Source organism: Rattus norvegicus, chromosome 8 (genome assembly GCF_021556685.1).
Source record: "Rattus norvegicus strain SHRSP/BbbUtx chromosome 8, alternate assembly SHRSP_T2T, whole genome shotgun sequence".
NCBI lineage: Eukaryota > Metazoa > Chordata > Mammalia > Rodentia > Muridae > Rattus > Rattus norvegicus.
In genome coordinates this window covers 88,720,173-88,825,000 of record NC_141541.1, presented here as the reverse complement: position 1 = coordinate 88,825,000, position 104,828 = coordinate 88,720,173, and the positions used below count along the sequence as shown (strand labels likewise).

The 104,828-nt window shown below is 39.9% G+C and overlaps 2 protein-coding genes and 1 long non-coding RNA gene across 18 annotated transcripts in view; 1 reads left to right on the top strand and 2 right to left on the bottom strand.

The window, feature by feature from the left end:
• Window positions 1-3,287, bottom strand: part of Myo6 (myosin VI) — a 152,178-nt gene extending 148,891 nt beyond the window's left edge. For 4 of the 5 annotated variants that reach the window (XR_015626656.1, XM_087562213.1, XM_087562214.1 and 1 more), the window contains exon 1: window positions 3,083-3,287. The gene's annotated coding sequence lies outside the window, so the exon portion shown is untranslated. 5 annotated transcript variants of the gene reach the window in all.
• A 2,502-nt stretch (window positions 3,288-5,789) lies between these two features.
• Window positions 5,790-10,696, top strand: LOC148004267 (uncharacterized). The gene is made up of 3 exons (XR_015627341.1): window positions 5,790-6,500; window positions 6,859-6,972; window positions 8,620-10,696. It is a non-coding gene; the product is annotated as an uncharacterized LOC148004267 (long non-coding RNA).
• A 12,717-nt stretch (window positions 10,697-23,413) lies between these two features.
• Senp6 (SUMO specific peptidase 6) lies at window positions 23,414-101,806 on the bottom strand. Of its 12 annotated transcripts, none has more exon segments than NM_001106842.2 (24): window positions 23,414-24,507; window positions 25,731-25,881; window positions 25,979-26,047; window positions 27,117-27,205; window positions 29,380-29,483; window positions 32,513-32,937; window positions 36,705-36,797; window positions 38,431-38,550; window positions 42,827-42,943; window positions 43,025-43,134; window positions 44,781-45,007; window positions 46,760-46,948; window positions 47,254-47,287; window positions 49,393-49,557; window positions 55,440-55,669; window positions 57,852-58,239; window positions 61,435-61,577; window positions 65,927-65,997; window positions 70,844-70,864; window positions 75,466-75,570; window positions 76,465-76,610; window positions 81,003-81,060; window positions 83,222-83,315; window positions 101,189-101,459. In NM_001106842.2, coding segments are annotated over 24 exon segments (3,408 nt in total). In that variant the 5' UTR covers window positions 101,238-101,459; the 3' UTR covers window positions 23,414-24,297.
• Between the last annotated feature and the right edge of the window lie 3,022 nt (window positions 101,807-104,828).

Below are 104,828 nucleotides of genomic sequence, written 5' to 3'. Positions count from 1 at the left end.
GGTTGTATAATCCCAGCACTCAGGAGATAGAGGTAAATGTATCCTGTGGCTCAGAGGCCAGCCAGGACTGTCTAAACAGTGAGTTCCAGACCAATCGGGTTACACTCCAGAGTGAGACCCTATTCCAAAAAGATAAAAAAGGAGGGCGATGTGTAGCAAGGCAGCTCAACAGATTAAAAAAAAAAAAAAAAAAAAAAAACTTGCCAGGCAAACAGGACGACATCAGTTTGACAGAAACTGACTCCACAAAACTGTCCTCTGACTTTCAGAGGTATGCCATGCGCGGGCACACACAAATTATATACACACAATAATAAATAAATAAACAAACAAACAAATACTGTCCTAAGCTAAAGATACAGTCCCTTGATGAACTACCTACCTAGCACCCAACTCTGTTTGATCCCAATAAGTAAGGGCAGAGCTGTAAGCTCTAGCACTTGGAAAGGCGGAGGTAGGAAGATGTCTTAATCTTTATTATTATTTTTTTCTATTTCTTAAATTACAACTATCTGTTCATGGCTATGTGCCATGGTATATGTGTGGTAGTCAGAGGACAATTCACAGAAATTGTTTCTTATAAGACCCAGGGATCCGACTAAGGTCATCAGAGTTCCAGACAAGTGCTTTTACCCGCTGAGCATCTCCCAGGCCTGGCTATCTTAATCTTGAAGCATGTTTCCCTCCTAAGGTTCCATTTAACTGAATAACATTTAAGAGACAGCTAGGTTGTGTAGAGCAACAAGCTAGCTCATTTGAAGGACAAAAACTGAAGTTCCATCCTAAACGGTAACACATTGTAGCTCAGCTACAATGAAATCAGTGCAGGATTAGATTGCAGTGTTAATTCCTATAAACCCATCAAAATGAAAAGCACATAATACTTAATACATGCTGGAACCACACCAGAAATGATGCCGCAGCATTGGCTCACTGTTCAAGGCCTTGAGAAAGAAGACAGAATTCTCAATTAGTTCTAGACTCTATGCATGGCCTTATCACAGTTTATTCAGGATACCGACCTCTAATCTCCAGACCAGTTCTACAAAGGGTTCTCAATAGTTCACCAAACAAACGGAAATCAAGACAGCTTCTGGTGAAGGGAGTGAGAGGCTCTGCTGTCAGAAGGCTCTCGTGTGTACTGAGTCTGGACTTTGCCCCTCCAAAGCTACATGCAAGTATTAATTCTCTGAGCCTCCATTTTCTCCTCTGTAAAAGAAAAGACCACCAACCTGGAAATTTATTTTGTAAATCAAACCTTAAGGTTTTTTGTGTGTGTCACACTGTTACTAAATCACCAGTTCGTAAACTGTTAACAAAGTATCTCTTTTTGGGAATCACTGTTCTATTGTGTGAGATTTATTTAAATTGCAATGTGTTCTTCAAACTTTTATGTTTAAATAAGATGTTTAATACAGGAAATGAAAACTCCAGTTCCCAGGGCCTCACACACACACAAGGCAAGGAACTTGCTGAATTACACTCCCAATCCTGTATGCTAAGAGGAGTTTTGAGTTCCAAGAGAAAGTTAAAAACTAGAGAATTTTTTTTAATGTGGAGTTCTTATGTATTTATTCAGACCTTACATGGTGGAAATCTTTAAAACCATCTAAAGGCCTTTCAAAACCCAGATACAGACCAGTTGTCTAAACAATAAATGATCCACCACAGACTCCAGGCAAAGTCACAACAGGATGAGAGAGGAGCCTTCAGCTTCTCTCTGATTTCCTGGCCACTGTTATTTTAAAACTTGATCGTGTAAACAGGGGAAAATCCCTTTCAGATAAGCCCCATGGAGTATAATTTGCATTTTTGTTTTTAATACTCTGTTGTAGTTTCTATTAAAAAAAATCATAGTTGTTCACTTTTTCTTGCTCATGTGTCTAGCTAAGTACTAAAGATCATATGTAAAATCTACACTACGTGGCTTTTTAACTGTATATTTAATCACAATACTCTTTTCTTAATGATAGTAGTCTGCCCCTGCCTTTTACAAGTAACGTTTGAAAACAAATGCAAAACTTGAAAGGAAGAGAAAAACAGGCAACAGACCACACACAAAAAATAAAAACACTACGGGCAGATGAACATCAGACTAAAATGATTCCTATTTACCACTGTGCATGTTTACTCCTGTGCAACTGCAAACACAGAAAATGAGTGGACATTTAAAAGTCAGTGAGCTGTTCTGAAGAACTTCATTGTTCCTGGCTCTTCCTCTGCCCCCCTTGGAGTATCTGTGGCTATTTCTAAAATTAATGCTAGAGGGCACTAAGGTAATTTTTTTTTTCACTAAACATTTCCCAGTTGGAAAACTACAAGCCAGGATGTCTTGAAGTTGAGTTAATCTGTACAGAAATGCTGCTGTTCCGCGGCCAACCTTTGGACCATGACCACCCAGCTCAAGACTCAGATTTTATGGTGTTGCTGCTGAGCCTCAAGGGCTGTTAAAAGCCTCAAGCGGACTATATTCGAACATCGTGCAACTGTACCACGGGAGCAAACTAAAGTCTTATTCAACTCGTATGAAATCAGAGCAGCAACTATGTAGCGCTCCAATAGTATCTGCACATTAGGATTTAAACAGCCCTGCTCTGCATACTTTATGTCAGATAAAATGTATCTCTGTGTAAAAGTTCCTGACAGATTATCTAAGAGTGGCCTTATCATTTTATTTCCTATTTAAAAAATACAATTCACAGCTAGAACGTTTTAATTAGTTTAAGACGTTTTGGAATTAAATAACGAAGTTATTTTCAGCAACACGTCCGTAAAACTCATACTCAAGATCCTAGACCGCTTAGAGACTAAAATTCCAGCTTTGTAGAATGCTACCATGGTCTTCGACACAGCTAAATTATTAATGGTATCATTTGATCTTTACTTCTGACAACAAACTAGTCTATGTAGAATTTTCACTGTGTTTCTAAAGGAGAAAACCATCTCTCAGTGTCCGGTGGGACTCGTCAGGTGACAGGAGCCCCGCCGGCCGGGGAAGGGGAAGCCAGAGCTCCGGTCCGCGCCGGGCAGAGAAGAGGCCAAGGCGGTGAGGACAGGCAGGCGGGCAGGAGTCCACACTCACCCCGGGCGAGGCAGGTGCGCGAGGGGTCGCGGCCGTGGAGAGGCTGCCGGACTGCGGGCGCGAAGGGCGAGCGCGACGCCGCGGCCGAGAGCGAGCACCGGAGACGACGGCGGCCGGGATACGCTTCCTGCTGGGACAGATACCGGATCGGTCTCCACCCGCCGGCCAGAGAGCCCAGCGGAGTGCCCAGCCAGGCGCGCACGTCACTGCGACGGAGCGCCCAGGGGGCGGAGGCGGGGGCCGGAGGCGGGACTTTGTGGGAGCGGGGCGGGGCGACTGGAGAAAGGGCGGGTCTGCGTTGGCAGGGGGCGGGGATAATCTAAGGGGAGGGGCTTTAGGGCAAGAGGCCTGAGAGGGGCGGGTCCTAGGCAGCCAGGAGGGTCGGACTCGCAATTCGTTGGGTCTCGGGAATGAAGGAGTGGAGGGACCTGGCCTCAAGGCAACGAGCTCCGGGGCGGCTAGGGAGGAGAGACCAAAGAGCTAGAGTTGAGAGGGGCGGGACCTCAGGACGCGCGTGGGATGGGGATGGGAGGGCGTCGAAGGAGTGCTGGGTAGGGGCGTGGCCTAATGGCGTGAGGCAAGATAAAGGCGGGACCTCAAGAGTTGGATAGGAGCAGAGAACCGAGGCTCTGACCGCATCCCGGCATCTCTGCAAGCAGCTAGCTGCCGGTGACCCCTCACGAAGTTCCCTTCTTCGCAGTGATAGTTGCTTCCAATGTCGCAGCGAGGGTCCACAGCAAAGAGTCAGTTAAGAAAAGTTGAGAGTGGGACGGGCGAATTGCGGAAGAATTCCCTTGCGGTGTTTAAGGGTGGCACAGCGGCCCATCCAAGCTGGTGCTTCCCACCTGCCTGCGTCAACTTCCTGTTCAGCCCTTGGAAGACTGGGCCACCGAAGAAAAGTTTTGCTTCCCTGTCTGGCCTCCCATGCTGAGCTCGTATTTACTTCTTATGGCCCCTTATTTCCACCCCGCCCCCTTTATTATTGTTTATTTGGACTCTTGAGAATCTCTTCTGTGTAGCCATGCTATCCTGGAACTCGTCGTGTAGCCTGCCTTAGCCTCGAAGTAATGATAATCCTTGTGGGTTGGTTTTATAGAACTGAGCCAACTGCCCCCGCTTTATCTTTCCGGTTGTTTAATTTTATTGTCTTTATAAGGTCATATATGAGTCATCATTTTAAATTAAATATTACATTCCTATGCAAATTTGAGAACAAACATCTCCTTTACAAGGAAAGAGGTTAATACTAAAACAAAATAAGGGGCTGGCAAGATAGATCAGCCAGTGAGGGCTCTTACAGTCCATCCTGAAGCCGAGCATGGTTCAAGGAGAGAGCCAACTCCTCAAATTGTACTCTGACCCCACTGGGCACTGTCTGGAAGATTCATAGAGGAGATGTTTCAGGAATTCAAACTGGATCTGGTGCCTCATGCTTGTGATTCTAGCTACTCGGGAGGCTGCACGTTCAAGACCAGCGTGATCAGTCAGTAACATCCTGTTTCAGAGATATCTGAGCAGTATCTCCACGAGGCCCTGGGTTCAATCCATAACAAAAATGGTCGGGGAGGGTCAGACATTCAGAGACGACCCAACCGGCTTGATGAAAAAGCTACCTTTCACTGAACACATTTCAAATTCATAAGACAGTAAGTGAAATTAGGGAAACTGAAAAAGAGGAAGAAAAAACCAAGAAAGGAAGTAATTTACAGCAATCACAGAAATGTAGCTCCAGATTGCCAAAAGAAAAATCTCAAATATATAAATGACTGTAAAATGAACTAAACCGGGGGCAGAGCTTGTTTCTGTAACTCCAGGGCTGGGATGAGAGAGGATGATACAGGGCAAGTAGAACCCTTGGGTCAGCCATTCTAGCAGAAAGGTAAGCTCCAGATTCACTGAGACCCAGTTACATAAAATAAGATGGTGAGCGACTGAAGAAGATGCCTGTGTTGGTTAGGTGGGTGTTTTGTTTTGTTTTTGACAACTTCATGCAAGCTAGAGTAAACGGAGAGGGAACTTCAATTAGGGCAATCCGCCATCAAATTGGCCTGTAGGCATGCCTACGGGACATTTTCTTGATTGATAATTGATGTGGAAGGATCCAGTCCATGGTAGAAAATGTCTTTGCCAGGAAATATAAGAAAGCAAACTGAATAAGCCAGGGTAAATAAGCCAGTAAGTAGGTGTTTCTCCCTCTCCTCTGCATCAGTTCCTGCCTTCAGGTTCCTGTTTTGAGTTCCTGTGCTTTCTTCCCTTGATGATGGATTGGGAGGTGAAATAAACCCTAAGCTGGTGTTGGTTGGTATTTTATCACAGTAATACAAAGCAGACTAAGACAGTGCCTAACATTGGGCTTCCACCCAAATACATTGCAGGTACACAGAAACAACTGGCTTTTTAAAATGAAAATGGTCCTGGAGAGATGGCTCGGCAGTTATGAGCACATGGTGACTAATGACAGCCTTTAACTCCAGTTCCAGGGGGAGTCTCACAGCCTATTCTGGCCTCGACAGGCACTGCATGCCTGTGGTACACAGACATACACACAAGCACAGCATCCTACACATAAAGTAGGTATAATAATAATAATAATAATAATAATAATAATAATAATAATAATAATTTCTTTAAAGGAAACACCACATGTCTTTAATACATACCCTACTTAAATTTTGAATTTAACATAAAAATCTGTTTACAGGGCTGGAGAGATGGCTCAGCGGTTAAGAGCACCTGACTGCTCTTCCAGAGGTCATGAGTTCAATTCCCAGCAACCACATGGTGGCTCACAACCATCTGTAAAGAGATCTGATGCCCCCTTCTGGTGTATCTGGAGACAGCTACAGTGTACTTATATATAATAAATAAAATAAATAAAAAAATAAAAAAAAATCTGTTTACAAGTCAGTAGAAGGTGTTTTATTTAGTTGCTTTTTGTGACTAATGATGTCCATGAGTCTTTTCCTCCCCTTGTCCCCCACTTTAGTCTGTTGAATCTCTTTGCTTCTAGTTCCATATCTCTCTACACAGTTCCTCTATCTCCTCCCATTATCATTTTGCAGGCACCATCACTACAGATCTTAGATAATAGTAACCACCAGTCCAGATTTAAAAATCCCAACAGTGAATGGTTCTCCACTATCCTCAGTAGGAAGTCCAAACCTTCCTTAAGAGACCTTCCCCTGCACTCTTACACACTTGGGGACTGGATGTGTGGGTTGAAGCATGCTAGGCAAGCCCACTACAGCTGAGATACATCAGTCCTAAAACACCTGGTAAGATCTGGAATCTAACCACCTTTCACAAACTGACTATAGCATAGTGGATTATTTCTTCTTTCTATTGTTTTAGGGCTCTTCGCTGGTCATGTGATCCCACAGTTCTCCACTAATTTCAAGCCTGAAAGCTGAGCCACCAGGTATCTGGCCCGGGAATCACTGTCTTCTCCATGTTTAGCTGCCCAATCTCATTTCTACCCACAGCCTTCCTCCATGTCTTGTACTTTACATTCAAGTCATTCTGAAGGGCTTTTGTGTCCCCGAACACACACTCTATGCTATTTACTACACTGGAGCACAGCCAGGCTAAACCCAATTATTCCTTCAAAACAAAGCCTGCTTGTCCTCTCCAAGAATTTTCCCTAACAGGCCTGATGGTAAATCCTAGGCATAATTCAGTTCTGTCCCCATCTTTCACTTAACATCTACTGTACAAATATCTCTTATAATACATATTTGCACTGTTGCCACTTATGTGTACTTTTGTGTATTCTCTAGTTTGGCCTGTATACTCTTTGAGGGCACAGAAGTCTATCCTTTGGATTCCAAGTGTCAAGCACAGTCTGCTTTTTCGTTAAGAAGTGACTACAGGGCCTGAGAGCTAGCTCAACGGTAAAGTACTCAATTCTAAATAAATAAATAGTGCCTACCCTTGGTGTTATTGTTGGATAAAGAAGGATGGGCAGATGAGGTTTCTGGAAACTGCATATGTTAGCACCAAGCATAGTAGAAGTAACTCTGTCTTTGTGACCCAGACTCGTTCCATATTTGCATGCCTTAAGTTCTACAGCTCGATTTGATCCCTAACACTCTCCCTTTAAAAAAAAAAAAAAAAAAGGGTCTCATATATCACAGGCAGGTCTAGAACTTGCTTATAGATGAGATATTCCTTAACTTTCTCTTTAAAGCTTAATTAGGTCTTTGGCAATTTTTTACATGTATATAATCGCTCTGGAGACTTTGAATTTCTCCTTCTGCCTGTATCTCCTAGGGTGCTAAGACCACAGACACTGTGGTTTACACAGTCCTGGGGCCCAACCCCAGAGCCTGGTGCCCATTCGGCAGGCCCTCTACCAACCATGATACATCCCCAGCACGGGCGGCAGAGGCTATCCCAAAAATTCTTTTATTTGTTTTCCTTTTCTATTTTTTTGACATTTGTTTATTTGTTGCATGTGCATCTGCTTTTGTGTGTGCGTGCACTTGCACATGTGAAAGATCAGAGAACAACCTGTGGGAGTTGATTCTCTCTCAAACTCATCTCCCCAGGCTTGAAGACAAGTGCCTTTACCCCTAAGCATACTTGGCTCATACCTTACAAATTCTCCACCTAAGATCTACAGATATCATACATGGGAAGTCCATCCAACTGCCCCCTCCTAACCATATGCTCACTGTTGTGAGTTTCAATTTGTGTTTACAGAAATTCATATTACAGGTGTGTGAAGGGTCTGCTTGAAAGGATCTGTGATGCCAGCTCCTAGAGTAATGGAGGCAGACTCCCCTGTGGGTGTGATGTAGAAACTCATTCTTTCTGTTCAGACTAACTCAGCTAATGCTGGCAGTCCCGCTGGCTGGCATTTCCAGGATCTGTGCCCAGAAGCTGTAGGATTACACCCTCCAGGGCTCCTTCTCTCCTTCCGCTTTCAGAGTCACCAAATCCAGTTCATTAGGTATCCTAAATCATTCCAGAGTTGATATTTCATGCCATCTTGGGATGGGTCATCTTCTTTCGTATGAACTCCTGATGTTGTTTCTGCTCATTCCAGCCCATTCTCTGCTCCATTCCTAGAGTTACCTCCTCTCAAATCTGATTACGTCACCCCCTTTGCCATGTCCCTGTACCTTCAGCAATTATTTTATTTTTGACCTGACCAAACTTGTCTTCTAAAAGGCCTCCTACACCCAAATGTGTACTTCCTTGTAGAACACAGTTTGGGCAGGAAGCCTGCTCTCCTTCAGCTCTGTTCAGTAGCTCAGCCTCCGCCATCCCTCTGTTGAAGTCTGATCACCCGACATGACCTGAGCTAACATCTCCCCTCCCCTGATGGTGTCTTTTAGATATTCTCTGCCTACTGCCCTCACCTTGGTCTTGGCTGTAAGTTCCCACCTGCAGGGAGTTCAGTGCAGAATCCAGCCTCCCATTCCCTCTACAAAACTCCATCGCTATTGTCCCTGGTCCAGCCACCTAGCGTGAAGAAAGAAAGTCAGTTATGCTTTCAACACATATCACTGAATATGGTTTTTTTTTCCTTTCAGGTAACTTAAACTCACTGTGGACAGGCATATGGAGCTCTTCACAATCCTGGATGGACCCCAGTCAAAGGGGCTGTGACATTTTGTGTTCCTCTGTCTTCCAAAACTCAAAAGCCAGCAGTGTTTGCTAAAACTTGGGAGAGTAAGACAGAGGGGTAGAGAGGATCGCAGCACTGTCTAAGCTAGCTTGTGAATTAGCAAATGTTATAGCATTATAGAAAATAATACACCTTTTAAGCATATGTTTTAATTTTTGTGGGTGTATTATTTTCTCCCTTTAATTGTGCTCCAAAATACTGCATTTGTTTTGTTCTTCATGTAGAGCTCTGAAACACAAAGCCTCACGCATACAAAGCACACGGTGGTCTCCTGCTAAGGTGACCACCCAACCCACTTGCAATTCTAGTTGCTTCAGGGCAATTCCAGAGAATCACTGGAGGTCCAGACCAGCCTTGAGACTACGTCAAAGCAAAAGACAGAGCAAGGGCCAGAGAGATGGCTCAGTGGGGAAAGGTGCCTCTGCCAAATCTAATGGCCTGAGTTCAGACTCCAGGACCTGTATGGCAAAGGAGGACACTTTCCACACGTTGTCCTCTGACTTCCGCCTTCACACCATGACATTTAGCATACTCCATGTGCAAAATAAATACATTTAAAAACAGAACTTTAAGAAAGCAGAACTGTCAGGCATGGTGGTGCATACCTTTAATCCCAGCCCACAGGAGGCCAAGGCAAGCAAATCTCTGTGAGTTTGAGGCCAGCCTGGTGTACATAGTGAGTTCCAGGACTGCCAGAAGCCAGGTCTATATAGACATCCTGTCTCAAAACACAAACAAAAAAGGGGGGGGGAGGAAAAGGGAAAAGAAAAGATAAACAGACTGTATCTTTTTACATTCTTGTCCCTGAAGGTTGATGCCCTGCCTGCCTCAACAAATTAATAAAAATAGCAGTCCTAAGTGTAATTTATCATAATCACTGCATGGCGGCACCATGCTAAGCCGTTTGAGAGATGGTTCCACCCAGGACTACAGTGCACATTTGTCCACTAAGCCTCTGAACTCCAATCTCATTAGTGGAGAATCTTTCATTTTTATGTCTTGGCAGAAGCAGGAAGCCTGCTCACCTGGGAAAGTGATTTGGGCCAAAGTCCTTCTCACTACCTGTAGCTGGAGCAGAGGCCTGGCCTTAGGCCTGACCTAACCTATCAGGAAACTTGGGCAAAGCGATACAAAGATTCAGAAATGGGGACAGGTGATTCGCAGTAGTGTGGGCAGCTTTGCAGATGATGGCAATAGTGAGCTCCTGCGGCCGGCCCTCACAGTCCACACAGCCGATCTCCACTGTCCTGAGCGGTGCTGAGAATTTGCTGGCTGCACATCGAAGCTCACAAATGTGATGATAGGCTACATCAGTGAAGCCGAAGTGGATGGGTTCAGGTTATTGCTCTGGGAATTCATTTCCTGCTTTGTTCTTCACGTGTCTGATTATTATTAACCAGAAGGTAATAAGTAACTCCGACAGATTCAATGAGGAACTTCCAGGGCAGTGACTTCTTGAAACTTCCTTGATCTGCTCCAAGGTACTGTTGCTGCTTTTTTACAGCATCTATTTATTGCCTGTGGTGAAGGAGAAATTCTTTAAATCCATCATGTGACTTTACCATACTCACCTAAGCCTCTCTCTCTTTAATTTTTCTTTTGTCCTTTAAGGGAACAAGGCTGAGAGCAACAGAGTGGGACACGTGGAGTCCTCCTCTGATCTCCGCAGGCACATGGGTACATGCACCAACACACATGTGCAAGCACACACACACATGCTCACTGACACACACAAATGAAAAGCTGAAAATCAATACGGAGAGGCAGGGAGATGGCTCATCCAGCAAAAGGCCTCGCTGTGCAAGCCTGGCAGCGTGAGTCAGAACCCATGTAAAAAGCTGGGTGCAGCTTTTTGTAATGTTAGCACTCCTCTGACGAGATGGAAGGCAGAGACAGGAAACTCAAAGGAAAGCTATCTTGGACCACACTGCACAGTCAATGAATAATAGAAAATAAGTAAAAAAAAAAAAAAAAAAAAAAAAGTAGCAAGAGAGACTCGCTCCATTCAACAAGGTATAAGGCTGGAATCAATTCTCTGTAATTGTCCTCTGACCTTCTCAGGCATGAGATGGCACACACATACCTGTCATATATCTCCCCACCCCACTGAGGAAAAGAAACTTTAAGCAAATAAATAAAATAGATTTACAAAAGGCATGGGAAAGGTTTTCTGAACGTTGAGCGAATGTGAAATGTACCCCGTAAGTTCATGGCTTTGAACCTCTGATCCCCCAGCTGGTGACAAATTTTCAGAAGGTTGTGGAAACATTAAGATGCTAGAGAAGGGCATCGCTAGGGGAAGGTCTTGTAGTTTTATAGCCTGGCCCCATGTCATGACTATATAGTTCCTGACTACAGATGCCATGTGGCCAACCTCCTCCTACCCTCTTTCTGTGCCTTCAGCGCCCTGATGGAGTGCACCGCCTATCATCTCTTAAGTTGCTTCTTCTTAGGTATTTTGTCACTTAAAACAGGAAAAGTAACTAGGACACTAGATACTGATAATGGTCCATTTTTTTTTTTACCAAGCAAGATATTACATGGATGTGTTTGTTCCCATTGTGACTTCTCTTTGTGATATGCATTCTTTGCCCTCTCCGTCTGTCTGTCTGTCCCTCCCTTTCTTCCTCCCTTCCTCCCTCCCTCCATCCCTGTTTGTTTGATGTTGTTTAAACAGGGCTTGCTGTGTAGGCCTGGCTGGCTGGAACTCCTAGTGCTCTTCCTGTCTCTCTCCTAAGTGCTGATCTCAAAGGTGTGAACCAACGCACACCTGGCTGCTTTCTGTTCTAAAGACAGGGTCCTGCTGTGTGGCTCAGTGTGATCCCCACTCCCAGGCCCAAGTGACCCTCCTGCCCTCTTGCCCTCTCAATGTGGATTCCAACACTTGACCTGTTGGGAGACACATTCAGATTGGGCCACAGGCCCTCTGTGACTCACTAATTTTTTCTCCTGCCAACCCACAAGCTTCTGAGCCCTGAAGTTTGGTTGTTTGTGAAGACTCCATTTTCATTTCATAGGCACAACTCAGGCAATCACTAGGCACTGGTGATGACATCAGTCCCCAGCCCTTTCCTCCTCTGGAGGTCGAAGTCCAAGATGTAAGAATCAAAGTAAAGAAGGGAAGCCAGTGTGAGCTCTGTCACTTTGACCGTCACTGCAGCCATCTGGAGGTATTACATCACTCAACAGCGTCCAGATCAAGGTGCCTGCAGGACGTCGTGCCTGCATCATGGATGCTTGCTAGGTATATAGTTCTGTTTCTTCTGCCCATCACGTACTTCCTAGCACATGGCTCCTGATTTTTACTTATTTTTTCTTTTTCCTTTTTTTTTTCCTTTTTTTTTTTTTTTTTTTTTTTTCGGAGCTGGGGACCGAACCCAGGGCCTTGCGCTTGCTAGGCAAGCACTCTACCACTGATGGCTCCTGATTTTATTCAACATTCAATAGACATTTCCTTCAAAGCAGTGTTCATTGCTTCAGAATAAAGTCTGTCCTACGTGCTGCCTCCATGATACGTTAATCTGCAACTATATGAAGTCATGTGTATCAAGTTGTAGTTCCTGTGACTCCCAGGTAAAGTGTTGTTGTTTTTTGTGTTCAAGCTAGGGTCTTACTACATAGCTCTGGCAGTCCTGGAACTCACTGAGTAGTTCAAGCCTGGCCTTGAACTCACGGAGACCTGCCTGCCTCTGCCTCCCAAATTCTGGGTTTAAAGGCCTGTGACACTAACACTAGTTTAAGAACTGTGTTTTGAGATGAGAGCTCATGTAGGTCAGGATGGACTTTACCTCACTGTGTAAGCAGAGATGACCTTGAAGTCCAGATCATCCTGCCTCTGCCTCCTAAGGACTGACATTATATGCGTGTACTGTTCTGCCTGCTTCCAAACAAAGTTGTTTTACATAATGCTTTTGTGTTTGACTTGCTAGACAGGAAGGAAAGTACCACCCTGGCCCTATGTCACCCAGGCCTCTCAGGCTGACACGGCTAGTCACCCCAGAGTACAGGCTCCTTCTTGCTTTACTGTAACTGAGATGACTAGGCTGCTGGCATGGCCCAGTGGGTAAAGGTGCTTCTATGCAAGCCTGATATTTCGAGTTCTGTCCTAAGACCCACAGGCCACTCCTGCAAGTTTTGTCTGATCTCTATACACTCACCCCATCCCACAAATAAATAAATAAAGTCATTTTTTAAAATGCAAAATAGGGGTTGGGGATTTAGCTCAGTGGTAGAGCGTTTGCCTAGCAAGCGCAAGGCCCTGGGTTCGGTCCTCAGCTCCGGAAAAAAAAATGCAAAATAGAGGGAACCAAAAACGGCATTTGTGACAATAAAAGATGTTTGTTTTAGTCACACCATTAAAGAAGTTAGAAATGTTTTAGACTCTCCATGCCAGAAACTGGGGACAGAGCCCATTATGCACACATGCATATATGTGTGTATGTATGTATATAATATGTATTATAATTATACAATATATATTCTGTTATTGTATGTACAATGCTATATAATTATATGCATAATTATATATTATATACACAAACATATAAATAGTATATATTATTTTATGTGTATCAGTGTTTTGCCTGAGCGTATGTACATGCACTGTAAGCATGTGAGAGGCTTTTGGAGATCAGAAAAGAGTGTTTGTTGGATCCCCTAGAACTGGAGTTACAGATGGTTTTAACTCACTATATAGGTTCTGGGACTCAAACCTGGGTCCTATGCAGAAACAGCAAATGCTCTTAACCACTGAGCCATCTCTCAGTCCACTAAGACTGCTTCCTTAGTGCATCACTATGTTACACTTTAGTCCAAAGCTCCCAACCCCTAGCCAGGGTTTGAACCTAAGGCTTCCCACAATGTTCTCTTTTTCTAGTAGAATGCTTATTAATGTGAAGACAAGCGGACTACATTAACTTATGTTAATTAAAAACTCTAAGGCACTTGCTGGGTATAATAAACTTTTAAAGTTTTTCTTGTGATGTTTTAAAACCATTCCCCATAGGGAAATGTGTTTAACTGTGGAAAGGTGTTGTGGTGCAGATGTTGCCCCAGCTGGTCAGGAGCCTGAGGCAGCAAGATCCCCTAAGCTTGGAATAGAAACCAGAACAAGCGGCACTGAGATATTGTAATTTTCTGTCGGATTTTTTTTATCTGGGGCTGGGACTGTAATTCAATGTTAAAAGCATTTGCCTGAGGTAAACAAAGTCTTGGATCCAAATCCCACAACCCCAGTAAAGAACAAACAACAAATGAGGACACCAATAACAGTATTTAAGTCAGCCAGAGAAATCAGGAAGCACCCTGCCGCAATACAAACCATCCATACAGTTCAGAGCTCAAAAATACCGTCCTAAACTGAGAACAGTGCTGCGTGTCTTTAATTTCAGAACTAGAGAGGGAGGCAGGCAGAGGCAGGTGAGTCTCTGTGGCTTTGAGATCAGTTTGATCAACCTAAGTGACTTCCGGGCCAGCCAGGGCTATAGAGAAGCCTTGTCTCAACAAAGCCAAACCAAACCAAACCAAACCAACAAAACAGGCAAGCAAACAAAAACTTATGTTACTGAAACTAAGCGTTGAGAAATTTAATGTATTCATTACTGTGGTGTGTGAGCATGTGGTGGTGTACATGGGAAGGTCCCAGGACAACTGTGTGGAGTCAGTTCTCTCTCCATCTTCTGGTGGGTTCCAGGGACCTGGGGATGGTTTCCAGGCCTACTTCACAAGCGCCTTTACCCACGGAGTCATTTCATTGGCCCACTGACAATTCTTGAAATATTTCATATAACTTATGCATCAGGGATGGGTCCTCCAGGGTTGTATACATCCAAGTTGTTACTAGACACAATGTCACTCTTGTGTACACTGAAATCTTGTAGCATGTAAGATTAAGCCTCAGCATTGTACAAATTGCAATGATAATATCAATGTAATAATTGTTTCTCAGTTGGCGGGCTTGTTTGTGACAGGGTCTTACTGCCTAATCCTAGCTGGCCCAGAATTCACCATGTAGACCAGGCTGGCCATTGACTTGCAGCAATCCTCCTGTCCGTGTCTTCTGAGTGATGGGATTACAGACATGTGCCCTCCACAGCCAGCTTTTATGGGATGGAATTTTATAGAAGTTATTCTTAAAAGATCAGACTTCACCTCGTTATTGTTTCAGAAAGGGTAAGAATTATTTTTCAATTATGTGCTGAGAAGGGGGCAGTGGCAAAAAAAAAAAAGTGGCTGCAGAGAGAACTGTATTTTCTTTTTATTATTGTTGTTGTTGTTTTATTATTATTATACCTATTTACATCCCAAATGTTGCCCCCCCTTCTGGTCCTTCCTCCCAAAGTTCTTCCCTTTCACCCTCCCCTTCACCTCTGAGAGGGCACCCCACACACACAAGCATCCCCCTTCCCTTGGGCATCAAGACAGAATTAGGTGCATCCTCTCTCACTGAGGCCAGACAAGGCAGTCCTCTGCTACATATGTGCCGGGGACGGGAGGGGGGGTCATGAACCAGCCTGTGTATGCTCTTTAGTTGGTGGCTTAGTTTTTGGGAACTCCCAGGGGTCCAGGTTAGTTGACACTGTTGGTCTTCCTATGAGGTTGCCATCTCTTGAGCACTGTATTTTCTAGAAGAGCAAATGTGTCAGCAACGTCTCTCAAGTCTGAAGCTATTGCTAACACTAAACTCCAGTTAATGAATTTAGCCTTGCCCTGGGCTTTCTTGGTTACCTGGCAACTGGAAATGATGACTAATGGTTGTATCTAGAAGATAATTTCTTCTGAAGTTATCCGTTTTTAGCCAAGTCAATATTCAAGGAATAAAAATTGAAAAACTGTTATGATAGTCTACCAATTAGGATTTCAACTTTTAATGATAGTAAAAAATTTATTCTAAAACTCGCTACAGGGTTTAGGATGGTGTTCAGTTGGTAGAGTGCTTCTCCAAGCAAGCATGAAGTTCCAGAGGTTCATGTATAAGGCTGCATTAGTGCCTGTCTGCAATCTCAGCATGCAAGGGCATTAGAAGGCCATCCTCGATTACTTAGCTCTTGGCTTTTGTAATCCTTTCCTCTAATTCAGCACATGTGCGTGTATACACACACACACACACACACACCCCACAATTCACTTCTTTTGCTATGTGGAGTTGATATTTCTTTTCTGGTTTAGTTCCTTTACTCTAGATCCTTCCTTTTAACACATCATTTTTCATGTCATATTTCTCTTTGGATTTCATATATCACTGACAGTGGCTTTGCCATACACAAAGATCTCATTTAGGTAATTTAGGATTGTTTAATCTTTTTAAAATCATTATTATTTTTAACATTTATTTATTGTGTCTTTCCCTATGTGCATATGTATGGTCAAGAAACAAATTGTGGGAGTCTGTTTTCTTCTTCCACCACATGGTGTCCAGGGGTCCAACTCAGCTCAGCAAATGCCACTACCTACTAAGCCATCTTGCCCACCCAGTTAATTCCTCTAGAGAATCCTTGCCATGTGGCCCAGGCTGTCCTCTAACTCATTCTCCTCTTGCGTTGGGCCCCTACACATAGGAATTAAAGGTGTGTGGTGTCAAACCTGGCCTCTCCTTTCTATGAACCCTCTTTAGTATTTGTCCTCCTGTATAAACTCCCAATTTTTATTAAAAGTCCAATACAAACTACTATCATTAAATGTAATTGTGTCAGAAGACTTACTGCTAGGATGTCAGCATTTCTATAGCATTTCCTTCTTGATTAAAAATTGTTTTTATAGGGTATTGTTTATAGTTATGGTCTAAAATTGTCAATAAAATTCTATACTTTCTCATACAGGTAATATATTTTCTTTTGAAAAAAGTTTTGTGTGAGAATGAGGTGATGCACATGGAGATCAGAGAAGTCACAGGAGTCAGTTCTGGGGATCCAGCTCAGGTTGCCAAGCTTGGTAGCAGGTGCATTTACCACTGAACTAGCTTCCCAACTACAGTCAACATGTTAGCTTTAATTGTAATCTCATTTATAATTCTTTGCCACCAGTGTGAATTTTTCCAACTATTTTTCTATATTTACATTGTCAGAATTAATTTTAGGTGTATATTATCCAGGTGCTATATCTGCTCTTCTTGTTCTACTGCTCTTTAAAACAAAAACAAACAAACAAATAAACAAACAAAAACGGGGCTGGAGAGACAGATGGCTCAGTGGTTAAGAGCACTGACTGCTCTTCTAGAGGTCCTGAGTTCAAATCCCAGCAACCACATGGTGGCTCACAACCATGTGTAATGAGATCTGATGCCCTCTTCTGGTGTGTCTGAACACAGCTACAGTTTACTTTAAATAAGTCTTAAAAAATTCTTTTTAAAATTTAAAAAAATCCAAATGTTCCATTTTCTTCCTGAAGTTTTTTTCCTTAGTATATTTGCAATAATTGTGCCTAATTTCTTTTAAAGATTTAGTTAATTGACTTTAACTATTTTACAATTCATTACATTGTTACTTTCTCATTTTCTCTTCTCTCCCTTTCACCTTCCAGTGCTGGGAGCAAGCCCAGGGTTCTGTTTTGCATCTGAGCTATACTCTCACCTTGTTTCCTACCTTCTGACACCTTCACTAGAACATTGTATTACAGGTCGATGGGTTTCACAAATGAACTGTAATATTTTCAAGGGCTTTTAAGGCCTGGAACAATTTGATGTTCTTTCAAAGTTCAAACAAGTGGATGCATCTACTTGGTACATGTTTCAGGTACAGGCTCTAGACATTTTTGTCAGCATCTTCTAAGTGCTCAGGTTCCAGTCAAACTCTTACTTCTGACTCTGATGCTTTTGAAATTGTGGTCACAGTGTTATAAGTCAATGCCTCATTTTCAAGCTTTTTTGTGTCTTAGGTATGACTCTTTGTTTTGAAATTATTATTTTTTAATTAGGCTCAAGAGTTTACTATGTATTTATCTTTTTAAAAACCAGATCCCTGAGTAACAAGGAGGAATAACTTTCAGTTTACTGATTCAGTGTTCTTTTCTACTTTGTTTGATCGCCCTATTATAACATGAGCTTTCAACTTTTCTTACATCTATCACCTCTCTTTGTGTACCTGGATTATTGAAATCAGTAGACAAAAATTTAAAAAGCAGAATTTTAGAAATCTCAGTAATCGAGCATGAGAAAATGACAGTTCAGTGCAAAACAGGATTTTTAATAAATGGTCCTGGCACAAATGATAATCTTAAAGAATTTTAAAAACTTGAAGAAAACACCCAGAGCTTTGGCCATATACAGAAAATAAACTTCAGTTTCATTACTTATAATTTTAAAATCGTGTAAAATATTTGTCCATGTGCACTACCTCAAGTTAGCCAAGATTGAAAAGTCAAATAACATATAAAATAATAATAATAAAAACTCTGCTATGGAAAATAAGCATGATGTGTACAAATAAGAGATATCAAAAAGTTCCTTTGTAGCCAGGTAGAGGTTATATAGGCCGATGACATCAGTTCCCGGGAGGCTGTGGCAGGACTCCCTGCACTACAGACTAAGACCCTATACATCTGTAACACAAATGGCAATGTAGCAAGTCAGAATGCTAATGGGAAGAATACACACCACCGGGGCAACTGCTCTGATCAGTGATAAGGGAAAGCAATGGTAACAGCCAAGAGCTTTTCATACAAGGCTTCAAGATAAAGAACTGTTAACACCTTTAAAGAAAATAAAAAGCTAGAAACATATGCCCACTACTACAGAAGTCACCAAAACAACAAAACAAAAAACCAAAACCCCACCAACCAACCAACCAACCAACCCAAAAACCCTTCCGCTCCTGGAGAAATTGTCAAGGCTTCCCTGTTCAGTTAGAAGCTAGAACGTGCAGACTTTTGTAGACTGAATGGCAGCAACATGGCTTCTGCTGGGTGGGATCTTGGAGCTTATGCTACCCACCCACCAGCTTTGCTTCCCACTCTGAAGACGGAGAAGCAACAACAAACAAGCCGAGCTCCCCTCCTTCTTCTTTGCATCTCTAGACATGTTATCATGATCAAAGAGTAAGGGCTGAGATTGTATGAAAGTGTCCATAGCATAGGCAAGAAGACTAGCATGAATAACAGAGCGAGACAAGGCTAAATAATTTCCGTGAGACACTGCAGAGACAAAATTCTATAAGTGTTTATAAAAGTTATCCTAGTTTCATAAGAAAAATTGTATTTTCATACATTTATTATATAAATACCTAGAAAAATAATATGAATATAGGGGGACACAAAAAAGGAGAGAAAAGTTCCGAGCATAATAAAAAAAGATCACAACTTTAATTACATGCCTCAGTTCAGGTATAAAACACAGGTAGGAGACAGGCTCATAGAGTGCTTCAGCCAGTGTGGGGATGGATGTCCGGTGCATCAAGGCTTCCACAGCTGCCTGCAACATTGCTAAGAAGCCATGTGTGGTTCTCAAGTGTGCTCTTGCCTGTAATCTGTTAGGACAGGAAAGTTAAGGACTACAGTGCAGAGTCAGTAACCAGGGACCAGGCTTGGCAACTCATCTTTATGCTTTCGATTAAGTTTGAGACGAAGTCAATTTTATTTGATAAAATACAGTCTTATTTCAGAGGTTAAGGTAAGAAAGTCCATCTTGAAATAGGTAATTTAGTAGACTGCCATTTTCACACTTTCTTTCTCCCAATATGCAAGTCATTTGCCATTTCAACCTGAACTCCCAATCCCTACATCTGCTCTACTAATCCCCACTGCTTCCTGTGCCTGCTCTTTCCTTGGGCCCAGTCAGCTGACGGAAGGGGACAGGGAGTACAGAACTCTGCAAGCGCTGGGGTAGCTTCGAGTTTGGGTGTCTTGTACATCTAGCCCAAGCGTGGATGACTTCGGTTACAACCATCTAGTCTTTTCTGGGAAGGACACTGGTATTTTATTCCAATGTTACATCTTCCTTTTGTAAGGTTTACATTTACAAATAGAAAGCTTCATTTAAAAAAATTAACACTCTGTATCTCTTTGGTAGTGTCACAGGGTTTAGAGATGATTTGGCTTCTACAGCCTATTTTGTTAGTAATGGCTAACGTTAGGCTTGTTTCCTACTGTAAGCAGTGTATATGCTTGACTTCCTTTGAATCACTTGTTAAGAAACAACACAAGTTCTGACTGGGATAAAAAACAGCCCTTTGTGTTTTGTTCCTTTTAGGAACATTTCGAATGGGACCACTGTGTCTTGCCAGCATTCCTACCACACAGGCATATTATTCTATGCCTCACGCTGGGAACTTTATGAGACTGCAGTCCTTCTGGTCCCCTTTTTATCCATCCATGATCTTCTCTGCATTCACATTTGCTCATGTTACTCCTCTGTTCTGACGTGCTTCAGTACCTTTTCACAGTAGTGACTGCCCTTTATGACTAGCTTCCAGCCTCTCTGTGTACTTCACTGAACTCGGCTATAAAAGGCATTCGAAGAAACTATGCAAACTGTTTACACATCGTTTAAAAACAGCAGAGGTCAGAGCAACCCCTTACACCCTACTTCAGAGATGAAGACTACCACAGTGCATCTCTAGGAAACCACCAGAATCTTACTCACCTAATCTCACCAAGCACAGGTTAACCTAGTGACTTAAATGCAGTGAATTCAAGAAACTCTTTGGACCTATCCGTCTCATAAAATTTAAGTACTAGCAGTATCCAAACCTCCTAAAGTCATTAAGGAAGTAAATTCATTCATTGCAAATGCTCTAAACAATATCTAGCACTTAGTACATGTTTTATTAACGAAGCAATTATCATTTTAGGCAAAAGCATCATTTTTTCTACTTCAGGCCTTACTCTTCCTCCCTAGACTACTAGCAGTGTTTCAGTATCACCCGTTCAGGAGGTCTCTAACCTGAGAGAGATCTGGAGATTACACCTTTATACACGCTGCTTGGCTGGCGCACATTTGTGAGGCTGATTAATGCATTTCCCAGCACACTGTAAAGTGGGAACGGTGTCTATTTGGTCCTCTACTATATAGTAGATGCTCAAAACACAAAATGCTTAATGAATTTTAAAATTAATTAAACTCCTTTACAGTCACCTGTAAAAGCTAATTACGATAACTTTTCATAAGTTTGAGCTTTTAGCAAGTTTAACACATTCAAATTGTTAATAAAGCTATTCTCACTTACAAAAAAAATTTGCAGAGATTTTGACCAAAAAACAATAAAACAAACCCATGCCTTTAGGTATGAAGCTCACCTTTCTAATGTAAAAAATGGAGTGGAAGTCAGTGGAAGCTCAATCTAGCAATGAGGTCAGAGAAAAGGGAAAAGCCTCCAGAAAGCCATTTAATTCACTCCATTTTTATACAATTTCTACTTTCATATGTTTATTGGGATCTGATGACCTTACAAAAGTTATCAATTCTCTTTTCCCTAAATAAACTCATTAATGTGAAAAAATTAATTTATAACCTTTTCCTTACAAGTTATTTTCGTGTTTTTTAAAAGCTTCTCATAAAACCCCATTTCACTAATCCACATTACTTTCAAAATTCTAATTAACTGTTGAAAAAATTGTTTTTTAAACCCTCAGATCAGTTTCAAAACCATCTTCTTTTGAAGTTTAGTTCTCAAAACATCTTAAGTTGTTCACTCTAGTTGATCTGGGAATGTGAATCACCACGCGGCAGCCTCAAAGAGTTCAGTGGAGAAACCTGTCTAACTCACTTAACGCTGCTCCGAACACCTCACCCTGGACGTGAACTGCCGGTCTCCAGCTTGCCCTCACCATCCTCACGCCACAGAGCAGTTTCAGGGTCTTTTTGCTCTAAACAAATGCTACCCTGCCTCATTCCTTAGGCGGCTACTTCTTTCCTCAGATCATTCCACCAACTCCTGATCAAAACAGACTCAGTGAACTGAGTCTTAAGGGCAATTCTGAGAGAACTGGTGTTCTATTTCCTTTTATCTTGACAGTCAGTCTTCAGGAACTACACATGGGCTTTTTGAAGAAAAATACTGAATTCATTTTGGAGACAAAACACAATGCCAATCATTTTATGCTTTCAAATAAAATCTTCTGCATTTAATTGACTCGATTAAGCACAAGTTGCATGAAGAAAAGCTAACTGTTCCAGGTTTGAGTGGGACTGACCCAGTCAAGTTCTCAGCTGTCTGAAGTCAGTAATGCCAAAGGGAAGAGAGACCACTTAACAGCACCTTTGCTCCTAACTACCAGGAGCTCAGACACATACAAATTTTATGGCAAGTAATCTAAAACTCTTCTAAAAAGGATTAACTGTTATCCTGTCCAACAAGAAAACCAATCCAGCAGCTCTATCTAATTAGTGGAGTCACCAGATAGCCTCAGGCAGTTCTGGTGTCAAGTGACAGGCTTCTGACTGCAAAGTGCTGTCTCACAGCTTGTACTAATCACACATTTTAAAGGGAACCCTCCACTTTAAACTATTTATAAAAGAACCAGAGGACACAACTATCAAGCAAATGCACCTCTCTGAAGGTCCTGTCCAGTCCTGCTGTAGAACCCAGCAGATCCAAAGATGTCAATGTGCATGTTAGAAGGGCATTAGCATAACCAGCACAAGAAAAAGCTTTACAAAACCCCAGGAGCTCAGTGTTCGACCTCTAGAAAGTTGACACACAGCAATCCTAATTTTTCATATAGAAATTAAAAAAAAGTTGATCAGAATTAGCCTAGGGAATAATTTATAATTTTACCTTATCAAAAGTTATCTGACACCATAAAATATAGCTACCAAGAATCAAACAAAAACATCACGAGCATTTTAAATCCTTCGGTTTGTCTGAGACAGTGTCTCACCGTATTCCGGGCTGACCTTTAAATGCCAGGCTCAAGTGGTCAAGTCCCTCAGCCCCCGGGGCAGCTGCAGGTATTAACTGGCCTGTACTAGTCCTTACAGGAACTTTTTGAGTTTCCTAAAATTTTGGCAAACTAAAATCCATTTTAAAAATAAAGTTTGTCAACCTTGTTTATACTTTCTATTAAGTTTTTTTTTTTTTTTTAATTCTTCCCTATTTCTTTTTTGGTCTTAACTTCAGTAGAGAATAAAAGCATGTTGGCGCTTTCAGTTATAAATAAAATTAAATTAGAAAACATATTTAAGCAGTTGTAAAGTCTTACTAAAAAGAAGTGATCGGAAGTGAGAAAATTAAGATGGGTCAAGGTAGAAAAAGAAAACACGTCGCAGCAAGGTGACTTCTCCTTACACTCAATTCGGCTGTCACTGCAGTCAGGCTTGTTAACATCCTCACCCACTTAGAACCTCCCCGATTACTAAACCCATTAACGGTCTAAATCGTGGCTCACAGGGCCAGAGATGGCCACATTAAAAATAAAGTATCTGCTGACAAAGTGGCCTTTTATTCTCAACTTTCTGTTGTTGTTGTTGTTGTATGGGCATTTAAAAATCACTAACAAAAATGGCCTAAAATACATATTTTAAGTCTTATACTTAACTGGAAATATACACAAAAACTCCACATGGATTACAAATGTAGCATCCAAAGCTTCACATTTTTCTATTTTATTTGCTACATGGGATTAAACAAGGGGCTTCCCGCGTGTTAACCCTGCACTGCACCACTGAACTCCAGGCAGGCCCAACCCCGCATTTCCTCAACTCCTTCAACAGAAAACTGAAAACGAGAGTTTCTGCTGCACTATGCAATTAAACAGAGTATGTTTGCATTTTAAAATAATTTACTCAGAAAAACCCAAGCAAAAAGTCTGGTACTTTATCAAAACAATGAGGACAAAATAATGAAAAATAGCAAAAGATACAGAAAATAAATTCCTACTTGAAACCCTATGTTCACACAGATTAAAAATGTTCCTAACTAGTCCCATCGCACAAACTGGAAGATAAACTGCAAAGGTAATCCTGGGCTCTGAGACTCGAGCTGCACCTGCAGGATGGCTTTCGCCTGAGTTGCAGGGGTGCTGGGGCAGGGACGCTTCACTAGAAGTCAAGGCCCGCTGTCTTTGACTGCTCCTAATGACGTTTAAGTATTTGTGTAAAATTATAGTTACTATACTTTGGGGGTTCTCAGAACAGATGAAGCATGAATTGAAAAGATATTAATTTTTCTTGCTATGCAAGCATATAAAGATGCACTTTTAGTTTAAAATGTCTTTAACAATTATATTTTCACATTTTTTACTACTTTAGAACAAAGGTTAAAAAAAAAATCATAGATACTTCTATTCCCATGAAATAAAATCACACTGAGGAATTATGCAAGTTCACTAAAGAATATCAAATTAATCATTTCCTCCTATAAATATTTTATTTATTTGTGTTTAGAAGTTGCAGTTTTAGTACTATTAACAGAAAATACATAACAAAGGCTTCCTAAAAGTGAAAAAAATAATTATAAATGTTGGAAAAGTTGGCCTCATTAACATATTTACAGACTTTTACTTAATACACACTCCTTTGGAAATCACTTATGACATCTGTACAGGCTTTATCACCCCAAGTCTCTGAGTAGTGAGCTCTCTGGCTCTTTACTGTCGACACCCGAAAGTGAATGCTGTGTCCTTCAGAAGGCGACCCTTCGAGGCCCAGCTCCTGTCACTCTGAGACACTGCTGGCGTACTGCTCCGCCCCTTCCCCTAAGGATGTCTCCGCTGAGGAGGTGTCCCTCAGCAGCCTCTTCTCTTTACTCTGCTCTTCCTGAAGCTTCAAAATTATGTTTCGGATCTCTTCTCTTTTTGTTTTCATTCTGGGGGGAGGAAACCAGTTCACCAAATTCATAGGGAGCTCAAAATTTAGTATTGGATTCTGAAAATAAAAAAGATTAAATGGCTATTAGAAAATATAATGGAGTACATTTTCATTTCAATTACAACACTCAGAAGTTAAATATCATCATCTATTCACTTGTTACACTCCACAAGCAGGTACTGGGTTAGGCACTGGAGACAAAGAGTGCTGGCCTGGATTAGAGGCTGGCAAACTACAGTTGTTGAGAAGAGTTCTGCCCATACCCTGTTTCTGCAATAAATTCATTTTAGCAGAAGCAAACAAATTCACAAATGGTTTATAGTTGTTTGTACAGCAGGGGAACTGAGAACTCGAAGATTCTCTACATCAGGAAATACAAGTATTGACTTTCAGGTCCTGCCGAAGAAAAGATTGACAGCAGCATACTCTATAAAGAAAGCTGACCTTGGCCAACACTATAACAGGAAAGTATGGCATGCAATGAGAATAAACACCATTGGTCTGATGTTTAAGGCTAACCTAACATCTACCGTAAGTAGAAGTTAGTCAGCCAAAGAATGACAGATCATCAGGAGTTTCAGGTCCAGAGACATGGCACAATAAGAAACAGAACCACTTCCAACTGGTTGATACTCAGCTATGTATAGGCCACCAGAAGGGTTCTGTTCTTGGCTCAACAGCAACAGGAGGTCACTAAATATAAACCTGATGAGAGGAACCTGATATACAGAGCAGAGGACACGAGGCTCTCTGGTACTGCATCTCAGAGCCACACTAGTACTGACTTGAAGGTGGCAGCAGGAATGCAGGAATGCAAACCCCTGACTTTAAGTGCTAAAAAGAGACTTGGTGGTACATTCATGAACAGGGATTAAGGAGTCAAGGAGGTACAGAGTACCTAAGAGCGGCAGATATAGCGCCAGGCTGCAGGACGAGAGTGAAGAAGGAATGGTGCAAAGGGTTAGAGGTCGAGAGAGCTCAGTGTAAGGGTGGAGGTGAAACCGGCTTTTAAGACTTCAGAGGCAACTGTGTGTGTGTGGAGACCATGAATCACATGAATCACAGGTGAGCCACACTCCACAGGGTGACCAGAGACGACCAACAAGCCTGGGATTCGGTTGTCAATAACTACAGTAGTTCTATATCTTAAAAGATCTCTAAGTTGGGAATTTTTGTTACTTAGTCACTTTTATGAATTATTTTCTTATTGTTTTTATCACATAAAAAAAAATCAAACACATATTTCGTTATTTCACCAGATATGACAAAATGAAACTCACCTCAAAAAAGCTCTCTACATACTGCAGTACATACACACCGCAGTCACTGAAGTTGTTCTGCTGTGGAACCTTTGGGTTGGACCCTTTCATAACATCTTTGGAAAAACTTCTTTTGCTTCCTTTTTTAACCTCCCATTCCACTTCTAAATACCTACAACACACATGAACCAAGAATACACACACGTTAAAGTATACGTTCTACTTCAGCTACAGTATATTAAACGGTTAGGGTACAGTTTTGAACTTACTCTCTTAGAATTTTGACAACATTTGACCGAGAAGGGCCTCTGAGTGAGTCCATAAGTAGAATACAAGGTCTACAGGACAAAAATAGTTGAAGTTAAATATGAATTATAATGTTACATATGTATAAGAAAACTAAAAATAGTCTATTAATAAGATTAGTAACAATGAAAACTTCTTGTTTCAGTAAATACTCAAGTGGGGAAAGCAAACCTTACAGACAGATTTAGATATCTATGGTACACCATGTTATAGAATAGTAATGGAACTCCAGCAAAATAAAAATGGGAGCCTAGAAAAGTTAAGTGTTGTTTGTGAGCATATATGCATATATGTATGTGCCATGGCATGCATGTAGAGGGACAACCTGAAGGGGCTGGCTCTTCCTTCCACTGCACGGGTTCTGGGGACCAATAGACTCAGGTCATCAGGCTTGGCAGTCAATGTCCTTACCTGCTGTCTATCCCACTGGCCTCCAATAGCCTTATTACAGCTTAGTACAGACAACCCAACAGGTAACCACGAGAATTCATTTATGACACAATGTAGTTTCTAGGCAAGATTTTATTTTAAAACATGAGTTGTCTGGCCTTAAGAAGGCTATCCATTATAATATTTACTGCTACGCATATGCTACTCAGAGCTAATGTTTAGAATTTTAATTCAATAGAAGTATATTATAAATGCAAATAAATGCAGAAATCTCTAGGATACAAAGCATGGCAGAGTGTAAATCTGAATGTCCTTAGAATTCTGTCAAATCTGACTGTGAGGGCTTCTGAGTGAGGATCTAAGTAGCACACAAAGTGTGTGGGGTAAGACTGCCCTCAGTCACCTTCTGCCTCTTAAAGCAGCTATGGAACCAGCAGAACCACCAATTTTACATTACTGTTTTAATATACAGTGTTCTCTCTCCTCGAAATCATAATGTACAAAGTTATATGGTTCATCATGAAGGTGTGCATGCATCTGTGGAAGCACATTGGGAAAAGTGCAAGGAGGAAAACACAAATGACCTCGCTGCTGATCTCTAGATAGCATACCCTCGTTTTCCCCTGACCCTGAGAGCACTTGTGAATTCTCCTTAAGGAAGAATTGTGTGTGTGTTAATCATAGGGTTTTCAGGATCTAGTCAGTGCTTACTGTTTGCAGACAGTAGGCTTTAAATGCCACTGTCCTATTTCTGAATTGTAGTTTTCATCAGCAAGGAGCCCGTCATCGCTGCTATCATCCTATAAAAGATTGACACACAGAAGTGGTTAATTATCAAGCATCTACTGTTGAAAGAACTAATAATCTAAGAAAACAGCATTGCACATGACAAAACTCCTTCCAACAAAGTGGTAACACTTTTAGTCCAGGGAGGGAAGTGACCCAGACAGATCAGCCTGTTACTCGACTTCATTTATTCATCGTGATTGTGTGTGTACATGTGGAGGTCAGGAACAACTTTGTGGAGCTGTTTTTTTTTTCCTTCCAAATGTATGTATGTGGGTTCTGGATACAATTTCGGTTGTCAGCGGGTGTGGCAAGTGCTTTACCCACTAAGCTATCTCACCAGCCTGGCAACACTAAAGGCCTTTTTGTGTAGGGATAAACTTTCAGATGTTTACATGTGGCAAAGATGGATTTATGCTATAGTTTTTCCTTTCCACTTAATCTTATTAAAGTCATTTCTGAATTATCCCTTGGCTTGTAAGTATATGGCTGGAAAATGCTATTTTCTTGTCCACCAAATGAGCACCAATCTAAGATGAACAGCAATGCTCACAACTTTGTTTCAAATTCCAGATACGTGTATTATATTGCTATCAGGGAAAGTCTCTATACATAGTTTAAATGTAAAAAAAATCTTCTGTAAAAAACTTCGAAATCTTAAACAGACCTCAGCCTACATCCATGGCTTACGGCCATGGCTTATGCTGCGTTCTGAGTCCCCCGTGGTTACGGCAGGTACCTGCTATGTAGAGTAGTTGTATGTTATCAACTACGGGACAACACACCAAGTACACAAAGTTTCAAGTCTCTTCAGCACTATCTCAACTGAAAGTTCTCTTAATATTAAAATCAGAAATTAGAGTTTGCTCTCAAGGACCCACATGGTGAAAGGAAAGGACACCTGCAACTGTGCTCTGTCCCCCACAAGCACACTGTGGTGTACAGTGTGCCCCACACAAAATAAATAAACAAAACAGTTTCCAGAAAGAAAATTTTTAAAAATTTGTTTCTCATAAACTTTTTCATAATTTAAACTGTTTTCAAAACTATAATTTATATTTAAGTGTTTATGATATTTATTAGGGCAAGTAAAACTCAAAAAAAAAAAACAGTATAATTTACCCATGATGATGTTAATTAAATATTACCTGTTCTTATAATATTTATATGTACATTAAATTGGAAAACAAGAAAATAGGCACTGGGAAAGTAAGAAAAAAGATACTGAAAAAGTAGAAAAAATTATAATTTTACCGTTCTTATGTTTACTACAATTATGTGTACTACATAATTGAAAATTTTACCACTTTTATCTCAGATGCCATTAGTTCAAAGGTCAAGTATAGCCCATAAATACTTTGAAAGAAAACATTATTAATTTTTTCTTTTATTCAATGCTGGGCATTGAACTGAGGGCCATGTATATAGTAAACAAGCCCTCTACACTGAGCTATACAGTCCCCACTGCAAGAAATGAACTTTGTATTAAAACTTCCTCGTGTAGTGTCTCCTGAGAGGCTCTGCCACATCATGACAAATGCTCGCAGCCAACCATTGGACTGAAAACAGGGTCCCTAGTGGAGGACTTAGAGAAAGGACTGGAGGAGTTGAAGGGGTTTGCAACCCCATTGGAAGAACAATACCAACCAACCAGACCACCAAAGCTTCCAGGGACTAAAGCATCACCCAAAGAGTACACATGGAGTGACCTATGGCTCCAGTCACATATGTAGCAGAGGATGGCACTGTTGGGCATCAATGGGAGAAGCCCTTGGTCCTGTGAAGGCTCGATGCCCCAGTGCAGGGGAATGCCATGGCAGGGAGGCGGGAGGGATTGGGCATGTGGGTGGGTCAGGGAGCACCCTCATAGAAACAGGGGGAGGAGGGATGGGGTAGCGGGTTTCCAGAGGGGAAACCAGGAAAGGGGATAGCATATGAAATGTAAATTAAAAAAAAAAAAAAGAAAATCCAACAAAAAAAAAAAAGAAAAATAGAGAAGATAAGGAAAACAACAACAACAAAAACAAACAAAGAATTCAACACCCACATCATAGTTTCAACACCAACACTGATAAAGGTATCCTGGGAACTTCTAACTGGAAAGCTGGTTTTGCTCTGAAATAGAGCCCCAATGCAGAAGAAACATTGCCTCCACTGCTAGTTCTTAGGTTCTGTACCAAGATCTTACCGGGTCATCCTGATCCTCTGAGAAGTCAATGAGCTCATCTTCAAGCAGTTTTCCACCTTCTGCTGACTGATCACCATAGTTTAGTCTGATTTTGCTTAAGGCATCTGTAACAACAGGAAACACTGTATGATAAAAACCCCGTGCCTAGGACCCATAGGACAGAATACTGAAATGAGTGCTAGTAATAAATGACACTAATAAAAAGTCTGCTATAGCATGTGATACAACAAATATAAAAGTGTTATTTGATGTAAATTACAGAACTGTTCTACTACTCAGGCCCCAAAATTTATGAAAAAAAAAGAGAGGTTATATAAATCTGTGTATAAATGTGAGTATATGTAAGGATATGTGTTACATATGTTTGCAGTGGGCGCTCGATATTAAATAGAAAGCCACAAAAGTCTACATAACATAAATTCCCCCAAAAACTTATAAACCATACAACATAGACAACATGAACACAGATATAAATTATAATTTTAAGATTAAAATTATGAAAACTCGGAAAGAATAAAGGGTAAATAAAAATAGTACAAATAGACTTGCTTTTGCACAAATCAGAAAAAAGAAAAATGTGATAGTCACATTATGAACACGATTCCCCAACTGTTTACCATTTGAGTATATTTGTTTATATTACTATTTTCAATAGAATAAATAGAAGTCAATAGAATAATAGAAGTCAGTGACTCCTACAGTAAAACTGAAATGAACATTCTTAAAAGTTCATCCTAAGCCAAGTGTGGTGTTGCATGCCTTGAATCCCAGGCACTCCAGAGACAGAGACTAAATTCCAAGACAGTCAGAGCTACTCAGAGAAACCCTGCCTTGAAAAAAAAAGTTCATTCCAAAACCCAGTCAGACCTTTAATACAACATACTGAATATATTGAATACAACAATATACCAAATATTGTTTAAAATAGTGTACAACATTTTAAAACTTCATAAAGAATTACTTTTAGGTATTTTAGATAGAAAAGTTTGCTTCAATCTAGGTTTAAAAGCTATAAAGTGTTAAAAATATTAATATAAATAAGGTATCTTGAGGGAGAGCCAAAACAAAATGTAGTAATCAGAAAGACATACTTAAATAACTAATTAAACACAACAGTAAACCCTTTTGTTATACACACACACAAAAAAAAACCATCTTCAATTTATGTCTCAGAAATAAGTGTTCTATATTTGTTTAAATCTAAAACATCTGTGTAAATCCCAAGGCAATTAAAAATTAGTCAATACAATCATATTATTTCTAGAAGTAAATCATTTATATCTATAGAAAGTACTGTTACATTAATATTTACCTTGCACCAATTAAACTATTTCAAAATCCATCCAAATATACTGTAGTCTATGGCCATACCACTCTGCATGTGTCCAATTTTCACTGAAACTTAGAAGTTAAGTAGGGTTGGGATTGGTTAATATTTGGATCGGAGAAAGTAATTTTAAATTAAATCTTTTTTTTAGTTGGGTGTAATGGTGTACACCTTTAATCCCAGAATTCAGGAGGTAGAAGGTAAGGGATTTCTGAGTTTGAGGGCAGATTGGTCTGAGCAGTGAGTTCTAGGTTGGCCAGGGCTACCCAGTGAAGCCCTGTCCAACAAAAAGTATCCATTAAAAAATAAACATTTACTATTTACTGTAGGTGCATAAGTGTACACACATATTTCTGTGTGTGAGGATCAAAGCATAATTTTCAGGAGTCAGTTCTCTCCTTCCAACATCTGGGTTTAGGGACTGGATTCAAGTTAGCCTTGGTGACAGACACTTTTACCCAATGATCATCTCAGCAGCCCAGTGTCTCTCTTGAGAGTGACTGTAAATCTCAAGTGTACACACTCCTTATGTCCCCGGTCTGGTCAATTATTTTACATCATGTCCAGCTGCAAAACCCACTTATTTACTGTGGCAGGTTACGTGACATCATTAGCAAACACTTGTAACTACATGGATTTGAGAGTTAAAATTACACGAACTATTTAAAATAGTCCTTTTGAACTATATTTCAAATAGAACTGAGCTAGTTAGGCAGTCACCAAGGCACAAATGTTTCATAAGCTCCTAACCTTTCATAAGCCATCATTTATAAGACCAACCAATCATTCTCTCAGAGGCAGGAAAAAGCATACTTTTGAGCCATTGAGCTCTTCAAAGCAGCTGATAAAATCTATGAAACCTCAATGGGAGAAAACAAAACAACCGTGCCACTTTAGAGCACTTCTCAAACGTGAGAATTGGCCAGCACTGGATTAAAGCAAGATAAAACAAAAACAAAAACAGAATTAGTGTTATCATTTACACAGACAACAAAAAAAAATGTCTGAGATACTAGCTTCACAGACCTTCCTTGCCTTTAATTAAAAAGATATAATTAATGTAGGCTCACACGTGAAAGGCAAGCAAGCATACAAACTACGAGAAACGATGAATGGACATGTTAATTATGAAACCCACACAGAAGAGTATTGTACGGTAAGTCTCCACTGGGGTTTCTTCAAACAAACTGCCTGACCAAACAACCTGCAAGGAGCCTTGGAAGCTCTGCAGCTGGTGCATGCATGTGTAAGATTACTGTGCAAAAGGAAACGGTTTATCTTACTGCTGGTACTAACAGCCGCATTCAAGGCCTTGTACTCTCTCCACTGAGCTATCCCCAGCCTCGTTTTTTAAATAACTGTGATAAAATTCATGTAACAGTCACCCATTTCAAGTGTACAACTCAGTACTTTTTAGTATGCACAAAAATACTTCTGACATATATCTTATATAGACCGTATATGGAAGATAGCAGTATATAACAATTTTAATGTGTCTACGACCTGTTACACAAGAATTTTTCAGTGGCATTCAATTTCAGACTAGAGATGCTAGTTCTGCTTCTAGGGTAAAGAGATGAGACTCACTGCACAAGGGGCACCAGATTTTTTTTTTTGAATAATGATTCTAAATGTTGGTTGTCATATTGATTATGTGACTAAATACATTAATAAAACAAGTGGTACTCATAAGTTAATGTTATCCTAAGTAAATTCTACCTCAGTAAGTCTGACAAGGGAAAATAAATAACCTTAACAATTCTACTCTGAATTCCTTTACCCTTTCAAAATATTTTGAGTACATACCTGGATGATGTGCAGAATTTAAGCATTCATCCTGGAGGCCATGCTCACTTTCAGTTCTATCAGAAATTTCCTGGCATGCAGACTCTCCGTTGCTTGGTTCTTCATTTTCATGGACAGCATGATTTTTTTTTTTCATGCTACACTTCACACTGTATGCGTTTCTCCGGTAACAAGGCTCACTGTCTTCCTGTGCAGCACTCGAATCGGTTACAGCTAAGCAATGCTTTCTGTGTAGCATCTTCTTAATCACAGGCTTGGCAGCAGAGTTCTGTGAACAAGCATCCACCTCACTGGCAGAAGAAACATAACTGTCCTCTGCACGTGAAGGTTTTTGCATGACTGCATTTTCATGGTAATGAGGATTAGGTTCATATTTTGGTTTTTCCAAACCAGGGAAACAAACAACAGCCAAAAACCAATGTGCACTGTAAAAACAAACAACACTACTGAACATATCATTGGAAAAGCTCATCATGGTTGTCAAAAATTATCAATTGAAATGGCTTTCATAAGTTTGTGAAACACTGGTCTTTTGAAATTCTTGTTTCTAATTATTCTCATTTGCTTATCATCAGTGCTAACATACTACAATGTCCACTGATTTTGGGGGGTATTGTCAGATTATGTACCTAATTATTATTATAGTACCTATTATTATTATTTTATTACAATGTAATTAGTTAGTTATAAGAGTATTAAATTCATTCTTGCAAACAATCTTCTGCATATTTTCATTTACAGAAGCCATTCGAATTCTTTTTTTTTTTTTTGGTTCTTTTTTTCAGAGCTGGGGACCGAACCCAGGGCCTTGCGCTTCCTAGGCAAGCGCTCTACCACTGAGCTAAATCCCCAACCCCGCCATTCGAATTCTTTATCATGTCTCTTTCAACTGTTAAAGACAGGCTTATTATTAAAAACTATATACCTAACCCTTAATCTTATGCTATGCTGAAATGTGAATATGTTAATATTAAATGAAAACGGTATTATCTATCTAATCTAGCTATTGTTATAAATTCTCGATGTAAGGAGTTCTAACTATCAAGTGCAGCTCATGTTGCTATTTCAGGTATTGCAGCTAGCGACAGTATAGTTCACTAGAAAAAGAAAGCTATGTAGCCTAACATTCCCTAATAACATATTTATTAACCATAGTACGCAATGAACAGGCTATAGATGAAAGGGGATTATTAGGTGAGTAGAATATCTGTCATGTAGTAAGATGCCCAGAAATATTTCCCTTAATAGAAAACATTTTTCCCCCACTGCTAGGGATCAAACCCAAGGCCTTGGCCATGTTAGGCAGGTACCCTACCATTGAGCTATATCCCTAACCTGAACACCATGGCATCATTAATTTTTTATTGTTATTGGTTTGTATTAGATGACTCTCAAGGCAGTATTAGGAGCAGTATTGTCTCTTCTGAAAACATTTATAGATCATACATACATACAAACATGAAAACATACAAAGATCACAAAGACTGGTTTTGTTCTTAGTAGTAAAAAGGTCAAAGGGTGCCAGGTGGGGTGTTACCTAAGGCAGCAGAAGCAGGCTGATTGATCTCTGTGAGTTTGGGACCAGCCTGGTCTACACAGCACATTCCAGGCAAGGCAAAGCTACAGAATGAGGCTCTGTCTCAAAAACAAACAAACAAACAAACAAACAAACAAACAAACAAACAACCCCCTAAACCTCAAACAAAAAACCCATCCCCAGACCAATCAAAAGGCCAGATGGATGAATACTTCTTCCCTATTCTTAAGAATTAGTTATTAGTATACAATGGTCTTAGATCAGGCTAAATCAGAAGAAACAGTATGTCAACGCCCTCAGTTCAATATCTAAGATACAGAAAATCCTAAGTTCCACCTCGGTTTTAAAAATGATAAATGTAGAAGTGTGTTTCAAAAACTGATGATACAACCAGGCATGGATTAACACTTGAGCAGAAACAGGACCAAAGGCCAAGGTCATCTGTGGCTAGAAATCAAGTCTGAGGACAGTGCGGACTACATGAAATCTTGAAAACCAGTATTTATGAACTAAGACGCAACATCGTGCAAAGACGTGTCCATCGTGGTTGGACAGCTCTACTATTCTCTATTCAGGCCACTATGAGAAGTTATACATTTCCTGTTGCCTCACTTAAAAACTAGGCAAAATGCCTTTCTTTTCTATTAACTTAACGAACAATACTGAGGCATATGATCACTTCTAACCTCAAAAATACAGGGCTTAAAAACAAACAAACAAACAAACAAACAAAAAAACCAAACTGCACCATGAGGCTAGAGAGATGGCTCATTGCCTAAGAGCCCAGGGTTCAGTTCCCAGCACCCAATGGCATTTTACAAACACTTTTAACTGCAGTTCTAGGGAATCTGGTGCCCTTTTCTGACCTCCAAGGGCAGCAGTGGCGCATATAAATACACACACAAACACACATATAAAATAAAAATAAATCTTAAAAAAAAATAGCAGCAAGCAGGGTATGGTGGTACATGCTTTCAATCCCAGCACTCAGGGGGGCAGAGATGGGTCTTTTGAGTTCAAGGAGCTTAGTCTATTGAGAGAGAGAGCCAGGCCAGTCAGGGTTAGGGTTAGCTACATATGGAGACTATCTAAAAAAAAAACCAAAGATTAAAATCATGACTAAAATGAAGCAGATGACAAATCAATGGTGGCCTATCTAGTATGTAGCTTTAACCTCTTAAAAAAGTAAGACTAGAAATTTACAGACTGTTTTCCATCAATGCAAAGGTGCAGAATCCTGCACTGACCCCCAACTCTGCTGGTTCTCCACCACTTTTATGTCACTTTGATGTCCATGGACATAGATAGTGATCATAGCAGTCCTAACTTATACATGACCTAAATTATATTTCAACTTAACACTTTTGTTATTCTGATCTTACAAACAACATTCCTCTTTTGTTTTAAGAGGTTTGTGCTACTTAAATTCCAAGAAATTTAAGTATGCAGAATACATTTAAACTTGATTCTGAATTTTATTATACTATGCATAAAAAATTCAGTCTCAAGTTGTACTTTGAAGCTATAACTGATACTCTGATTTAATTAGGAGATGAGCTCTCCTAATCAAAAACACCCCCCCTCAACACACACACACACACACACACACACACACACACACACACACACACACACACAGTAGTGCTGGGAATAGAATTGAGGGCCTTCCAAAAACTAACCAAGCAGCCTGCTACTGAGACCCCAAAACAATCTATTTTAAGAGGGGATCCTACTACACTTGTTCAAATTAACCTCAAATTATTTGCTGAAGTGATCCTTGTATGACTAAAACATTTGGGAAAAAAGGTTTGCTCATATTACAAATGAATTTGCTTTACAAAAAGAAAAGGAAGAATGGATAATGAGTCCACATTTACAATTTACAATCTTGGGTGACACAGCAAGACTTTTTACACAGAAACAGCCCTGCACTATTCTAATTTCAGTCAACATTAATTACTCCAATCATAAAGAGAGAACAATGGGACAGAGTCAAGGCATTTCTTAATTTGTCTAAGCAGAGTACAATGTCACTGTGCATGCCAGAAAACAAAAACCTCTTTTGCCAAACAAGGCTACCTTTTACTCACAAACCACCTCTACCTCAGACTTCCCAAGAGCATAACCAGTAATCAAATTCTTTCAAATGGGTTTTTAAAGTAAAAGCAAAGAAAGAAAGAAACACAAATCCTCAAGTCTTAATCACATGCTAAAGCTGTAGGGTGTATGAACACCATCCAACAATAATGAAGTAGCAGAACTGCGTTACTGGAGCACTGGAGCCACTGCTTCTAAAAGCGTGGCTTTCAGCTGAGTAACGCGGACCCCGCCACCTTCTCCTTTACTGTTAACTCTGAGTGGACTTTAAACTAAAAGACTCCCTACTAAACAAGGTAATCTCCACACACAACCCTGCATCATACAAGCATCATTTTTAGAACATGACTGTCTTGTACTTTGACCAATAAAATAAAATTAGGTAAGCTATCCAATATATTCTGTAAAATCCTTTATTTTATGATTCAGTAGAAAATTGTGTTTACTTTCATAACTATTTTTAATACAGAGAACAAATTTCAGAAAGATGTTTTAAAACAAATCCTTCATTTAAAAATATGTGTGTGTATCATCACATTCACAAAGAATTTTACTCACGCTTCATTAAGGGGTACAAAAATAAAATCCTTCTCAAAAATATCTACATGCCGGGTCCATGTTTTCACTCTCCCATGCCGTTTTTGTTGTATCCTGAAAGACAGAGATTAATCACCTTCTTGGTCACTGCAGCTATAGCTTATAAGCAGTGAGTGTGACGAGAGGATTCAGCTGTAACATCTCACACAGTTTGATCTCACCTCACACCTGATGATCTAACAAACTGAAACTTAAAGCTGGGAACCAAACCCTAGCCCTCTCCCTGCAAGAACACTTAAGTGCTCTCTATGAGCCATCACTCCAGACTCATGAGCACAATATCTTAGATGACGTCAGGAAGGGGAGGCATGAAACCTCTTTTTGCCTCTACCATCTAACTGGTGCAGTGTTGCTATTAACAGAACTATACTGAGAGATAATTAACAATGCATGATTTACTGGTAACTGAAAGGAAGGGATCAAGTAAAATATGCACTATTTGAAAATAAAGCAACACCATAAATTATGAACTGTAGTCAATCTATTTCAAGTCTACAATAAAAATTTAAGAAATTCTTAAATAGTAGAAAATATAATTTATATCTGACATAGCAACCCCAAAGCACATGTTATTACAAGATGGTGTGCCAACTCCTGAATCTTTTAATCAATTAAAGTAATCAAGTAAGACCTGAATGCCAGTTGTAAAGAATTCAGGTGTGATAGCAGAATAGAATTTCCTTAACTTGTTTGAAAACAATCATTCTAAGAGCTTATTAAAAGTACAAATTAAATGTTAGGCAGTGGTGGCATACACCTTCCTAAATACTCAGGAGGCAGAAGCAAGCAGATCTCTGTAAGTTCCAGGACAGCCAGGGCTGCACAGAGAAACCCTGTCTCAAGAGGAGGGGAAAAAAAAAGAACCAAGACCAAGCCAAAACTACAGATTTAGGGCTGGGATGCAGCTCAGTGGTAGAGAGCAACGGTTTGCTCAGTACAAGCCAAGGCTGTGGCTCAGTGCCCAGTCCACAAAGAGAAAACAAAACAGGTTCGAGTCTCCTGTGTCAGCATCACTGAAGGAACACTTAGAGCAAAGCACAACAGTGATGGTCTCATCACCATCTAAGATATACAAGTGAGTCCTTTTGGGCTCCACTGTTCTATGTATTAGACCGACAGCCTCTGAATTCTAGCTGTTATGAACTATCAGGGTATAATTAATAGTATTATTTTGAGAGATGAACAGGAATAAAAGATGTTGCTCAATAGAAGTAAAATGATTTTTTTTTAAAAGTTATCTCTTAAAACTAGTGGAAGATTATTTCAGGGCAGCTAAAAGTATATACATCCACTCAGAATAAAACTGAACCTGAGCTGGTGTGCTGTTCCTAGTAGAAGATTCAAGAAACAAAAGTGTAACACAGAGGTCTGTGGGTTTTTTGTTGGACTTTGTTTTTAATTATCATTTTGCATCCATGAATTCAAATATTGAGAAAACATTTTGAGGCAGACATGCTCTTCTCCTTGTCACCACCCACTGAAAAGCACAGCTTCACAGGTATCTAACACTTATACCACATTATAAGTGCTAGAAATGACGTGTATGAAGGAATATACAGGTCATGTGCATATACTACAGCATTCCACTCACAGGACATAAACATCTTGATATCTCATGTGAGATGGGGAACTAAAACCCATGGGTATTAAGGCATAAAGTACTAAAGGAATTAAGAATCTGACTTACGACAGATTAGTTGTCTCAGAATTTCTCCTCTCTCTCTGATTAAGGCGTTTATAGAAAAAAGAACTGAATATATGAATTCGGTCAGCATCTTCTTTCTTCAGTTTTTCAAGCACCAAGTATCTATTTTAGGGGAAAAAACAATTATAATAGATCACAGTACACTCAATACACAAATAGTCACTTATTTGGCCAACATAATCACTATCTTAGAAATGAAGTTTACTTAATGTCACCAAAATATCTTTAGGAAATTTAAAGTGGTCTGTTTTAGAACTAAAACTATAACTTAAAAGATATGTTTTAAAACAAACCCTAAGCCAGAAAATTAAGTATACAGAAATATTTTATAGAAACATTCATAGAAAAATATTGGCAGAAATGCTAATTAACTAATGGATGGAAAAATAAACTGCATGATAGAGTCTTACTCAGCAGAAGCAGTGGCCGATATAAACAGGAGAAACAAGAAGGATTGCAAGGATACTGTGCAGAGGAAGAAACTAGTCCTGTGGCTGAAGCGCTGGCTCAGCAGTAAGCGCATGCGCAGCTCTGCCAAGAGCTGGGTTAGTGGCCAGAGCACACCGCCCACTGCAACTCCAGCTCCAGTCTGCACGGTTCACAAACACGCAGGGGAGCACTCATACACATGAAACAGAAATCTAAGAATCCACCCAGAGAGGAGCTACCCCTTCTCAAAAGGAACGGGGAAGTCGAATGGGGGAAGACTTATATGAAGGGTTCAGGAAGAGAAGAATGGCTGATAGTAGTTTGTAAAGTGAATAAATCTTTTAAAAAAAGCATTCTTGTTTTTCTTGCTACTGTGCTGGAGAGACTTACAAAAACAAACATCCATGACCCCTTATATTGCAAAAGAAAATTATAATTTAATAAATTTAATTGTTTATGTTTCAAACTTGTCGTGTGAAATCTTACACAGAAACACAAAATACTTAAGAGGTCTGTTCTTCTCAAAAAGCCTTTTACTTTATACCATTTGATAATTTCAAAGCTCAAGTTTTTAAAAAAATATATTATTATTATTATTATTATTATTATTATTATTATTATTATTATTATTATACTGGAGGACAACAACATGCACACCAAAACATGGATGTGGAGACAAATTTGCTGCGTAAGTGCTTTGTTTTGTGTGGGAACACCGGCTTCTGGGGCTTACACTGGGGTTGGCAGGCTGGCACGGTGCATGCCAAGCATCATCCCCTGCTGAGCTCTCTCTGGCCCAAAGCTCAAGCTTTAATAAAAAGGATGCAACCTAAAAGAATTCTGAGACTGAGGCGGCTCAGGCCCTACAAAAGGCATTATAAAAGATAATCCCTCAACAGGCAGTTTAAATCAGTTATTGACTTCTGCGTTAATATTCCTAACAGAATACATAGCAAACTATTTAGAAGACTGGAGCTATACCTAAAAGGAAAACCATACTATTCTTGCTGGCCAAAAGCTACTTTGAAAAACATCAACTAAGTTGGGCACTGCTGTCTGTGCTCCATTTCTTAATGCTCAAGAGGAGATAGGAATATAGAAATTTCTGTGGTTGTTTAGTCCAGGTTCAATGCCAGGCAGGCTATACTACAGAGTGAGACTTTCAAAAACTCCAAACTTTGAATACAGGAACTATTCAAAAGGGGTGAGGATAAGGTATTTGTGGGTCCCTATTTGTAATCCCAACATTTGGAAAAGCTGAAACAGGAGAATTGCTGTGAAACCGAGACCAGCTTGGCAGACAGCAAGTCTGCCCGGTCTCCAAAATACAGGAGAGAAAAACCTTGCGCACATGCACATACAAACACATGCACAAAAACAACCTCTTCTGGCCTCAACATGGCTTAGCAAATAAAGGTATGGATGGAGCCCAACAACCTTGGTTTGATGCCCAAAACCTACACAGTAGAAGAAAGAACAAAACCCATCCCACCCAATAAACAAAAAGCAAACAAAAATTCCATGCTTTTTTTTTTTAAAGATTTATTTATTATATATAAGTACACTGTAACTCTTCAGACACCAGAAGAGGGCATCAGATTCCATTACAGATGGTTGTGAGCCACCATGTGGTTGCTGGGATTTGAACTCAGGACCTCTGGAAGAGCAATGAGTACTCTTAACCACTGAGCCATCTCTCCAGCCCCCCATGCTTTTATATATACACAAACCATTTGTTTTTATTATATATATAAGATGTGTGTGTATTTTACCTATTTGTGTACTATGTGTATGCCGGGGCCCCAGGAGGCCAGAAAAGGGTGCTGGATCCCCTTGAACTAGAAGTCAAAAATAGTTGTAAGCCACCATGTGGGTACTAGAAAGTGAACCTGGGTTTTCTACAAAAATAGTATGTGCTCTTAACTGCTAAGCCATCTTTCTAGTCCCCAAATCCGTGGCTTTAAAAGAATTAATCCTCCCCATCACTCTCTTATGGCCTTGATTACTAGCCAACAAGGTTTGTGTATCTGTCTCGGCTTTCGCTCCCCTGGTGCTGACGTCACAGGCAATGAAAGCGGATGTGCTCTGTGTAGAAGAGCTGAGGGTTCAAGCTGCGGTCTCTTGCTTACAGAGCAAGAACTCTTAACCACTGGACCACCTCCCCAGCCCTGAAATCCCTTCCTTCTCAAACAAATGAAACAAGAGGTTGGAGAGATCAGCAATTAAAGGTATTTCTTCAGTTCCCACCAACTACTTGGGCGGTTCACAAGGCCCCATAACTCCAGGTCTAGGAGACCTGGGACACTCTCCTGGCTTTAGTAGCTACCTGTGCACATACCTGCCTGTGCACACACAAATTAAGAAAAAAAAAAAAACTCTCATAGAACAAGAAAAACTATCCTTTTGTTTCACTTCTAAAAGTATCATGAAATATAAATAAAAATTTAAAAGTATGATATATTTTCCTAGATTTCCTTTATTAACTGCATGTTTTACATCAGGGTTTATTATGTAAATTTAACTGGAAACTTAACTATAAATGAGTACCGAATAAAGTCAGGATTATAAATTATATGATATAAAAATTAAGATTGATTCAGCATGAGATATAAAACAGAAAGAGCAGGGTAAGTTGGTTGGCAGAGTGCTTTTTTAGCATGTATGAAGTCCTGGGTTTATTCTCCAAACACCATATAAGCAAGTTTTCAGCTCCTAGCTAAGTATGGTAGCACATGTCTGCAATCCCATCCAGCAAGAAAACCACAGGCCCAAGGTCACCCTCAGCTGTACAGTCAGAGTGAGGCCAGCATGGGATATGCGAAATTCTGTTGCAAAGAAGTAGTAGCAGCAGTGAGAGCAGCAGAGTAGTAGTAACTCCAAAATATTACATATTGACTTAAAGGGTTAAAAATAAAAGGATGAAGTGCTTGCCATGAAAGTGCAAAGAAATATCAACACTGTCAACAAAACAGACTCAAGAGAGGAAGATCAGGGATAAGGAAGGGTACCACATAATGATAAAGGGTCAATCTCCAAGGTATAAAAGCATATTTTCCTACCAATAGAACTTCAAAATACAGGTGGCTTTAAAAACAGCAAGCTAGAGATTTTAACAATCCTTTCTAATAATTTTATAGAACAATTAGGCATAAAAGCTGTAAGGATTTCATACATGCTTGCCAAGTGTTCCTATCCAAGTCAAGCTGAGCTAAGATGTCACCCAAAACAACATTAAAAGTAAGTATATTATTCATACGTTATGTTCTGTGTGCACGTGAGTGCCATTGGAAGCCAGAAGAGGGGATCAGATCCCTGGACGTCTTTCCCTCACGGTGAAGTGAATCCACCACTGGGCTAGTAAATCAACTTTTCAGGTTTCAACAATCAGGTTTCAAAACACATTTGGAGTTAAGAGATAAGCTCAAATATCTGGGAACTAGAAGACGCCAGCCTGGGTCTAAGAAGGCTGCGTCTTACTTTGTTTCAGGTATGCGCCCTTTCACTGCACACACCAATAAACACACAGTAGGCTAGTAGTTATGAAAACTGTGCTGGCAGTTCCTTACTATCTCACATGTAGTGCCTCATTCAACTCTCACAACCCTTATTCTCATTTTAAAAAGTTTATTTATTTTATGTGTGTGAGTACACTGTTGTTGTCTTCAGACACACCAGAAGAGGGCATCGGATCCCATTACAGATGGTTGTGAACCACCATGTGGTTGCTGGGAACTGAACTCGGGACCTCTGGGAGAGCGTATTCTCATTTTAAAGATGCCGAAACCAAGTTAGAGAAAGGATGTTTGAGTAGATCACTCTTCTCGAGTGCCACAACATATGACAGTGACAAAAAATTGTAATCAAAAGTCTGATTTCAGGAAGCAAAGACTTAAAAAGATATGCAATGGCAGAATGTCAGATTTACTTATAAATAAGTCAGTTAACTTACTTCAAATAAAAGTCGATAATAACATCATTTAAAAACTCTCCTTCACTCAGACAGTGCAGGTCCTCATTAGTAACAGAAATGCCTCCCTTGGCTGGAGGTGGTGGATATACTATCAATCTATAATAAAGGGAAAGAAAACATTACATAACACAGAAACAGACATTTTTAAGCACTGAAAACATAAAAGAATTTTCTCACTTTTCTACAGGGCCAATGAAGATTGTATGGCTCTCTCCAGCTTCTTCTTCATCATCAAAAAACTGCAATTCTTGTTTGCTTCTAAGTTGTATTTTAGATTCAAAGGACACCTGGCAGAAAAAATAACCAACTTGTGAAGTTAACTGGGAACTTTTAAATAAAAAGAGCAAGTACAAGGCAGAAGAGGTGTCTCAAAGGATAATGCACACCTTTAGCCCAAGCACTCAGGAGACACGGGTAGTTTGAGGACAGCCAAGGTTAGATAGTGTCTCAAAAACAAAAACAAATAAGCCAAGCAAGCCTGAAAATAACAATCTACAAAGAAAGGGGTGAGCGGTGCTTAAAAATAAGCAACAAAAAGCTAGTAATGGGGTTAGCTTCACTAGTAGCTCCAGACAATATGTCATAATGGTTTTCAGTTTCTTATGTCTACTATTCATACTGAATCATACTGGTAAGATTTGAAGAACTGCTAAAATAAAACAAATCCTAAAGTGGTTTTGTTTGTTTGTTTTGTTTTTTTCATAACAGTGGAAACCTAAGTTGGTGCAAAGACTAGGCAGTCTGTGGGAGCTGGGCACAGGTGCTAAAACATACAGTTCAATGAATTAAACACTTACTACAGGAAAACCTGAGTCCGTTCTACCTGCCTTTTTAAAAAATCTCTGCAAAAGAGTTTTCTCTCTTTTCCTCGTCCCTGCCTTGCATGACATGTATGAAGTCTAGTTCAGTTATCAAGATGGTGTCTTGGGGCTGGATATACAGCTCACTGGAGATAAAGAATAATTGCCCAGGAAAGCATTAAAGAGGAAAAAAAAAAGTTGCCAGATATGCTGATGTGTACCTCTAATCCTAGCCCTTGAAGTGGGGGTAGGAAGTGGGCAAATTACAAAGTTTAGGCTACATAGCAAGACCTAGGCTATCTAGAGCTACAGAGTAGGAATAATTTTAAAAATGAATAACTACAAAAACAAAAAGAAACCAAAGCAAATGAACAAAAACAAAGTTTTCAGCTGAGTGCATGTGGGAACACATGTGTAATTCCTGAACCTCAGATATACAGGCAGGACTGCCAGTCTGCCATCAGTTTATAAACAAGACCCTGAAACACATAAAACTTATCAAATTATGCCTCAAACCATCCACATTTAAGTTTGTAGCCGGGTTGAAAGAGTTATTTCCAGTCAACTAAGCAAATCTCCAAACTAGCCAAACCGAGTTGCTATACAAATGGTGCAGTGGTCCTTCGCCCACGGGGCTTGAGCGCTGCCTAACTCTGAGGCATGTCTATACAGCTAACTGCAAGCAGGCTGACAGTCAGTGTGCTCCTTACTTCCAATACTGTCAACTATGCCAAAACAAGTATGCACTATGCACAGGGGACCTTTGGCTCTAGGACACAGGGCAACAATCTATTTGAGTGAGCAGTGAATGCAGTGTGAAGAGACAGGAGAAAAAGAACAGACAGTGTGAAAGGGAACTAAATGAGACCAAAACTTACATCACACATCTTAAAATTTAAATTTCTTTGATTTTACAATAAAATTTGAAGATTAACATCAAAATGAGCAATATTTAAACATTTCATTTTAAAACTACTCATTATTATTCAGGGTATGGCTCATGGCAAGATGTCTGCCTAACATATGTAGAAGCCCTGGTTTTGATTCCCAGCAAACAGGGTTTGATCCCTTACAAAAAGCAAACAGAATTACCCAATTATTAAAATTATGGTAAGATTTTAAAATGTAATTACAGTTTTCACTTTGTTCTCTTTTTGCACACAGTTTCCTTTGATGCTCTCTTCATAGCTTCTTGTACAGGCAACAAGTCTGCTGTTGGCTTCTTCAAAAGGAATTTTTGCAAAAAAGTTGCAAACATTATTTCTTATACCAATGTCAGTAATGATACTTTCAAAGACCACATCTGCCTGATGATCAAGGCCAGTTTGAAAAATTAAAATAATGTACTGTTCTTCTAAACCTGGAAAGAAAGAAAGAAAGACAGCTATGAGACTCAACAGATTAAGCAGACAGCGTGACCGCATTCCAACACGTGATGGCAGGATGATTGCCAAGAGTGTGTGGAAAACCTGGGCTATACAGCAAATACTGAAACACTCTTTAAAGAGAAAAGGCCAAAAGAGGGTTAGGGAGATAACTCAGTCAGTAAAGTGTGTGCCACCAGAGCATGAGAAAGAACCTCAGTTTGATCCCCAAAATCCACATAAAAGACACGGAGACCGGCCGATCTCTCTGGTTGCAGACCTGCCAGGCTAGCCCACATGTTAAATCTCGAGCACTGAAAGATTCAGTCTCAAAAAGCTGACAATATCTGAGGCTGACCACCTCTGTTATCCATATCTGTGCATGCACAAGCATATGTGCATTTGCATGCACGGATAAGAATACCAACCTGTAGTCATCTAGGTTCTGGAATATATATTCATAACAGTATTTGGTACATGGGGATTCACAATACTGGAAAATGGGCAGTATTAATTATTACCAAAGGAACCAGGTCTAAATAGCTCATTAACAAAGCTATTAAAAGATAAAAACAATGTACTTCTAAAACATGATTCTCAATCTATGGGTCTAAGCCTCCACAGGTTGCATATCAGATCTCCAGTATATCAGATACTTACATCATGATTCACAACAGTAGCAAAATTAGAGTCATGAATTAGCAACAACAATGGTTGGGGGTCACCATGACATCAGGAACTGGACTAAAGGGTGGCAGCATTAGGAAGGTTGAGAACCACTATTCCCAAAGGATTGAAACTAAATCATAATCTTAAAATATATCAATTAGCATTTCTGCCAAGGAAGGTTAGGAAACCTACATATAGTGGACCTGCAAAGCCACTGTTCACTAACGTATAAATCCTTGCAGCGATGGCAGCATCTCCTGGATGCTAAGCTGAAGCTGCAATTAATGCTAAAATGTAATTTTTTTTTTCTTTTCTTTTTTTCGGAGCCGGGGACCGAACCCAGGGCCTTGCACTTGCTAGGCAAGCGCTCTACCACTGAGCTAAATCCCCAACCCCTAAAATGTAATTTTTTATATAAATCACTTTTGTTGTTTGTGTTTGTCTTCATGTACGTCTGTGCAGGACTGTGTGTCTGGTGCCCACAGAAGGGCCAGAAGAGAGCTACATCTTTCAGAACTGAAGTTACAGATAATCGTGAGCTGCATGTGGGTGCTGGGAAACAACCCATATCCTCTGCAAGAGCAGTAAGTGACCTTGACCACTGAACCACCTCCCCAGCCCCAATGCACTCAGTATATGAACAGCTGTGCTGCTGAGGTACAAAGTGAAGAACTGTATCTATTTAAGGAATAGAGACCTCTTCTACGTCATTCAAATTTTTCTAGTTACAGCTCCTCAGACAAACCTAACTCAGCAGCCACATCAGTTAAATTCATTTTATTTAAGTGAAACAGACTTCAGATGCTTGGCGTTTAACCCGGTTTGCAACCTTTCTAAATGGGTAAACCTAGGTTTTACCTCCCATCCTTCTACTTTCTGTTGGCCTTTCCTCAGAGGCTGTTGTATCCATTCACAGTAAGGAAATCACATTACTACCCAATGAAATACGTACTGACTGACCTGAAAGTCTTCGACTGCTCATGATGCACTGATAAAACACCCCACTGTCTAAGACACTCCTACTCTGCTGTTCGGAAGAGGTTCTTCTATCTTAACTGCAATCTGTCTACAAAACTTACTCGTTATCCTGTTTATTCCTTTACAATCATTCCAAACTTTATCTTCTTTGCTCATCTGCAGCTGCAAGCTCAGCTTCTGATAAACTGCTGGTATTGCCTGGAGAAACACTACTGGTAATTTGCGGACATTACACCATTCACATTTAGTTAGATCAGAGGTATTTAAAATAATCTCTACAGAATCTGGTCCTAGAGGGAAACAGAGAAAAAGGGAAAAGGAGCAAATTTTTTAAGGCGACAAACCAAAAAATAGAGGAAATACAAGCTTAAAATTAATAATTTACCAAACTCTATACTATTCTTAAGAACTGCATTTATAAAACATAATTTTTCCAAATAAAAAGGAGACCCTAAAATATTAGGCTTAGTTGCATCCCAAAATGAAATTACACGAAGCCCTTTTATATAATGTAATAATTAATTAAACAAATATTTATTACTATAAAAATGGATCATATAAACTTTAGTGCCTGAACAGATAAAAAATAGCTTACCATCTAGACGTATCTTGATTAACTCTAAAGAAAACTTTAAAAACAAAAAGACAAGTTAGTAGTGATAATAAACTTATTAAAATTTTTGTTCTATATATTCTAAATGGTATATACAGTCCATAAGAATACAAAGGGCAGAAAAACTGAGTCATATACCATGTGCTTAAACCTAAGATAAAATATCCACCCTAAACAAACAAAAAACAAAATAAACTCTGCTATTTTGAACTTATTACAGAGAAGTTGACAGAATATTACAGTGAACACCTACCTGAAAGAAAATCTCGTTCCTAGATTCATTAACTTATAATATTTTCATTTATCTGCTATATTATTGTTTATAAGTTATATTTTTACTAAAAAAAAAAAAAAGCCATAAAGCAGGCAGCACTCATTACTTCATCCCTAAATCTTTTTGCATGAAGCTTCTAAACACAGGTACATTTTCCTACACAACTAAAACATCATCGCAAATCTAAGAGATCAAGTTTAACTTCTTCCATATAGAGTTATACTTACATTTCTATCAAGCCTTGTTTTAACGTTCCCTCAGTCATTACTCTGTCAATATTACATATCATAATGTACTGCAGACTCGACTTCACTATTCTTCAGGACATGACTTTATGGATCTAAGTTGCATACACCATGCAATCTTCTAGAGGCGTGTTTCCTTGTTTCCAAATCCAATCCATACATTTTCAGGAACTGTAGCATATGGATGACGTGCTGACCCTATGCTATGGCCCCGTAAGTGCCAGGCGCTCTCACTGCTCATTTTATTAATCACCTGCCTCAGCAGTGGCCCTAGGCTTTTGCTCTGCGTCCATATTGTGTGTTCATAACGAGGTAATCCAAGCAGAGATACTTAAAGTGAATGGGTACCTTTTACCCAGTGGTTGTAGCACCCCTGACGTTCTTCTCCAGAATCATTATTGGTGGTTATAAAATGGTTTAACTGTCTAATTATTTCAATGTGGAGAGCACTTAACATTAAGCCTAACTACTAATAAACCTCAATCAAGTTATCTTGAATGTTTAGAGAAATGAAGAGAATCAAAAGGAGGCAAATGTTCTGATAGGCATTGAAGAATAAGATGTATTAACAGCAGTAAACAGATACATGAGAAGCAAACACAGACTACGTGTTCTTTAACCAGAATTCTAAAATGTTGAGGACCAAAGGAGGTTCATATTTTAGAGATGTTCGTGTGGAATATTTTCTTAGACTTTAGTGGTTAAAAATTCCTGATCTAGGGCTGGAGAGATGGCTCAGTGGTTAAGAGCACCCGACTGCTCTTCCAGAGGTCCTGAGTTCAATTCCCAGCAACCACATGGTGGCTCACAACCATCTGTAAAGATATCCGATGCTCTCTCCTGGTGTATCTGAAGACAGCTACTGTGTACTTATATATAATAAATGAATAAATCTTTAAAAAAAATCCCTGATCTAAAAATAAAAAATTTTAAATCCTCCAAAATCTAAGCCTTTCTCCCAGGCAGCACTGAGGACTGAATATACAGTGTTGAGCACACGCTAAGCATGAGACCCGCCACTGAGCTCCTCCCCTAAAACCAAGGCAATCTTTATCTTATTTTATTTTTTATGAGACTGAGGAATGTGCCTCTCATCCAACTTGGTTTGTTTTATTTGCTTGCTTGTAACCACGCCTCCACACCCAACTTCCTGGTGATCCTGCTGCCATCCGACTCCAAAATGGCTTGTAGCATACACCAGTCCATCTGACTCAGATAGAGTATATTCACCATATCCAGCAATACAAATCTTTTAAGTTCCTGTCAGTGCCCAAGGTTTCAGACTTCGGAGAATTCTGAAATTTTGGACAAGGTGTACCCAAACTGTACAATAAAATACAAACGACAGAACTTAACTGTAAGTATGAGTCATACACATTCTTACAGGTTCCTACAATAAATCTAATACCGCTTGAATTTATGTTCTACCTACACATCCACCAGTTTTTAATGGGTTATTATTTATATACTCGTAAGAAAATCTGAAATTTTAAATATTAACTTCAGTAATTTAATTGAGCAAACTTTAAATACACTGATTGACTCTATCAGTGGCATCTGATTCTTGTTATCGGTACAGCAACAGTTTAAGAACATACTTACAATTACAGGCTCTACCAACAGTCGGAAGAGTGTTCCAACTCGTATACTTCGGCAGTTTAAAATGACACTGCCAAAGTCTTGGCAGCTTAAAGATGTAACGGGAATTAAAGCTCCATGAGTGTTTACTTTACGACGTTTTAGAGGTGTGCTGATGGAATTACCAAGCTGAAAAGAAAACAAAAAACTTCACATAGTAAGGAACTGTAACAAGCATGCAAACTAAACATACATGCAAAAAGACTCAATATGAGAAATGTCACTACATGGACTGACTGTCCTACCTCAAAGCAAGAGAAAACAGAAATTATGGCTTTTATGTAAAGTAATTCTCAAGTTATGACATGAAGTTTAAGGTCAGAAATAAAACTTACAAATCACACTGGCTACGCTCAAATCACAAACTAACACTTTTGACAAAAACTAGTAACTTCCTTAAGCTTCTGTTTGCTAAAATGAAAAGCACTGAGGGCTAAGAATGCCTCTACTGGTGAGAGCATGTATCTTTACTCTCAGCACTCAGAAGGCAAAGACAAGAGGATCTCAGGGGTTCAAGGCTAGCCTGGTCTACAGAGTTCCAGGACAGCCTGGGATATACAGAGAAACCCTGTTTAAGAAAAAACAACAAAATTATCTACCTTCTAACTTCAACATATACTTCAAAGTCACAGCATGGAAGCCCAATAAACAGCAAAAGTTCAACCAACAGAACAATGCAACAGAATAAAAAACCTGGAAAGAAACTAAATTCACACTTCTACAGGCAAGTAATTTTATGCTTTGTTTCATTTTCATCAGTGAGTGTGAGAAAGGGTTAGCTCAAGAGATGGTTTTGATTACTGTGGGTGCTGGGAACAGAACTCTAGTCCTCTGGAAGTCTGTGTTTTGGCCTTTAGCAGTGGAGCTATCATTTCAGCCCTTGTTTGGTTTTGTGAAGCTGAATCTTTGTGTTGTCTCTGATGCCCTCATACTGAGGATCATCTTGCCTCAGCATCCCAAGTGCCCTGCTCCAGGTAACATGTTTGAATGAAGCGCTAAGAATATACACTAGAGGAAAGATAGTCTTTTTCCATAAATGATGCAGGGAAAATGCAGTGCCAACAAGCACAAGAGTACATACAGATAGGACTGGAGAGATGGTTTTGAGGGTAAGAGGTCCTGAGTTCAATTTGCAGCATCTACATGGTGGCTCACAACCATCTACAACTCCAATTCTGCCAGTTCTAATCCCTGTGGGCACTGGCAGCCAGTGATGCATAGATATACAGGCAGGCAAAACAGTCACATTCATAAATTTTTTTCTGACATGTAAAAATTTTCTAAACAAAAACATCAATATACAATCTAAATTCTATAAAACATGTACAAACAAACACAGAGGAGAGACTTCCTTCCAAATGATAGAATATAGATAGATAGCAATGGACTTTACACACAAGATACTGAAAGTACACACACACACACACACACACACACACACACACACACACACACACACACACACAAACACACCCTAAAAGATATGAGAAAAAATTGTCAACTATCTAACAAAGGGCTAATATCTAAAATACATAAGGAACTCAGTGGTGAACACAAATATAATCCAGTCCACTGGGCTGGCACTGAAGTTCACGCCTACAATCCCAGCATTGGGGAGGCAGAGGCAGGAAGACCATCTTTAGCTACATAGGAAGTTCAAGGCCAGCCTGGGCTAAATGAGATCTTATATCTCAAATTGATAAAGAAACAGAAACAGGGACAATAGACTTAAATAGTCAGTTTGCAAAAGAAGACACACAAATAGTTTAACAGGTACAGGGAAAACATGATTAGCACCACTAATTACAAAGGAAATATAAATCAAAATCACAGTGAGATGTTCTCAAAATAGCATTAGGAAAATGAATACGTGATAGCAAGGACGCAGACAAAGGCACACTCTAAATTACTACGGCCATTTCAGAAACACTGTAAGAGATTTTTCCAACTTAAAACAGGACAATACAATTGCTCCTATCCAAAGTATGTGAGAGCAGCTGCCAGAGATGCCTGCAACCCATGCTCATTACAGAACGATTGACACAAGACAAGACAAACAATTAGAGTGCACACCAACTAACGGGGGAAATAAAAACACAGTACACAGACACAATGAAATACATCTCAGACATGTAAAAGCATGGAATCCTATGGTTGGCAACATCATGGATGGAACTAGAGATAATCACGTTAATGGAACGAACCTGAACCAGGCTTCTTCCACTTGTGTAACCTCAACACTGGGGAGGCTGAGGCCGAAGTGCATCTGAGAACTGAAGGCCTGAGCTATACAATGTTTGAGGGCAGACAGCCTGGAAACAGACCTGTTACCTCTACTTTCCTCTAGGAAAACACACACCACACCATATAGCTATGGGTTTATACATCACCTTTTCAGAATAAGAAACTGTTTATCATGACTATTTTCCTAAATTATTAATAGGACACATCAAAGACTTTTTAAAAACACCTTAGACATGTTTGCTTTGGCTTGGTTTACTTTTTAAGCTTTACAATCATTGTTTTCATGAGAGCTACTCTGTTTCTAATTATAGATAACAAGTGTTGCTCCCAGTAGAATCCTAAGAGGAAAGTGTCTGATAGCTCCATAAGCGGCTACAGAGCAGCACAGAAAGGGGAAACAGGAGCCTTTTGGTCAGTGTGCCATCAAAAACCTAAACAATCCTACTCCATGAAAGTCCAATTCATTTAACTCAACCCCTCTATGTTGCACTTTTTGGTCTGTCCCCACAATAAACTATCTCCAATAAACATTTCTGAAGTAGAGTCTGGTTCCCATGTGCAATCAGTGCTCAAGTGTCCTCTAGTGAAGTTACACCAATTTACAACCATAACATTCTATCTTTGCAAACACCACTGGAGCACTACCATGGTTACAAAACATTGGCAATCAGTAAAGTTAACAAGAAGCAATTCATTCATATTTACTAACTGATTACTACCTTTCCAGAACTTGATTCATTTTTCAATACTCCTATGCTTGTGTGAGCACCAGTGTGCAAGCACCTGTATGTTAGCATGTGCCAGGGTCTCCCTGGGACCTTGGGGCTCTTGGATTGGCTAAGGATAGCTAGCTGGCTAGTAAGCCAAGGGATGCACAATGTCCCTCCCTTTCCAGTGCTGGGTTACAATCCATACTTGACTTTCTGCATGGGTGTTAAAAGATCAAACTCAGATCTTCAGGCTGTGTAGCAAGCATGTTAATGACAGAGCTATCCCTCCTCCTTAGTCCTTCAATTTCTTTCCGACTTTAAGAGATGGAGAGATGGCTCAGTGGTTAAGAGCACCGACTGCTCTTCCAGAGGTCCTGAGTTCAAATCCCAGCAACCACATGGTGGCTCACAACCATCTGTAATGAGATCTGATGCCCTCTTCTGGTGTGTCTGAAGAGAGCAACAGTGTAGTTATATACAATAAATAAATCTTTAAAAAAAAAAAAAAGAAAGTACAAATACATAAAAAATGAACTATAGTATCAACTAATGCTATTTTTCCTTATTAATCTATTAAATCTTATTTACATTCCATACCCTGATTTAAATTTCTTTTTAGTAAAGTATTCTGCTACTTATTTTGCTTGTCTTGCCATGCTTGGAAAGGCACTAAGTTATAAAAATAAGAACCCAGTTTAAAAAGTCATCTTGGTTGTTTCTCGGTTTTAAGGTCTAGACTTTTTCTCTTCCTTAGTAAACCTGTCTTCTCTGCTAAAAAAAAATAAAATAAAATAAAATAAAATGTTCATTTTGTAAAGCACGTCCACTTTATAAATTCATATATTCCTGTATCTTGTTATTCTGATGAGTACTATGCATTGATTTAACTCTCATTTTTATCTTCAATTGGTGACGTTGGTCCGGTCACACCTGTACCAGTGGACAGTGATTTTTTTTTTCATTATTAATAGTGCCTTGCTGTTGTTGGCTTCTATCTTACTTTGATTTTAGAGACAGGGTCTCACTCTGTAGCTCAGGTTTGCCTACAATTCACTCTCCCCCCAGAGCAGTCTCAATCAAAGGTGCAGCAATCCTCCTGCCTTGGTTTACCCAGTGCTGGGATTGCAGCTATGACGAACAACGCTCAGATAAGAATCTCGTTTGTATAAATCATACCTTGAGAAGAGGGAAGAAGAATTCCTTTGAGAAATATTGTATGGGGTCAAATGATATATATTTAAAAAATTTAATTTTTTTAATGGTTTATTTATTATATACAAGCATACTGTAGCTGTCTTCAGACACACCAGAAGAGGGCATCAGATCTCATTACAGATGGTTGTGAGCCACCATGTGGTTGCTGGGATTTGAACTCAGGACCTCTGGAAGAGCAGTCAGTGCTCTTAACCACTGAGCCATCTCTCCAACCCTAAAAATTTTAAGATTTTTTTTATATTGATTTTCCTAAAAGCCATGGCTTTGCTTTCTACTGCCAAACCAGAAAAGTTCCCTCCCCTCCCTTGGAATCTTAACAGGAACACACAGTAAGTATTTCCTGCCTAATTTATACTTTTTATGTGGTAGTTTTAAGTGGACAGCATGTCCAACTTATGCTCTCATGACTACATGTTGCCAACAGCAGCTATGAAGACAATCACAAACTTACTTAAAACACTGTGAGATTTAAAACAACAATTCAACTGCTCAAGTCTCCAGCATGAACTCTTACAATGTTTATCTACAATGACCATCACTTTACAGTGACTGTCACTTTACAATATCAAAAGGTTAGATACACCTGGTCCTTTATTTCTTTCTTTTACTGTCTTCAGGTTTAGTGATTTACTTTTTTAAAACATTTATTTATTGGGGGGGTGTTGTACAAAAACACCAGTGCACATGGAAGTCAGGGCAGTAAATCACTTCTTTCCCTCATGTAGGTCCTGGAAATAGAAATTAGATTATCAAGCTTGTCAGCAGGAACCTTACCTTGTAGAGCCAGCTCTGTTTGCTCACTTTTGATAACATTTAGTCTATTACAATATTGTATGGCATTTGTATTATAATTCCCTCTTTCTGAATCTTTTTATTTACATTACCTTTTTTTTATCTGAATCTTTTGGAAATTTTAAGTAAATTATAAAATATGGTAAAATATAACTATATATTATGGTGACATACACTGAAATTAAAATAACTTCTAGCCTGCTAGGTTTCCTAAGAAATATATACATGTACACACACACACACACATGCAAAGATGCCAGGGAGGTATAGAAGAGACAGCTCTTTGGTTAAATGAGCAATCTGCTCTTCCAGAGGACCTGAGTTCAGTTTTCAGGATGCAGTTCAGAGGGCTCACAAACGCTTGCAATTCTAACTCCAAAGGAAGCCTGTGGCCTCTGCTGATACCTGTACTCATGTGTATGTACGTACACATACACAGGAATACATATAAATAAGCAATTTTACAAAAAAAAAAGAAAAAAAAGAAAATGCAAGTAAACCAAAAAAAGCTGGATAAAACTTAACTCAAGATTATCCATATACTGTATGTGACAAATATAAGTAATTTCTCTTTAGACTTAGTTCCTAGCTACAAATACTTAACTGTATAAATGCAAATATTCCAAATTAAAAAACAAAAACAACAACAACAAAAAAAAAAACCCCTGAAATTTAAAACATTTCTGGTCATAGACATCTTGGATAAGAAATCATGTACTAACATTTTGTTAAGAATAATGCTGGCGGGGCTGGGGATTTAGCTCAGTGGTAGAGCGCTTACCTAGGAAGCGCAAGGCCCCGGGTTCGGTCCCCAGCTCCGAAAAAAAGAAAAAAAAAAAAAAAAAAAAGAATAATGCTGGCTTTTTCCTGTTGGATTCTTATCCTCAAGCCTCTGGTTAAATTGTAATTTTTTTTGCATATAGTTTAATGGTCTTCTACAGTATCTGAGCATACGTTAATGAATAAGCCATCTTCCCCTGCTGTCACTAACAAATTACTTTTCCAAAATAGAGGTAATACCCCAAAGGAAAGACCTTAATCTGAAAGTACCTGGTCCTTCATTCTTGCTTTTCTTGGTATGACAACGGTATTTAACTCAGACTCTGCGGGACTGCTTCTAGGTTCCTGCTCTGCTCTGCACGTATTTGCATTCAGTGCGGCTTCAACTTTCCCAGTAGACGGTGCTGGAGAGGAGCATGCTGAGTCGGCAGGCTGCGGGGACGTGCTCTCTCTTCTCTTAGTCCTGTCGTCGTCGTCATCGTCATCACTGGACAAAATGACTAAAATCATAAAGAAAAGTCAAAATTTACATGAAAAAATTTTACACTTTCATTTCATTTTTGTCAGTTAAAATATTAACTGGGAAATATACCAACTTTGTCTTAGATCTTCTCCACATGAGAGCAATAAAAGCAAGTCAAGGAGGAGCTCATGAGATGGCTCAGCATGTACGATTGTTTGCTGCACAAGCCCAAGTGGCCTGAGTTTGACCACTGAAATCCATGTAAAACTGGAAAGCAAGAGCTGACTCCATGAAAAAAGATGTAACCCACTGTATCTCATAACAAGAATAAGATTTTAAAAAGCACATGATACATACTCTTTTCAAAAACATTAGACAAATATGAAATCAACTCTTTAGCCTTAGAGCTTCTATAACCACCACTACCAGGGTTGGGGATACAGCTCAGCAGTAGAGCGCTTGCCTATCATGTTTCAGGCCCAGGGTTCAAATCTCCAGTACTGACAAAGAAAAAAATAAAACACGGTAGAGTCACCACTAATCTACACAGCTACACCAGTCACTCACAGAAGTACCCATATGTCTATTTCTGAGTTACAAAAATTTATGGCTTGAAAATATCCAAATTATGTTCAAAATGACATACATTTAAAATATGTGGCTGATAATTTTCCCTTACATAGAAAGCAGTAAAATTATAATTGATCCTGAGAAGAAACTATACCAATATCTGATGTTCAATAAAATCTTGCTTTATAAGCATGAAGAAGACAATCGTAAGACAATTTGACTTTAGATCGTGGGTTCATTACTACACCTATCAAATCACTCCCTGTACCTTAATCTTGAAGTGGCCCACATTGCACTGACCGAGTAAAATCAAGTTCCTCACTCCAGGAACGCTATCAGGACTTTCTGTCGTCTGTTCTACCTTCAACACTCATCATGTTCTGTCATAAAGTATTGGCTTAAAATAAAAACCACTTCTTGATGGACAATATGAAGCAAAGAGACAGTCAGTTACTCGCTGATTTCAATGTTGTAACACTCTTTGATGTAAAATGTTATTTGCAACCTAAAACTGTGCTTCATACAGGAAAAAGAAAATTGGAAAAAACATTAAAAGTACCCTGGGCTATCATATCGTCTTTAAAGTGCTCCAGTTTAAGAGTAAATAGCTAGACATGCTGGTGATGCAGCTGCCTGTGAATTACTTCTGTGAGTAACCTTAGGAAAGGGAAGGCGGGTAGAGAAGGCATAATGCATGAACGTACAGGGCTGGTTTCCGATTTTAGCACCCCACACGTACATGCTCACTTAACATGGCATAATGTACCCACCTCAGAGGGCCATCACTCCAGTGACATCCACTTATCTCTTTGACTTTGTTATCTAGTTTCACAACAAATACTGGCCTTTTAGTATTTTCAAAGCTGGTTATTTGATTCAATTTCTCTCCTCTATGAAATCAGAGACTACAATGATATCGATCTCACAGGATCGTTACAAAAGAAGCAGGATATCTAAAACCCTATTACAGGGATTGTTACATATTAACTTTTAAATTGTGTGTGCACCTGAATTTCCACTGATTCCTTTCTATATGTCAAATATTGTATTGAACTAAAATTATTCGTTATTTGTGTTATTTTTAACTCCTCAAATCACTAACAAAGGGTCTGGAGAGACGGCTCGGTTGGCAAACCCAGGATTGAGTCTGATCCCCTGAACCCACATAGTAGTTTCTAACCCCAGCATAGGGAAGGGACAGGATAATCCCTGGAACTCCCTGGCCAGCCAGGATAGCCTACTCACCAAGAACACACACCAAGTCTAGATAGGAGACATTTAACAACATGAGCCATAACTAGAACTTGAGCATAAAAGACAGGCCAAGCTACTACTTTTCTAATTTATTATTTTAACATGAGCAGTATGTGAACAAAGTCAGTTACTACTTTTGTAACTAAATAGACATGTTCTAATCACTTAATCCCCAAATGATGCCTATGTGCTACAAGAAGACGCCTCTTAAAACTGGGCTTCTCGAATATACTCATGTTAAAAATATGCAAGAAAAATATTGGCTATTAAGTAATACTAAAGACTACAGTTAATCTACTAATCTAATACAGTAATGCTCAGGAACAAAGGTTCCACTGGAACACAAGGGTTTTTGAGTTTCAGGAAAGAAGAGGAAACAAGAAGAGGATGCTTACTTGGATCGTTTAAATCTGACACGCTTGTTTTTCGTTCTTTCGGGTTTGTGATTTTAGGTATTTTTCCTCCAGGTAAAATGACTTTCCCATTTGTCTGTATGTAATTATGTCTGCTACCATCACAGGTGAGCAAAATATCAATTGGAATCTTATCCACACTGTTCCCATAAAACTTCTTAGCTGTTAATCCTGTGTTTTGTGATTTCTGTCCTCCAGAGTTCTGATGAATTGATGTTCTTAGCAATGGTCCAGTAGATTCATTCAACGTTACTGCTTGTCGGCAATTTCTTTGCAAATCATTATGAAAAACAATACCACAACTTTGGCATCTGGTTTGATTTTCTTTTTCTTTTCCGCATTTTGGGCAACATTCACGCTGTTCAGAAACCTCATGTCCCAAAAGAACAAAAGAAAGAAAAGACTTTGGTATTTTACATCAGCATCAAAAAGCTTCTTTTAAAAGTCTCAAAATGCTCAGAAATGGAGGCACACACCTATAATTTCAGCACTCAGGAGGCAAGGCCAGTATTGTCTACAGAGTGAGTTTGAGGACAGCCAGGGCTACACAGTGAAAGCCAAAGGGGAAACAAAGGTCTCAGAATGAAGTCTTTGTTTTTCTACAATACCATCATGGCCTCCCTAAGGTCCAAAACGAGTTGTGTTATTTGGGAGACAGCACCAGGATGCCAGAAAGTATTCGCTTCACTGCTTGTGCACTCTGAAGCTCTAGTGGCCTGGCCATCCCTATGTAGGGCAGATTGATCACACTGGGGCAACCTCTTGACTCTCTCTGCTGATGGCTGATGTGATTATGTACTTGCACAGCTCAAAGTACATTTTTACTTTATTAACAATGTAAAAAATTTGCTAATTATAATTTCATTCTGAAAACAAAATTAAGACCTATCTTTGTCCCATTTGGTCAGGAAAAAAATCCACAAAGTTAAATAACTTCAAATTCTGGGTTAGGAGAGTAGTTTGATGGTAAGATTTCAACATAAAGTCTGTTCCTCAAAACTGCAAATTTAAAGGTACATACTATGTCCAAGACTCTATACATGAAAAACCTTATTTAATAAAATCAACCCTGTCTCAGACAATATCATTTTTATTTTGTGTCCAAAAGATGTTTCATTGCATTAAATTTAAGGATCCTGTTTCTTAAAAGCACTGCAGTGTGGGACTTACAGTCTTAAATGGAAAGATGAACTACTAATCTTGTTTATGGATTAAAGATGACAAAGAAACGATGTACAATTTTTCCACTCTCTAATGGAAAACAGGATGGAGTGGCACAGAAGTGGAGCCCAAGAAGGTCTTTAGGCATAAAGCAGTTCTGAGGCAGTTCTGAGGCTTTGAACTGCAGCCCAGGGAGGAAGGGAACCATGGTAAGAGGAGGTCTCCCTCCGCCTGCTTTTAGGATACAGTATGGCCTGAACCAACCTTAGACTAGCAAACCAGAAGACTGGTCAATGGGAAAACTGAGCAAATGCATAAATACAGTAGGGATGGTGGGAGCCAGAATTCTACGGCCAGAAAGAATTACAATCCTACAAAGAGCAAAAAGATAAACACGGAAATGAACTCAAGGCCTTCTCCATACATATACATGTGTATTTCCTAGGCCTATCTAATGCTAGGGAATACAAACAGAAACTTTGTATCAGTGTATATAACTAGAGTCCACAGTGTCTCCTGCCATGTGAAGTTTAACAATGACTTCCTAAAGGTAGATTACTATTGGGCTAAGAGATCCAAAAAAAAAGTAAATCTGGACTACCTTGTTACACCAAGTAATGAAGCCCTGGAAGAATGACAGTGATGTGTCAAAACACACCAGGGACAGTTGGAAGGGATGGTCACAAACAATACTAGGTAGGCATCACCTGAACACCAAAATACATGAAAGTTAAAGTCTCTAACTCAAGTAAAAGAAGAACCATGTGCTCATGAGAATGCAAATAACTAAACAGGGCTGAAGAGACAGTACTTGATACACTTATTATCAGGCCCAGAATTCACATCTCAACACCCACAAAAATAAAACAATTTCCTTTTTTAAAAAAAAGTCTAAAATTAAAGGGGAACAAAAGGAAAGGAATTACTGGAATTGCTGGAAGTAATGTCATATACCTTTAATCCCAGCACTTGGACAAGTGGATCTTTATGAGTTCAAGGACAGCCTAGTCTACAAATCGAGTTCCAAGGCAGCCAAAGCTATCTTGAAACAAACAAAAGAAATTGCTGTAAATATTCCAGATGGAAATAGTATAAAAAGTTGTGGCAAATAAACACAACATATAACCCTGAAATACAGCCAGACCCACTGATGAACACTGTTACAGAACTCTGACTGAGGGTACTCAGGGATCAGGTCCTGCCCAGTGTGCCCAAGTCCTAGGTACCCCCACCCCCACCCCGGGGGGAGGGGGAAGGGGAGGGAGACGACAGGTGGACAGGACTGGGTTTTGTGGAACAGAAAGTTTAAAAAAAAAAAAATCAATATTTCCTGTAAGATTTGCTTTATTTTTAAATTATGCATATGTTGGGGCAGTATGCGCACGTGTCAGTGTAGACTCCTGCAGTGCCAAGAAGAAAACACCAGATTTCCTTCTACAGTTACAGATGCTTGGAAGGTGCCCGATTTGGGTGCTTACAACTGGTCTCAGTTCCTCTGAAAGAGCAGTGTGTACTCTTCACCACTGAGCCATCTCTCTACAAAGAAAAAATTTATTTTCTTTGTGTGTAACTTAGTATGAATGGAGGAAAGGAACAGGGAAGAAGGAAAGAGAAAGAGGGAGAGAGAAGAGTTGGGGGAGAAATCAGGAAGAAGGAGGGAGATGTGCAAAGAGAGAGAGGGGATAAAGGAAGATAAATGAATAAACCAGGCCAGAGGACAACCGTGCACTTCAGCCCTTGCTTTCTTTCACTCTGAGACAAGGTCTACTTTGACACTAGAGTCTCCTGTCTGCCTCCCGTCTCACTCTGGGAACACTGCATTGCATGTATGGACGGACGATCACAGCTGGCTCTACACTGGTTCTAAGGCCCTCAGACTTGTCTGGTGAGAGCTTGCATACTAACTGAGCTACCTCTCCACCCTAAGCTTTAACAACTGAATAGCTGCATATGATGCCTCATGCCTGTAATCAACAGTCTGAGGGCTAAGGCAGAAGACTGAAGTGGACGTTAGCCTGTTGGGTTATAGGTCGGCTGGTACTGAGTAAGACCTTCTCTCTAAACAAAAGCCAACCAAATAAAACCACATTACTTAAAAAAAAAAAAAAAAGTTACGTCTCTTTAGCTTTTCTGGGTCATATGATGAAAGATCCCCTAGAATATAATGAGCATAAAGACGATGAAATGGCTGGGGAGATGGCCCGGCAAGTAAAGCCTACAAGCCTGAAGGCCTGAGTCTGATCATGAGGCTCCAGAGTGAAGAGCTAACTCCCAAAGGCTGTCCACCCACCTCCACCTCACACCACGGCGTGCACAGGACCACACTCACACATACGGTCACAAGATTAATGTCAACATAGTAATGAAAATACTAAGTAATTAGTAAGAGCACATTTCTACCTACCTCGAAATGGGTCAGACACTTCTTTGAGGCGGGGGACAGAGGAGAAAGCTGGTAAGTGCTACAGTGCCGTTTCTGCTGTACTTTCCTCTTAACTTCAGGCTCTACATACGATTCTGAATCTTCAGTTTTCTTCATTACATGGTCTAAAGGAAGTGGGGGTGAAAAGCACTGAATTTAAATTTAATAGATTCCACATGATCTTTGCTATAGAAAAATTAAAGTCCATGTTTTCAAATTCTAATTTTTAGATAAAATGGGATAGTGTCTAATATATATGATAAAGAAGAACCAGATGGCTAATAGGCAGGAATGCTTGTCACCAATACTGACAATATGAATTGGATTCTCAGGATCCACATGACAGAAGAAGGGAACTCATGAAAGTTGTTCACTTGGGTACATGTACACGCATGCGCGCGCACGCGCACACACACACACACACACACACACACAAAATACATGTAAAAAACAAAAACAAGACCTTTAAGATTAAGGCAGTAATAATGTCCAAACTACTCTTACCTGGTTTTCCCTTCTCAGCAGGCTTTCCATGCTGCTGCAGACTATGACAACATTTTATTTAGCTGAGCAGTAAAACAACAGAAACACTATACTAAACCACACACATGCCTGTTTCCCTCCAACTTAGCTCTGTTCTTAGATTAGTAATAAGAAAACACAGGAATTCAAACATTTGGTACAAAGGTTTAGAAAAGGTAAAACTAAACTAACTCTTAGGCTATTTGTGGGATGCTACTTGTGGGATTTGTGAGGTAGTAGCTGTTTAGAAATGTGTAAGAGGTTTGTCTTTAGGACGTTTTAGTGTAACTGCTCTACTGACATACTCCCAGCTTTGCTAAGTAGTTTTACTTGACTGTTTTATTCTCTTCTTCTCTATTTTTTAGGATGAAGTTTATTTAGCTATGTTAACTGTGTTGGTATGAACTCACTATGTAATCCAGGCTAGCCTTAAAAGTGTAAGCGTCCTCCTGTTGCTAGACCCCAAATGCTAGCACAGCCACATACCACTGTGTCCAACTTCCTTTTCTCTTCTGACTGCAAAACCTTATGTTTTGATTCTGTATTTCACTTCACAGAGGTTCATTTTTACTGAGTATTTTCTTTCTGTCTCTTCCATATATTCCTCTCTGTACAAGCAAAGTCTACCCAAATGAACGGTTGATTAATCAATCCAGTTTCCATGGCACCTAATCAGTACTTCTATTAGCACTCATTTAATAATAAAATACTTGTTTGTACTTTTCTATTGTTGCCAGTCTGCTGTGAGAAGTCAGGTTTTAGTCACACATTTTTCTAACACCCCAAAACTACAAAAGATAAAACAGGACAGGTATTCACCACACTACTGAACTGCATGAAGACAGAACTATATGATGCATTTAAGTGTGAAAATAGTGAGGTGTGGTGGTGCAGGTCTTTAATCCCAATACTTGGGAGGTAGAGGCAGAGGCAGAGGCAGAGGCAGAGGCAGAGGCAGAGAAGCAGAAAGGCAGAGGAATTTAGGGGAAGAGATGATGTGTCAATAGAAATAATAAACTTAGAACTTGAAGATTTAGCCTACAGCCAAAAAGACATGAGAGACTTAAAAAAATACCATGGAGGTTTTGCACCTGAGGAAACACACTAGTTTAGAGCATCCAGATGTTAGTGGTTTTTATAAGGGATACTTTGCAATTTCTAAACAAATGGTCACTACAAGCTATACTATCCCTCTCTTTGTACAGAACAACATAGAGAACATTTTTTAAATCAGACAGAACATAAACACAGGTATATAGAATATAACATCTTACTTGGAAAATTAACTTACAGCAAAATAGTCTAAAAGCATGACTTTCAACAGGGGTTCTGAGGACTTGAAAGGCCCAGGAGTAAACAGACCAGACCAGCTAACACAGAGTGTGCTGTAAAGGAAACCCTCAGTCCCTTTAATCAACATGTGGCTTCCAATTTGTTTATTTTATTTTGAGACAGGGTTTCACTATGTAGCCTTGGTTGACCTGGATCTCACTAAATAGACCAGGCTGGCCTTCAACTCATAGACATCTATCTGCTTCTAAGTACTGGGATTAAAGACTTGCAACACCAGGTCCTACTCAGATTTTTTTATATATATATATAAACTAAACTCAATTATGTACATAAAGAAAAAATCCTTTCTTCAAAAACACATTTTCACTAGATTTTATAAATGGAACACAAAATCTGTGTGCATTATTCCACTGAAATATGAATCAGTTTTCTGCCAAATGCTTTTTATATACAAATACTCTTTAATTAAAATACAAATAAATATAGCAGTATACATAATATTTTAAATTGAGCATACTGTCTTTTCTTTGTATATGAGAGGCATAATTACAAGATTCCTGATGACTAGAATTTGCAAAGGCTTGTCACCTGTAAGAAATCTAGTACTTAAGACTTTTATTGTGTACACATCTACCTACACTTTAAATCATTTCTAGATTGTTTATGTTGTCCAACATACTATAAGCTATATAAGAAGTATTTTACAGTGCCATTTAGAAAATTAAAACAAATCAAAAAAAGGTAAATGTTCAAGACAGAAGCAATTTTGACAGATGCAATTTTTCTTTTCCAAATATAATTGATCATTGTGGTTAAAATCAGTAGGTGCAAACTCCAAAGTTACAGATGCTCACTACACATTAAGTATTTAAGTAATAAAATGGACTGATTGAATATAAGAGGATACTTTTCTTTGTACATGTGAATTAAGCAGTGATTTATCGGCTGTCTGTAATTGTAATCCTAAGACATAATTGCATGATATGTAATCAAAATATATATTCAAAGATAGCATATAATGTCAATTAGTTCTGAACTTTTGGAGAAATACTAAAAGAAAAGAAAACTTAAGGAATAAAATGAAAAGCAGGGAGGTACGGGTGGCTTTAATGTATCATTATATAGATGCTATTCTACATGCTTGGAAAAAATTGAAAATATTACCAAACAAAACAAACAACACGAAATCCAATGTGTTTTGACAATGCCTAAAATATTTACACTTAATAGTTCAGACACTAACTTTTTATTACAAAACTGCTTGTTAATACTAGCAAAGTCATATACCTAATAACTCACTAAAACTTGTTATTAAATATACCCTAAATTCAAAAAATGGACCAAATACTGTAATAAAGAAGACTGAGGGCCAACAAGATGGCTCAGAGGTAAAATATGGACTCATACAGAAATGACTGTCTTCTGGACTTTGCACATGGGAGGTGAGACTTGGGATAAACACAAACACACAAACACACACACACACACACACACACACACACACACACACCCCTAATAAATAAATGTAAAACTAAATCATTTTACATAGCTGAAACCTAATTTTTATTTACATTTTAAAATTCATTTGATGATGGTGGTGGTAACATATGTAATGTGCTTGAGTACAGGCATGCACATACATGTGCATATGTGGACGCTAGAGGGCAGTCTTGGAGCCGAGTCTCACTGTCCACCTGTAAGGGTGTGGGAGCTCAGAGTCAGGTTGTCTAACACAAATACTCAAGCACGCTTATCCACTACCTTCATCTTGTTAGTACTACGGTGATTTCTTTTAAAATATTCCACGAACTATGATAGAAACACAGCACGCGATCTCCAAAGGAAATACTAAAATTGACTGTGATTTTAACACAGCATTGTATCCAATATGCTAGTTCTGTGGTTTATCCTATAACCAGGCATTGATCACCTGCCCAATACACAAATGTAGCTGAAAACTGGAGGGCTCCATTACCTTTAATATAATTAAAGAAAAGAGGTAGCATCTCAGTATAACTTTATGTTCCTCTCTGGGTGAGTAGGGCTGGGCTGAAGTAGTTCAGGTGGTAGAGTGCTTAGGTGGTTTGCATACAACCCTGGGCTTGATGCCCAACACAACAGAGAACAACAAGCTGCAGGTATGCTGGGGTGCACAGTGTGGCAGGAACAACAAAGCAGGCTGCCTCAACAAGGTGAAGGAAGAGAAGACACCCTCCAAGTTGTCTTCTGACCACCACACATACCCCGAGGCATGCAACTCCATATACCCATTAAAATAAATAAAATCACTATTTTATATAAGGAAAACCAATTTGTTGGTGAAATACATTTGATACATGTTATTTGTGGATTAAAATATGATACTATCCAATATAAAACTATTTTAAAACTATAGCTAATCTATAATTAAAACTTGAATCTTTAACAAAAACATAACATAATCCAAAGATTTTAAGTTATACTCACCCAATTTTACAACCATCCTGACAACATAAGACCACAGTTTAAAATGAAAAAGCTATGAACTGTTATAAAGTAATAGCTTTAACATGATTTCTAGTAGGCCCCAGAGTATTGTAAGCTGGTATCTGTAGTCTCTCTCTGTACTTCTGCAGGAATTCGAAACCCTTCAGAGGTTAACAACAACCGGTACACTTACCTCCGCCTTGGCCATGACTTAACATTACAGGGTTGTTTTCGGCTTTGTGGACATGAGGTGGGTATTCTTTCCTATAAAATGAAATTTGTTTGATTTCATTCAAATAGAAAATGAAGTTTTCAAAATGGCAAAGTCAAAGGACCACTTACATTTATTCAGAGAAACCACAGCGTATCATGCTAAAACTTGACAGTATAAAATAAAACTGCATTAGGAGAACAGAACTACACTAGAGAACAGTGCTGGTATCCCACTTACACCTTCAACCTCTCTAGAATACAGATTCAGTTTTTAATTTTTAATTTTTTAGAAAAGTGACTCATTTATGGTCTCAAACTGTCTGATGCAAGTGACTTTCCTGTCTTAGCCTTAAGTAGCTGCTATTCCAGACACTACCTTTAGCCAGTTTCCAAAGGAATTACTTTAGAAGCTATGTGATTATTCCTCAAACACAAAATTTAGACCTTTTCTCTTGAAACTGTCTTTTTTTTTTTTTTTTTTTTTTTTGGTTCTTTTTTTCGGAGCTGGGGACCGAACCCAGGGCCTTGCACTTCCTAGGCAAGCGCTCTACCACTGAGCTAAATCCCCAACCCCTTGAAACTGTCTTTTAACCAGTTTATGACATTCACATTAAAAATATTATCTGTTTGAACAAATTACCCAACAGAATACCACCCAATTTTTTGTTATTTAAAAAGTAATCAATGAATAAAATAAATATTGAACAAAAAGAAGTATTATATAAAACTGGTCTTGAAGACATTGATAATATCAGTACAAAAATATATCAAACAAATCCATCAATTATAGAACAAATGAAATCTAGCTTTTATCTTGTCATGGAATATGATAGCCAGAAATAAACTTATCTAAACATATTAAACTACTCTGTCAAACCTAATACACAGTTAGCTATCATTATTTTAGAAGGAGCCTCATTATATAACAGTCTACCTTCAAACATGCAATCCTCCTGCCTTCGTGGTGTAAGTACAATTATAAGCCACCACACTTGGTGCAACATAGAATATATAATAAACCTAACTTCAGTAAGTAAATGTCCTAAATAGTATACTTTTGTAAATCTAAGTATACTAATTCTGAGAAAAAAACAAGCATGTTGTATCTAGTATTAAGAGAAAATAACCATAGGGGGGAAAAAAAAAGAAGCATTAACTCAGGAGTTATTACAGATATTTTCCAAGCCTGGCTAAGTATATACAAATACTCATTTTATATCAGCAGGAAATTAAAGAAGCTATTCTATTTATTTATAAATGTTCACACCAGTGTTCAATGGTGTCCATTCACTAAAGAGCAATTTGGTTACATAAATCACAAATGAATACTTTCAAGGATTTAATATTTCCACATAAAACTCAAAGCACTAAAAATATGAGTGACAAAGAAAAATGTTACTAGAAGGAGACAGTAATGCATTTGTAAGAGCAATCAGCAAACAATGAATACTATGTGCCAGGTACAATGTTCAGAAGTTTCCTATTAACTCCATATTCTTTTGATAACCTTTCGAGCTATAATTATTAACATTTTCATAGATGAAAAAGCTGAGGACCAATAGAATTGATTAGCTGGTCCATAGCCCCACAATTACACAATGACAATTTTAGAACTGAATCGCAGCACACTGTGTCAGCAACAATGACTAGAACAGTGTCAGGAACATGTGAACAATTTCTACTCTGCCAACATTTTAATGTCTGTGATGACATAAATTTTAGGGGTAGAAAAAAGAGACTTGCCTTTTGAGCAGTGGTGACAAGGGTACCATGAAGAAAAGGGAGCTGGAGACTTAGCTCGGTGGATGCTTGTTTGTCTAGCCTGAACAAAGGCCTGAGTTTGCTTCCTGCACTGTGTAGTATTTGTTTGCAAATGTGTGTAATTATGTGGTGTGTGGGGTGTGTGTGTGTGTGTGTGTGTGTGTGTGTGTGTGTGTGTGTGTGTGTGTATCACTCAAGAGGTAGACACAGGAGGACCAGAAGTTGAAGTTGAAGGTGAGGACTAGGATGGCTTAGCAGTTAGGATCTTAACTTCTCTTGCAGAGGAGCACACACACACACACACACACACTCACACACGCACACACACACTCACTTACAGCTCCAGCTACTGGAAGAGTTGGAAGAGCCAATGCTTCCGCCCTCCAAAGACACCTGTGCTTATGTGCCTATACCATAGGAAAATACACACACAGACCAATTACTAATAATCACAAGTCATAAAAAAGATACATAGAAGTCTAAGCCAGTCTGGGATATGTGAAGACAATGTACAAAGAAAAAGAAGGGCAAGAAAGAAAAATTATCACTGACCCTTGTTATAAACCCGATGAACTATAATACCAATCATGTCAGAACGTGCCCACTGGCAGGAGAGTGGGATGAAGTTACTGGGGCACCCCACTCTTTGCTGGTTAGATGTGTGCTGTCCTTTGCACAGGAGGGAATTCATGCCTGGTACTACAGACCTGGTCAAAAGACCTTGACTGGGAAGGTTTATAGGTCCTGGTAGGGAGTCAGCCGGCCTTCTCAATGTTTATATACTATATACCCACAGGACAGTGCTGCCACAGCCCTGTTCAGAGAAGTTTCTATCTGCAACAGACAGCAGTTAATACAGAGACTCACCAATGACCAACGTGTTAAGAATAAGTGACTGCTGAGTGCTCAGCTCTAAACATGACATACACACACATACTGCAGGCACACTGTCTCTAAAGCTCAGGAAACACTGGGGGTGGTAGGGAAGTGGTAGAAGAAGAATGGGGAGGAGTGTGAAATGTTATTTTCTTTGGCTTAGGAGGGCAGTTTGCACTCATGAACTCACAGTAGTGGAGTTCACCTACACGAGACCTGCATAAGTGTGGGCCCATCAACATTCCATCCTGGATGAAGGAAGAACTCATAGAGAAGTTCTCTCCTTGAGAAGCCATAGGCAGTTAATGGTTACTGGGGGAAGGGTGAGTAGTATTTCTTAGTAATGTAGCTAGTGACAAGTTGCCCTTGCTTAAGTAAAATATCCCTCACCTATGTTCAAGCAAGCAGCTCTAAATAATGCAGAGGGCTGTGCACAAGGGGAGGGCAATGACTAGAAGAGGAGGAGGGAAGGGAGGTAGGAGGGAAAAAAGGAAGGGAGGGGGAGAAAAGAGGGAAGATAGGTAGACACATGTTAGGAAGAGGACGCTGGGAAACAAGAGAAGATAATGGGGGAGATTGGTTCATACTGCATACATATGAAATGTGAAAGAATCGATTTTACATGTTCAAGTTCATCTTTAAGAGGCACGTTTTCAGCATCTAGCTCAGCATGTTTTCAGCATGGTGGCACATGGTGGCACATGCCAACAATCCCAGCAGTTGGTAAGGCAGAAGGATCAGGAGGTCAAAGTTTCACAGTGAGTTCAAGGCAAGGATGAAAATCAACCTTAACACATGATGGGGCCCTAACTATACTACAGTAAGCTTAAAATATGCAAGATTCATACACAAAAGTTACACACAATAATTCCACTGTAATTCTGTGTCTATTTTTTAAATTATGGACAACAGACACAGTAAATATTTTGAAATGATGAATATCATTAGTGAAACTCCACTATTTAAGTTATAAATACTCTGAAAAATAAAATCTATATGCTGCATTGTGAGCTATGCCCACTCTGTTCTACCATGCATTGCTAAGAAGAATGAATACATAAATATCATGTAATAACCACAATGCTAGAATGTGTTAAAATATATATATTTTTTGTATTCCAGATTTCATAGTTACTGTTTCTAAATTTTCTTGCAATGCTTTTCCACACAAATTAGAAAAATAAGCTGCTCTTAAATTATACTAAAATGTAGGCATAAAAAAATATTCCTTAAGCTTAATAAAAACATTTCCATATGCATCCCAGAGATGAAACTCAGTTTGTCAAGCCTGTTGGCAAGCAACTTTATCCCTCTGACCCTTCCTTTGCCCACAAGAATCTTTTTTGTTTATATAAAAGTATTTTTGTTTGATAAGAAAATTGAACCCCCACTCATAATCTTATTCCCTTTAAACTGTAGTTTTCCAGGCTGGGGACACAGCTCCTGAGGCTGAATTAAGAGGTGAGTGCATGTCCATCCCAGCTCTCTCTCCCCTTTCCTTCCCCGGTTGTCTCCAGGGTCTCTCTGTGTAGCAATGGCTGTCTTTCCCTTTTTAAATCTCTCGTGGACTGGACTGAGCTTGTGCAACTTGGATCTACTGAGATTGCAGGTTGTAAAGCACCACACCTGACCTACCCTGGCCGCCTCCTCAGGTAACTTTACCTGTGTTCTCTGTTCTGAAGCCACCACTGCCCTTTACTGTAATCGGTCGCAAACTCAGTCCAGACTCAAAGGACAGCAATATCTACGTATGTCACTTAGAATTATTCTGTAAGAAAAAATTGTCCCCAGGCCAATTTACAGAGCATGCTAAATTATCCTGCAAGTCTAGCCTGGTCTACACTCTGAGTTCCAGGATGTAGACAAGCCTTGCTATTTATATTTAGCTCACACTGTCCTCAATCTCCTGCTCCTCATGTCTTAACTTACTCTTGTCTTCCTGGCATAAAGACTTTGATGATTTAACTGTATGCAACCTTGCTACTAAGACACTGAAAACTATTTTTTAAAGAACATTAGTCAGACATCAGTGTAAATATATAATAATATAATACCTAATAACTATCCATGTGATAAGAATTATACACTGAGAATTATACTGAAACATCACCCACATGCCAAAATATAGCAATGTACTATTAATCAGTTTTCTGTCACTAAATAGTAAGCTTTAATGGTGAACTCCAATTCAGGTTATTATTAAAAGCAAATAAGCTGATATTTTATTGCTACACCCATGTTCTAATTTCATTAAGCTTACCTTTCTTTTCGGTCCTGATTGCTTAAAACATGAAAAAGAAAAAAATGTGAGAGGAGACTTCATTGTTGATATATCATTGCAGTTGTAATCATTGCAGTTAACAAGTCAAACTATCAATATGAGCAATTTGTTTTAACAATATTGTGCATGTATTATATGTTAATGGTTGTTTTTTTTCAATTGTGGTCAACATAAAATAATTTAAGTAATCACATATTTAACAGGAAAACATGGATAGACAAAACCATGAAAATTCTCAAAGGGGTTCTACTTGTAAAACACTCCATAACAGATTATTTTACAACAGTGAATAGATATAATTTTCAAGAAATAATGACATTTCCTAGAAGCTAAAAAATTTCAACAATTTTAAACTTATTATATCAGACACAAAGTTTTTAGGGTAAAATTTGTTTTACACAACAGTCTTAGGATAAATATTGTATGTTATTTAGTACACAAAACAAAGTCTAGGCTTATAACCATATTGTTATCACAAGTTTTATGAAGCCAGTGTATAAAAGTTCTATATTTCTCCACAACTCATGGAAATTCCAGAAAACATGAGATACTCAAAAGTAACACTGCAGTCTTCTGTTTAGAATAAAACTCACATTCTGAAACTATTGTTATTAATCATATAAAGGTTTAAATGATCAAAACTGTAAGTAAAACATAAGTAACAAAATCTTGAAATTTATACAAGGAAGCTAACAATACAATCTAGCAAATTAAGGAACAAAGCATAGTAAATCTCCTAAGAGCATCACTCAAAAGACACATTAAAACTGATTCCAATAGTGAAGAAACAATACATCTATACTAATACATCTGAATACTAATAATACATCTTTGCTACTAAGTATATCTGTCAGGTGACAGAAAAACACGATAACATCACATTCCTATTAAAGTCAAGAAAATATAAACAAGTTCAAACACAAACCAGCCCTCTCCCACACCAAAGCTACAGTCCTAGAAAATGGTAAGGACTTAAGTGAGATGCTTCTAACATCGTAATGTTGATCCCAAGAGCTCTGCAAACAGAGTTTAGAGCTCTGCTTTGTTGTCTCTAAGACTTCCCTGTACACAACCCAGAAACTGTATAGGTTAGAACAAAGATAAAGTCATAGGATTGGTTCTTCCTGACAAGCCAAGAGGAAGAGAAGGAAATTATTATTACCTCTCTTTTCCTTTCCATGAGGAAAGTACATTTTAGAGACAGAGAATGTCGTCACTCAGTGGGAGTAAAAACCCCATGTTCCATCCTCAGCAACATACAGAGTCACACAACACACACACACACACACACACACACACACACACGCACGCACGCACGCACGCGCGCACACACACACACACACACACACACACAGTCTAATTACAGGCATTCATGAGAAGCTTCAATGTATGTACTATCAAATCTCACCCCAAAAGGGTGTATATATAAAAATAGATTAAACATGTGGAAGTTATTATTAATAATGTAGGACTTGAAAGTGTAAAGTTTTTGTTTCATACGAAATATGAAGGAAAAGTTTCTTTTATAACTAATGCTATCCTAGGGTCTTAAAAATAAAAGGAGGGGGGCTGGGGATTTAGCTCAGTGGTAGAGCGCTTGCCTAGGAAGCGCAAGGCCCTGGGTTTGGTCCCCAGCTCCGAAAAAAAGAACCAAAGTAAATAAATAAATAAATAAAAGGAGGGGTCGGGAAGATGGTTTTGAGGTTAGAGCTGATACTGTTCTCACAGGGGACCCAAGTCTGACTTCTAGCTCCCATACCAGGGATGCACCACTGCCTACCATTCCGGTTCCAGAGGACCCAATACCTCTGGCAGGCTTCTGAGCACTTTTGGACTCATAGCTACACACAAACATATAATTAAAAACAAAAATAATCTTAAAATAAAAACTTCAAAATAAAGGGAGTAAAATAAACACTAATTTAATCCTGATATTTGTATATTGATTTAGGACTTTAAAACTTCTCCCAAGTTGGAGCCATCCATTAATAATTAAATCTTGCTTATACTAGGACCCAGTTTTTCATGCATGGTTTTATACGTTTTTGGTTTGGTTGGTTTTGTGTGTGTGCGTGCATCTGAGAAAAGGTATCAACAAAGAACAGAGGCTGGCCTCAAACTCCCGATTCGAGCTTTTCGGCTCTAAGCAATGACTTACAGACATGTGCCATCAGACATGTGCCATACCTCCCTGCATTAAACATGTCTTTAAAGACATTTATTTACTTTCCCCCTAGATTTATTTTTACCAATCCTGTGAAGGAAGCGAAGAAAAAATTTTTTATCAGAAACCACAAAACTATAAAATGTGCTAGGTTTTAAGTCTGCTTAAATAAAGTGGGATGAAGCTACAATGAAAGTCGACTGAAATACCTGCCGTTCATTTTCCTATTACTTTCCTTTAGCATGACAGTGCATGAGTCCATCTTTAATATATAAAATAACTTTTGGAATTTTAGTAAGAAAACAGATGAGAAAGTTAATCATCTGCCCCAAATAAAATAAAACTGATATAATATTTAACAACTTTCCCTAATGCCCTTTTCAGATTAAAAAAAAAATAAACTTCCTTAAAAATTACTAATTACTAGCTTGCAGATCTGACTTAAAAACATAAGTCCCAATACTCTCCAAAAACTGTTCTCTGCAATATTTTTTTTTTGGTTTTTTTTTTTTTTTTGGTTCTTTTTTTTTCAGAGCTGGGGACCGAACCCAGGGCCTTGAGCTTCCTAGGCAAGCGCTCTACCACTGAGCTAAATCCCCAACCCCTCTGCAATATTTTTTAAATATCAAATTAGGACTTAAGGAAACGACATTTACAAGAGATTATCTTTAGGCCCGTCAGCTGTGCTCAGTGTCTCTGACGCACACTCAAAGTTAAATCCCCTTGCAGCACAGCTCTGCTGTGATAGTCTCACTCTCTGTTTACACAGCTGCACTACTGAACTTACACAAAGTCTTGGTTTGCTAGGGTGGAGAGTTGTTGCCGATAGAACCTAGGGCCATACGTTTGACACAGTTCTCCCTATGCAGTAACCCTGACTACCCTTAAACTCCCTAACCCAAGATGGCCTCAAATCCCTGGCATTTTTCCTGCCTCAGCTGCATCCTGAGTGCTGGGATTGCAGGCATATGACACCACATATGGATTCATTCATCCACTGTCCTGTCCCTAACAATGAGTCATTAGTTAATGTGTGACTCTGTCATATTAGTCTTCAGACTGTTCTTCATCTACACCCATTTTGTAAAATACAAATCACTTTGCTCTTTGAACGAATAACACAGAGAGGAACTTGAATGACTAGACTTTGAACTTTAAAATCCTTTAAAAGGCAGATGATAGAATTAAAAAAAAAGAAGTGTTTATTTTTATAAAGATTGAGACAAACATGAGCAGACTGTCCTGCTCATTTGAATCTGTAAAGTATTCTTTACTGGTCCTAAGCGTTCGGTCAGCTTTACTGACTCTTGGAATATGAATTAATTCCAGTTACCAAAAACCATCAGGTCTTCAAACTAAATACCACAGAGATGAACATCGCTAGACATACAAGGTGCAATAAGGCAAAGACCTAGGATAAACAAAACACAACCCAACCTTCTGACGTGGAGCTGTGTGACCACACATCTTACTTTTTATCCTCGATCCTTATGTTAGAGCCCCATGGTGGCCAGAGAACCTGAATTGCTTGTGCACCCTACATTACAAACAAGTTTTTGGTGTGAGCAGTAAATTCTGTCTTTTGTACTAAATTTCTAGAGAATCTTATGTGAAAACTATAGTAAAATATTTGAAAAAATTTTCTTCATTTAATTACCTTAAATTATGAGAAAGATTTAAAGATTTTAAGTTAAAGATCTAGTAAGTCTATGTAAGCATCAGATAGAGCAAATTTCTAAGGTTTGAAACACTGTTTTGAAGGAATAAATAACAAGCTTATAAATAAAGAACACCAGGGGAGGGGGCAAAGAAAAAAAAAAAAAGAACACCATGTAAATTGTACACCAACTATAAATGTTATCAGTTATAATACAGTATTTACGGTGTAATGACTAACTCCTACAGCCAAAGAATTCTGAACTAATTGAAAGGAGATCGTAACATTCTAAAAATGATTCTGAAGAAGTTCAAAATCATTTAAACCTTTTCCCAATATTACTTTCAATAACTTTAGGGATGAAACAGTACTGTCAACATCAGTGAAAACTCCTAAATTTATAAAAGCAACCAAACACTTAAAATTAATAGGATCTGCTTGATACACTGAAATCTTATACAACAAGAAAATAGTAAGAATTAGTTTTGCTCCTTAGGTCAACTACCAGTAGTACAGTTCAATCCAGTACAGTAACATCAGTATTATGTATCGGCTTCATTAAATATCTTCTTAGACCTAAAAAGTAATACAACAAATGGCTCTTATTTTAAATTCTCCTCAAAACTGTGACTTTCTAAAAAGCAAATATAAAATAAACAAAATATAACAGGTCTCATGGATTATTTTGAAGATATAACTCTTCAGAGACAATGAAAATTGCCAAGTTGCACACATGAAAGGGGTGTGCACTTTTCTATGTAAAGAGAATGAGGCCCTCACCTCTGAGCTGCCGTTTTGATGCCTGTCATCTGTACGTGGGCATGATGGAAGCGTCTACCATGAACTACAGTTCCAGAACATAACGCCGTAGCTTGTGTGTTTTCACTGCACGTTAAAAAACAAAGAACAGTTCGAACAGATAAAAAAAATTGTATACACATTGACAAAATTACCATTTAAAATCCGAGTGCAAACCCAAACTGTACCCTAAAATAATAATTAAAAAAAAAAAAAAGTTAAGCCCAATGAAGTATCTACAGTTATCCACTAGGAGACATCCTAATATCGTTTTAAGTATTTCCAAACTCCAAGGGAAAAGAATAGACTGGGATACTAGAGTAGAAGTCCAAAGTCTAAAGCTTTAATTCTGCTACTAACTTGAACATATTCACAAGCGGGGTGTGAATATCCATGTTATGAGGCTTCTGACTTCTAAGACTGTGACTGATTTTCCACTTACTTGTGTTAAAGAAAATGCATGAGATGTCACACACTAAAATGTTTCTTGCAACATGCAAGGAAATGATTACAAATTTAAATCCTAATTCAGGACTGAAAGGGGTCTGAAGAGATGGCTCAAGGAGCAAGCGCTTGAGAATTTGAGTTCAGATCCCTATTATCCTTGAAAAAGCGAGACTCAACACTGCATGTGGGCCCCAGCCAGCACTGCCAAGGTAAGGACCTTCAGATCACAGGGGTTCGCTGGCTTAAAAAAAAAAACAACAAAAAACAAACAACAACAACAGAAAGACATAGACTAGGTTATGTTAGCACATAACTTTAACCAGTATTCACAGGCAATGAGCTTGAAAAAAATTCTTAAGATTCAAAGGATCTATGCAACCTGCTAACAAATGCAAAGAAATGTGCATTTGAGTACAAATGTAGTTTGGCTTCTAACGTTAAACTTCGTCTTTACCTTCTCTATCGTGAAGCACCTACACCACCTACACAGCAATCTTTCTCTTTTTAAAGCATTTATCCAACTTTTAAATGTACCTCAGTTTCTTATTGTTGCTTAACATGTTAAGTCCAATTGCGTTGCCTTTCAAAGTTTTAAAGCCGTCAGTCTTGTTTCGCCTTACATAAGTCTTCAAGATGAAATCACCAGAACTAGTAGCAACGATTTCAGATCTCCGATTTAACTGCAAAAATATCCACAGATGTTAAAGAGTCAATATATACTATCATGTGATAATTTACCAACATCTCAAATTCATTAAATTTAAAAACAAGTCAGTTATGACAGCACACAAGGTGGAGGCAGAAGGATCACAATTTCAAGGCCAGCCTAGGTTACACATTTAAAAAGTCAGTGAGATGACTAGATAGACAAAGATACTTACCACTAAGTCTGACAAATGGGAGTTTGGTCTCCAAGTCTTACATAAAGAATTGACTGATTCAAATTCTTCTCTGCCCCATGCACGCACGCACGCAAGCACGCATAAATGTAATCACACAATTCAAATGTCAATAGAGCAAAATGGCCTCTAATTTCAGTACTCTGGAGATTGGGAGGTAAAGCCAAGATGACTGCCCACAAATTTGAGAGCAGCCTGGTCTATACAGGCCAGTCCAGGATCCTACAGTGAAACTCTCTCAAAGAAAGGAAAAGAGGAATGAGAGAAAGAAAGAAGGAAAGGGAGGGCAGCACAGGGAAAGGAAGGGAATGGAAAAGAAAATCAGTACACAGCTGCTAGAGGGGAGGGGTATATGGCGAGAAGACAGCAGCAGAACAGACCTGATGGAAATGGCTTGGTCTTTTTCTAAGACAGGAACAGGTAATATATTTTTTTCATATAAATCTCCTCCAAGGTACTTAGAAAATTAAGATAATGGGTCTTGGGCTAGTTTTCTTTCTACAAAGCAAAACCAAATCAAAACAACAACAATAATTGATAATAATACTAAAAACAACTAAGATTTCCACTATTTAACAGACTTGCTGTATCAATAGAATAGTACTGAAATATGTCTTTGCCCCAGTATCAAAGTTTCTACATCAATACAAACTGAGGTAATCTGTGCCTTCATCTACAAATATCAACATAAACACACTAACAAGAGCCTGGCGAGAGCCCTAGAATTTAACTAACCTATCTTTGGTACATTCTCTGAACCAGATGCTTTCAGACACTATAGTCCTCAATTCTGTTCTTTTCTTTTAATAGGTCTGAGTGTTTGCCCAAATATGTTAAGTATACTGTGTGAGGCACTGATATCTGAAGCTACAAGAGGCACTGGATCTCCTGGAACTGGAGTTATAGACAGATGTGAGCCACTGTGTGGGTGCTGGGAACCCAGGTCCTCTGTAAGAACAGCAAGTTCTGTTAACCACTGCATCATCTCCAGTCCCAGTCATCAGTTCTAAGTGATAATTTCTTCAAAATTATACAAAAGAAAACCACGTATCTCTTTTTACTAATTTTGTTTATATTATCTATTTACCAATTTCATGTATGCAGTTCTCCAAACAAGTGTAGCAAGCAACTGGTACCTACAGTCCCATCTTACTTCAGCCTTATCTGTTTTAATATCTTCTTCCTTTTCCCTCCTTTTAAAAAAACATTCTTAGCCTGGCAATGACAGCACACACCTTTGATCCCCAGCACCCAGGAGGAGAGGCTGGCAGATCTGAGTTTGAGGCCAGCCTGGTCTACAGAGTAAGTCCCAGGACAGTCAGGACACACAGGGAAAGAAACCCTGTCTCAAAAATCCAAAAAAACCACTAAATAAAACAAACTATCAAGGTCTGACTATGGGATCTAGTCTGGAATAAAGTGATAAATGTGGCAATTGTCTTAGTCACCAGTCCAAAGAAAAAGCACCTCTATCCATCCTACTGAAGAATTCACAGGCACACATTAAACTGGCAAAAACCACAGAGCTAACCGAGTAGATAATGGGATCGTGACACTTTTTATTTTTTATTTTTTGGAGGTAGATGCTTGCCTACTATGTTCAGAGATCAGTGTTGGATTCCTGCCTTTTCAAGGCCAAACAAAACAACAAAACTCCCATATGCCTTCACTATAAAAGCTGCATTAGAGGGCTACCTCTCTGGATGATTTTGATGTCATGTTAGGAACACTAGAAGCAGATTTAAACTGAAAACTGATGGCAGAATTAGAGGCATACTTGCAGAGACATATTCTTATATATGAGCACCTGAGAGCCAGAGGCAGCTAAGAGGCTGAATTTGAGGTTCTCAAGCACTTTCCTACTGAGCTGTCTTACCAGGCCCTCATCCATATTTCTGATTAAGGAGCCTTTTTGATGGCAGATATGGTGGTCCGAGTCTAAATCTCTAGAACTGGAGAGGAAGAGGCAGGGGGATGGAGCGTTCAATGTCAGCATAGGCTACACAGCAATGCTCTGTCCTGAATGAGGAACTATCTACCAACAACCTAATGCCACCATCAAAGTCAAAGTCTAGAAAACAAACTCTCCAATCCCTTGCTTTCGCTGATGTAGTTCATGGGTTAGATCAATTTGGTCAGCAATAAAATAATCAGTGCTTCTAGTTTCATTATGCTGTGGACTGCATATGAAATGTCCCCATAGGTTCATATGCTTGGATTGGACACTTGATTCCTGGCTGGTGGTCCTGTTTGGAAAGTTGTGGAACCTCTAAGAGGCAAAGGAGTACTGAAGAAAATGTCCCCAAGAGTGACTTCCCACTTCCTGCTCTTTATAAGCAAGGGAAACTGGCTCACTGCTTGACTGCCAGGCTGGCCCACACTCCTGTCATCGTGCCTTGACCACCTAGTGGACTCTATGCCTCCTCTAACTGTCAGCAAATAGGCCCTTTCTTCCCTAATTGATTTTTTGTCAGGATATTAACAAATACAGTTAGGAACTATAAATCTCATAGAAAATATTTTACTATATTGTCAAGTCCCTTTTTAAAAAAGGCTTTCCTCGCTATCTGTTATACTTAATATTTAGCTCTAGGAAAGGTAATTAATTTTATTATTATTATTATTTTTTTTTTATTTGGCTGTGTATTTGGAGGCAGAGTATTCTGTGTAACCTTGCCTGGCTTTGAACTTCTGCCTCCCATCTACCTTTGACTCTGCCACCTCCATCAGGCAGGCATGCACCACCATTCCTGTTAACTGGTGCTAACTAAGTACTTTACCAACTGACCACACCACAGTCCCATCAATGCACTTAGATTCTCAGAACCTACATAAAAGCCAGACAGGCATGGTGACCACATGGTGACCACATGGTGACCACATGGTGACCACATGGTGACCACTTGAAGTTCCAGCATCTGGAAAGCAGAGACCAGATACGCAGGAAAGGGGATGAATGAAGTCAGCAAAGTCTATGTTAAGCAAGAAATTCTGCCTCAATAATAATTAAAGATTAGTCAAAGAAAAGAATTCAACTTTGGAGCACAAGTACAAATGCATTCCCAACACACACACACACACACACACACACACACACACACACACACACACACACACACACACACTTTCTTTTTTTTAAAAAGCAATTGGGAGAGATGGCTCAGTGGTTAAGAGCACTGGCTGCTCTTCTAGAGGTCCTAACTTCAATTCCCAGCAACCACAGGGTGGCTCACAACCATCTGTGATGAGGTCTGGTGCCCTCTTCTGGACCGCAGACATACATGCAAACAGAACACTGTATACATAAGAAAGAAAGAGGGGACGGGGAGAAGCAACATAGCACTATTTTAAATATCTGGTATATCTATTTCCTTTCTTTGACTAGTTTTTTATTATTTATGGTCTTAGTAAAACTTCAAATTATTGAAGAGAGAGAGAAATAGAATATTAACAAGTAAAAACTGAGTCATTTATGTACAATCAATCTCATAGTTAAAACATTTCTGTTCACAAAAATCAAGATGAGATTTTGGCCCACGTCAGTTTTCCAAGTAATAAAAGCCACATACTACTGAGGAATGTTGGAAGACGTGGCTTAGTTTGTAGAGCGTGTGCCGGGCATGCACAAAGTCCTGGAGATTCCCAACTCTGGTCCTCACGTTTGTAGAGCAAAAACTTCCCACTGAGACACCTCCCCACCCCCAGAGCTATTTTCTATGGTGTCTTATAGACGGCCTTCACAAATTCCAAGTGAAAGCGAGACTAGAAAACTATGTACAGTATACTACCAACCACCGAGCCAAAATAAATCTTTCTCCTTTATCAGTTTATTTAGCTATTTTTTAATACCAGTGGGAGGCAAACACACGAACTAACAAAGACACATTTGTTTAGAGATAAACAAACAAACAAAAAAATCACAACTATCTGTGTCTGGAGTCAGAGAGGGGAGCGCTGGGACAGAGGTTGGGTGGGAGACAGTAAAAAGCATAAAAATCCTTTTCTTTAAAAATGACACAGCCTCAAACTCTGTGGCCTTGAACTTGTGGCAAGCCTCCCTCCATGACTCCTAAGTGCCAGGATTATAAGGTTCATATTACCACGCCCAGCCAAATTGTTTTAAATAACTTTTTTTGATACAAAAAGAAAAATTATTTTTAAAGGAACACTTGCCTTTTTTCCTTTTGAGGTTTCAGAATCCTCATCTTCTACACTGAGTAGATTTGCCCCACTATACAGAAAATAAAGGAAGAAAGCTTAAGCAATAGTTACAGTTTAAGTATTAAAATATCTGCTTTATCATCACTGCTCACCTAACGGGGGGAATCAACAAACTTTGCTGCAAAGGCTCAAGCAGTCATTTCAGGTTTCCCATATAGGAACTATGTATGTGTCCTCTGTAGCATCCTTGCCACAACAGCATGGAAATAACCATAACCTTATACAACAGGCTGCTTTCCAACACACTCATGAACAAACCTAGGAAATGGGCAAAAAAAGCTACTGCTGACCCCACCTTAAATGAGCACATGCCCTTGTTTTTCAGGCTATAGACTTTTGTATTCATAGTCTTGCTCCGTATTTCCTTTTCTGGGAGCTGACATTTAGAGCGGAAGAGAGAAGTTACAGAAGCAGAGCACCATCGAGGAAATGGAAGGTAGCTGAGGAAAACTGAGTCTGCTGCTGCTGCTGGGGCAGTGACAGTCACAGCACCACCCAACTCCACCCGAGTGGAGCACAGATCCACCCTGCACTCGGAAGCTGAGGCACCACACTGTAGTACACAGGAACAGCTCACGGGCCTCTCAACATGAGCCTGAACGGATCCCTGAGGAACACAATGAATTGAAAATTGCAGTCTGTACCTGAGATGCACAAGATGGTACCTTCATGGATCATTTAAAAAATAGTCACAGTAAATCTTCCAGAACAGGAATCAAACATATCTTTTGGATAATTCTGCTATACACAAGCTATTTCTAGTAAACCTCAAGCTATTTTTAATAAAAATGTAATGTTTTATTTCATTACTCTGTTATATACTAATATTAATACAAAAATTCTTATAAAATTTTTATTAAAATTTCTGAAAGATATATCTTTGTCACAATTTCATATTTAGTGCCATTGTTCAAAACTACATAAATACCAAATTTAAAAATACTTTTAAAAAAGGGTAAGATGACCATAAGACACTAATCTTATGAAATAAATTTATCAGTTCAAACTTTTCTTTCAGATAAAATTACTTAAAATACTGAATGCAAAATACCTCAAATATTTAGTCAACATACTTGAATGATAACTTATAAATAGATTTCTTTCTTAAAAAGCTGGGTGTGATGAAGTAAATCTATAATTCTAACACTAAAGAGGCTAAGGAGTTTACCTAAAAATTCAAGGGAACTCTGAGCTATATAGTAGCTATACTCTGTAGGCTAGCCTGGACTACAGAGTGAAGCCCTCTCCCAAAAAACTAAGAGAACATAGTTTCTAAAAATATATTTATAGATGTGGTGGCTCATGCCTATAATTCTAGCAATTTGCAGGTAGAAGTAGACAGATCTCTGTGAGTGAGTTTAAAGCCAGCCCTGTCTGGAGTTCTAAGACACCCAGGGTTGTTATACTGAGAAACCCTGTCTTGAAAAGCCAAAACATAAAAAATAACGAAAAAATATATTGCTCTGCCAAAATTCTGTATATTTACATGTCTCTGGACAGTAGAAAAAGTGTAAATAAACCAAGAGCTTAAAAATGGTATTGAATTTGCATCATGGTTATCATATTGTAGGAAAGTACTACTGTGAGTAACTCTCATCACAGGCAATGGTGCTCTATGGAAGAGCACTTTCCCAGTTACGGCCCTGAACTAGGCCTACAGTATTCCAAAAGCCCACAACAAAACCCACTCCTGTGCTGTAAAATTCCACACTGGATGGATTCAAGTGCATGAACTGGGTATGACACTGCTTCTACTTCATCTGGACAGTGCCCACTCATATTCTTTAGACCGGTGTTGCTTTCCCAGGTGGAAATCCGATCCAAGGTCAAAGTGGTAATCGAAGGTCACAAGTAGAAAATAAAGAAAGTAGAAGACTTAATCTTTCATACAAAATTCAGAGGCTTGACAAATTGTTTCCAGAAAAGGTTGCCTTTAAAAAGTGGAGGTTTACTGTAGTTTGAAAACTTGTCTAGTTGTTTGTCAATCATTAGAAAATATTTATTACATACATACATTTAAGACTGAGAAATAAACAAAATTATTTACCAATAAAATATTGCTTTATCTTTTCTTATGGTAAAAAATATATTTTAAAAATTCTACAAAATATAAATAGATTTTCTAATGAAAAGTTTCATTCGTATGAAATATGGGAGGAAGATGTCCTTACTCTTTATCTGCATCTCCTTCACTTTCTTCTTCATGATCAAAGCTCCAATTATTTTTAAAGCCTCCATCCCTCTTAGATTCTGATCTAGCCAAAGCTGAAATAAAACAAACTGAAATAAGTACTCATTAATATAACTACTGAATATAAGAAATGTGAGCATTTCCCAAACTCTGTTCTAAATTGTTTTAATCTTGATGCTAATCTATTTTTAAAAACTATTTCTTGAAGCACCTTATTTCCTTCAAGAGAAAAAGAATAAATTAAAAGCTGGTTTGCACCCGCGTACATGCGCATGTGTGTTTGCTACAGAAACTTAAGTTGCAAAAACAGAATAAAATGGGGGAAAGGCATACATGTATACATAAACTATGATTTTAGGAATTGATCCCTCTAATTTAGTTTCTTGCCTTCTCATGAGTACATTCAGACCACTAATACCTGTTAGACTCAACAACCTCTGCCTTTTAACTGAAGAAAAACAAAATAAGACCTTATTTGTTAGCAAGATAGTTAATTTGATAACCAGGAAGCTTTAGATCAGGACACCAAAGATGTTCATTAGGAAATACAGAACAAAGTGAGAAGGGAGAATGAATGGAACCCTATGACAAAAGTCTAATTTCGTGCAGATTTTGGGCTAAGACTAAGTTCGGGCTGGAGAAAGAAAAATACAACTAGTTTTTTAGAAGGTAAAACTTACCCTTGGATCTACAAGTCTGGTGGGGAAGAGGAGGTTAAGTGATAGACTGTTTGCCCACCATGCTACAGATACTGGCTTCAATCTCCAGAACCATTAAAAACAAACAGACAAAGTAAAAAAATAAAGTATATCTACTAGCTGTATCCAGCTACTTGGCTGCAGCCTAGGATAGCCATGAATGCAGCCCAAGATAGTAAAGTTACTTACAACATTAAGATTTTTAAAAAAAGATTTATTTATCATCTATATAGGGTTCTGCTTGAATGTGTGCCTGCAGGTCAGAAGAGGGCACTGGACCTCATTACAGATGGTTGTGAGTTACCACGTGGTTGCTGGGAATTGAAGTCAGGACCTCTGGAAGAGCAGCCAGTGCTCTTTCTTAACCACTGAGGCATCTCTCGAGCCTGAGATTATTTTTGTTTTTGTTTTTGTTTTTTTTTTTGTTTTGTTTTGTTTTTTAAAAAAGGTAACTTAATTTCATGGCTCTAAGCATGACCTCTATAGGTGATAATTTCAGCCCTTTCAAATGTCAAAGGGCTAGGACCCATCTAAATGTCTGCATCTCTCTCCAACATTTAGATTTTTCTCCTTTCAACTTAAGGAGAAATTATCATAGTTTAAATAAAAGGCAGGCAACCTGTAAATCTTGGCATCTTCCCAGAGAAGAAAAATGGAGACAAGAAGGGGATAAAACTATGTTGTTCAAGTTAAGTCAGCATGCAGGTCAGCCACGTGACAGAAAACAGCTAAGCAGCAGGGAGGCAGGCTTCAGAGAAACAGTAAGAAAGTATCGGGCTGGAGAGATGGCTCAGAGGTTAAGAGCGCTGTCTGCTCTTCCAGAGGTCCTGAGTTCAATTCCCAGCAACCACATGGTGGCTCACAACCACTTATAATCAGGTCTGGTGCCCTCTTCTGGCCTGCAGGAATACACGCAGGCAGAAAGCTGTATGATGTATACATAATAAATAAATAAATTTAAAAAAAAAAAAAAAAGAAAGTATCAAGAGCCAGAAGGCGCATACTTAGCTCTGGCCAGCATGCAAACGGAAGAGACAGAAAAGAAAGTTTCACTTTCCTAGTCAGGATTCAGAAAGGCAGGCCCCGCTGAATCTCCTGAAGGACTGTAAGTCCCAAATTCAGATTTTTAGAATCCCACTCTCCAAGGTATTAGTGGTGAGAGGAGGAACTTTGGGAGACACAGGGCAGACTCTACAGCAATGCGGTCAATCCTGTAAGAGACCCAGGGAAGTTGTTTACCCTTTCGCCAGGACAGAGTCACAAGTCATCTTGTGAGAAAGCAGGATGCTTCTAGATATTGATTCTGAATATTTTGATTTGACTTTCCAGCCTCTAGCACTGAGAAATTCATCTCAAGTAGAGTATAGTGGTGCATTCCAGTCATCCCAGCATTGGGAGACACAGAAAAATCACAAGTTTATGGCTATCATGGGCTACACAGAGTTTGAGTCAGCCTCATAGTAAAAGCCCTTCAACCCCCAAAAGTCAACAAAGACAAATTACGTAATTTGTGAGACTTTGTAACAGCACCCCAAACAGACCAAGCAGAGAATCCCTAGTCATAAATCCTCAATTACTAAGAGTTGAGAGCAGAATTTTCATGATCTAAGGGATACAGGAGTCCATAATTAAAACAGCTTCCTTTTTGGTTTCAGGTACATGTGTTGACAAAGGGCCATCAGTATTTGAGGCATGTGGCCTTCTTTACAAGTTGGTCTGTGGCAAATTTGACTCCCGGAGAGCACTAGTTTTAGTTGTCAACCTAGTAGAATCTAGACTATTGTGGGAAGTCAGTTTCCAACCAGAGATTATGTAAATTAGTTGGCCTATGGGACTATCTACGGAGAATGTCTTGATTTTGCTAACTGAGGTGGGAGGACCCAGCCACTCTAAGGACACCATTTTCTGATTTGGGGTCCTGTACCATGTAAGAATGGGAAAAACAAACTGAGCATAAGCATGATTCATTCCTTTTCCCTCTGCTCTTAACTGGATGTGACTAGGTGCTTCATGTTCCTGCTAGCCCTAACGTCCAAGCAATGGTGGACTGTAATTTTGTGAGCTAAATTAAACCCTTTTCTCTCCTAAACTGCTTTTGTCATGGCATTCTGTAACAGCAATCAAACTAAAACTGGGACACTTAGCAAGTACAAAAGAAAAGTATACCTGGAGCACCAAAGGCTAAAAGTCAAACTAACTTAGAGTACCACTGCATGAGACACTTATATACTGGACATCATAGACCTTTGTTCCACACAGTTTCATGAATGAACTACCCAAAGAAGGCAGCATGGCAGCACTTAGCCACTGTTGGGAATGCTCAAGTTAAGACACCAGCAGTTCGAGAGGAGGCTGGGTTGTTAAAAGTACTTGCTGAACAATCATGAGCAACAGAGTTTGGATTCCTGTAACCCCAAATTCATAAGAGGGCAGGAAGAGGACCACTGGGGCTTGGTACCTTCTAAAACAGCTGAGAAAACGCAAACCCCAAGTTCAGGCAGAGACCAGCACAGTGATAAGACCTCCAACAACTTTTTCAGATCTAATGCACACAGAGGAGCTGCAAACAGGCACAATGCACACATACAAATATATAAGTTAGAAAAAATAAAAAACACAGAACTACAGAACTAGTTATATATAACCTATCAAATAACCTATCAAAATAATAACCTATCAAATTTCCTTAGACAATTTTTCAAAATAATGTTATGAACATACTGAGAATTTCTTCAGAATAGGCTAGACTTGTTAACTCACCACCCCCACCCAAATTAAAGAGAAAAAAAAATTAAAGAGAAAAAAAGAAAGAAGAGCAAAATGAACACAAAAATCCAACAGGCAGTGGAGAAACCCAACACACACACACACACACACACACACACACACACACTCCAGTGCCAAAGGCTACATCAATCGTGATGTCTTCTTCACAGTGTGTAACCAACCCTCTCATACACCTCGACAGGAAAAGCAACTCAGCTCTTTGCTGCTCTTTCTTAAAACTCCTGATGCCAACTTAGCCATCAAGAACAATCAGATAAGCTTCCAAAGGAGACATTCAATAAAATGCCACTCAGAACTTCTTCAAAAAGAGATTAAGAAACTGTCAGAGACCTGAGTAAGTAGATATGGTGATACGGCTGAGGCAGGGTACTCACTGTGAATTGGAGGCCTTCCAGGACTGTGTGTACAGCAAGACCTGGAGAGTTAGTTAGTTTCTTTCTCTCCTCCACTTATCTCCCTCCATGTCGGTGTGGCAAGGGAAGGGATATGTGCAAGTTGAAATCTGGAGCCAAGTTTAAATTTGAAAGATGACTGGTGGCTGTGAGTGTTCAAAGGAAACCTCTTGCTCAGCATGAGGCAATAGGGAAGGCCCTGAGTATAAGATCTTAGCCACCAAAGTCTCCACATTGTAAAATCTCACTTATCCTACAGCCTGAACTCAAGAGTATAGCTCAAAGGACACCTACCAGCTAGGGAAGTGTTTTTGCTAGAGCCAGCCTGGAAAACATACCGAAGCTGACATAACTGTGGTTTTCAAAGAGGCCAGAGGCCATCTGAAGCTGGCAACAGAACTTGCCATTGTCTATGTTCTGTTCTCGCAGTAGTGGTTTCTCAGGTATGCTTTCAAAGATGTAAGATTAGTGGGTCATGGAGTCTATCTCTATGGTTCTAGAGACACAAAAACCACACAATGAGAGGGATGTTCAGAGACCTGGCCCCTGTGTGAAGTTGTGAAAGTGATGCCTAGGTTGCAATGAAGACCTAAGAATACGGCAGATGCCAGGACCAACCAAAAGCTGCAGGTAAAGAGCAGAGCTGGCTCAAGAGAGGTTATGCTTGCTGTAGGCAGCAGAGAGGGAGAGATGGGGTTATGTAGAACCCAGCTGGTTCTACACTAGTTATAGAAGCAGAACATGGAACTGCAGGATATGGTGTTTGCCCTGCTAGATTTCAGTCTTGCTCTGAACTGACTTTTCCTTGTAGACACCCACCTCTCTGTTTCAGAATGGGAATCTTTACTTTGTGCCATTGCATGTTGGAGAGTTAAAATCAAAACTGTAGGGGTTGGGGATTTAGCTCAGTGGTAGAGCGCTTGCCTAGGAAGCGCAAGGCCCTGGGTTCGGTCCCCAGCTCTGAAAAAAAGAACCAAAAAAAAAAAAAAAATCAAAACTGTATGGGGGCTCACAGTTATGGGGTTGGTTGCTTGAGTATCAGAAGAGTCTTGGTTATTTACTTAGTTATTGACTATGGGGGCATTACACTGTACATCATGAGAGCCATAAGCCTATAGAAGCCAGGAGTAAACTTCTTATGATTTGAATGAAAATGTTCCCCATAGGTTCATGTTTGAATACTTGATTCCTAGCTCTTTGGCACTGTTTGGAAAGGGTAAAGAATCATAGCCAGTTGTGCTGGCGCACGCTGGTAGGATTTGCTGAAGGAGGCAGAGGCAGGAGGATCATGAGTTCGAGGCCAGCCTGGGCTACACATTTGGGTTGGGGATTTAGCTCAGTGGTAGAGCGCTTGCCTAGCAAGCACAAGGCTCTCCTCAGCTCCGAAACAAACAAACAAACAAACAAACCACACACACAAAAAAAGAATCATTAGGAGGTGGAATATTGCTGGAGGAAGTGGGTCACTGGGGCAGGATTTGAGGTTACATAGCCAAGCCCCACTTCCTGCTCACTCACTGCTTCCTGAACATGATGAAATCTCCCAGACTGAAGGCAGATTCTCTCTCTTCCCTTCCCTTCCTCACTACTCTTCTCTGTTTCTCTGATGGGGTCTCATTGTAGCCTATGCTACTTTACACTTTCCAGGTAGCTGTGAACCACCTTGAACTTTGCTGATCGTACCATCCCCACCTCCAGAGTGCTGGAATCACAGATATGCATCAATGTGTACAGCTTATGAGGTGCTAAGGATGTAAGCTAATGCTTCACGCATGCTAGGCAGAAACTTAAAATCCTCAAAAGTCCCTGAGTAATTTATATGTCAACATACTGTTATAAATAACACTGATAATATCAGTGGAAAGTTACAACTACTGTACTCCAGTGAAATTAGGGTTAAAAAGGTTAAGGAAAGATTTCTATTAAATAACAAAATTGTTTAATAAATTAAACAAAATTTCTTCCAGTAGTGGGAGTCAAACCTAGGCCTTATGTATGCTAGGCAAGTACTACCACTAAGCTATCCTTCCAACTCAATACATACATTTTCTTCTTCTATATTCTTCACCACAATGACAATGATGTAAGGAAGAGATAATAGTGGATAAAAGATGCAACAAAAATAGCAAAAGGGTACTGGAGAGATTGCTCAATAGGTAAAGAATACTTGCTGCTCTTCTAGAGGATTTAAGTTTGATTCCCAGCACCCTTATCAGCTGGCTCATAACCACCAGTAACTGCAGGGGACCCAACTTCCTCTTCTGGCCTGAGTAAACATCCCCATCACATTTACAGGCACGCACGCACGCACTCACTCACGCATCTAAAATTTTTAAAGAGGCAAAAGATGAAATTTTAATGATAGGTAGTGTGGTGGTTTGAATGTGCTTGGTCCATGGGAAGTGTCATTATCAGGAGGTGTGGCCTTGTTAGAGAAGGTTAGCTTTGTTGGAGGAAGTCAGTCACTGTGGAGGTGAGTGATGTCAAGTTTTGCCCAGGGCAGAAGAGAGAGCCTCCTGTCTGCCTTCTGATCAAGATGTAGAACACTCAGCCCTTCCATTACCATGTCTGCCTAGATGCTGCCATGCTTCCTCCCATGACGATAATGGACTCAACCATTGAAACTGTAAGAAAGCCCCAATTAAAAATTGTCCTTTAGGGGCTGGGGATTTAGCTCAGTGGTAGAGCGCTTACCTAGGAAGCGCAAGGCCCTGGGTTCGGTCCCCAACTCCGAAAAAAAGAACCAAAAAAAAAAAAAATTGTCCTTTAGGAGAGTTGCCTTGATCATGGTGTCTCTTCACTAATTTAGTTGAATCTGAAAGAGGGCAAAGGGGGCTGGGGATTTAGCTCAGTGGTAGAGCGCTTACCTAGGAAGCGCAAAGCCCTGGGTTCGGTCCCCAGCTCAAAAAAAAAAAAAAAAAAAAACAAAACAAAACAAAAAAAAAAAAAAAGAAAGAGGGCAAAGGAGGTATATGGGATGGTTTGGAGGGGGGAATTGATGTGATTATATTAGAATCTTAAAAAATAAAAAAATGTATTAAAACTAATTGTTTTAATGGGACATGTTCCATTTAAAAAATTCAACCAAAGGTTACTCTCCAGAATATACTCCATAAACATACAGAGTACAGATACAGGGGCCAGAGAAACAGCTTGGCAATTAAGTGCATGCAGGTTTGGTTCCCAACACCCACATAGGGCAGCTCACAAGCATCTGTAACGTCAACTGTAGAGGACAATCCCTCTGGCTTCCACCAGCTCACACACTCATGTCCTCATACCTCACCACCACAGACAAAGGCAGACACATACACCCAAATAAAATAAAACAAATGAATCTTACAAATGAATAAAACAAATGAATACAGTTTGTTTTCATTGACTTTCTGTTGCTGTGATAAACATTACTAAAAGCAACTTGGGGAAAGAAATCGTTTATGTGGCTTCCAGGTTATAGTCCATTGTTGAAGGAAGCCACGACAGAAATTTGAGGCAGGAAGCTGAAGGCAGTAACTGAAGCAGCAACCAAGAATGATGCTGCTTAGTGGCTCCTTTGTCATGGTTTGTTCAGCTTGCTCTCTTATAATCTTTCCTGCCTACCAATGCGCTTCCCACAGTGGGCTGGCCTCCCCTCCATCAACCAGCAATTAAAATGCTCCAAAGACATCCTTACAAGTTAATCTAATGGAGGTATTTCTTCAACTAAGGTTTCCTCTTCCCAGATACTAAAGCTAACTATGACAATCCTCTAGCACTTGGATAGAACTCAATAAGTAATTCTGAACCTTGAATAAACAATTTTATGAAACAATAAAAATATTAGCCTTGGTAAAAAGTATTATAACTTTAAGTCACATGTGACAATCAGAGGACACAAATAGTATTAAGAGGATGATGATATCATAAAAAAAAAAATCAAAACTTGACAAGACTTTGGATATTGGGACTGGAGAGATGGCCCAGTAGTTAAGAGCACTGACTGCTCTTCCAGAGGTCCTGAGTTCAATTCCCAGCAACCACATGGTGGCTCACAACCATCTGTAATGGGATCTGATGCCCTCTTCTGGGGTGTCTGAAGACAGCAACACTGTATTCATACTAATATAAATTAATCTTTTAAAAAAAGATTTTAGATATCAATTTGGACAGTGAAGCTAAATTTGCTCACTCAGGTCTAGTCATTCCACTGAGTATACGATAGGTCAGGTGAGGGAAACTAATGCAGCTAAATCAAGCTTGCTTTCTATTATAAAACACATAAGCTTCCAAGTATGGCAGCACACAATTTCAGTCCCAGCACTCAGGAGGAGGAGACAGGTGGATCTCTGTGAGTTCCAGGCTGGCCACTTATATAGTAAGACACCATCTCAAATAAATAAATAAATAAATAAATAAATAAACAAACAAACAAATAAATAAATAAATAAAAGAGAAAAGAGAAGAAAGCACAACAATTATGTAAGTGTGGATATTGTTTATATAAGAATGCATATGTAAATATGTGTAATTGCAGCTCAGGGATAGATGCATAAAGAAAGAAATGTGTACCATGTACAATGATACAAACCTGTATGTAATCTGTAATCCAGAAGTCAGGAAACTGAAGTCAGAGGATTGTCATGAGTTCAAAACCAGCCTAGGCTACACAGTAAATATCTGGCTAGGCAGGACTACATACACACACACAGCAAAATCCTGGCTGGGGTGGGAATGACAGCCAAGAGAATAGTGACCTGGGGTAGTGCTGTGCAGCTCTTTCTCAATTGTCAAGACTCCTAAACGCAGTTTCTGTGGAGTTCCTGGCTTTAAGGAGCAAGTTTAAGCCCACACTGCTTTAGATACTAACCACGCAAAGATGCTTGGACGCTGCATGGAGATGGAGGGGCCAGCCAGCCAGACACATGAATAAAGCTAACCTAGAAATCAGAGTAGCCAAGTCAGAATTAGCCCTACAATTGTTTCATGGAGCCTCCCAAAAATCACCCAGCTACAACTTTCTCAGTTTCCAGATCTATGTAAATGTTTATTTTTTGATAAAGAAAGCAGAGCACTGTTTGCTCTTCCAGAAGTCCTGAGTTCAATTTCCAGCAACCACATGCTGGCTCACAAACATCTATTGCCCTCTTCTACACAGAAACAGCACTCACATACATAAAATAAATTAAATCTTCTTTAAAAATTAATCATTTTATACACAAGTATAATCCTACTTCCCTGCTTCATGTTAACATATAATACCAAGGAATAAAATGCATCACTTCAGCTGGTCTGAAAACAGGAAATAGCCATAAGTAAGGGATAATAAGGAATGGCATTAGGATGCAATTCCCGAAAGGAAATCAATGAAAAACTCCCACCAGGCTTGTTTGTAGGCGCCTGCCTATGATCCCAGCAATGCAAGCCGAGGCAGGGTGAAATAAAATGCCCACCAGTTAGAAGGCAGGTTGGTCTAGGTCAACTTAGGCTACTTCCTAAGATCCCCCACCTCAAAACACCTAAAGCAAACAAACAACAAGAAAAGCAAGACTGACCAAAGAACCATGGGATTTGTTTCTGAGTAAAGCTAAAGGCCTCACTCACACTCCATGGAAAAACAAATTGTATGAGTTCAACAGAGTAATAAAAATGTGCCATCTCTGTGAAACTGGAAAACTGACTGGGTTCTAAACTAAATTCATATATAAAAAGTATGTCTGGTCTGGAGGTTCCTCAGAAAATTGGACATTGAACTGCCTGAGGATCCAGCTATACCTCTCTTGGGCATATACCCAAAAGATGCCCCAACATACAAAAAAGACACGTGCTCCACTATGTTCATCGCAGCCTTATTTATAATAGCCAGAAGCTGGAAAGAACCCAGATGCCCTTCAATAGAGGAATGGATACAGAAAATGTGGTACATCTACACAATGGAATATTACTCAGCTATCAAAAACAACGAGTTTATGAAATTCGTAGGCAAATGGTTGGACCTGGAAAATAGCATCCTGAGTGAGCTAACCCAATCACAGAAAGACATACATGGTATGCACTCATTGATAAGTGGCTATTAGCCCAAATGCTTGAATTACCCTAGATGCCTAGAACAAATGAAACTCAAGACGGATGATCAAAATGTGAATGCTTCACTCCTTCTTTAAAAGGGGAACAAGAATACCCTTGGCAGGGAATAGAGAGGCAAAGATTAAAACAGAGACTGGGGGTTGGGGATTTGGCTCAGTGGCAGAGCGCTTGCCTAGGAAGAGCAAGGCCCTGGGTTCGGTCCCCAGCTCCGAAAAAAAAAAAAAAACAGAGACTGAAGGAACACCCATTCAGAGCCTGCCCCACATGTGGCCCATACATATACAGCCACCCAATTAGACAAGATGGATGAAGCAAAGAAGTGCAGACCGACAGGAGCCGGATGTAGATCGCTCCTGAGAGACACAGCCAGAATACAGCAAATACAGAGGCGAATGCCAGCAGCAAACCACTGAACTGAGAATAGGACCCCCGTTGAAGGAATCAGAGAAAGAACTGGAAGAGCTTGAAGGGGCTCGAGACCCCAAAAGTACAACAATGCCAAGCAACCAGAGCTTCCAGGGACTAAGCCACTACCTAAAGACTATACATGGACTGACCCTGGACTCTGACCTCATAGGTAGCAATGAATATCCTAGTAAGAGCACCAGTGGAAAGGGAAGCCCTGGGTCCTGCTAAGACTGAACCCCCAGTGAACTAGACTGCTGGGGGGAGGGCGGCAATGGGGGGAGGGTTGGGAGGGGAACACCCATAAGGAAGGGGAGGGGGGAGGGGGATGCTTGCCCGGATACCGGGAAAGGGAATAACACTCGAAATGTATATAAGAAATACTCAAGTTAATAAAAAAAAAAAAAAAAAAAAAAGTATGTCTGGGGTTGGGGATTTAGCTCAGCGGTAGAGCGCTTGCCTAGCAAGCGCAAGGCCCTGGGTTCGGTCCCCAGCTCCAAAAAAAAAAAGAAAAAAAAATTATGTCTAAGCATAATGGAAAACAGCTCTCACTGGAGACAGAGGCATTCTGCTAGTGTAGAAACAGGGGAGGGAGGGAGGCAAGCTCAGTGAGCCTGACCACCTTAGTTTAGTCTCCAGGGCTCACAAGGTAAGGACAGATGTGACTCTCACCAAGTTGTCTGTCCTCTAACCTATACACTAAATCACTCTGACTAAACATTCAGAAAATAAAAGCAGTCTTTCATCACCATGTCTTTAAACCTAGGTGTGTTGAACCTAAGGTGTGAACACTGTCACACCCTAGAAAAGGCGAACTGGACACAGTGCACCCTAGCTGGGTGATCGCTGAAAGAGTTCTAAAAGAAAGGGAAATCAAGAGATTGGTAAAATGGCTGGGTAATGTGCTGCAGCAAAAGCATGAAGCCCGGAGTTCAGACGTATCTCTGGCACAAAATGCCAGGCACAGGCCGGGATGCAGCTCAGTTGGTCGAGTGCTTAGCCAGCACGGAGGAAGCACTGGGGTTTTGAGCACTGACACTATATAAACTAGGCATCGTGGCACACACCATTAATCACACCACAAAGGTAGAGGCAGGAAGATCAAAAGTTCAAGGTCATCTCCCCAAGGGAGTCTAAGGCTTGCCCAAACGGAAGACTTAACACCTTTTCCTTTAATCCCAACATCCACAGGCCAGTTCAAGACCAGCCTGGTCTATAGAGCTAGTGTCAGAGCAGCCAGGACTAGGAAGAGAAACCTGAAAAAAACAAAACCAAAAAAGAAAAAAGAAAAAAAAAAAAAAAAGAAAGCATTCTTTTCAAGTACATACATTCTCCAAGAGAGAATCTATTATGGGAGATACAATGTCTCAAGAATTCTTTAATTGAAATTATGGAAAGGATGTTCTGCAGCTACAAATCAGTTAAATTAGAAATCAGTAATGCTGTGTGTAACAGCACAGGGTTGTATGCTCATCGCTGGGAGGAAGAAATAGGAAGGTCCCAGAGGGAATCTGCTAAATCAGCCAGTCTAGTTGAATCATAAGCTCTAAGTCAGTGAAAGATTTTGTATTTAAAAAAAAAAAAAGGAATTTCCCCCCAGTGCTGAGGCTCAGGTGCATCCAAGATTCAGCTTCCCAAGTGTGATCCAAGAAGGCACTGATGCTAGCGCTTAAGAAACATTAGTGCTACTTTACAACTTTACAAGAGATTATGATGACCTCAGTCTTCCATGATGGCTTAGCGTGTGGAATTCACGAAGCTGTCAAGGTCTTAAAAAAGGCCAAGCCTATCATTGTGTGCTGGCATCCAACTGTGGTAAGCCTATGTATGCCAAGTTGGTGGGGAGTACTTTGTGCTGAGAATAAAACCAACCTAATTAAGGTTGATGACAAGAAATGGGTAAAGGTTGCATACAGTTGTGTAATGGTTAGGGACGATAGCAAAGAATCTCAGGCTAAAGATAGCAAAGTGTACTTTAAATCCAAGAAATGAACAAATAAAATAATTTGTCTCATTAAAATAAATAAGGTGGAGGGCTGGAGAGATGGCCCAGTAGGTAAAGCACTTCATGGGTCAGCATGAGAAACTGTTCCAATTTCCAGCACCACAAAAAGCCAGTGCTGTAACATCCTAGCTCTTCTTTGGATAGGCAGGCAAGCAGGCAGGATAGTTCAGACAGGTAGGACATTTCCCAGAACTCACAGGCTGGCTATCATGGTCTACGCTGTGGCAAACAACAAAAGAGACCATGTCTCAAACAAGGTATAAGGCATGGACTGATACCTGAAGTTGTCCCTGATCTCTACATGTACACTGTGGCAAGTATGTGCCCATATCTGCACATGGAAACACAAGTATATACATGCATCACAAAAAAGGGATGGGGAACAGACATTTAAGGAATTGGAGAGCTGGCTCAGCAGTTAAGAACACTTGTTCTTGCAGAGGACCTGGGTTCTGTTCCCAGTACCCACAGAGCATCTAATAACCTTCAGTAATTTCAATTCTAAGGGAACCCAACATACCTGCTGACTTCTGTAGGCTCCTGTGTGTAAACATTTTTGAAATAAGACTGTCAAAAGTGTGTACAGTGATAGAAGACACTGATCTCTCATTTTCTCATACACAGCCACGAACTCAAATTATATCATTGTCTGAAACATGGTCTAGTATAGAGTGTGGTGTTTGAAGTATCAAACACATAGATGACAAAGGTGTTCGTTCTCCCCCCGCCCCCACAGTGTACTGGCTCAATCACATGCATTGCTTTGAAGACCAATGTGAACACAATTTATTTTCCAAAGTGGTTGCATTACCTGGCTATGATTTCTTCCTTCACATGGCACGTTTTAAATTCAGGTTTAGACAAGAACTTGGAGTGGGTTTTTTTTTGGAATTTGTGGTGCCACAGGACCAAATAGAACAGCTCACCAGCAGGCTGGCAATCATGTGCATGCGCGCTCGCTCTCTCGCTCTCTCTCTCTCTCTCTCTCTCTCTCTCTCTCTCTCTCTCACACACACACACACACACACACACACACACAGAGAGAGAGAGAGAGAGAGAGACAGACAGACACACACACACACACACAAAGTGGGAGAAAGTAATGGGAAAAGCTATTCAGATGGCAGAAAAAAGGTAAGGAGAGGGTAAACTAGATATAAGAGGGTACATAAACAAACAGAAGCAGCAGATTGTTAGGACATCACAGATGAGAGAGACTCTCAGAAAGGAAAGCACAGCAAGCAAGCTATAGTTGCCCACACAGCAATCCTCTCCCAGCTGGTTCTCCCAATGATCTTCCCACCCTGTAAAGCAGACTCCACATGGGAGTCAGAGGTCTTTTTGGAAACATACTTTATGATGTCATGGTCAGCCTCACTGTGCACACTTCCTAATGATACTGTTTTTATCCCCTCAAATATCCATGATCCTTCTATTTTTACTATCTCTGCCTGGAAAGCTGCCTCTCCACCGCTCCTTCTCCTGTTCACACTTTAAGCACGCTGATACCATTCTTATTGTAATACCCCTTTCTTATACATGACAGTCCAAATTTTATGTGTTGATTATGGCCATTTAGTCTTCTTACTAGGAGATACAAAAAAAAAGTGCCTCTGTGCAGTGACTAAAAGCAATTGTTATTCTTAAATACATGCTAAATGAACAGAGAAAGCTGCCTAAATTATCAATAGTGAAAAGGGGTTGCATGACCTCAGTATATGAACAAATGTAAAAGAAACAGTCAAAGATGGAAAAGAAAATTCAAGGGCTGGAGAGATGGCTCAGCGGTTAAGAGCACCCGACTGCTCTTCCAGAGGTCCTGAGTTCAATTCCCAGCAACCACATGGTGGCTCACAACCATCTGTAAAGAGATCCAATGCCCTCTTCTGGTGTGTCTGAAGACAGCTAGTGTACTTATATATAATAAATGAATAAATCTTTAAAAAAAAAAAAAGAAAATTCAATACAAAGACAATACAGAGGATACAATAAACAGTAGCCAATTTCCTCTACAGAAGTGACAAAAGCACACAACTACTGGTTAAAACGTACCCTAGAGCAAAGACATTAAACATTCACTTGAGACTTGGGACCCAGCAGAGCATTATTTCCCTTCTAAGTCTACTCAAGATCAAGAAGTGGCATTGGTTCCCAGTACCTCAACAAGTACTGCAAAGAATGAACCTGGAGTTTTCTTTTACCTTCACCTCATGAGCACTGTATGAATAAATCTCACAAACTCTATACCAAACGATCTTCAGCCTACTGACTCTCCTTTTCCAATTTCCCAACCAGGCTTACTTCTATCAGGACTGCAAGTGTTTGTTTGAATTCATCTCCCTTTAATTCTTGCACAAGGCAGACAAAGTGACCTTAAAAAAAAGTCTCCTATGTCATATATCCCATTCTGATGACCTTGAACTTTTGATTCTCCTGCTTGCACCTCCAGAGTGCTGGGATCATAGACATTCAGCACCCTGTCTGTTTTACACCATGCTGAGGATCAAAGCCAAGGCTTTGTGTAGCCTAGACAAGCAAGCACTCTAGTACTGAGCAAGCACTACAGTGTGTAGAACTTCTATCTGGATACGTTTTTGTCCTCAGTTCTCCAAAGGCTTCCTCCTGCTTGGAAAGAGACAACCCTGCACCACAGAGCTTCTACCACGCTCTCACCCTTTAAGTCATGAAACCAAGCACCACCTCTAAACCCTGATATGTGTCATCTCCTTTGAGTACCTAAGGACCCAGGTGTTTCTCGGCATTTTCTAGGTTTCTTCTCATTTCTTTTCTTTGTTTTGTTTTTCCAAACAGGGTTTCTCTATGTAGCCCTGACTGTCCTGGAACTCACTCTGTAGACCAGGCTAGCTTCAGCTCAGCCTACCTCTGCCTCTGGAGAGCTAGGATTAAAGGCGTGTGTCACACTTCTCTTAACTTGAAAAGTATAAAATGATGTTGCTCTCTATGCTTCCTCTACAGTCTTTTTCACGTTGTCATGGCCTAGTTTATTCGTTAACAACAAGTTTGTTCCAGGCTGAAGAATATGATAGCAAAACCACAAGCATCCGGATTGCTTTCATACAGCTTTTATTTTCATAGTACTGAAAAGCACAAAGGAGTCATTTGATAAATTGATAGAAAAATAAAACAGTATTCCATGTGCTTGCATGCTGATTCATGAGAACAGGGGGCACCAGGGCATTATAAACAGTTGTCAACTTTGAGCAAACCTCCGTAAACTGACAGAAGTTCTGAAAACGGTGGATAAGACTGTTCTAAATGCATTGAGGTTTTTTTTTAATTTGTTAAGTCTTTTCCACTAAATAAATGTTCCATGAAGGTGCTGACTTTGAATAGTTATTCACTGTTGTATTCTAATCTACCAGACTAGACTACTAAAAATATTTGATGAGTTAAGAAAAACCACCTTCTATTTTTTTTTTTTTCAAAATTGCCTGAGAAAAACCAAAGTGTAATAAGAATCTTTAAAAAGTAAACCTCGGGGCTGGAGAGATGGCTCACAGGATAAGACCACTTGCTGCTCTTGTGGAGGCCCCACGTTCAGGGCCCTGTACCTACACAGCAGCTCCCGGCCAGTCCCAGGCCCTCCTTTGAGTCTGGTCACCAAGCTTGTACTGTTGCAATACACTCAGGCAAAGATTCAAAATAAACCGAAGTAAACAAAGGAACGTTTTAACAAGTTTTTAAAAATAGTAAATTCTAGGGGTTGGGGATTTAGCTCAGTGGTAGAGCACTTGCCTAGGAAGCGCAAGGCCCTGGGTTCGGTCCCCAGCTCCGGAAAAAAAAGAACCAAAAAAAAAAAAAAAAAAAGTAAATTCTAAAACCCTCATATCTGTAATCCTAGTCCTTGAGAAGCTGAGGCAGGAGGATTTCCAGAAGATCAAGGGTGGCCTGGTCTACATAATGTGATCCCGTCTCAATTTCAATTTTTTTAAATACTGAATAAGACAAGGTGAAACTCCAACTTTCACATCTGTACATTTACAATCAAGTAAGTTCAAATAAACTACCACCAATGGACATCAGATCAACTCTCTTAGAGATGGCTTTGGGCTTTATTATCCTGTGTTTATCCACTCAGAATTTAAGCTGCATTAGAAGCCCATAGGAGCCCAAAACTTAGAAAACCCTACAAGTATAATCATCTGCCTGGTGACCATGAACATCAGAAAGCCATCTGGTGAATTTCCAATTTCCAAACAAAAAACAGGCACAGCACTGGCTACCTGCAATAGGAACTACTCCTCTCTCCGCCTGTCGGCAGGGCTTCCCTACCGTGGTCAAACTAGTATGGAGGTGATTATGAAACAAAGTCAGGAAAACACACTTGCTTTCCGTATCACAGAGGAAAACCATAGAAAGCTAGCATCGCTTCTTATATAAAGCCTGGCCTGCAAAGTAAAGGAAGCCTCCCCCCCCCCCACACTTCCCTATTCTTAAGTACAAAGAATAAAGAAAATTACTTTTCCTCTTCTCAGTCAAGGAATAAACAAGGCATGAGCCACCCTCCTGCTACCACTTAAGAGAGTCTTTCTTAATTTTAAACTTCATTTTCTTAATTCTGTAGTTTTTCTAAATTATATCTTAAAGCATGGCCTGGATATATTTCTTCTAGAAAAAAAAAAACTGAAAATTACCCCAAAGAGTAATTATTCTTAACAATTACTAAACGCATACTTATTTTCCAAAACATATTTATAAATTCAGTTACTAGAAAATTTAAAGTCGTATGAACGTTTACGTTCCCGGTCCACAACGGCACCTAAATGTACCTGGATTGTGGGGGTCCCAATACAGCCATAGGCAGTAGTTACCCATTTGCCACCACCCCAAACCATAACATACCTTTTAAGCAGACTTAGTCCACCAACTAAAATAGTTAACTCTGCCTCACAAGCGACTAAAAAATGGGAACATCCTAACTCTTTTACCTTCCCTGGCTGTCCCCAAACTGACACTCCAAAGCTCATATTTCTCTCTCTCTCTCTCTCTCTCTCTCTCTCTCTCTCTCTCTCTCTCTCTCTCTCTTTCACAAATGAACTGCTTTACAAAGTATAGCCAAACACATCTCACTGGAGTATCGAGCACCGCCAGGTCTAACCTGCACTCCAATGGCAGCGGCTAGCCTGGGAGCTTTAAACCAAAAGGCAGTGAAACAAACTACCTCTCTCCCCTGCCTACTTGGATCGGCCAGTTCCAACCAAGCTTAGCGGTCTGAAACTTTCCACGAACGCTAAGAAAAACACCTGAACGCAGTCTGCTCCTCGCCCACTAGGCAACCATCGAAAATATGGAGGTGGGAGCTAGTCCAAGCCTTCGGCCTGCCCCTCGCAGGCCGCCCTGGGCCTCCGCTCGCTGCGCGGCTACCGCGCCGCCTCGCGCCAGCCTGCCCGAGCCTTTGCCCGGGAGGACCCGAAGTCGGCGCGCCCGCAGCGCGTTCCCTGCCCGCCATCGACCGTCCCGACCCCCGAGGCCCCAAGTCCACCCGGAGCACACAGCTGAGTATCTCGGCCCGAGAGAACCCCGGTGTCGCGAATCCCCCCCCCCCCGACTCTCCCCTGAGGAAGACCCGAACGCACCTTTCAGGAAAACACCCCCAGCGCTGCCACCGCTCTTGCCCGCCGCCATCTTCCTCCTCCCACGCCGCCTCCTTCTTACTCCATGGCCGGCACCGCCGCGGTGCTCGCGGGGAATGGGGGCCGCACGTCGGGAGGGTAGCAGCCGCAGGGTGGCGGGCCTCGGGCTCGACCGTCCGCGAGGGGCGCTCCCCGCCGGCCGGGCCCCCACACAAAAGCGGGCCTGTCGCGGGCTGACGGGAGGCGGTGAGGCCCACGGCCTGGGTTTCTTCTCCTCAGGCGCCTACCGGGGACCGTGAGCGGCGGCGGCGGCGCTTCCCGGGCCCGGCTCCCCTCAGCACACGACTCCCCATCCACCGCCCGCGCCGGCCTCGGAGAAGCTCCTCTCCGCTCCGCCGCTGGCCCCGGAGGACGGAGAACGAAGCGAACGCTCACACGCCTCCTGCGTCCCGGGCCGTAAAATGGCCGCAGCGCCGAGCCGAGCGAGGGCTCCGCGACCGTCAGGCGCCCGCGACCCCTCGCTGCTCCAGCAGTGGCCGCCGCCGCCCGCCCACCCCGCCCAGGCGTCAGAGCATCAGCCCAGGCCTCGGCGACTGTCCATGTGGACGGGGGTGGGTCTCCGCCACCGCCGCGCGTCGGTCGCCACAGCAGCCCCGCCGCCGCTCCTCCCCCACCGGGCTCCGGGCCCGCCCCGCCGCCGCCCCAAGCCTCTCCCTGCGGGTCCGGGCTCGTCCCCCTTCGCTGCCCCCCGGCGCCGGCCGTACCTAACCGGGGGGCTGTGGGCCTGCGGGCCTTGTGTGGCCTTGTGCGCCCGGCCTAGGCGGGGTACGAACAAAATCCCTTCCTCTGAAGGCCCCATGGCAGACCCGCCTGTGAGCGCTTGCAAGCCTGCCTGCCTGCCTGTGAGGTGTTCTATTTGGTCCTGTGGCACCACAAATTCTAAAGAAAAGCCCCAAGTTCTTGTCTAAAACAGAATTTAAAACGTGCCATGTGGAGGAAAAAAAATTGTAGCCAGGTAATGCAACCACTTTGGAAAGTAAATTGTGTCCACATTGGTCTTCAAAACAATACATGTGATTGAGCCAGTACACTTTGGGTAGAGAAAGAGAGAACCTTTGTCATCTGTTTGATACTTCAAACACCACATTCTACACCAGAGTTTCAGACAATGATATAATTTGAGGGTGTTTTGTTTTTCTTTGTTTTGTTTCCGGCGTGGTGGAACCCATGAGGGGATAGAGGCAGGTGGATCCCTATCCGTTGGAGGCCAAGTCTGGTCCACAAAGTAAGAGCCTGTCTCCAAAACAAAAATAAAAACATCTATGGAGAATGCAGAAAATGAAAAAAAAAAAGTTAACAGAAATTCAAACCCCTTAGGTGGTCTGCTAATAAACATTTTTTTCTTAAAAAAAAAAAAAAAGGAAAGAAAGAAAGAAAGAATGCGGGCGGGGACTGGGGGAGGTGTTTTGCTGCTGTTAGGGTTGGTATTGCGGCTGCTTGTAGTTACTTCAGAGGCCAGAAGAGGGTGCCCCGCCTAGGCGCTTAGAAGCAAACTGCTGAGCCCTTTTCTCCAGCCCTTTGAGCACTTCTAATGCAGTTGTTAATCAAGACTCATTTGGTAACTTTGCATCTTATCCCACTGTAGTGACTCACACCTTTAATTCTAGTGCTTAGAAGGCCAAGGAAGGCAGATCTCTGAGTCCAAGGCCAACCTGGTTACACAAAGCGAGTTAGTTCCAGGCCAGCCAGGGCTACAGTGAAACTTTGCCTCAAAACAACAACAAACAAACAAAAAAACCCACAATACTTGTTACCATAGTGACACCAGTAATCTATCCTGATTTCATAAAATTAACATAATGAATATAATGTGTTACAGTTGGTATTTTTATTGCCTAAGGAAATACATGATCCTGTAGGGAAAGTCTTTGAATGACATAGTCTGTGCAAATGACTTAGTATACTGAGGTTTATAGATAAATAGGTAGATGCGGGACGATGGGTCTGACCTACAGAATATAAAGTGTGCCTCTTGTTTAAAGATAGCCATTCTGTGGGGGAAGCACCAGGAGTCAAGGGATGCAAGTTGGCTCTCATCATGGCAAAGGTGAAGAAACTGATTCTAGAGAAAGGAATGTAGAACCTTGATTTTAGTTCAGTGAGACAGATGTTGACTTCTGACCTTACAGAACTATGCCATGATAACTGTGTGGTAAGTTGCCAGCTTGGTAGTATAGTAATTTATCCCACTATGGTGACTCATTCCTGTAATCCTAGTACTTGGAAGGCAGATCTCTGTGAGTTTGAGGCCAGCCTGGTCTACATAAGGAGCTCCAGGGCAGCTAGAGCTGTACAATAAAACTTTGCCTCAAAACAGAACCACAAAAACTTAATACATATGGCCTGGGAAACTAGGAAGTGTGTCTACATGCAGGTGAGGTCTGGCACAAGTTAGGTCAAGGCTCATGATTGGACAGTAAAAAGTAAGGTGGGGACAAAGTTTTGGTAAGGTGGGAGAGAAGAGGAAAGAAGGAAAAAGATTCAAGATGGAGATAGAGAAGGACGACCCAGATCCGTGTGGCCTTAAATGGCCATAGGTAGTTATGAATATTTCTTAAGGGGTGGATTTCTGTAGGTCAATTTATCTTATCTAGGTGGGTAGTTTATATCTTTATCAATTGGTTGTGAGTTTATTGTGTGGACGTATTATAGATTGAGAATTTAACATATAAATCTGTTTGCTAAATTATAGCTTATTGGGTCTTGATTTCAATGGGTGGCTGAGAGTTCATACTATAACTACCAGGGGGCAGTTGCCCGGAGTGTGGGCAGAGTCTGAAGCAGGGAGCCTTGATAAGTCAGTGATTTTACTGGGTAGCTACCCCTCAGATGCCATGTGGTCCTACGGTGCTGGCACTAGTGCAGGATAAAAGTTCCATTTTTAATAATTACTGCAAAAGTTATAATTTTAAGAGAATTTAATTAAGCTAGATATGCCTTTAATTCTAGCACTGGGGAGGTAGAGGCAGGCAGATCACTGAGAGTTCAAAACCAGCCAGGACTACATAGTGAGATCTAAGGGGAAAGGGGTGGGGGGTGAGGACTGAATTGGGTCTTTTGAGAAAAAGGCCACTGCTTCCATTATTGTTTCTTTTCTTTTCTTTTTTTTCTTTTTCTTTTTTTTTTTTTTTTTTTTTTTTGAGACAGGTTCTATGTGCCCTGCTCTGCTCTGGAACTCCCTAATGTAGACCAGGCTAGACTCAAAAAGACAGAGATCCACTTGCCTCACCTTCTAAAGGTGTGTCCCACTACACCCTGAGTTTCTTTAAGTGTTAGTAACTTCTGCTAGTCTGTGGAGCACCATCATTCCAGAAGTATAAAGCATCATCCAAAGGCTCCTTACAACACACTGGTTCACCCAAATCCATCGTGCCTGAGACGAGACAGACTGCAATTCTAACAAGTTCCAAAGGCACCGTTGCTGGGGGCTTTACTCTGGGGATGAGCTTTCAACAGTCTCTTAAGTTCTTTTCTAGTTCAGCCATTCTTGTACTGAGCCTGCAATTAGAAATCAGTTTCCATACTCAGGTATATTGCAGTGATGTTCTCTAACTCACCATTACTCCTAATGAGTACGATCAAC

What these genes read in the sequence shown, in the direction of transcription:
- Senp6 (XM_087561212.1), bottom strand. Translation starts at nt 101,237, where the DNA reads ATGGCGGCGGGCAAGAGCGGTGGCAGCGCTGGGGGTGTTTTCCTGAAA. An exon ending in AGTGTCTGACCCATTTCGAG is followed by an intron (nt 58,240 to 61,434) that starts GTAGGTAGAAAT and finishes TTGGGACATGAG; the next exon opens with GTTTCTGAACAGCGTGAATG. An exon ending in AATCAAGATACGTCTAGATG is followed by an intron (nt 46,949 to 47,253) that starts GTAAGCTATTTT and finishes GTTTCCCTCTAG; the next exon opens with GACCAGATTCTGTAGAGATT.